This window comes from Thalassophryne amazonica, chromosome 2, assembly GCF_902500255.1.
Source record: "Thalassophryne amazonica chromosome 2, fThaAma1.1, whole genome shotgun sequence".
Taxonomy (NCBI): Eukaryota; Metazoa; Chordata; class Actinopteri; order Batrachoidiformes; family Batrachoididae; genus Thalassophryne; species Thalassophryne amazonica.
Window position 1 is genome coordinate 76,303,712 of NC_047104.1, and position 144,179 is coordinate 76,447,890.

The 144,179-nt window shown below is 42.7% G+C and overlaps 1 protein-coding gene across 2 annotated transcripts; it reads left to right on the forward strand.

Annotated features, from left to right (window-relative positions):
- Positions 1-12,793: 12,793 nt before the first annotated feature.
- spata17 (spermatogenesis associated 17) lies at positions 12,794-118,448 on the forward strand. Of its 2 annotated transcripts, none has more exons than XM_034188107.1 (9): positions 12,794-12,958; positions 13,592-13,681; positions 30,081-30,162; positions 31,566-31,616; positions 44,365-44,468; positions 58,961-59,084; positions 88,756-88,992; positions 113,655-113,760; positions 118,438-118,448. In XM_034188107.1, the coding sequence occupies exons 1-8, from the start codon at positions 12,897-12,899 to the stop codon at positions 113,718-113,720; spliced, it is 816 nt and encodes a 271-aa protein (XP_034043998.1). In that variant the 5' UTR covers positions 12,794-12,896; the 3' UTR covers positions 113,721-113,760; positions 118,438-118,448. The 2 variants fall into 2 exon arrangements, with proteins under 2 accessions (XP_034043998.1, XP_034043990.1); XM_034188099.1 differs by lacking the exon at positions 118,438-118,448 and adding an exon at positions 117,286-117,396.
- Positions 118,449-144,179: the final 25,731 nt, after the last annotated feature.

Below are 144,179 nucleotides of genomic sequence, written 5' to 3' on the forward strand. Positions count from 1 at the left end.
TTCTTATAGCTCTTTTCTGCATTACTGATAGTGATTGTGTTGTACCTTTATAAGTATTACCCCATACCTCTGCACAGTACTGTAAATATGGTAAAACCAGTGAGCAGTAAAGAATGCGGAGTGAGTTGTGGTCCAGAATATGTTTTCGCTTTGTTTAGAACTGAAATGCTTCTTGACAGTTTACTTTGTATATGTTTTATATGAGTCTTCCAGTTTATCTTATCATCTATTATCACCCCCAGAAACTTATTTTCATGTACCCTTTCAATATCTACCCCCTCGACTTGTAACTGAACCTGTATGTCTGTATTACAATAGCCAAATAACATGTATTTTGTTTTACTTAAGTTTAATGATAATTTGTTTCTGTCAAACCATATTTTCAATTTTCCCATTTCTATACTGATCCTCCTCAGTAACTCCTGCAAATCCCCCCCTGAACAAAAAATGCTTGTGTCATCTGCAAATAATACTAATTTTAATATTTTGGAAACATTGACAATATCATTTATATAAATTAGAAACAGTTTTGGACCCAATACTGACCCCTGTGGGACGCCACAAGCATTGTCCAAGCATGATGATGTATATTCCCCCAACTTCACAAACTGTTTTCTGTTACTTAAGTAGCTTCTCACCCAGTGCAACACCAACCCCCTAATCCCATACTGTTCAAGTTTACTGATTAATATGTCATGATTGATTGTATCAAAAGCCTTTTTAAGGTCTATAAATATTCCAACTGAATGTAATTTGTGGTCTATGGCGTTTGTAATCTCCTCAACTGATTCTATTAATGCAAGTGATGTTGAACTATGTGCTCTGAATCCATATTGACTATCAGTAAGTAATTTATGTTTATTTATGAATTTGTCTAATCTATTATTGAATAACTTTTCTAAAAATTTGGAAAATTGTGGAAGCAAAGAAACAGGTCTATAATTTGTGAAGTGGTGTCTATCCCCAGTCTTATACAGCGGCACAACCTTAGCTATTTTCATTTGATTGGGAAATTTACCGGTTTGAAATGATAAGTTACAGATGTATGTTAATGGTTCTACAATCCATTCAATGACCTGTTTTACCACCACCATATCAATTTCATTTAAATCGGTAGATGTTTTATATTTACAATTATTCACAATGTCTATAATTTCATTTCCATCCACTGCTGTGAGGAACATTGAACAGGGATTTCTTTCTATGAGATTATTATCCCAATCCTCAGGTTGGGAATCGGGAATTTTTTCTGCCAAGCTTGGTCCAATATTTACAAAAAAATTATTAAAACCGTTGACTACCTCATCCTTATTTTCCTTCTTGACATTATTATCAATGAAATACTGAGGGTAACTCTGTTTTTTATTACCATTTTTGATAATGCTATTTAATATATCCCATATTCCTTTAATATTGTTTTTGTTATTATATAATATGTTACTATAATATTCCTTCCTACATACCCGTATAATATTAGTTAATCTATTTTTGTATTTCTTATATCTATTTTCTGCCTCTTTAGTCTTTAGTTTTATGAATTCTCTATACATATTAATTTATGTCAAGTTGTAGAGATTTGCTTTTAGTTTGAGTTTAAGGAAGATAATTTTAGAAAAAAATGTATTTGAAATGGAATAAACAAATTAAAATGTGTGAAATACCAAGTGTTCCAATACTTTTGAGGGCAATTGAGAAACACTGAGGAGCAGCATCTTACATCTCATATATAGTGCAGCAGATAAGAGAATATTTAGAGTGGAATCCTGCAAATGGTGATACAAGCATCACATATGGCACAAATAATCCATAGACATGAACTCTTCTGAAAAAACTGATTGGCCACTTGAATTTTCAAGAGGCAGCCAGGTAGGGGTCAATTGAAGAATCACACAGGAGTCTACTAAATCAGGGGTGGGCAACTTGTTCCAGAAAGGACCAAGAGAGTGCAGGTTTTCTTTGCAGCCACTGACTCTACCCGGTGATTTCACTGATTAACTGATTCCATCTGCTCAAAGTGATATTAATCAGTGAAATCACCAGGTGGAGTCAGTGGCTGCAAAGAAAACCTGCACCCTCTTGGCCCTTTCTGGAACAAGTAACCCACCCCTGGTCTGAATTAAAAGATGCTCCAATCATATAGAAAACTACAACACAGTATTTGCCTGATCATAAAGATTCCAAAAAAGGTATAGTTTGGACAATCTGTGACTGAATGTTATGGAGTTATGAGGTAAAAGCAGCAAGAATGGTGTCAAAGGTCAGTTTCAGTTTGTGCAGGGGTCAAAAGTTAAAGTTGCTCCATTAATTTTGCTCCAGCTGTATTTGTGTTGAATTTGATGCTTGTATCACCATTTGAAGGATTGTTTCAGTTATCTGCTGCACTAATAAGCCAACATGAAGCAGCTGCTGTCTTAGTTTAAAAATGTGTACATAAGGCCACCCGAATTAAAGGAGAAATGCTGCTTTTAACAACCTGGACCTCATTTCTGTCATAAAGTACGGTCGTTTACTCACCAGTATAAGTTTGGTGTGATTAGAATTCCATAGTTCAAACAACATGTTCAGTTCAGATCTGGAGCAAACATTTTTCTTCTTCAACTAAGGTGGATTAGAACTTTTTGTGGTACACAGCGCCAACTACTGGACAGGAGGAACCTAGCAGTCAATGTGGCTCACTGATTTGAAAATGTAGGTATTTCAATGAGACGTGTCATGCAGTGACATGTCAATCATCTGTGTCCAATCAGATTTCAGTGGAGTCCAGTGAAACCCCGGCCTCCGCTCTAGCTACACCCATGCCAGGAAGTGTTTGACATTTGAACATTTCCTGTTTCACTGTGACTGATAAATTGGCACTTCCTGTTTGAGTGTGAGCTTGCCACTGAGTTCCCGCCAGATTCCATGGGATCTCGTCTGTCAATCCAAGAAGTGTTTGACATTTGAACATTTCCTGTTTTACTGTGGATTTGAAAATTGGCACTTCCTGTTTAGGCCACCCTGTACCATGAGTGAGCTTCGCACCGCTGTGCAACGCTTCACTCATATAATTTATTTACTGTGTTCATGTTGTCTGATGTGATGTCGTGGGGAATCCCTGCTCAAAGGGCTTATTTACATAAAATTGCATATTTAAATGAGCATGGCCAGGGAGGAGTTTGGTTCCACGCTCAATTCCACATTCAGTGGGATGTGCAAATGAAACGTGCGTGGATTCATGCCTATGCACACTTTCATACATCTGAATATATTTGTGCTTATGCCAGATTCAGGGTTTTGGCGAACTCCAACTTTTATAGAAAGTCCACGCAATTCTTTGTACATGAGGTCCCTGGGTTTCTGCTTGGATTAATATGCACATGGCAAAACGTTTGAAGCCAAAATGGTAACTGATATCAAAATATGATGAAACGTCAGGTGTTTTTTTGTTTGTTTGTTTGTTTTGCTCAAATGTTACTTCACAATAGACAAAGATTCTTTACTCTGTAAAGGCTGAGTCGGTCTATTCTTTAAATGCTGTCGCAGTATCCAGTTAGATCACAAGTAAAACATGTAAGCAAATTGGAATTTTGTCAGTGGGAGCATATGTATGTACAGATGTTCACACAAGAAGAGATTCAGTTAATCATAAAGTCACTCCACATGTCACTGCCTCAAATAAACAAGGAGGATTGTGTGTGTGTGTGCCAGAATCACTATTCGTTCCTGTGAATGTGCACGCACGTGTGTCCCTGTTTGTGTGTCAGAGTTGATTGCTCTTGACTTCATTAATCTCTGCAGTGTGATTATGATTAGCTCTCTGAGGCCTGCCAGAGGATATATAACACACGCGCACACACACACACGCTATCAGTGTCTGATCTGGCTGTCGCTTCCAACTGTCACTCTGTTGCCATGGTTTGACCAATAAGCAATGAGAATCAGAATAGCTCCTGTGGTGGCAGGACATAAATACACAAACAAACAAAGAGATGTTGAAGTTCGCACCCAACAGAAGTGACATGTGACTCTTTAAAACATCAACAACAGGCAAGAGCTTTGGATTTTTCTTCATGACATAGATTGCAATGGTTAATTTGTTTCCGAGTGCTTTAACACCTGTGCTTCCTGGTCTGGTTAAAATACACTCTGGTTCGTTTTCCCTCTTGGTGCAATATGATTGAGCAAGTGTCAACCCAGTTATTACAATTGTGATCCAAAAGTTCAATTGTGGTGAGAACGAACCAGCATACAGACCAAATGCTTGAACCAAATGTGAAATTAGCAAAATACGTATATAGCTTGTGTTATTATGAAGAGACATGACAAAGTCACAAGCTGATGTGCGGTACAAACTGATTTATTTTTTTAACAGGAATAATTCTACACAGAATCCACAAAAATCTAAAGTGACGTATTAAGTGTTTGGTGAACTACTTACAGAAAAAGTTGAAATGTTCTCATCATTATATGTGATGAGTATAACACGGCCGGAGACCCCAGAGCAGAGAATAAGTTAGGTGGGCAAACGTAATAGTCTTTATTCACATCCACAGAACAGATGATCAACATTTAGTAGCAGGAGAGCAGTCCAAAGAAACACTGCACAGGCAGGGATATCTTTTTAACCCTGGACACTTGAAAGAATGTCTGGATCCAAACATGTGTTGCTTGTGAGGCAGTTAGGGCACCTTCTTCACCTAAATCTGACCAAGGGATGGGCACTGTTGGGCTGAGAGCTAATCCATCATCATCATGACCAAGTTGAGGCACTGGCATGGAGAAAAATAATTTTGTCCATTGATAAAACAAAACTCTATTGCCAAGTATCATATGATTTAAAGTATATATATTTTTAAGAAAAAAAAAAACTGTATGCTTACAGCATTAGAGGTCACTGCAGAAATGGTCTTTTGTATCAGAGTCCTTTAGAAACGGTCTCAGAGTGGAACTGAGCCTAGATTGAAGAGTGGCCAAGGAAGATTTTTTATTTATTTATTTATTATATTTATGTCCTGAATTCTGCTGCTATTATGACATGTTGTGGCAAAAATAGATAAATAAATTGTAGTTTGCATTGACATAGTGACATGGATTTATTTATTTATTACATTTCCGTCAACTTCCAGTTTTTTTTATATATATATTTCCATGAAACTTATTAAAATGTCTTGCAAAGGTTTATTTGATTTGACTTGATTTTTAATTTGATTGGAATATTGGTGTAGATTCTAGATAAATTTTTATTTTATAAATAAAAATTTAGCTTTTTTTATCAAATTGTGCTGGTTTTCTCAAAACTTGATGAAATTACTAATTTGAAGTGTATGACATTTAGGTGTTGACTGGGCATATGTCGATTAAGAATATACTTTCTTTTCCATGGTGTGATGCAGCACTATTTTGTTGTTGATAATGGGATCAGTTTTTGAAAAACAAATTTACTGATCTGTCGCACAAATCTCCTGACAGCAAATCAACAAGAAATAGTTTCTGGATATCAAATCAGTTACACGGAGATATACCTCTGCACCGTGTGTGATGCACACTGAAGTTGTACGACAGGAACGTGCCGTACAAACAAACAACAAAGTTGTTTTTCCAGGATTATTTCACTTTGGTAATGCGTATGCTGTGTGAATGTCTCTCAAGTTTAAACATTTCCATTTTGGCCTTATGATATAATTGTTTCTTCTGCTCTAACCACAGAACTGCTTCTTTCAGAACTCACCTTCAGACAGTCCCAGGAAAGAACTGTGTAATTTTCTGCTGTCTTCGTAAATTAGGCAACATGCAAATGAAGGATGCAGCACAAGTTTGCCTTTGATTGTCCAACCAGAAAATACACATGCATGTTTACCTTTGCGCACGCGTGTGTGTGTGTATACTTGCGCACAGGTGATAACACAGACACCAAAAATGACAAATTGTTGAAAAGAAAAATGAGAGGTGTAATGATGTAACAATAATGCTACACGCGTACAAGTTGTGTGTGTGTGTGTGTGTGTGTGTGTGTGTGTGTGTGTGGTGGAGGCGGGGGGGGGCGTGATGAATCTCTCAGTGTGACAGTGAGGCCGGCAGCAGAGAATGTCCTTCTGGGTGGGACACACACACACACACACACACACACACACACACACACACACACACACACACACACACACACACACAGATGGAAACGAGCGCACTAATGGATCACTGCTGTCTGAACGCAATCCGCCACAAATAATGATGAACCACCCCGGCATTAAACTATTTTACACAATGCTCAATTCATTACCTCTCTCCCCCCAACTCTCTCTCTCTCTCTCTCTCTCTCTCTCTCTCTCTCTCTCTCTCTCTCTCTCTCTCTGGGTATACGTGAGCTAATAAAAGTATGATATTTCTCCTCCACCAGCACAATCATAGTTTTTATCCATTAGTAGGATATTTGGACGGTGAGTGAGAGAAGGTGGGAGGAGAATTGGGATGGAGAGGGGAAAGAGACACCATTAAATTGCTTTGAAAGCATTGGTGCTATAAAATAAAAAATAACACCTGGCAGACACTGAAAATATGACTTGAAATTTTGCATATTTACTCAGCGTCGGAGCACATCAGGTAAAACTTGAAGTGTTTTCTTCACTTTCTGCAATAAACCCGCTACATGCAGCTGTGTGTTTATTTTTGCTAAATATTTTTTGAGGCACTTAAAACTCTCAATGCTGTTACTTCTGCAGAATTTTCAAACATTATCAAAATAACAGCATGAGTGCACTATGAAGCAGCGTGAATTTAACATTATTTTGAGGTTAATTGGCTGAGATAAGCTGTTCAGATGCTATTTCAATGTCTCCAAACTCTCATACAAGTTCAAAAATCAGCATGAAGCTCTTGCAAGACTGGTTAAAGGAATGCTAACTTTGTCTACAAGGTAAAATTAAAATCAGCACATTGCATAGTGGTGGGTAGTATTTTTTTATTTTTTGTACATCTCAACAACCCAAGAGCCTAGATGGATCAAATGTGGTGAGAATATTATGTAGACAGATATCTAGAGGTGATTAGATTTTGCAGTAGCTTGGTCAAAGATCAAAGTAAATACAATTTTTGTATATCAACAGCCAATAAGCCTAAATGGGTGACCTAAATCATACATTGATAAGCTAAATATTTAAGATTGATAGGTATGAATGACTTCATAGTGAAGTCACACAGAAGTCATATGATGGAGTCACACATAGTCAAACACACGATGACAGACATATTCTATATATTATAATAGCCAAGTGGCCTCTGTGTGCGTGTGCATACGTATGGCTTCAGTCACGCAAAAACAGGGGAGTGCTAACATTTACTGCTTGGCATGCTTATGTATTTTGGGTCAAGGATAGATTCTGTAAAAAATGGAAAGTTGATAGGGAAAATATTTAGAGAAATTAGTGATTTTAGCTAACCAGTAAACAATGGACATTGTGCTGCAATGCACCATGGGAGTTCGGGGGCTTGGGGTTTTAAATGTTGTGGTTCATGTTAGTTTAACAGTGTTGTTAGTGTTATTGATTTATTGTGTTTTTGTAGTTCAATTGGTTTAGTCAGTTTAGTTAAGTGTTATGTTACTGTTCCCATGAGTGACTTAAGGGTCATGCTCCCGGTACCATAAGTGAAAAGTGTAGTCCTTTTAATGTCTGCCACAGTCTTTGTTTCTCAACTTAAACACATCTGCTTACAGCGAATGCAGAAAAGACTAAAAGCTCTGCATGCGTGCATGCAATTTTGAACACGCACAAACTAGCGAGAACTGATATTTGCCATTTAGCATGTTTATGTATTTTGGGTCAAGAATGAATGGTGCAAAAACTGAGCTTGATAGGACTAATATTTTAAGAGAAGCCACATATATTATCTGACAACACTGAACAATGGACATTTTGGACTCACACATCAATCCAGCAGGGGTCATTTATATATTAAAAGTGTGACTGCATGCGTGCATGTGTGCATGATTTTACTTAGTCAGTTCAATGTAAGTGCATAATCTAATTTTAAATATATTAAAAATACATGAATGACACAAGAAAGTGAAAACACTTATTTCCATTGTGGTCCATTTAAAAATCAAATGTTAAAATTGAAGTAATAATAATAATAATGTGTATATGATAACAAGAACCTAAAGAATTTATAAATACATTAAGACAGTAAATTAACATAAAAAATTACATAATCAACAGGAAATAAAAGGACTGAGTTCTCAGGTTCTAAAAACATTATGAACTCACAGTCCATTCCAACTCATTATAGAAACTTTGCACAATTTATTACCACCCTTGAAAAATGTCAGCTACCTATTTTAGCTACCCAATGTAGAGACTGGGGATTCCCACAGGCAACACACGAGTGTATATTTACTTGTACATTTATATGGTCATTGATAGAGTGTGCAGGATATGCTTCTTCCCTCTGATGACTTTCAAGTAAATTAAAAAATAGCTGCATGATCCGTCTATGTATGGAGCAACCGGAATTTGTTGCATTTTCCAAAATAACCTACATTTCCTCACAGGTTTATGCAGTCAGATTGGCTTTGGGGCCTAAAAAAAGGCATCTCTGATTTTTGCTAAAATATATCTTCCGACTTCACTCAGTGTGGGAGAGCAGAGAAGAAAGAGTCATTATGGATTTCAATTAAGTGATCCCTGGGCAGAGAGGGATGTGTCAGAGTGGGGGAATTAATGTGCTGCGGACAGATGTTTAATAATAATGGCCAAACTGGCCGTGCTGAGAAACACACTCTCCATTCGCTGCACCCCGTCGACAGACGTACACACTTACACACACACATGCACACACAGTAAGGACTCACACACTATCCCACAGACGCTGGTATCACCGGTGGCACTTGTCTTTTCTGAGTCTTTACGACCGGCGCTGGCCGCAGCACATATGGCCCTCATTTAGGAACAATGGGCGCAGAGAATGACTGGCTGGATGAGCTTTCTAACTGTGAGAGGTGACTGGAGGCGTGTTAAATGACACGCCCCGTATGGAGAGTCGGACACAGAAAGAGAGAGAGAGCGAAAGCCAGAGAGATGGAGGGGTTGGGGGTGATACACGAACACATCCAGGATGTAAAGAATTACTCTGCTTCACCGTGAGCAACAAAAACTGTTTTGATTAGGAAGGAACAGAGGATGGAGGAATCTGCAGAAGGGGAAGAAGAATTGATAGAAGATGGGGGTCCAGAAGTGGGTCATTAGACTTTGTGTAAACCGTCTTTCCACGAACATCTCAGTCTTCCTGTTTTGTCTCAGTTTCTCACACCTGATGACACCTAATCAGCGTTACACTGGGACAAATGGCTTCCAGCCATCCTCACAACACTTTCCCTGAAAATCTCTCCGTCTCTCACTCACGCAGTCTTGTCACAACAACATTTCTCCGGTAATTACCAGGGCGGCTGGCCTCCTGCTGCCCCTCAATGGATGGACCAGGCCGCCACGGGTTCACGCCTCCGGCCATAACTCTGCAGAGAACGTCTGCCTGCTGCTCTTCACAACAGCGTCGGCCCTCAGATGGCAAATTAGCCCGAGTGAAAATGACAGAGCAAGAAAAGCAGGAATGCCAAAGATTTGAAAGTGCATGGAAGGAAGACTCTGCACACATTCACTTTTATTATTTTGTTTGAGTCACTCTCAGCAGTAATCTATAATGCCAACAGTCTATTTGTCTGACCACCTGCCAGACGGACATCTTTCCTCGTGCGCACCCCGCTGAGGCGATCATTTTGACAGGTGAATATGGTTGAAGAACTGAAGGGGAGGGGAGCAAGTGAGGAAGGGAAGGAAGAGCACGAAAAAATAAACTGATAACTGCATGATGGGGCCTGATAATGTCAAGAAAGGAGGAATATGGATGGAGTGATGGATGGAATAACTGTGGCAGCTTCCAGATCAATACTCAGATGCACAATCTGCATCCATTTTTCAGGCACTTCTTAATCCCTATTATGCGATTTTTTTAAATATTATTTCCACTGTACAGAATGCAGCCCAGAGTTTTGAAGAAGAAAACGAAGAGGAGCAAGAAAAAACTTGACACCTTTAAACACTGGAACTTAGCAAACATTATGAATTCAGTTCCGTCGTAGCATCAAAATAAAACATTATAGCATAAAACTAACTTCAGACTGAAGAGCTATTTTTTTTCAGTGGCTCATTTCATCTATGTTAAATGTATAAGACCAAAGTCAATAATCATTCAAGTCTATGCTTCTTTTCCAACCATTTTGTTTTCTTTTCACAAAGAATTCTTGTTCTTTTTGTTCAAGTGAAGAAACAATTCAATATCTTTTTGTTATGTTTTTGCTGTCATACAGACAAAAATAACATAGCTGGGATTTGAACTCTTTATGACAACACTAAACCAGCACATCAGTCGGCTGCATTATCAAAATGAAGGGTAACAATAATATATGCGAGAAACGTGCATGCATAATCAGAAATACAACCAGAATAAAATATATCCATTGAAATGGTAAAATAGCAGTACATTCTAGTTATTACACCTGCATTGTGGGTTACTGCAGTACACACACACACACACACACACACACACACACACACACACACACACACACACACACACACACACACACACACACACACACACACACACACACACACACACACACACACACACACACACATTCATCTTCAACTGCTTATCCAAGATTGGGACATGGGGTCTGAAGCCTATCCCAGCAGTCATAGGACATGAGGCATGGCGCACCCTGGACAGGACACCACTCTGGGCCACATAGATACAAACAAACACATTCACATGCACACCTACGGACAATTTAAAATTTCCGGTCCACCTAACCTGCATATTTTGGATGTGGGAGGAAGCCAGAGCACCCACGAGGGAACCCACGCAAACACGGGGCGAACATGCAAAATCCACACAAAAAGGCCACAGGTGGGAATTGATCCCATGACCTTCTTGCTGTGAGACAACAGCCACTAAGCGTGGCACAAAGCTTGGTCTATGGTACAGGGAGTCCCAAACAAGAAGCGGCAAACTTTGAGTCCACAATGAAACAGGAAATGTTAAATGTCAAACACTTCCTGGATCGACAGACAAGATCCCATGGAATCTTGCGGTAACTCAGTGGCAAGTTCACACTGAAACAGGAAGTGCCAAATTTTGAGTCCACAGTGAAAGAGGAAATGTCAAATGTTGAACACTTCCTGGCATGGGTAGAGCTGGAGTGGAGGCCAGGGTTGCACTGGACTCCCCTGAAATGTGATTGGACACAGATGACTGACATGTCACGGCACCGCATGTCCGGTTGAAAAGTGTTGCATTTTGAAATCAGTGAGTCATATTAACTGCTGGGTACCTCCTATCTAGTCGTTGGTGCTGTGTACCACAAAAAGTTATAATCCACCTTAGTAGAAGAAGAAAAATGTTTGCCTCACATTTGAACTGACCACGTCGTTTGAACCGTGGACTACAACACCAAAGTTATATTGGTGAGTAAACAACCATATTTCATGCCAGAAATGAGGTCCAGGTTGTTAAACGCGGCATCCTCCTTTAATTCGGGTTGCCTTAAATATGCATGTGTCTCCAGTGATTTTTAAATGAGCAGGCAGTGGTTGATTAAATAACCTCTTAATTTTGCTCTCTGAGTGACACCAGGATGATGCATTTCACTTAAAAATGCACATGCCACAGAGTGTTTCTCAATTGTACTCAAAACTATTGGAACAGTTGGTATTTCACACATTTTAATTTGTTTATGTCATTTCAAATACAAATAAATAAATAAATAAAGTTATCTTCCTTAAACTCAAACTAAAAGCAAATGTCTACAACTTGATATAAATTAATTAAAAATATAAAATATAGCTTCCCGATGAAGTGGTATAGAGGAGGATTTTCTTAAAAAGAAGACCTGAAAGTTCAGCTACAATTTGCCAGAAAGTACATCTGAGATGCAAGCCAAGATGTTTTGGTGAAAGAACCTTTTGTATTTACTCATAATTGATGTAAATAAAGTCAAAGACATATTCAGTGACTTGGAAATGTTCATGTTTCCATCCCCTGACTTGTCTGAAGAAAACTGGCAATAAAAGTGATTATTATTGACAGGTATTATCAAGTTTTAGAGATTTGCTTTCAGTTTGAGTTTGAGGAAGATAATTTTAGAAATTTTCATTCTTAACATTTTTTTGTATTTCTTGTATTTGAAATGGCATAAACAAATTAAAATGTGTGAAATACCAAGTGCTCCAGTACTTTTGGAGGGCACAGTATCCTAACCTTATGATGAGTGCAAAATGAGTGTGGTATTATTATTGTTTTGTTTAAGAATGTTTAATTTTCACTGTTCCTGCACCTTGTGTGAAATCATAGTCATATCTTATATCATATTGATATGGCAATATTGAGATAAGATAATATGGCCATATTTTACTGTCAGCTAGCTGAAAACTTTGAATATTAATTTGCATCTACATTAAAAAAAATGCTTAAAGTGGTAGGAGGTTAAGAGGGCTGTAATGGGGGGGGGGGGGGGTGTCTGTGGGCTGGCACTCCCCCAGAAGCTGAAAGGCAAAAGAAAAATGCCAAACCCATCTGCCAATGGACCCACGCGCGTTCCTTTTTAATTTAACTTTATATGTTATAAAGTTTATATTGTCCCAAAAAAGTTCCCTCAGTGCATCAAAAGGTTGTCCCCCAAAAACCTGAACACGACTGTTACTACATATCCCACAATGCAACGCTTCACACGCCGGATGTGTGTGAGCCACAGAGTGAGGATGAAATCCAGTGATACTCTTTTCTTTTCCACGCGTACTTTATAGTTAAAGATAAACTGTGAAAGGATTGAGCGAGGGAGAGATTTTGGACACAGCGGAGCAGGGATCAACATGACACAGCGGCTGAAAGGCTTAATTGAAGAATTTAAGAATAACTATTTCAACGCAAACAGGCATGTATCGTCTGTGTTTTATTCAGGTAGAAGTTGCGAGCCATTAGACAAAACACTAATGATAGCTGTTTTACATGTGGTCCATATTTAGTATTTGTATTGAAGTGAGTGTTTTCTTCCGCTGTGTTTTGGATGAATGCGTGTCGCTGAACTGGTGACGGCTGCTGCCGGGAAAGTTTCGTGGTTGCTATAGTGACGGCAGTCCACTGGACTCGAAACACTGTTTAGAACTAAAAGGAGTACGTACACGGTGACATGTTTATTTCCAAGCAGGTTTTCGGTTAAAATATGTAAAACAAGCTGAAGCGTTGCTGTGATGACAGTGAAACTCAATTGCAAAATAAACACAGTAAAGGCTGCGTGGAAAGACCGTAGACAGAAACATACACTTGAAAAGATTGGATAAAAATTAAAATTCAGAAATAATATAGATGAAATGATGCTGTGTCCCAAACTGGTATGAAATTGCGCGCGCGCGCGCACAGTTTTTTTTTTTTTTTTTGAAAGACAGCTGATGAGGATGCTTAAACAAGCATGACAACACACCATTTTGACAGTGTGTATGTCACATGTACGGTGGTGTAATGTGTGTTATTTTGGTTGTTTGTGTGTTGTGCACTTGTATTTTTCCAGGCTAGCTGAAGAGAACAGGCAGAAGGAAAACCATGCTGCCACCCTGATTCAGAGTTGGTTTAGAGGCTGCAGGCTTCGAGCATACCTCAGGTATGATGTATAAAGTAGGTGGGTTTCTTTAACCACCCCCTCAGCAAGGACATTACACTGGTCGAGGAACAACTCACTCAGGTATTTTGGTTTTCGGACAAAACCTCAAGCAGACCAGACTTAATGGGTTGACTATCTGCTTTGACTATACTGTCAATAACAAATAAAACAAAGCACACAAGCAGTTGTCACACATACAAAGACAAATATATATGCAGACCTGCATCGAAATAAATGTGGTCAGATCTCAGAAAGAAATAGCTGATATGTAATTATAAGATGCTTATGAATGCAGTAAAGTAAATCTGCAAGCCCAAATTTGTAATTCAGCAGAGAAATCTTCATTTAAAAATGACAAATTTGCAACTAAAATTTGGGCCTCCACGAAGACTGTTTGTACATCCAGGACATTGCCGTGACATAAGAAATAAGACAGAGCGCTAGCGCCTTCAGTCCGATGCCACGCGTTGAGTGAATGCAATACTAGCTATTTTTCAATTGAAATAGATTTTCTCTGTTAGTAATGTTACTGTTATACACATCCTGGTTTCAACATCCAAAAGTAAGCTGCAATGAATGCGAGATACAGCTCTGCATGCCCAGATCAGCGGTGACATCGATAGCGGGTGACGTTCTTCCCCGACCCTTACTGCGCCAGCCTGCTCGCTAGCGCAGCATGCCAGCGGGTCGTCGCGGTAACCCCGACCCCAGCCCTGCCCCGTGAGAAAATATTGGCTTGCCTCTGTCCGTTCACTCATACTGCAGCTGCATTGATCGTGCAGATCCTACTTACATTGCAAAAAGTCCCGAAAATATAATTTTTATGCAGTCCACAAACATTCAGTCTAAGAGCAAGATAATATACAACTCACCAGTAATGTTTTTTACGGGGAAATATGATTGAATATAGATCTAGTCTAAAGGAAAAACAATCATAAACAACCTCGAAATGGCGGTAGGCTAAAGACAGTAGATTTTCAATGCGACACCACTCAATCAAATGGGCGTATGAAAAAGTCCCCAAAAAATAATTTTCAGGGAAAAATAAAAGAAATGTATACTCACAAAACGTACCGCAAGACAATATGAAGTTTTAAAAAAAAGTCGAGCCTTCTGTATAAGACAATAAAAAGGTGCTTTTGTAAGAGATGCAAACTGACGTAAATCCACAAATTACAGTTGGCGCATGCAGTGCATGCTGGGATAGTGTCTTCTCTCTGACATCTCGACAATGTCCCGGATGTGATGACAGTTTTGCAGAGGGCCAAATTTTAGCTGTAAATCATTATTTAAATGAAGATTTCTCCGTTGAATGACAGATCTGGGCTTGCAGATTTACTTTACTACATTCAGAAGGATCTTATGTGTAAATATAAGTCATTTTTTGGTCCAAAGATCTGACTGCATTTATTTCAATGCAGGTCTACTTTAAGAGGTAAAGCTTTGCCATGATTGGAGTGACGTGTGGGACAAATGAAGCCCAAGCATCTTGAAGTTAAAAATCAAGCGAAACTTAATTGGCTAACTTTGGTTTGAGTGTCTTATTAATGCATATTATTTGCTGATTGGGCTGCAGTTTTCATAATGTTTGGTTTAGGTGCAGATATTAAAGATTATGACTGGCATATTGCCCCATAACTATGGAGTAACAGTGTACATAACCATACCAACTTCTTGATACTTGGTCATTTATGCTAACTGTGCTGATATACAGAAGGTAAGATAAGTATTGAACATGTCACTATTTTTCTCAGTAAATATATTTCTAAAGGTGCCATTGACATAAAATTTTCAGCAGATTTCAACAATCCAAGTAATTCATACATACAATGAAATCAAACCATAGATCAGAAATCAAACCACCATAAATTTACATGTAATTATGTAAAATGACAGGGAAAAAGTATTGAACACCCAAAGAGAAGGAGGTGCAAAAGGCATGCAAAGCCAAGACACCACCTCAAATCCATCAGTAAGTAGAAAGCAATCCTGCCCCTTGTTAGTGCAAATTAATATCAGCTGGTTCAATCCCAACTGATGAATATATATAAAAAGTCATCTCATTACCAAGGTGTCACACAAGAAACATCTCATGATGGGTGAAAGCAAAGAACTCTCTCAAGCTCTTCGCAACTTTATGGTTACAAAACATACTGATGGCATTGGTTACAGAAGGACTTCTAAACTTCTCAATGTTCCAGTGGGGGCCATAATCCAGAGGTGGAAAGAACATCATTTCACTGTAAACTGGCCATAACCAGGGGCTCCTCACAAGAATTCTGCAAGAGTAGTGAAAAGCATTATCAAAGCAGTTGTGGAAGAGCCAAGGACCACTTGTGGAGAGCTTCAGAAAGACCTAGAATTAGCAGTTTCAAAGAAAGCAATACAGTTGTATGCAAATGTTTGGGCACCCCTGATAAATTTCATGATTTTCCTTTATAAATCATTCATTGTCTGGATCAGAAATTTCAGTTAAATATGTCATATAGCAGAGGAACATACTGATATTTGAGAAGTGAAATGAAGTTCCTAGTATTTACAGAAAGTGTGTAATAATTATTTAAACAAAATTGGGCAGGTGCATAAATTTGGCACCCTTGTCTTTTTATTGATTTGAATACATTTAGCACTAATTATTGGAACACAAAGTTGGTTTGGTAAGATCATTGACCCTTGACTTCCTTACACAGGTGAATCCAGTCATGAGAAAGGGTATTTAAGGTGGCCATTTACAAATGTTTCCTCTCTTTGCATCTTTTCTAATGAGTGGCAACATGGGAGCCTCTAAACACTACTCAAATGACCTGAAAACAAAGCTTGTTCAACATCATGGTTTAGGGGAAGGATACAAAAAACTATCTCAGAGATTTCAGCTGTGAGGAACATACTGAGGAAATGGAAGACCGCAGGCACAGTACTAGTTAAGGCCTGAAGTGGCAGGCCAAGAAAAATCTCAGATAAGCTGAAGCGAAGGATGGTGAAAACAGTCATAGTCAAGCCACAGACCTGCTCCAAAGACCTACAACATGATCTTGCTACAGATAGTGTCTCTGTGCATCGTTGAACTATACAGCTCACTTTGCACAAAGAGGTATATTGGAGAGTAATGCAGAGGAAGTCTTTCAGTTGCTTGAGGTATGTTGAAGCAGTTTGGACAAGCCAGCTTCATTTTTGGAATAAGGTGCTGTGGACTGATGAAATTAAAATTGAGTTATTTGGACATAATGAGGAGCGGTATGCATGGCTGAAAAAGAACACGGCATTCCAAGAAAAACACTTCCTACGTACAGTAAAATTTGAAGGTGGTTCCATCATGCTGTTTGGCTGTGTGGCCAGTGCAGGTCCTGGGAATCTTGTTAAAATTGAGGGTCACATGGATTCCAGTCAATATCAGCAGATTCTTGAGAACAATGTTCATGAATCAGTGACATAGTTGAAGTTGCACCGAGGCTGGATCTTTCAACAAAACAACGACCCCAAACACTGCTCAAAATCTACTAAGGCATTCATGCAGAGAAACAAGTACAATGTTCTGGAATGGCCATCTCAGTCCCCAGACCTGAATATTATTGAAAATCTGTTATGTGACTTTTAGTGTGCTGTCCATGCTCGGAAACCAACAAACCTGAGATGTTTTGTAAAGAAGAATGGTTCAAAATATCTTCAACCGGAATTCAGACTCTCATTGGAAGTTAAAGGAAACGTTTAGAGGCTGTTATTTCTGCAAACGGAGGATCTACGTGTATTTTTTCTGTTGGGGTGCCCAAATTTATGCACCTAATGCAACGAAGACACGCACATCCAAAACACATAAAAAGGCATGCTGGACCAAGAAAAATTGTACCAAAAATAGAAACCAAATGATCCGCACAACCACAGCGCTCTGATACAAAAAAGGTTTTATTTAACAAGACATAGCGTTTTGGGCAATCTGCCCTTCGTCAGACAACAAACTTATGCACCTGACTAATTTTGTTTAAAGAATTATTGCACACTTTCTGTAAATCCTATGAACTTTATTTTACTTCTCACATATCACTGTGTTTGTCTGCTATATGATATATTTAACTGAAATTGCTGATCCAAACAACCAATGATTTATAAAAGAAAATCATGGAACTCATCAGGGGTGCTCAAACTTTTGCATACAACTGTAAGTAATGCACTCAACCTCCATGGCTTGTATGCACGCTCACCATGCAAAACTCCATTGATGAAGAAAAAGCATGCTGAAGCTTGTTTAAATTTTGCTGCACAAAATTTTGACAAGCCTATGAAATACTGGGAGAATATAGTCTGGTTACAACCCCAATTTCATTGAAGTTGGGACGTTGTGTAAAATGTAAATAAAAACAGAATACAATGATTTGAAAATCCTCTGCAACCTATATTCAGTTGAATACACCACAGAGACAAGATATTTAATGTTCCAACTAATAGACTTTGTTGTTAAATACACTCAACAAAAATATAAACGCAACACTTTTGGTTTTGCACCCATTTTGTATGAGATGAACTCTGAAAGGTGCAGTTTTGTTTTATTGGGGGGGGATACCAGTCAGTATCTGGTGTGACCACCATTTGCCTCATGTCAGTTGTGGCCTGTGGAATGTTGGTCCACTCCTCTTCAATGGCTGTGCGAAGTTGCTGGATATTGGCAGGAACTGGTACACGCTGTCGTATACGCCGGTCCAGAGCATCCCAAACATGCTCAATGGGTGACATGTCCGGTGAGTATGCCGGCCATGCAAGAACTGGGACATTTTCAGCTTCCAAGAATTGTGTACAGATCTTGCAACATGGGGCCGTGCATTATCCTGCTGCAACATGAGTTGATGTTCTTGGATGTATGGCACAACAATGGGCCTCAGGATCTCGTCATGGTATCTGCATTCAAAATGCCATCAATAAAATGCACCTGTGTTCTCGTCCATAACAGACGCCTGCCTATACCATAACCCCACCTCCACCATGGGCCACTCGATCCACAACACTGATATCAGAATACCGCTCACCCACACGACGCCACACACGCTGTCTGCCATCTGCCCTGGACAGTGTGAACCGGGATTCATCCGTGAAGAGAACACCTCTCCAACGTGCCAAACACCAGTGAATGTGAGCATTTGCCCACTCAAGTCAGTTACGACGACAAACTGGAGTCAGGTCGAGACCCCGATGAGGACGACGAGCATGCAGATGAGCTTCCCTGAGACGGTTTCTGACAGTTTATGCAGAAATTCTTTGGTTATGCAAACCGATTGTTTCAGCAGCTGTCCGAGTGGCTGGTTTCAGACGATCTTGGAGGTGAACATGCTGGATGTGGAGGTCCTGGGCTGGTGTGGTTACATGTGGTCTGCGGTTGTGAGGCTGGTTGGATGTACTGCCAAATTCTCTGAAACGCCTTTGGAGACGGCTTATGGTAGAGAAATGAACATTCAATTCACGAGCAACAGCTCTGGTTGACATTCCTGCTGTCAGCATGCCAATTGCAGGCTCCCTCAAATCTTACGACATCTGTGGCATTGTGCTGTGTGATAAAACTGCACCTTTCAAAGTGGCCTTTTATTGTGGGCAGTCTATGGCACACCTGTGCAATAATCATGGTGTCTAATCAGCATCTTGATATGGCACACCTGTAAGGTGGGATGGATTATCTCAGCAAAGGAGAAGTGCTCACTATCACAGATTTAGACTGGTTTGTGAACAATATTTGAGGGAAATGGTGATATTGTGTATGTGGAAAAAGTTTTAGATCTTTGAGTTCATCTCATACAAAATGGGAGCAAAACCAAAAGTGTTGCGTTTATATTTTTGTTGAGTGTATTTGCTCATTTTGAAATGGATGCCTGCCACACATTTCAAAAAAGTTTGGACTGGGCAAAAAAAGACTGAGAAAGATACTGAATGCTGAAAGAACACCTTTTTGGAAACTGGTGAGTGTCATGACTGGGTATAAAAGGAGCGTCCCCAAAAGGCTCAGCCGTTCACAATTAAAGATGGGGTGAGGATCACCACTTTGTGAACAACTATGTGAAAAAATAGTCCAACAGTTTAATATAAACAATGTTTCTCCAGCCATTCAAAGAACTGTAAGATTTGTCATTTCTGCAGTGGCTTTATTTGGAGGTTGCTGCTTAATCCACACCTGAAAGTGCTGGAAAAATAGCTATGATGTGAATCATCCAGATCCACGCTTTGAGCAACAGCTTATACACTCACCTCTTTATTAGGTACACCTGATGAATTGGTTGTTAACACAAATAGCGAATCTTGCAGCCAATCACATGGCAGCAACTCAGTGCATTTAGGCACCTAGACTTTCAAACCAAGTATCAGAATGGGGAAGAAAGGGGATTTAAATGACTTTGAACACGGCATGGTTGTTAGTGCCAGACAGGCTGGTCTGAATATTTCAGATACTGCTGATCTGGAATTTTCACGCACAGCAGCGAATGGTCCGAAAAAGAGAAGATATCCCATGAGGGATAGTTGTGTGGGCGAAAATGCCTTGTTGATGTCAGAGGTCAGAGGAGAATGGGCAGCCTGATTGAATGGGAGACTGCTTGATGCTATCATCTCAATATGTACCAACATCTCTTCAGTACCTTATTTCCAACACCTTGTTGAATCTATGCCACAAAGAATTAAGGCAGTTCTGAAGGCAAAAGGAGGACCAACCCGGTACCAGCAAGGTGTACCTAATAAAGTGGCCAGTGAATGTATGAGTCTCAGTGTCTGTCATATTATTTCCACCAAGAAGCTTCTGCTTTCAGCAACTATTGTTGCCAGATAACTTTATAACCAGTTTTGACTTGATAGATTGATTTTAGCAACATGAGAAATTTGATTTTTATAAGTGGAATGGTGTTTATTTATTTGTCTGTTTGGTTATTTTTACATTTGCTTAATTTCTTTTGAAGTAAATTATTGATTTGAATGAAAGATGTCGGTCTTAAAAGTGAAACAATCAAAAAATAACTTTTTGTTGTGAAAGTGTAGTGACACGGACCCACAACAGGGGGCGCAAATGAACGGTCAATAGATGAGCCAAAAAGTAACAATTTAATGTTGTGAAGGTGCACAACGAATACACAGACAATCTCAGAATATGATAACAGTCAATCCACAAAGGTGACGTGTGGGCAGGCTCGAGGATAGAAGACGTCTGTCCTGAGAAGAGCCGGAACCACACGATTTCCGCCGCTACCGAACCTGGTGAATACTGGAGCCGCCAAGTCCCGAATTCCCAGGTGATCACCGTCCCCGACTGTCGGATCTGGTACTGCTGGCGAAGAACAAAGACAGTCAAGTGTGGGTGTGTGTACACCCCGTAACAACAACGGTGGGAATGCCACCTCCACCTCTAACACACACTCGTGCAGCGTCTGTTTAACCACTTATCTGACGGACGTAGGACGAAACAGTCACGAACCACGCCGGTCCTCTGGTTGACAGCTGCAAAACAATAGCTCTTAGAATCAATTACTACAGGCAGAGAACGTTACCTCCATTGAAGTACGATATCTCGGCAACGAGGTGGAGATGACGTCTGGTCTTTATGGAGTGAGATGATGTAGAGTAGATGGGTGACAGCTGTCAAGAGATAATGAGTGACACCTGTCACCCCCGGCTGCGTCCGTGGCGGCAGCGCCCTCTCGTGCCTGAAGCCCGCACTATAGGCAGGGCGCCCACTGGTGGTGGGCCAGCAGTACCTCCTCTTCTGGCGGCCCACACAACAGGACCCCCCCCCTCAACGGGCGCCTCCTGGCGCCCGACCAGTCTTGTTCGGGTGACGGTGGTAGAAGTCGGCCAGGAGGGCCGGATCCAGGATGAAGCTCCTCTTCACCCAGGAGTGTTCTTCGGGTCCATACCCCTCCCAGTCCACCAAGTACTGGAACCCCCGGCCCATCCGACGGACGTCCAGAAGCCGGCGCACCGTCCAAGCCGGCTCCCCGCGATGATCCGAGCAGGAGGCGGCGCCGGTCCGGGAGCACAGAGGGGTGAGGTGTGGTGAGGTTTGATCCTTGAAACGTGAAAAACCGGGTGGATCCGCAGTGAAGCCGGGAGTTGGAGCTTCACTGCGGCAGGACTGAGGACTTTGAGGATCTTGTATGGTCCGATATATCTGTCCTTACGTTTCGGGGAGTCCACCTGGAGGGGGATGTCCTTCGTGGATAGCCACACCTCCTGCCCGGGCTGGTAAGCAGGGGCCGGGGATCGCCGGAGGTCTGCATGGGTCTTCGCCCTCGTCCGGGCCTTCAACAAGGCAGAACGGGCGGAGCGCCACACCCGACGGCACTTCCGCAGGTGGGCCTGGACCGAGGGCACACCGACCTCTCCCTCCACCACGGGAAACAACGGGGGCTGATACCCCAAACACACCTCAAATGGGGAGAGGCCGGTGGCAGAGGACACCTGGCTGTTATGCGCATACTCGATCCAGGCCAGATGTTTACTCCAGGCCGTCGGGTGTGTGGACGTCACACAGCGCAGAGCTTGCTCCAATTCTTGATTGGCCTGTTCTGCCTGTCCATTGGTCTGCGGGTGATACCCGGACGAGAGGCTCACAGTAGCCCCCAGGTCCCGGCAGAAGCTCCTCCAGACGTGTGAGGAGAACTGGGGACCTCGATCAGAGACGATGTCGGTGGGTATCCCATGCAGACGGACGACGTGGTGGACCAGGAGGTCTGCTGTCTCCTGGGCTGTTGGGAGCTTCGGGAGGGCCACGAAGTGGGCCGCCTTGTAGAATCGGTCCACTATCGTGAAGATGGTGGTGTTGCCCTGGGACGGCGGGAGGCCCATGACGAAATCCAGGCCGATGTGGGACCAGGGGCGATGAGGCACAGGTAGCGGCTGGAGAAGTCCTTGGGACCTTTTATGGTCTGCCTTGCCCCTGGCACAGGTGGTGCAGGCCTGGATGTACTCCCGGACGTCGGCCTCCATAGATGCCCACCAGAAGCGCTGCCGGACAACTGCCACGGTCCTTCGCACCCCTGGATGACAGGAGAGCTTGGAACCGTGACAGAAGTCCAAGACTGCAGCTCTGGCCTCTGGTGGGACGTACAAACGGTTCTTCGGACCAGTTCCGGGGTCCGAGCTCCGTGCCAGGGCCTCCCGGACGATCTTCTCCACGTCCCAGGTGAGGGTGGCCACGATAGTGGACTCAGGCAGGATGGGCTCCGGTGGATCCGACAGTGCAGTTTTGACCTCCTCTTCGTGTACCCGGGACAAGGCATCTGACCTCTGGTTCTTGGTCCCGGGGCGATAGGTGATCCGCAAGTCAAAACGCCCGAAGAACAGTGCCCAGCGGGCTTGCCTGGGGTTCAGCCGCTTGGCGGTCCTGATATACTCCAGGTTCCGATGGTCAGTGAAAACCGTGAACGGCACAGACGCTCCCTCCAACAGGTGTCTCCACTCCTCAAGAGCCTCTTTCACCGCAAGGAGTTCTCGATTGCCGACGTCATAGTTCCGTTCAGCCGGGGTCAACCTGCGTGAAAAGTAGGCACACGGGTGAAGAACCTTATCAGTCTCTCCGCTCTGGGATAGCACGGCTCCTATTCCTGAGTCAGAGGCGTCCACTTCAACCACGAACTGGCGGCTAGGGTCGGGCTGCACCAAAACTGGCGCAGTAGAGAACCGTCGTTTCAACTCCTTGAACGCGGCTTCGCACCGATCCGACCAGGTGAAGGAGACTTTAGGAGAGGTCAGGGCTGTCAGGGGGCTAAACCTGACTGTAGCCCTTAATGAACCTCCTATAGAAATTAGCGAAGCCGAGGAACTGTTGCAGCTTCCTATGGCTTGTTGGTTGGGGCCAATCTCTCACCGCCGCAACCTTGGCCGGATCAGGGGCGACGGAGTTAGAGGAGATGATAAACCCCAGGAAGGACAAAGACGTGCGGTGAAACTCGCACTTCTCGCCCTTCACAAACAGTCGGTTCTCTAACAACCGCTGCAGGACCTGACGTACATGCTGGACATGGGTCTCAGGATCCGGAGAAAAGATGAGAATATCCTCCAGATATACGAAGACGAATCGGTGCAGGAAGTCCCGCAAGACGTCGTTAACCAAGGCTTGGAACGTCGCGGGGGCGTTGGTGAGGCCGAACGGCATGACCAGGTACTCAAAGTGACCTAACGGGGTGTTAAATGCCGTCTTCCATTCGTCTCCCTTCCGGATCCGAACCAGGTGATACGCATTTCTAAGATCCAGCTTAGTAAAGATTTTGGCTCCATGCAGGGGGGTGAACACGGAATCCAACAATGGCAACGGGTATCGGTTGCGAACCGTAATCTCATTCAGCCCCCTGTAATCAATGCATGGACGGAGTCCGCCATCTTTCTTGCCCACAAAAAAGAAACCTGCCCCCATCGGGGAGGTGGAGTTCCGGATCAACCCGGCAGCTAATGAGTCCCAGATGTAGGTCTCCATTGATTCGCGCTCAGGTCGTGAGAGGTTGTACAGCCTGCTGGACGGGAACTCAGCGCCTGGAACCAAATCAATGGCACAATCGTACGGACGGTGCGGGGGAAGGGTGAGTGCCAGATCCTTGCTGAAGACGTCAGCAAGATCGTGGTACTCAACCGGCACCACCGTCAGATTGGGAGGGACTTTGACCTCCTCCTTAGCCTGTAAACCGGGAGGAACCGAGGATCCTAAACACACCCGATGGCAGGTTTCGCTCCACTAAACCACCACCCCAGATGGCCAATCAATCCGGGGATTGTGCTTCAACATCCATGGGAAGCCCAAAATCACGCGGGAGGTAGAAGGAGTTACAAAAAACTCAATCTCCTCCCGATGGTTTCCAGACACCACCAGAGTTACTGGTTGTGTCTTGTGTGTGATTAAAGGGAGGAGGGTGCCATCTAGTGCCCGCACCTGCAATGGCAAAGGAAGCGCCACCAGAGGGAGCCCTACCTCCCTTGCCCATCTGCTATCTAGCAAATTCCCTTCTGACCCCGTGTCCACCAGTGATGGGGCTTGAATCCCCGCTCAGGATTGTAACTGGGAGTCGTGTGGCAATCTGTGTGTGTCCCACGTGAATGGTTTGACCCCCCCTTAGCCCAGTCTCTGAGGGCGGTTGTTGTTGTGGCCGTTTGGGGCAGTTTTTCTGTATGTGCTCCTTTGAGCTGCAGAGAAAACACTCCCCGCGGACCAGCCTCCTCATTTTGGCCCTGTGCGTTTCCCTAACAACGTCAGCAGGGGGAGCTGTTGCCCCACTGAGCGCTGCGGCTGTGGAGCGTGGGGAGGGCGGCCCCTTTTCGAACCCGGAAGGGAGAGGGACGGCGCGTATCCGGCCACGTCCTTCGCCTCGCTCCCGACGGTGTTCCTCCAACCGATTGTCTAACCGTATAACGAGATCGATAAGCCCATCTAAATCCCGCAGTTCCTCCTTAGCTACCAGATGCTCCTTCAGGACCGATGACAGTCCGTTTATGAAGGCGGCGCGGAGCGCAACGTTATTCCAGCCGGACCTCGCAGCCGCGATGTGGAAGTCGACTGCATATTCGGCTGCGCACCGGCGCCCCTGTCGCATTGACAGCAGCATTGTTAGCGGTCTCTCCTCTGTTAGGGTGATCAAACACTGTTCTGAACTCCCCCACAAACCCAGTGTATGCTGATAACAACCGTGAGTTCTGTTCCCAGAGCGCCGTAGCCCAGGCGCGTGCCTTACCCCGAAGCAAATTAATAACATAAGCCACCTTGCTGGCGTCAGACGCGTACATCATGGGTCGTTGTGCAAAGATGAGCGAACACTGCATCAGAAAGTCCGCGCACGTCTCCACACAACTCCTGTACGGCTCAGGGGGACTTATGTATGCTTCAGGGGATGGTGGGGGGGTTTGTTGAACGACCAGTGGAATGTTAATACCCGGCAGGAGGAGGAGCCGCAGCTCTGATCGCGCGCTTCCACCTGTGCGGTGAGAGCCTCCATCCTGCGATTAAGGATGACGTTTTGCTCGGACATCAAATCCAGCCGAGCGGTAAAGGTGGTGAGGATTTGCTGCAACTCACTGAGCACACCTCCTGCAGACGCCTGTGCACCCTGCTCTTCCATTGGCTGTCCAATAGATGGATGACGCCCCTCGGGATCCATGACGCTGGCCGAGATATCCTTTTGTGAAAGTGTAGTGACACGGACCCACAACAGGGGGCGCAAATGAACAGTCAATAGATGAGCCAAAAAGTAACAATTTAATGTTGTGAAGGTGCACAACGAATACACAGACAATCTCAGAATCTGATAACAGTCAATCCACAAAGGTGACGTGTGGGCAGGCTCGAGGATAGAAGACGTCTGTCCTGAGAAGAGCCGGAACCACACGATTTCCGCCGCCACCGAACCTGGTGAATACTGGAGCCGCCAAGTCCCGAATTCCCAGGTGATCACCGTCCCCGACTGTCGCATTGTGTACTGCTGGCGAAGAACAAAGACAGTCAAGTGTGGGTGTGTGTACACCCCGTAACAACAACGGTGGGAATGCCACCTCCACCTCTAACACACACTCGTGCAGCGTCTGTTTAACCACTTATCTGACGGACGTAGGACGAAACAGTCGCGACCCACGCCGGTCCTCTGGTTGACAGCTGCAAAACAATAGCTCTTAGAATCAATTACTACAGGCAGAGAAAGTTACCTCCATTGAAGTCCGATATCTCGGCAACGAGGTGGAGATGACGTCTGGTCTTTATGGAGTGAGATGATGTAGAGTAGATGGGTGACAGCTGTCAAGAGATAATGAGTGACAGCTGTCACCCCCGGCTGTGTCCGTGGCGGCAGCGCCCTCTCGTGCCTGAAGCCCGCACTTTAGGCAGGGCGCCCACTGGTGGTGGGCCAGCAGTACCTCCTCTTCTGGTGGCCCACACAACACTTTTGTGCAATAATATATACGCTTGAGCAGTCGTGATTTAACAAAGGTCGGTCTGGTGACTGGGCTCAAATACTGCAGTATTATTTTTAAGCAGAATAAAAAAATTCCAGGAATGTGCACGTTCAACAAACACATGTATATGTCTGTCCAGTTTTAATCTTTAAACCAGTAAAAAGTGAGTTTTGTTTTTTTTTAGCATGGCATAAGCAAAGAAAAAAAGGTTTTTCTTTTAGGGGTTAAAGATAAACTAAAACATAGTACTCTAAGGGTTAATTTTAAGGGAAAGCCTGGGCTCAGCTCACTTCCATAATTATCTCATTTCTAGTGCTTTACAAATGGCCTAGAGGAATAGATGTCACTTGCCCTTTGCTCCTTTCACACACACAGAAATGAATGTCTTTATCTTTGTGCCCGTTTCTGTGCTATGACCCCAGCACCATTCTGCAGGGTCAGCAGACAAACGTCCAGACAGTAGGTTAATTCAGATTACTTTAGTTAATTGATCAATATGTTAAGTGGATAATTAGCAACAATTTTAGCTACCTAAGTGCAACTTCAGGGTTGCGCCTATCCCCACTATAAGCATTGATTTTTCTGGGCATATAAATGGCCTTTTGGAAATTGATGGCCTCATTGGAGGTAGAGAATCGCAGTGGACTTGCATTTAGAGCATGTTTGAAGATGAATACAAATGTGAGCCGCTGACTAAAGGGGGTGAAAGGCTCATCGGACATGATCGAAAACTCTGGTGAAGCAGAAATGTCTCTGTGCATGCATCTCTGTGAGAGTGTAATGTAATCCCTGACCTTTTAATTAGAGTATGGCATTTGTCGACAGAAAACAACATTCACAACACATTTTTAGCTATTAACACACATGTAATACTGTTATCATAATTTGTGATTTTATTCCATCTTAAATTTTTCTATACGAGGTCTATTAGAAAAGTATCCGACCTTATTATTTTTTTCAAAAACCATATGGATTTGAATCACGTGTGATTACATCAGACATGCTTGAACCCTCGTGGGCATGCAAGAGTTTTTTCATGCCTGTCGGTTACGTCATTCGCCTGTAGGCAATCTTTGAGTGAGGAGTCGCCCACGCTCTCATCAATTTTTTCAGTGTTTAGGAATGGCTCAGAGACTGCTGCTTTGTTTGATCAAAATTTTTTCAAAACTGTAAGGCACAACTGAGTGGACACCATTCGATAAATTCAGCTGGTTTTCGGTAAAAATTTTAATGGCTGATGAGAGATTTTGGTCTGGTAGTAAGGATGGCCCACGGCGCCTGACGGCGATCTGCGCTTCGAGGCGGCAGCGTCTCGCCGTTTCAAGTTGAAAACTTCCACATTTCAGGCTCTGTTGACCCAGGAAGTCGTCGGAGAAAAGAGAACTTTCAGAAGAAGTCGGCATGAGGAGTTTATTCCGACATTCCATTGTTAACAGACATTTTGTAATGAAAGAACGTGCGGACAGAGTCGCATGTCGGGCCGGACCCGACCGCGGGGGGTCGCGACTGGAAAAACACCTTAACGGGCAAGTTGGAACATGCCCAAGCTGTTAAACAATTTCTCAGTTACTCACTTGTTGAAAGCCATCAAAAGCCGCCTGAATTTTACAAATGGTTTTCAACACGGAGGTGTTTTTCCTGTCGCGGCGCACACAGATTTGCCGAGTCTTCATGGAAACGACTCGGCAAATTTGCGCACACGTCTTTCATTACAAAATGTCCTTAAACAGTGGAATGTCCGCATAAAGTCCTCATGCCAGCCTCTTCTGAATCTTCTCTGTTCTCTCACGACGTCCTGGGTGAATTAAGCCTTAAATTAGGATGTTTTCAGGTCGAAACAGGCCGACGACGGCGCCTGGAAGTGCTGCACGACGTCCCGCTCCGTGGGAAGTCCTTACGCCGACAGAAACACCCCATAATCTCTCATCAGCCGTTAAACTTTTCACCGAAAACCAGCTTAATTTCTCGAATAGTGTCCACTCGGATATTCCTCACAGGTCCAGAAAAAATTTTGATAAAGCAACGCGCGCCGTCTCGAGCAGCGTGTGAAACAAAGGAATTCAGCCGAGAGGGCGGGACCACATCTCACTCAAGGCCTGCCCACAGGGAAATGACATCACCGACACGCATGAAAAAACTCACGCATGCGCACGAGGGTTCAAGCATGATTGGTGTAATCGCACGTCATTCAAATCCATATAGTTAAAAAAAAAAAAATAAAAGGGTCGGTTTATTATCTAATAGACCTCGTATATAACAGTAATTTTGTAAAATAATCTTTAAGATTATGTCTGTTGCTTCCACATTTGTGTAGGCGTTTTGAATAGTTTTGGTTTGTAGTTTTTCTTTCTTAATTTTTAAACATAAACTTAAGTAATTAGTGTGGGGGGGGGGGGGGGGGAGTTGCATCTCCCTCTTATGAAGTGATCCAATACATATCTAGATAGGTGGCCTATGACATGATTAATGAATTATACAATTCTTTGTTTAATGTAGACGTTTACTTTCCATGATAAATTTGAATAAGTCATAAGTGGCATTGCTTACCTTCAAATCCACATTTAACGAAAACCCAGGGACCTTCTTTTGTTTTTTTATTACTGTGATGCAGCACATTGGCACTGGCTTTGGTCACTTTTTGTTCACCACTGGTGGCAGCACCACATTCAGTAGCAGTTAGTCTGAAATAGATAAAGTCCAGAAGAAGAAGAAGCCAGCCATTGTAAGCAAAGCATAAAGAAGAAGAAGAGCCTTTGTCATTGTACATATACATACATACAGCAAAATTTGTCCTAGGCATTTAACCCATCCTAATTACAGTTAGATACAATCCAACCACTAGGAGCAGTGGGCAGCCACAGTCCAGTGCCCAGGGACCAAGTCCAGATGTAGAGATGCTGCCTTGGTCGGTTGCAGAGAAAGGAGAAGACTAAATAAGCATGGTTTGATTGTGGGAGGAAACCAGAGTGCCCGGAGGAAACCCACACAGACAACATGCAAACTCCACACAGAAAGGGCACCAGTGCTAACTACTGAGTCATTGTGCGGCCCTAGCAGTTATAGCATAGCATATCTTTCCCATTGTGAACCATGTAGGTAGTGTTAACAAATTATGTACGTAACATAAAGTTCAAATGGGTACACTCATCTGTTATACCACTAACTGCTAGTAGACATTTCAACTTTGTTTATAAGTTGCAGGAAAAGTGAGTGTCCCTTGAACTTTTACAAGAGTTTGAAGACACAGAAATAGGTGGAAACAAGCTGAACTTGGCCAATTTGTAATGTTAAAATTGAGCCATTCCTCATTTCTCATAGTATATTTAGATTAATTCAAGGACTGTTACTTTAAAATCAGTTTTCAATTAGTAAAGGAATTATTACATCAATATTAAGTATCCACTAATTTACTCAATGTGCACTTAAATATTTTTTTTCCAGTATTTTCCTTCATTTCCCAGTTAAAAAAAAATGCATATCTAACCTACTACCCAATATGACTTTATTACAGCTGTCTACACAAGAAGGCAATCATTATACAGAAGATATGGCGGGGCTTCATAGCAAGGACACATTACAGACAAATGGTGGAGGTAAGCGAGTAGCTGTAATGGCTATAGATATATTGATTATGATATGATAGTATGCATTAGAATTCAATTGCAGTATTCCTAACTCTCTGTGTCTGACCTTAAGAAATATAATTTGCTCATTACACACTGGGAAATTAGCACTTAGGAAATATGATGCAGTATGATAAGAGATTCCATCTACATCACAATTCCTGGGATGCATATAGACTGAGTACTGAGAGGAATGTAAGGAAGGAAAGATGAGGAATGTGTGCGTGTGTGTTTATGTGCCTACATGTGTGTGCTTTAGTAAAACAAGGCCCCATTTTCAGCATATTGCCACCAACTGCTTCTTAATTGAACAGATTGTTGATACCGGATCCAATACCCAGCGCTCTCACGTATAATTTTCCCCTGGATTGAGTTTTGTAAATATATCACAACAAGCTATTTATCATGCCTGTAAATTGACTGTTTGCTAAAGCATAACTGCCAGCCGCCATTTGGGAGGCATTCAAGATATGGAAGGGAGGTGGGTGGAGTTGAAATAAATGATGAAGGTTGTGTCACAACACACATATGGGCTAAAAAGAGGCGGTTTGGTCTCATTTGGAAACAGACAAGCACTAATTTGAATCACTCAAATTTGCCACAGTGCACTTTGAATTAGTCCGGAGAGGCTCTGTCTATTCATCTTCCCACTTTGAGTTTTTTTTCTCTCTCTCCTTAGCTCTCTTGCGGATCTTACCATGTGTAATGTGACGTGCACAAAGCCTCATTTCAAAACATCAAGTTGAATTTACAACCTCCTTTCAAGTCTTTGTCTTTTTTTCTCTTTCCTCTCATACCTCTCTTCCCTGTCGCTATTAAAGAAGACGTGTTGACATATGAATCCTTTTTATGGCCGACTCTCTGGTTTGCTCCTGAGATGTGCCCCTGGTAGTCGAGCTGTACATTTGGTGTGCGATAGCTTGTTGAGTGTGTCGCTGAATGTTCTCTGGCATTTTGTTAGTCTCTTCTGGCAGTGCTGTCATTGATTATGAAATCCAGAGGAGAGCGTTTGGCCGTCATACATCTCCATTAGCTTGCAGCTTGACTACCATAGATTTTCTTGGCCCTTGTCTGCGCTGGTGTATTAAGAGAGTACTGTCCTTCCCCCGATACAAAGTACCGCTAACCACACTCCCCCCCCCTCCCCCCACTCTCTCTCTTCCTGACTTTCTCCTCTGTTGTCTCTTGCCTTTTGCTCTGCCTCTCTTCTTTTTTTGCCCCGTCCCTCCTCTCTTATATCTACAATGGCCTATCTGCACAGTCTCTGTGCGACGTATTATGTATAAAGAGCTCTTTATCTTTCACGCCTGCTGTGGACAGATCAGAGGCCTGGGAGACAAGATGTAACACCAGCTTTTCCTTTGTGTTCACAGGAGGCATATTTTATCATGAAGATGAATTTCTACAATGAGATGGCGGTCAGGGTAAATATCACTGCAGTGTCTTGTTTTAGCTCATGGAATTTCATGGGGTGGAGGGCACTCTATGTGTGTGTGTGTGTGTGTGTGTGTGTGTGTGTGTGTGTGTGTGTGTGTGTGTGTGTGTGTGTGTGTGTGTGTGTGCGTGTGTGTGAATGGGAGATCCCATGAAAATATGAAGAAGTAACATCTCCATGATTGATTTATCTACTGTAAAAAGAGCTTTTTTACAGTAGATGTGCCAAAATTTACAGAGGCATACAGAACATGCTGTTCATGAAACTGTAGTGTTAAAATTACTCAGGTTGTCTTCCATAGCAATACATCTTTTAGGGATGTGAATCTTACAACTCACGATTCAATTCGATACCGATTCTTGGGGTGGCGATTTGATTCATACTCTTTGTAACAAAGGGTGCCAATTACAGGATTACCTACATTCCTCTAAGCTTGAAAGAGCTCTGACAAATAAGTCAGCAGAGATGCTGCGCCGCTTCTTTTAGCTCCGGGTGATGGAGTAGCATGTGGGCTTGCGGATTTGAAGTGTTTCCGAAGTACTTGACTTTCATTTTGCAGATTTTGCACACTGCATAAGTCATGTCAAGCTCCTTCTTATGCAGCAAATAATAAAATACAAAATTCGCCCAGACATTTGCCTTCAGCGAAGACGGTTCTGGCTGAATTAGCTCTTCTTCCGCCATGCTAAGGTGCAGCTCACAAATGTTTGAAGTGGACCCGCCCCTAGCGGGGACGCTGCAGTACGGAGGCCATTGCCTGACAAACGGTACACGCAGTGAGTAAGCAAGGAAATATTAAAAAAAAAAAACTTTTTAAAAATCGTTTCTTGGACATTTTGGATCGATTCAGAATCTTAATAAATAAGAGTCGCGATTCGGACATGAATCGCTTTTTCCGGAACCCCTAACATCTCTCTTCTTATTCTTTTTCTTCTCCTTCTTCTCATCATTATTATTATGCATTAATCTGCTGTTTAGTTTTGTGCATTTATAGTTAAAAAAAAACTCTGAAAATCACATTGTTTTTACAGAAAAAACAACGACTATGGTTGCCAGAATAATTCTTTACAAAACTCATAAAGCTATGGTAATATGGTTATGTGATTTGCAATTCATTATATTTTCTGAGTAGTTCCTATTGTATGACAGCACAGTGGTGCAGACAGTAAGCATGCTTGTCTCCCAAGTGAAATATCCCATGTTCAAGGCTGACTGAAGCCCATTGTCTTTATACAGTTAGAAAAACTGACCAAGATGTGGATCCCATGTGAAACCATCTTTGGTAGCCCTGAGCAAAGTACCCCTTTTGTGTACAGTTGTCATGTGGGGATTATGTCACGTTGTTTGGTGTTTATTGTTATCTGCTTATTGTGGGCATTTTGTGTCTCTTCTTTCTGCTCACGGTGGGGTTAGCTTGGTTTTGACTTTACTGCACTCTCTTGGCTGGTGGTGGGATTTGGGTGTGTCTGGTCTCTTTGTTTGTCACACCCCCTTCCTGTCTGCTCTCCCACACCTCCCATCAGCTCTGATCATTCTCCTTATTTAAATGCTCTGTTTGCACACATGCTTCGCCAGTTCATCGTTCCCTAGTGTCTTCGTTCCAGACCTCACCTTTTTGTCTCATGTTTTGGATACTGTTGTTGATTCTGGCCTGCATACCTTTTTCTGGCTCAACAGTAAAACCAGTTTTTTTTACTCTAAGTTCTGGTGTGTGTCTGGCATTTGTGTCCAGCATTTTTTGTCCAGGTCCCTGTCAACATCATCAATTCATCATCAATTTTATTTATATAGCGCCAAATCACAACAAACAGTTGCCCCAAGGCGCTTTATATTGTAAGGCAAGGCCATACAATAATTACGTAAAAACCCCAACGGTCAAAACGACCCCCTGTGAGCAAGCACTTGGCGACAGTGGGAAGGAAAAACTCCCTTTTAACAGGAAGAAACCTCCAGCAGAACCAGGCTCAGGGAGGGGCAGTCTTCTGCTGGGACTGGTTGGGGCTGAGGGAGAGAACCAAGAAAAAGACATGCTGTGGAGGGGAGCAGAGATCAATCACTAATGATTAAATGCAGAGTGGTGCATACAGAGCAAAAAGACAAAGAAACACTCAGTGCATCATGGAAACCCCCCAGCAGTCTAAGTCTATAGCAGCATAACTAAGGGATGGTTCAGGGTCACCTGATCCAGCACTAACTATAAGCTTTAGCAAAAAGGAAAGTTTTAAGCCTAATCTTAAAAGTAGAGAGGGTGTCTGTCTCCCTGATCCGAATTGGGAGCTGGTTCCACAGGAGAGGAGCCTGAAAGCTGAAGGCTCTGCCTCCCATTCTACTCTTACAAACCCTAGGAACTACAAGTAAGCCTGCAGTCTGAGAGCGAAGCACTCTATTGGGGTGATATGGTACTATGAGGTCCCTAAGATAAGATGGGACCTGATTATTCAAAACCTTATAAGTAAGAAGAAGAATTTTAAATTCTATTCTAGAATTAACAGGAAGCCAATGAAGAGAGGCCAATATGGGTGAGATATGCTCTCTCCTTCTAGTCCCCGTTAGTACTCTAGCTGCAGCATTTTGAATTAACTGAAGGCTTTTCAGGGAACTTTTAGGACAACCTGATAATAATGAATTACAGTAGTCCAGCCTAGAGGAAATAAATGCATGAATTAGTTTTTCAGCATCACTCTGAGACAAGACCTTTCTAATTTTAGAGATATTGCGTAAATGCAAAAAAGCAGTCCTACATATTTGTTTAATATACGCTTTGAATGACATATCCTGATCAAAAATGACTCCAAGATTTCTCACAGTATTACTAGAGGTCAGGGTAATGCCATCCAGAGTAAGGATCTGGTTAGACACCATGTTTCTAAGATTTGTGGGGCCAAGTACAATAACTTCAGTTTTATCTGAGTTTAAAAGCAGGAAATTAGAGGTCATCCATGTCTTTATGTCTGTAAGACAATCCTGCAGTTTAGCTAATTGGTGTGTGTCCTCTGGTTTCATGGATAGATAAAGCTGGGTATCATCTGCGTAACAATGAAAATTTAAGCAATGCCGTCTAATAATACTGCCTAAGGGAAGCATGTATAAAGTGAATAAAATTGGTCCTAGCACAGAACCTTGTGGAACTCCATAATTAACCTTAGTCTGTGAAGAAGATTCCCCATTTACATGAACAAATTGTAATCTATTAGATAAATATGATTCAAACCACCGCAGCGCAGTGCCTTTAATACCTGTGGCATGCTCTAATCTCTGTAATAAAATTTTATGGTCAACAGTATCAAAAGCAGCACTGAGGTCTAACAGAACAAGCACAGAGATGAGTCCACTGTCTGAGGCCATAAGAAGATCATTTGGAACCTTCACTAATGCTGTTTCTGTACTATGATGAATTCTAAAACCTGAGTGAAACTCTTCAAATAGACCATTCCTCTGCAGATGATCAGTTAGCTGTTTTACAACTACCCTTTCAAGAATTTTTGAGAGAAAAGGAAGGTTGGAGATTGGCCTATAATTAGCTAAGATAGCTGGGTCAAGTGATGGCTTTTTAAGTAATGGTTTAATTACTGCCACCTTAAAAGCCTGTGGTACATAGCCAGCTAATAAAGATAGATTGATCATATTTAAGATCGAAGCATTAAATAATGGTAGGGCTTCCTTGAGCAGCCTGGTAGGAATGGGGTCTAATAGACATGTTGATGGTTTGGATGAAGTAACTAATGAAAATAACTCAGACAGAACAATCTGAGAGAAAGAGTCTAACCAAATACCGGCATCACTGAAAGCAGCCAAAGATAATGATACGTCTTTGGGATGGTTATGAGTAATTTTTTCTCTAATAGTTAAAATTTTATTAGCAAAGAAAGTCATGAAGTCATTACTAGTTAAAGTTAAAGGAATACTCGGCTCAATAGAGCTCTGACTCTTTGTCAGCCTGGCTACAGTGCTGAAAAGAAACCTGGGGTTGTTCTTATTTTCTTCAATTAGTGATGAGTAGTAAGATGTCCTAGCTTTACGGAGGGCTTTTTTTTATAGAGCAACAGACTCTTTTTCCAGGCTAAGTGGAGATCTTCTAAATTAGTGAGACGCCATTTCCTCTCCAACTTACGGGTTATCTGCTTTAAGCTGCGAGTTTGTGAGTTATACCACGGAGTAAGGCACTTCTGATTTAAAGCTCTCTTTTTCAGAGGAGCTACAGCATCCAAAGTTGTCTTCAATGAGGATGTAAAACTATTGACGAGATACTCTATCTCACTTACAGAGTTTAGGTAGCTACTCTGCACTGTGTTGGTATATGGCATTAGAGAACATAAAGAAGGAATCATATCCTTAAACCTAGTTACAGCGCTTTCTGAAAGACTTCTAGTGTAATGAAACTTATTCCCCACTGCTGGGTAGTCCATCAGAGTAAATGTAAATGTTATTAAGAAATGATCAGACAGAAGGGAGTTTTCAGGGAATACTGTTAAGTCTTCTATTTCCATACCATAAGTCAGAACAAGATCTAAGATATGATTAAAGTGGTGGGTGGACTCATTTACATTTTGAGCAAAGCCAATTGAGTCTAATAATAGATTAAATGCAGTGTTGAGGCTGTCATTCTCAGCATCTGTGTGGATGTTAAAATCGCCCACTATAATTATCTTATCTGAGCTAAGCACTAAGTCAGACAAAAGGTCTGAAAATTCACAGAGAAACTCACAGTAACGACCAGGAGGACAATAGATAACAACAAATAAAACTGGTTTTTGGGACTTCCAATTTGGATGGACAAGACTAAGAGTCAAGCTTTCAAATGAATTAAAGCTCTGTCTGGGTTTTTGATTAATTAATAAGCTGGAATGGAAGATTGCTGCTAATCCTCCGCCTCGGCCCGTGCTACGAGCATTCTGGCAGTTAGTGTGACTCGGGGGTGTTGACTCATTTAAACTAACATATTCATCCTGTTATGTGTCGACGCGGGTTGAGGAGCGGACCTGCGTCTGACAGAACCCAGCGCTAAAAATAACCAGAAAGCGGTTCCAAAACAAAACAATTTATTTCTTTACCCTCTTTGGTGCATAACAATGTGTACAAACTAAACAGTGTCTTTCTGGTGGAGTGACTGTTGGCACGCTCTCCAGCGCCCGTAAGGATCAAAGCCCGGCGCTCCTGGACCCACTACCACCGCCAAACACCCCCCAGGTGGACACGACAAACTGACTCTCTGTGAAGCAAAGAAGAGGTGACGTAAGTCAGCAGTTACAACAATATCTTTCAAAAGACACACGCTATCAGCAACACATTCAGGTCTGTATCTTTTTTAACTTTATGCAAATGAGCATCTTCTCACAACAGGTGGAGGATCACTTATCCGCACGCCACAGCAGTGAGAAGCAAGCTGCACAATTCTCATCACAATTCAAGTATACTGTGTAACAAAACACCAAGTTACTATCAACAATTAGTCAAACACTTAATTACCTTTAATGTGTGCTGACAGCATGTGTCCTCACCCTTCCTTGCTTCACGGGCTCAATGTGTCAAACCCAGGCGCGGTCCTCAGCGTCTCACAAACGAACATCACAAGGTCGAGTTCCCGGCAGTTCTGCTTGAATCACACATGCCTTAAATGCAGAACCCCATCCAATTATCTGCTTCAGCTGAAAGTCTTTAAGGTTGCATGTGAGCACCAGTCACAGGTGCTACACATGATGTTGATGAGGGTGAGGACTCTTCAGCCAGCACCTTCTCCACAGACAAATCAGTTTCCATGCCACCTGAAGAGCAAAGAAAAGAAAAGAACACCAAAACATCCAGCCACACCCCCCAACACACAACACATCCTGCTGTAACCAGGTTTCTGTAAGGCAGAATAAATCAATATGTTGATCAATTATTATATCATTTACTAACAGGGACTTAGAAGAGAGAGACCTAATGTTTAATAGACCACATTTAACTGTTTTAGTCTGTGGTGCAGTTGAAGGTGCTATATTATTTTTTCTTTTTGAATTTTTATGCTTAAATAGATTTTTGCTGGTTATTGGTGGTCTGGGAGCAGGCACCGTCTCTACGGGGATGGGGTAATGAGGGGATGGCAGGGGGAGAGAAGCTGCAGAGAGGTGTGTAAGACTACAACTCTGCTTCCTGTTCCCAACCCTGGATAGTCACGGTTTGGAGGATTTAAGAAAATTGGCCAGATTTCTAGAAATGAGAGCTGCTCCATCCAAAGTGGGATGGATGCCGTCTCTCCTAACAAGACCGGGTTTTCCCCAGAAGCTTTGCCAATTATCTATGAAGCCCACCTCATTTTTTGGACACCACTCAGACAGCCAGCAATTCAAGGAGAACATGCGGCTAAACATGTCACTCCCGGTCCGATTGGGAAGGGGCCCAGAGAAAACTACAGAGTCCGACATTGTTTTTGCAAAGTTACACACCGATTCAATGTTAATTTTAGTGACCTCCGATTGGCGTAACCGGGTGTCATTACTGCCGACGTGAATTACAATCTTACCAAATTTACGCTTAGCCTTAGCCAGCAGTTTCAAATTTCCTTCAGTGTCGCCTGCTCTGGCCCCCGGAAGACAATTGACTATGGTTGCTGGTGTCACTAACTTCACATTTCTCAAAACAGAGTCGCCAGTAACCAGAGTTTGATCCTCGGCGGGTGTGTCGCCTAGTGGGGAAAAATGGTTAGAAATGTGAACGGGTTGGCGGTGTACACGGGGCTTCTGTTTAGGGCTACGCTTCCTCCTCACAGTCACCCAGTCGGCCTGCTTTCCCGGCTGCTCGGGATCTGCCAGAGGGAAACTAACGGCGGCTAAGCTACCTTGGTCCGCAACGACTACAGGGGCCTGGCTAGCTGTAGAATTTTCCACGGTGCGGAGCCGAGTCTCCAGTTCGCCCAGCCTGGCCTCCAAAGCTACGAATAAGCTACACTTATTACAAGTACCATTACTGCTAAAGGAGGCCGAGGAATAACTAAACATTTCACACCCAGAGCAAAAAAGTGCGGGAGAGACAGGAGAAGCCGCCATGCTAAACCGGCTAAGAGCTAGTAGCTGCGCTAAGCTAGCCGATTCCTAAAAACACACAAAGTGAATAATGTGTAAATCATTTAGAGGTGATTCAGCAGAGGGAGTGCTTTAGTTAAGGCACGTGAAGATTACACTGTGAAGCAAATCGTTATCTAGGTAACTAGAGCAATCTAACTGCGCAGATTAAACAGCTAACAGATGCAGCAAAACACCGCTGTGCTCTGGAACAGGAAGTGATACAATACCGCAGTGAGAGCCAACCACCAGTAGAGGCAAGCAAGTGTCAACAGTGTTCAGTAAGGAATTAAGAGAAGATTGCTCCTGTGTGATGCATTGGCCTACCAACATGTGGATGTGGGTTTGAGTTCCAGTCACATTACCTGTCTGTCCTTGGACAACACAGTTAATCTGCATTATATCACTTCACCGAGCTGGAAATGGCTTTGGCTGGCAAAAGAAACTGTGATGGATCTTGCGGCCCATCTACAAGGAGCTTTACACCTTAAACACAGCAGTGTTGCGTGCGCAGCACTTGTAACACGTGCAACTGTTGTGTGAGATGTAAGCGTGTGTATTTGCACTGAACTGTGAATCAAGTGCATTTGTGTTGCTTTACTGGTCAGTCTTTCCACAACATTTGTCTTTGATAATGGCTTGTTTGTCACGTTTTGTATATTCTGTGACCATTAATTTATTTATTTACATGATTTTTACAGGGCACAATCAGTTTGTGTGTGTGTATGTTGTGTGTGCGTGCGTGTGTGCGTGTCATGCATGCACACACGCACACACTCCAGACACAAAAATTTGGGTTTTTGTTGCTATCTAGGCATTTTTTTACACAAAGAATGTCACATAAATTATTTTTTTTTACTTTTCAAAGCTTTTCAGCATGTGCTTTTGCCTATCCTAAATAAAGAGATTCATCAGACAGAAATTTACATGGGTTTAGATGTTGCTAATTGTTTTCTGGATTGACAGAAAAGGTTTTGAAACTGTTCTTCTTTTGCCTTGGGGCAACTTTGTTGTGATTTGGCGCTATATAAAAAATTGATTGATTGATTGATTGATTGATTTGGCTGCTCCTGTTAGAGGTCACCATAACAGATCAATGGTTTCCATCTCACCCTGTCCTCTGCATTCTCCTCTGCATGTCCTTCCTCGCCACATCCATAAACCACTTGTTTGGCCTTCCTCTTCTCCTCCTGCCTGGTGGCTTCATTCTCATCATCCTTGTCCCTATGTACCCTGGGTCCCTCCTCTGCACATGTCCAAACCATGTCAGTCTGGCCTCTCTGACTTTGTCTTCAAACCATGCCACCTGAGCTGTCCCTCTGACTGGTCCATTCCTAATCTTGTCCATCCTCATCACTCCCAAAGAGAATCACAATATCTTCAGCTTTGCCACCTCCAGCTCTGCCTCCTGTCTTTTTGGTAGTGCCTCCGTCTCCAAGCTGTACAACATAGCTGGTCTCAGTACTGTCTTGTAGACTTTCCCCTTCACTCTTGCTGATATTCTTTGATCACAAATCACTCCTGTCACCTTTCTCTACTGATTCCACCCTGCCTGCACTCTTTTCTTCACCTTTGCACCACATTCCCCATTGCTATGGATAGTTGACTCCAAGTATTTAAACTAATTTACTTTCACCACCTCTGCTCTTTGTAGTCACACTGTTCCACTGGGCTCTCTTTCCAGGCCCAGCTTTTTTTAAACATGTTGCAGCCATCCATTTCAAAATGAGGAAATATTTGCACAAAACAATAAAGTTGATCACTTTGAACATTAAATATCTTGTCTTTGTGGTGTATTCAATTGAATATAAGTTGAAGAGGATTTGCAAATCATTGTATTCTGTTTTTATTTACATTTCACACAACGTCCCAACTTCATTGGAATTGGGGTTTATAAAAATATTATTTAATGTATAAATATTGTATATACAGTATTAACTAAAATAACCAAATATTTTAACTGTTCCTGTTGCTTATTATATCACAAAAAGCAATGCAGCTGAGTCCTACAGCAACAAACCATTTGTTTGCAACAAACCAAATTCATTTGCCCTGCGCACTACCTCCAGACTAAATTAACTTGAGTTTATTCTGGATTTTTTATTTTTTTTGCCTTTAGAAGTAATGAGAATTTTCAAGAAATTAAAATATATGTGGATAAGGTGGCACCATGTATGGGTGGTTAGTAGTATAAAAAAGGTCTTGTGTATGAGCGTCACTGGGCCAAGATGGAGCCTTTTATCTGTGGAGTTTACATGTGCTCCCAGTTGTGCAGGTGTCCTCAGTGTGTTCCAGTTTTGTCGCACCCTAAAACGCTCACTCTTAACATACCTTTTAAGTATTAGGGACACTTGTACCACTGTCCTTGACCAGGGGACTGGCTCCAGAACTGGAGTTAGTCCCTGAGCTCAGCACTGCTCATTGCTTCTTCATAGATATCAATGCAGATGACACATCACCCAGCAGAATGAATAAGTGTAACTTTATGTGAAAATTTTGTTTAAAAAAAATTAACAAAGGAAGGTCAGTGAATGAAACAATGAATGAATGAATAATTTGTTATAATGTCACCTGTTAAAGAAAGTAAAATACATGGGAGATTCAGTAATTCTTCTGAAAAAACATAAACCAACACTCATTTATCTTCCTTAAAAATATGTTTGTGGTTCAAGCCTAATGTAGCTCATTCCTCCATGCCACAGAACTCCACTGCTGTCGAAAACCTCACTATTGAGTAACAAGGTCTTTACTGACCTAAAGTGTAGTTTATTTGTCTTAGTTCTTGTCTGTGTTGCACAAAACTATTTTAATCACTTAAAATACTGTTAGGAAGTTGTTCTTTGTCATCGTAATAAAGGGAACTGCCAAAGTATGCCTCCTTTGTCATTTTTAATAGTTTTTAGATGATAATGGAGGAAATTTTATTTTGCGCTTCTCCATCTGAATCATAAGCTCAAAGCACTTTACAATAATGCTTCGCATTGACCCATTCTCTCACACACACACACACCCTGGTGTCATTGTGCTGCCATGCAAGGTGCTCACTACACACTGGCAACACCTTGGGGATTAAGGGCTTTGCCCAAGGGCTCTTAGTGATTTTCTGGCCTGATGGGGGCTTGAACCGAGGATCCTCTGGTCTCAAGGCTACTGTTTAACCACTAGACCAGGGGTAGGCAACCTGTTCCAGAAAGAGCCATGAGGGTGCAGGTTTTCTTTGCAGCCACTGACTCCACCAGGTGATTTCACTGATTAACTGATTCCATCTGCTCAAAGTGATATTAATCAGTAAAATCACCTGGTGGAGTCAGCGGCTGCAAAGAAAACCTGCACCCTCATGGCTCTTTCTGGAACAGGTTGCCTACCCCTGCACTAGACCATCACCCCTCAGTTCTGTGACAGAGTTCTGTGACTATGAGGTAAATACTACATACTTACATAATGCTTTGACAGTACACACAGTATTTGTGAAATGAGTCAATTTACTGTAGGTTTAATCTGTCTGTTGACAGTTATTAAAAAATAACTAAAAACTTCTAAATGTTCTTGCTCTTATTTAAATGGATCTTTCTGTAGGTAATCTCAGCATTGCGTCTGATGCACTGGCCATTTGGGCAGCAATATATTTGTGGGTGTGAGGCGGAAGCATAAAACGTGGAGTATACCTTCTTCAAAATGGGTGTATTACTCCACAAATGTATTTATATATATGTATATATATATATATATATATATATATATATATATATATATATATATATATATATATATATATATATATATAATCAATGTTCGAAAACAGAAGAGAAAAAAGACAGGGATTGAGGAAAGAGAGATCCAGTCATCATGATTTCCCCGTGTGACACTTGATTTGAATCAATTTCGATTTCATTCTTCTCCAGACTCCTGTTGCCTGTGTCGTTGTGTGGTAGCTAACAGAGGATAATGTATTAAGGCCGTAATAGAAACCGGTGTTTACATGCCGCACCTCGGATTTGTATTAGATGCAACAGCATTGATTTCACTAGTCAACAAAGGTCAGCAAGAACTTGGGAGGCGGCAATTACTTTATTTAAAATTATCTATTGACTGGTAGATCAATGCTAATTCTCATTTTGCTCTTTGTTGTTTTCCTCCATCCTCCACTCCTCTTTTCCTCCATACTCTTCTTGTAGTGTGATTATTCTTTTACCTGCCATTGTTTTAATCCCCTAATTAGTCTGAAGGACATCCACCCCCTAGCTTTAAAATGGTTTGATGGGGTGTGTGTATATGTGTGGGTGGGTGCATGTACACAAGCTAATATGCAGCCTCCGCAATCAATGTGGACTGATACAGTGAAATATATTGGGCTGTAACAGCTGTCCCACCTGGGGTTGTACCTCTGTGAGTACATGAGGAAAAACCATGCCACATGCCATGGCATACATGGCATAGCATTCTTTTAGGGTTTTTTTAAAGGCCTACCAAGATCTACATGGAGGCAGATCACCCTGTATTGTTGTTGTTATTATCCCATTTTAAGTGTTTTATTTTATAAATCATTGGGCATCACTGGGCAGCACAATGGATTAGTGCTTATCACTGTTGCCTCATAGCAAGAAGGCCATGAGATTGCTTCCTGTCTGGTCCTTTCTGTGTGGAGTTTGCATGTGTGTGTAGGTTCCCTCTGGGAGCTCTGTCTTCCCACTTCCAGAGACATGAAAGTTATATGAACTGGAAACTTTAAATTGACCATGGGTGTGAGTGATAGACTGGTGTTCTGTCCAGGGTCCACCCCGCCTCTTGCCTAATGATTGCTGGGATAGGCTCCAGCTCCCCTAATCATGCTTTGAACTTCATGTTGATGTTACCTCAAAAAAGGTTCAGTAAAGATTGTTCTTTTTGAGGAAGATGAGACCCTTCCATGTTTATTTTGAGATGATGACTCTCTTTGATCAAAGTTTTATTGAATCTGTTTTAACTTTTTGTATTCTTGCATGGTTTGGAAACTGGAACTATTCCAATAAAAGTTGTCTCGGTAGTCTTGTTAAAACTGCTGGAAAAATCTCAGGATGTCAGCAGGCCGGGGTAATGCCTATCGATAACAGACAGGACCTGAGAAAGGATAATGCTATTCTGGATTGTCCTACTCACCCACTGAAAAAAAAAGTTTGAGCTTTTGACCTTAGGTTGTCAATTTAGGGCTCCTATGAGCAGGACTAAAAGATTGCAGGTCTTGTTTATCCCCAGTGCAATTTTATTACTTAATGGCAATTAGCTCTTAGGTGCTCTTGTTTTTCTTGCACTGCTATTACTTATTTGCACATCCACACATTGCATTTTTTGCAATACTTTATAGTTTCTTTTTTTTGCATGAACTCTGGACTGAACATTTGACATTTGTTAGTGATTTTGTGTGCTTTTTTATATTGTATTGTTTTTATTATGTCTAACTTTAGACTTTTAATTGGGTCTTATTCTCACTGTTAATATTGTCATTGTGTACCTTGTCGTTTGTGTGCTCCTGCTGCAACACTAATTTCCCTTCACGGGAAATAAAGAAATTCTGATTCTGATTCCCTGTGACTCGTAACTGGAATAAGTTGGTATAGTAAATAAATGAAATAAGCATCAGAAATACCAGATATTTTTGATTTCCCTTTACAATGTGATAACCTCTGAAGACAGCCTGCTGTGCTTTAATCTCACCCGCAGATCCAGCGACAGTGGAGAGGATTCTATGTCAGGAAGTATATCCATAGTTACTACGCACGCAAGAGGTATCTGCAGAGTGTCGCCATACAAAACGATGCAGTCAGGTAAAAATGTCAGTTAGCTAAAAAGCTCGTGTTCACACACACACACACACTGCAAAAAATGAAGTGATTCATCCCAGTTCTTGTTTGTTTGTTCATTGCAGTAATGAACTTTAACACATATACCACTCTTCTTTCTTTAGCTCAGTTAGTTGGTTTATACTCTGAGCCTAGTCACAAGCTTTTTTTTGTGCACCCATCATGAAATGAGTCACATTTTCGTGATGCAATTTTTATTATTTTACTATTTATCACCCTAACCGTAACCATAACCTAGTCCTCCCCATCCCCTAACCATAGGGGAAAGGAGAAATGGCGTGAGATTGGGTTGTTTATTATATAGGGCTTTCACAGGACTCAATGAACTTAACAAAATAAACTCTAATAATGGAAGAATAAGTGGCAGTAATAATAAGTACATGACAACAATGCACAAAAATCAGAAACTGAAGTCCTGTTAAATATAGAAAAAAGGTGCCACTTATACTCCTGAAATTACAATACTTTTTTTCCTCACTCAGTCTCTGTGTTTAATTTTTGCTCAGTTTAACTTGTTTTATTCCTCTGTTTATAAGAACCCATAGATCCTCCTTGGTAAAACTACTTGAATGATGTAATAATCCATGTAAGTCAAGATGAAATTAGTTGACAATGGTAAATGTTGACTAAGAAGAATAATCATGTACCTGTAGCAGTAGGTGTTGTGCCAGAGACACAAGAAGGTGTTTTTACATTCAATACTCCTGTAGTTATCTCATAGAGGTAGAAAGAAGAATAGGGTGAAAGTGAAGGAAGTGGCACCACAGAGATCAAAAGAGGAAGAGAGGAGTTCTAAAATGCTCAGGGCTAAAACGAAGAGAAGTGAACGATGTGAAGAAATTAAAAATTACCCTCTGATATGAACCGCTGCTTGTGTATTAATAAAACATACTGTGCTCCAGGGGTTGCTGCTACAGATGCACCATCTTTTATTTTTGACACAAAAAAAAACCACATCACATTTAGCTAATAGTCATTTTTTTAATGTCGCTAATATATTTTAGTGGATAATATCTTTAGGCCTTAGCTAAAATTAAATGTAAATTTGTTATACAGTAATTCTCCTTGGTTTACTGACTTAGCCCGTTACTTCACCCGCCAGCCCTCCACCTTCCGTGTGCAGTCTTTGTCCTTTTTAGCAATAGAGAGACAAAGTGCACTGGGGGCATCTTAGCAATTCAGAATTTGAAGCAATTGAAAATTGATAATGGTGGCGGCATATGTTCCAGTCTGATATTTTGGATTGCTGTCAATCTGTTATTGGCCAAAATTGCTGGATCTGATATTGGAAATTTAAAAAATAATATCCAATCCAAGGTTTCTGTTGCACATCTCAGACAAGTTGTGAGGTATTTATGTATGCTTTCCTTCAGGGGAGGTAGAGGGGTTTTGTTTCATAGTTTGAGTTAATTTTTTGTTAGATGGCTATGTTAGCAAAGTATATCTAAACAAATGTGTTTATTCATAGATTAGATATTTTAAGACCAGGAAAACTGTATCAGGTTGCTGTCAGTATTGGAAGACACTGAGGGTTCCAGTGTCTGTATTGTATCACAAATGAAACAGTGATGTCATGCCATATATGCTGCATTCACATGCTGGCTGTAAGGGCCCGGTCCCACTGGGGAGAGGATTAATTGCGAATGAATTGAGTATACAAATTACAGGCGTTCGTCGTCGTCCGCAGCAAAATTGGCCAAAAAGACAAATGTCCCAGTATGAATTACGGATATATTAATAATGTATAGCGAATATATGAGGAACAATCACAGATGTATAAAGGAAACTAGAAGCACTCAGAGAGTGCAAACCTCCGCCAAGACCATGGGGTCACTCACGCCATAACATCTACACGCTGTGGAATCATTGAACCTAAAAAAGTGTAACAATGATGTTTGCTCAGTAGTAAAAAAATGTTCATCTGCTGTGACTGGATAGCATGTATCCTTAGCGCTTGGCATCACAGTTTATTGCAACTTGCACCTTTCCCAGAAGCTACTGTCATCTGAGCACTGATATTGTGAATTTTTTAACATTTATGAAACACTTCTCTAAACAAGGCCATAGGGTCACTGACCCTAAAGAGATTCCCTCCTTGGCACAGTGATCTATTTCTTTTTGTCTGTTTCTCTAAAATTGTATATAATAATCATTAGATTATTAATATATAAACAAAAATAAATTTAAGAAATATTACAATTTGAAAACAAATGCACCCGAACGTGATGACAGCTGCAACTGCTTAATGCTAACTTTTAACATTGAAAATGCCATAGATATGCTAACGCGTTAGCATCTGGATCCGGATCATGATCCGAATCACCACTAAAATCTAATCACTTGTTCCTCTTGTCATTTCCAACCTCCTTGGCGGAGGTAAAAATAAATTTAAGAAATATTACAATTTGAAAACAAATGCACCCGAACGTGATGACAGCTGCAACTGCTTAATGCTAACTTTTAACATTGAAAATGCCATAGACATGCTAACACATTAGCATCGGGATTCGGATCGTGATCCGGATCACCACTAAAATTTAATCACTTGTTCCTCTTGTCATTTCCAACCACTCCACAAAATTTCATCAAAATCCGTTCAAACCTTTTTGAGTTATCCTGCTGACAGACAGACAAACAAAGAAACAAACAAACCCGACCAAAAACATAACCTCCTTGGCGGAGGTAACGAGGAAAGAATTGAGGAAACGGATAGGACGCATTGCGATTATCACGGAATTATTACAGATGTATTGTGAATGCATCATGCACGTGTGGTGGAAACAGCGGTTGTATTGCGTGTGCGCGCAGCATCTGCATTGCGGTCAGAACAGAAACACACTCGGGCCTTACGGCATCACTATTCACACCAACACCACAGCCTCTGGAACAGTTGCTGGACTTGGACATGTTGATTGGTATGTTGTTGGATGGCAGCAACTATCACACTACGTCTTTGGGGATCCATAACTACATCTGTACGTCTCCACAGCCGGACTGGCAATGACCGGCAGGTATTTCGATTTCTGCACAAACTGGATGCTATTTTATCTTTAAAGAAGAGAAAAGACCAACGGGGAGAGATGGATTATTTAAGTGCAGTCACCCCGTTTAAATTAGGTCAAGGTGAATAATTTGTGTCATGTAACAGAGAGAAATGAAGCTATAACGTAAAAAAGTTGACTTTTTAAACAACAATCAAAGCTAAAGCTTTCTGTTTTCATGTAATGTGCAAAACATTGTAACCCTGTTCTATCTTTCAGTTATGTAAATTATTGTCTGTCTGATAAATACTGAAAAATGGCTGCATCTGACGTCATCATCAACTGTAATTCCACTATAGTGAGCTGTATGATGGTTTTTCTACAATCAGTGTGAATGAGGCTAGAACTGCAATGACTATCCAATTAATTGACTATTAAATTCATCAACAGCTATTTTGGTAACCAGTTAATTGTTTGTTTGTTTTTTAAATATTCATTTTATTTGATTTTGGCATCCTAAATCTGAATATTTTCTGCCTTCTTTTACTAGCTGCTTTATTCCTATCAACCCAGAGATATTTTTATAAATTTATCAGAAGCTACAGCTAACCGATAACTTTCAGTGAACTACTAACAAACTGATTTTGAGTTTTAACACCATGATCGCTTCTGGTAGCATCAAAGACGACCACGGACCCAAACACTGAGTCAGCACTTCTGTCTTTGTGTGCCCTCCCTACTACATATTTTGAAGCAGTTGAGAGGAGCTAAGCTCAATTGCACGCACGCACGCGCGCGCACGCACCATTATTCCTCAACATGATATAGCAATGCCACTATGAGGCAGAGGTCTTGGAAAATAAAGCAGTTTTATCTTATGGTTTTGATTTAAAATAATCAAATTAATCCGGATAGACTAACTCCATTAATGTCAATTCTGTCATTTGTACAAAGTTAAAGTATAACACATATCTTTTAATTTAAAATAATGCACTAATTCTGAAGTTTTGTAACAAACACAGACAGATGCCAAAGAGATTATGGGTAAATGAGCCTCAACTAACACTGATTGGTTGACACATTCATTCTATGTAAAAACCAACATGTTAATGTGATGTGATGTTTTGGTACATATAAATGTGCTTTTGTAAAATATGCCATTTTATTCTTATGTCAAAAAAAGAGCCATTTGCAAAAGCCAAAAGTCAAGTTATTAGATAACCATCTGATATAACCGGGGTCAAAATGCATAGAACACTGCCATCTACTGGCGCCTAGATGCTCAGACCCTAACCCATAATCTTTTGCATACCAGTTTTTTTGTTTGTTTTTTTTTTTTTTTTTGTGCATCAGAGAGTTGCTGCGGTTTAAACAACAGAATTCACGAGGACAATTGTAAATGAACATTAGGATTATGGGATATGTCAATACTTACGGTGAATACTGACATGAACACTGCTGGCCAGTAGATGGCAGTAGAGGCCGTAGAGCAAACAGCGATGCAACTCACAGGCATTCCAATTGAAAATAATGGAGAAGCAACCTGAGCTGCTTCTGGCATTTTTAAATAAAACAAACAGAATAACAATGTCTGTAAACCCAGAGAATATATTCACGAGAGTTTTAGGCACAATATACAAAGAGTTTAATGCTGTTGTCTGTGTGGAGCCTGATCAGAGCATCTCAAATGCATTTCTCCTGTCGTGACTGAGATTACCCATAATGCACCTGGACACAGCATTTCCTTACTGAAACCTCAAAATTAGTGCAATACTTTAAAACTAAAACATATAGCTGATATTTTCACTTTATAAAACTTCAGAAGTGACGTTACTTTAAATAACATGTCCGAAATTAGTTTTCTTAAAATTTTAACCATAAGTTAAAACTGTATGCCTCTGGATGACTTGGGTGACATTGCCGGTGAGTCAGTATGGTGTCAAGAGTAATTATCTTGTGACCAGTTCTCCTCTGATTGCAGAGGATAGAGTGGTTTCTCCTGAAACCAGCTCTTCTCTGTTTACAGAGAATAGAGCTGTTTATCTGCTGACAAATGTTTTTAACTGTTAAAGCTTTATTTACTTCACCCGCAATCAGTGTTGCCACAGTTACTTTGAAAAAGTAATCCAGTTACTGATTACTGATTACTCCTTGAAAAAGTAACTTAGTTACTTTACTGATTACTCAATTGTAAAAGTAACTAAGTTAGATTACTAGTTACTTTTTTAGTTACTTTTCCCAGCTGTCGACAACAACCCTCTGCCACCTCAACATGACAATGATACCTGTTTTGCCAAAATTCACTTTATAGTCACCCTTTCTTGACTTCAATGAAAATAAATACTTGTTTTATAAAAAGTAAAATAAAGACCTCTTTCTTGACCTCATATTTAACTGTTGACAGCACTGTAACAGTAAAACTTGCAATTTCGAACCTACATTTTTTATAAATGTAACTATTAAATTCTAACATTTTTCTAACATTTAAATTCTCTCTAAACATTTTACTTGTCGAAATTATTATTATTTTAAGCAATATTAGTAGTTGTAGTAAAAAACGGCTTCAAAACTGGACCTTTAATCTAGGGGTGTTGTGAGGGGGGCACATCCTTGCCCCACGCCCCCATTCCATCTGGATTCGCCCCTGCTTTGGCGTTTGAGCACAAAGAATGGATTACATTTATTTATGCAGAAAACATGACCAGATTTACAGGTAAGAAAGTTTTACTGCGTTTTCACATCATGTGGTCCTCAGAAAGAGAGTTTAGGTGCATTTGAGTGGAAAATAGTGTTAGTTGTTGACACGTCGCGGAGGATCAGCTGTTTTTAACGACCAGATACAGAGCGGCTCAGCTCAGAATTCTAAATAAAGGAGGAAAAAAAGTATAAAAATGTCTTTGTAAAGCTCAGTGCAGGTATGCTGATCACCGCGCTTTAAGAGGTGAGGACGAGTCGAGCAGCTGCAAAAAAACGCGGATGAAAAGCTCACAGCTCGCTTAAAGTGGGCAGTTCAGTCGAACCCCGACCCCCTGCCCACGGACCAAGTTTAATGCTGCTATCGACCCACAATGAAAAATAATAGTAACGCACAGTGACATGGAGAAGTAACTTTAATCTGATTACTGATTTATATATATTCGCACAAGAGAATTTAAATACAAAAAACAAATCGAAATCTGTCAGTATTAAACAGGATGAGAGGTTGTGATGGTTTAGTCATTCTGTTTTAATCCCGTGTGGCATCACTAGTTTTCAGTCGCACATGGATGCACAGCCCCCCTCCTTCATAGTACTTTGAGGTGCTGAGGTCACTCTCTCTCCAGTTAATCACATGTTTATTTAGTGCTGCTGGGGTCATGATCAATTAACGCTGTGCCGACATTTATTTAAAATATCCTTTCTGTGTTAGCCACTGAGCCCTCGGATCACACTCTGCCTGATCAGTCACCTTGCAAAGGTCCACTTTTTAATCCACCAGCATGCTCTCTCCTTTTGTCCATGTGTCCAAGCAGCTGCATAAATTATTCAAAGTTAGACTAATGGTTCCTATTTAGTTCAGGCTGATTGGTTGCACATGGTATTGTGCATGGTAATGACGTAGGACTCAGAACAATGCATAGCCTGCTGAACCTCTCTGTCCATCTCTGTTCTTTTCTCATGATGGATATCCCTCGCCAAAAAACATCTGTGTAATACCATTAGGTATGACATCCAACTCATAGCCACGACTATACAATAGTATGCTACCCTCTTCTGTTTCTTACCTTGTCTTCTGCCTCCCTCCCTCCCTCCCTCAGGCATTCCTGTGTTCTTTCTTTTTCTTCCTCCCCATCTCTGCTGTCATTTTGATGTGCGTCGGCTTCCAGCCTCATTCATCCTTTCTCTCCTCAGTGCATACAATAATGAAGTCAGGACCCCGGCAAAATTCCCACTTTACCATAGTTTTCCTCAGTACCCCAATAGTTTATCACTTTGTCAGGGAGACACTTAAAGTTCCCAGGCTTTAATAAGGCCATGCAGTGGGACGATGGGGGCAATTAGGAAAGCAGAGCAACAGCACTTTGCATATTTACTAAATGTGTTGGTGTCATCTCTGTTGCCACCACCACGGCCTGTTGACTGCATGAATTATTCCTCTATCTGCAGTAAACAGCTGGGTAATTATTACTGCCATAATCAGGTAAATAAATATATGTGAAGTTGCAGTACTGCAACAAAAATCTTTTAACTTATCCTGTGTCCAAAAGAAGATGCTCATGAGGAAATTATGGACTTGTGCCGCTAAGATGAGCAGCTTTAGTTTGTTAATTCTTTCTTCTTCATGATACTTTTTTCCTGTCTCTCTTCAGCTCACTACCCTCCCCTTTTTCCTTCCCACTGCTATCCCCCCCTCAAGGACATTCATGAAAGCAGAGCTGCTATGGTAGAGAGAGTGTGGGTCTGCTTGTGCGCTGGCCCTGCTATCACTCCACTTCTATGCATCAGTCGTTTTTTTTTTTTTTTTTGCTGCCGTTTCTGATTCAGTTTGAGGGGAGACGGGTTCACTCTTTCAGTATAATTGGAGTTTCGGTGTGAATGTGCGTCTGCTGAAATATTATTTGGGTGCATGGCTGTCCCTGTCATTTAAGGAAATTACTTTTGTTCAGAAAGTTGAAAAGTGACAGAAATCGGTTGAAATGTATGAAAGAGATTGTTTCCTTTTTTGTAGTGAAACCTGGAGTTGATTCTGCACTGAAATTTAGATTTCCTACTGTACCGTTTCTGTCAGTTGTAGGAACTCTGTATTAGACAATTGATCTGGTTGTCCACTACCAGAGGGTGTGTGAGCTTGAACCTGAAGTGTGGCTGAGTGTCGAAGTGTCTTTGAGCATGATACTCAACTCATAATGTGTTCTACCCAGGTGCACATTACCGCCTTACTTCCTTCAAGCCCACAAAAAAAAAAAAAAAAAAATCATGGGATAAAGATGATGAGAAAGAGGAAAAGAAACAAGAAGAATTTTTAGTTACTTTGGTCAATTATCGAGTGACTTAAAACCAATGTGTTGTTTTATGAGTGTTGAAGGCTCATTTTGTATTTAAATGGATCATCTGACCCTCCCCTTTCCTTGCCAACTATTGAATCATTTAATTGGGGCATTTAAACCACCCAATCAAGTCAAGCCTTCATTAAATATTTAGAACCTCACCAATTAGGTGCTCCTGTGCTAGCCTAGAAGACTGCTCGCATGGCATACTATCGCATACCTTTGCTCTTTGATATCACATCAGGTCTTGACTCCTCATTGTGAACCAAGGACTAAATTATTGAGGAAGAAGTAAGGAATGTAGCGGTACTATATTAGCCAGTTGTATAAGTTAAGTGGTCAGGGTGAACATGTCACTTCTGGTTTGAAGTATTGGAAAGTTGTTCAGGTCCACTTCAATGGTTTGTCCATCAGTTCAACAGCAAGCAAAAGTAATGAGAATGTTTAGTCTTATTTTTCAAATATTGTCATTATTGTCAATACAAATGTAAAAGTGAAACTGCAGTCTTTCTTTCTTTCTTTCTTTCTTTCTTTCTTTCTTTCTTTCTTTCTTTCTTTCTTTCTTTCTTTCTTTCTTTCTTTCTTTCTTTCTTTCTTTCTTTCTTTCTTTCTCTCAGTTAAACTCATACTCAGTAGTACAGAGAAGGGCACATGCAGCGTGCTGAACACGGCTAATGAGGGTTGTATGTTGTGTCGGCCGGTCGGGCGACACAGATCGAGGTGCCTTCAGCCGTTACAAATCTGTTTGGCTTTTGTCCACTACACAGCAATTAATAACACTGTGGCTGCGGGCAGGGAAGCAAAGGTCGCCCATTCAATCTGACATACATTCACACGCATATACACACACAAATACACACTTCACTCACTTAAAGATGCAGCCACTCACACACACACACACACACACTCACACACACACACACACACACACACACACACACACACACACACACACACACACACACACACACACACACACACACACACACACACACTCATATATATAAGACAAAAGTGGGATATATAGCTGTTTAGTCATGCATATTTCATACACACATCCAAAGGTTACATTGCTGTTATATACATTTACTGTCAGGGTGCCTTCTGTTGGCGTTATGCGCAGAGCAGCAACTCACAGTTACCAAGACCATATTTCAACAGACAGAAGACAACCTGGATGCATCCTCAGTCCAAACACTGTCACCTAATAGATTACATCTTGATTCACCAAATGGACCTTCAACATGTCAGACAAATGCGGATGGTGCCCAGTGCAGAGTGTGAAACTTCTTCACTGCAAATGCATCCTCAAATTCAAAGCCAAGCCCAAGAGAGGAGGCACCCCACTTAAGAAACTTCACGTTGACAATTTCCAATCAGCTGAAGTGAAAATGGAGTTTTTTGCAAATCTCCAGTCAAGACTCAAGAATTCCATGTGCCCTAAAAACCTCTCTCCAGGGGTGCTTTGGGAAGACCTTAAAACTGCCAGGGCTCTCATCAAGGAAAAATGAAGACTGGTTTGATGAAAACAACCATGAGATCCCAGAATTGCTAGCAAAGAAGCCTTCTACCCATTAGATTCACCTTGGCCAACCGTCCTGTCCAGAAAAGAAAGCAGCCTTCTGCCTTGTATATGGCAACCTCCAGCGCGAGTTTCAAGAAATCCATAATGAATGGTGGATCAACCTCACAGAAATACAGTTACTCAGCTTTACGCAGAGTGACTATAGTCACCAGTGTCTTATGAAGACCTGAAAGAGGTGCACGGCTCATCACACCAGGTCAAGAGTCCTTTGGGCAGCACAGATGGCCAGGCTCTTCTCACAGACAGGATGTCCATCCCCAACTGATGGTCTGAGCAAAAAAGGACAAAAAGGACATAAGTCCTGAGACAGGACATGTCAACATCAAGTTGAACTCCAGACATCTCCACATTTGCTTACGGACGGTTTGCTCGCGCGCAGGTGCGCGCGCATCTCGCGGTCAAAGGAGGAAAGATAAACTATAACAGAACTCAGAGCACAGCCCTGCAGCTCTGCACAAGAACAAATATAAAGTAGAAGAGAAGTCAGAGTGCACAGTCTGTCTGCAGCCAAACTGTGTACTCTGACTTCTCTGTGCAGAGAACCTGCAGGCTGCGTTCTCACCTCCTCTCTGCCCCCTGATGTGCGCACCTGACGCAGATATTCCTGCATCGTCATGACACCACAGGAAGCAACTGGGAGCAGCCCCGGTGTGAAAGGGGCTTTAATCCCCTAGTTGCTCCCGTGTGTAGTGAGTACCTTGTATGGCAGCACCCTCACGGCAGGGTGAATGTGAGGCATTATTTATAAAGCGCTTTGAGTGCCTGATGCAGATGGAAAAGCACTGTATAAATGCAGTCCATTTACCATTTACCATTTTTTACGATCTTCTTAAGCATGATGCTTTGTAGAGCCACAGAAGGCCTTGATAACGATGATGGTCTCTGCATCCGTTACCGTAATGGTGGCTGGCTGTTAAACCTGACGCAACTACAGGCCCAAACTAAAGCACTGGTGAAACTTCTCTTTGTTGATGATGTTGCCTATGTTGTGCACACAGCACTTTACATTCTGTGTTGCAAAGGTTACCTAGCTTTTTGGATTGGAAGTCAGTGAAAAAGATGGAAGTTCTCCATCACCCTGCACCTAAAGATGATTACCAACCTCCTCCCATCACCAATGAGGAGACAGAGCAGAAGACAATCCACCAATTCAGCAACCTGGGATGCACAATATCGGCACGTACCAAAATTGGTAGTAGATTTGCAAAGGCAAGTAGCACTTTGCGCAGACTGTACAAACAAGCCTGGAACAACAAGCATCAGAAGAATTGCAAAAAGTTCAGTGTGTACACAGCTGTTGTTCTGATGACCTTCCTCTTTTGTTTCTTTTTCAAAAAATATATTGATCCATGACCTTAAAATCATGGTACGTATGTACCAAACCATGATTTTTGTGTACCATTACGCCCTTAATTTACTGGCACACAGACATATTTCAGATTCCATTTTCATACTGTAATGCTGAATGCAGAAGAATATACAGGCATATGGATGTATTTTATGGTCCCAGAAAACATCTTGAAGTGAGGTCAATGCAGGAAAATATATACACACACACACACACACACACACACACACACACACACACACACACACACACAAACACACATACATATGTTTACCAATTTGGTTTGTGAATCAGACTGTGCTGCAATAAACCAAAACTTCATCTTTTTAAAGAAATAGGTAATATCACTGTTAGCATGCTGGACAAATAGAGGCCAGGCAACCCCGTATTTGCAGAACACACACATGCACACACGAGTATAGACATGCAGCCACACAGTCTTAAATTACTCACCTTAATATTACACACAGACATATTTAGATACGCTGTCTCCTCTGCACACACACACACGCATGCAGTGCTCTGCATATTTCATTTATATTGTAATTTAATCTGGTACTGAGAAAGGAGAATGCAAAGGCAATGGAAAGAATGTTGTGATTTCTTTTTAAATCTTGCATTCGTAGAATGTATTAACCTCGCATTACAGATGCACTATGAATATTCTGATTTCTCCATGGAGGCTTGTAATTGAAAAGTGAAGTTAAGGAGAGAAAGAAAAAAAAATCAGTTAAGTTGAAGAGAACAAAAGAAAGGAGTGATTGTTGATGAGCTATAGCTAAACTCTTAGTTATATTTCTCTTCTGGAATAAGATTGGCTTTACATTTACATTCGTTGTGTGTCTCTCTGTGTGTGTTTTCACATTACCATGGTGTGTGTGCTTCAGTAATTGTTTCCGATTCCCTCCTTAAGATATTACCTTCTTCTAACAAAAAGACTGTGTGATTGCAGAATGAAATTGCTGTGTATGGGCTTTTAATGCATCCCATTTAGCCAGCTTCACTTAACAGATGTCACAGACAGACCTGTCCTGACTGTGGTGATGGAATATATCCATCATTCTCCCGCTTACAACCTCTCTCACTCACATTGGTTTCTCCGTCCAATTCAGTTTCATTCGCTTGTTTTCTTACTGACAGGATCTCCCTTTATACATCTGTGTCTCTCTCTCACTCTCTCTCTTTCTCTCTCTCTCATCCCCTGTGCCTCATTCTTTCACAGTCTGTCTCAACCCCCCACCCAGATTATGAGAGCTTGTTATTGTTATCCATTGTTATTTGTATTCAGAGACCTTTATATTACATGCATCTTCATATTGCATGCCATGTACTCACATAGCTCCTCGACAAGTGATTCATAAAACAAAGCCCCAGTTAGGTTGAGGAATAGCTGCAAAATTTGTCCAAGCAGGTTGAGTCAGGTCATTTGGACTTGTTTAGTTTTAGATCACCCTTCATCCAGTAAACCTTAATCAGTTTTTAGACTGCTTAGATACCTTGACCTGGATGACTAAGAATCTCCACAAACATCTGCAAAATATGAAATTTAAAAATTAGGTTTTTTCAAATTTCAATATGAAAATTATGTTTTCCACATTTCGGGATAATAAGTTTTTGCTCACTGTGGGCTCATTTCATTGCACCTGCAAGTCCTGCACCTTTATGGCAAAAGCACATTCATGGGTATAAATATGGGAACTCGGAATGTAAATACACATTATTCATCAAGCATAAAATAATAAATTATTTGATGTTATTTTAAAAAAGATGGGAAAAGTTGGACTCTGCATATTCCATTTTTAAGAGAAAAGTGCCCTCCACTTGGTATACGTACACTATCAATCTGCTTATTTCTTCTCTTCTATCGTCTCTCACAACAACAACAATTCTCTGTTCTCTCCTCCTCTCCTCCCTGTAAATCAATTGAAGATTGTATGAATTTTTGTAAAGTTGGGATGACAAAAGAACATCATTTGTCATCAATAGTCAGGCACCATTTGTCGCTGATGAGTTGATGACTCCTTGATCAATCTTGACAATAAATGAATAGGGTCAAAATAAGCAGGGAAACTCCAAATTAGCTTCATTTTTTTTTTTTTTTTTTTTTTTATATGAACTACAAATTTAAAACATGTCATTCACACAATTTGTGAATTTTGACCCCAGACTTCTTGTGGCTTACCTGAAGATATAGTTTGAGTCTTGCAGGCTACTGCTTGCTCAGTGCTCAAGATCAAATCTGGGCAGACTTCAAGATCCAACTGTTTCTCAGGAATTTGCATGCAGTTTGGCTGAACGACATGCATATATGGACACAACTGGTGATCCGAATAGGTTGTGGGAGTTCTTCCGCAACTAGACCCTGAAAATTCCTGAGGATTGTGCTGGACCCCCTTGTGTACTTGTACACAAGTTTCACCTCACTGCCATAGATATGTGGTTATTTTTGAGATGTGGGAATGAAGCAGTTGTTTGCATGGCTGGTTGCCACTCAGGACCCAGGGCAGTTCCATCGTGTTGTGGATGCAGCAAAGTGCAGCTCCCAGACTTGACTGACTTGGTTAACACAGTGCACTGTGGAAACAATGTTTATGTTGGTACTAGATGCAAGATATTTATTCCGCTTCTTTAACTGAAGGGGGTGCTGGTGTATGGTTCCCTGCTTTGATTCTTGATCTTTATCCAACCATCTCTTTATCAAACCATCTCTTCAGCAGTGGTAGCCTTCCTGTTTCCTGTATCTGCTGTAGTGAGGTTGAACAAAACATGGCCACCTGAATGGACAACACCAGTTTTCCTTTGAAGCTTTATGTTTCCAGCTTTACAAAAATATGTTGTTGTCAATTGAATATAATCAAATTATTATTTTGCATATATAGCATCAATTCTACCATTATTTGTTTTTTTCATTCAGTACGTAATGGTAATGCAGAATTGGAGTGATATTTTTCTGAACTAGATTTGTCTTTTCTGAAAATGATCGCCATAAACTTTGTCATTTGGTTATTCACTAATTTTATGTTCATGTATTTTATGATGCAGGATTATCGGGGGCTCCCATTTTCTTATGGTTTTTTGAAAATGATTGGCATGATGTTTTGGTAAATGAAATTTTCCTTCTGGAGTTTTTGTTTTTCCACTTAAAGTTTGACTGTCAGAATGCAGATGAATGCAGCATTTAAACTGTTTTAACCAAAGTTTTTCCAAATCGGGGGGGTATTTCATGAAATACCACTATCTTAAACTTAGACTTGGCTCGTTTTCCCAGCAGATTGTACAGTTGGCACATGTAATTACTGTTAGGAAAACCTGATTATTATTTCCACTTTTACAGTTTTAGTCTGTGTTTTTTGTTTTTGTTTTTGTTAAAGCTTTCTTTTCAACCCTGTTGCTTCAGAATAAATATAAAAGCCATATTTTCCTGTAAATTGTGATAGTGATCTTTGATAAATATGGCTTTTATGGTTTGGAATTTTATTTATAAAACCAGATGGATGCATGTATATGTCTTGTAGGAGAAAGCTGGATGAATTTGAGGAACTTCAAATGAAAGAGAGAGAATGTTTGCTAAAGGTGAAAGAGCATGCAAAGAAGGTGCACGAAGCTCATCGGCTGCACCATCTCCTCAGCACACATCAGGTTAGTCCACTCGACAGCAAGAATCATAATTATCTCAAGCATTTGACATTCAGTACATAAAGTGAAAATGAGTTAAACTGGGAAGTCATTGTGACTTCATGTTCTTGGCTTAACTGTATCTGCTATGAAATTATTTATTGTTACTACTGCTAATGAGTATAATGCTTTAAAACCTAAATAAATATAAAATATTTGAGGATGTAAATCCTGTCATAGCTACAAAATACCACTTATCATGATCTGGACCCGGTTTCATAAAGCAACCTAATCTTTCAGGCTATTAAACTTTCTTAGTGGACTACAGTTAGTCACCCAACATTATCCGTCTAATCACTGTTTCACATTGATGGATAAACTTGTAGATTAGTTGTCTAACCTTAGTCAACTGTTTTCACAAACAGTTTTGTTTACTTCCGGGTTGGGCGTCGTCATGAACTATCCAGCCTTTGTTTCATTGACTGGCTTTATTATATGATATATGAACTGCAGAATGACGTGCTTAGCACTTAGCCTAGCAGTTTCACTCTTCAGTTTCTTATTCTACACTTTCGTCAACCTTTTTGTACACACAGCCCTGCTCAGAGTAACAGCGATGCCCGGTGGCTTGTGTGAGAACTGTCACAAACACATCATGGCAGTTGTCTGCTGCAACCACAGCAAAAAGCAGAGGAAGCTCTCCTTTTGAAGGAATACGAGTGACGTAGGGGTGCTTTTGATCCGTGTGTGTGTGTGCGTGTGCGTGTGTGTGTGTGCGTGTGTGCACAGAGTGCAATAGTACCAAACGTATGGAACCAAATTTGCACCCTAAATAGAACAAAATTGCACTCTAAATGCAATCCAACACAAATGGGGCAAATAATCCATGTCACATGACATACAAAGCACCAATCAAATGACAAGGATGTTTTAAAGCTAAGCGCAGACCCACTGCTCACACAAGCAGGATGATGCTTGTGCACGCGTATACTTCCAAAAAAAAAGACTGTGTACTTCCTCAGTGCAGCGAAAAAAATCACATTAGAAATTAGCTATTTTTTCATTTTGACTTCTTCCTAACAGCTCTTCGTGTTTCACACAGTTTACAGCACAGTGAATTTGTTTTGTGTGTGTTTTTGTGCATTGTGTGGGTGTGCGTGTGTGTATGTGCGTGCATGTGGGTGTGCATGCGCGCATGTGTGTGCGCGAGTGCAATGGACTAAATGTATGGAACCAAATTTGCACACTAAATGGAACCAAATTGCGCTATAAATGCAATGCAACACAAATGGGAAGAATAATCCATAATAATCCAAGCCCCGGTCACATGGCACTAACAAAGGACACTGAAGCCAAAACGAAACAAGAAATTTTTCTGTAGCAGGCGCTTCATCAGAATTTCCAAACTGTTGAAAAATGTGAACGAATTCCGATGACAACTTCAGTTCGTCTGTATTCCATTTTCCTTTCTGTCTTGACGGTTTCTCATCGTTTGCGTAGTTCCCGTACCATCAGCATTCTGTTTGACTGTCGTCTAGCTTTGTCCAACCTCCCAAGTCCGACGTCTTGCACGAACATTGACGATATCTGAACGAATCATTAACTAAAGATCCGACGAGCTGAACGTGGCTGCAACTGTAGCTGACCTTTGTCACCATTTTGGCTGTTTTTACCCTATAACTCCATGGAATTCAGTCATAGATAGTCCAAACTATACCTTTTTGGAATTGTTATATGAGTGAAGTGTCACGCAGCGGCGCAAAAGCTCACTCATGGTACAGGGTGGCCTAAACAGGAAGTGCCAGTTTTCAAATCCACAGTAAAACTGGAAAGTTTCAAATGTCAAACACTTCCTGGCTTGACAGACAAGATCCCATGGAATCTCGCGGGAACTCAGTGGCAAGCTCACACTCAAACAGGAAGTGCCAGTTTATCAGTCACAGTGAAACAGGAAATGTTCAAATGTCAAACACTTCCTGGCATGGGTAGAGCTAGAGCAGAGGCCGGGTTTCACTGGACTCCCCTGAAATCTGATTGGACACAGATGATTGACATGTCACAGCACCGCACGTCTGGTTGAAATAGCTCCATTTTCAAATCAGTGAGTCACATTGACTGCTAGGTTCCTCCTGTCCAGTAGTTTGTGCTCTGTACCACAAAACGTTCTAATCCACCTCAGTAGAAGAAGAAAAATGTTTGCTCCATATTTGAACTGAATACGTCGTTTGAACTATGGAATTCTAATCACACCAAACTTATATTGGTGAGACCGTATTTTATTCCAGAAATGAGGTCCAGGTTGTTAAAAGCAGCATTTCTCCATTAATTCAGGTTGGCTTATGCACACATGTTTAAACTAACATGCTCTGTTGGCTTATTAGTGCAGCAGATAACTGAAACAATCCTTCAAATGGCGATACAAGCATCAAATTCAGCACAAATACAGCTGATGCAAAATTAATGGAGCAACTTTAACTTGTGACCCCTGTACAAACTGAAACTGACCTTTGTCACCATTCTTGCTGCTTTTACCTCATAACTCCATATAGTCCAGCAGTTAAGGGATAGAATTGTGCACGTTTTTACAAAAGCGCCAAACTTTGTCCAGGGACTCTTTAGGTTATATTAAGTCATGTCAAAGAGGGAGACATTTGATTTTAGCCCTGTATCCTGCTTTTTTTAAAAGGGTGTTTGCATGGTTATAATACAGTGTATATTTTGCTATTCATATGACAATACGATCATATGGTTATTATGTAGGGGGCCAGTGATCAAAATTGGACATAGTTAAGCTGTAGAGAATGGCTACTGCAACCAGTTCTTTCGCCAGTACTTCCTAGTCCTTCTGGTTGGGGCTGGGTGCAAGATGAGGATGGCTGGAAGTCACATTGGACTGATAAGCCAGAGGCATCAAAGCATTGCAAAGAACTGATCCGATGTTCCTGTAAAAAACAATGCAAGAAACCATGCAAATGCACAACAATGAACCTCTCTTGCACAAAACTATGTGTATGTCGGGGTGCATGCTACCAGGAGTGAAAGATGGGCATGTCTTGTTTCTTTATACTAGTTATGTATTTTGATATGATTTTGGCGTTAACCATAATGAGAAATGTTTAAATGTTTACTCTTTCTAGTAGTGTGCTACAGTTTTTGTGTTAGTGGATTTGAACATAAATAGTCATGCAGAATCTAAGTTATAGACGTAACTGTTATAGAACTACAGTGTTCTTAAATTGTAACATTAATTTACCATTATTTTTTAAGAGTGTAAACTATGTTTAAGTGCATTTGTAGCATACTTTCTTTTTCTATGCATGTAAACAGCTTTCCGTCACTTTAAGTAAATTAAATATAGAGTCATTGTTGGGAATGTGTAGTGACACGGACCCACAACAGGGGGCGCAAATGAACGGTCAATAGATGAGCCAAAAAGTAACAATTTAATGTTGTGAATGTGCACAACGAACATACAGACAATCACAGAATATCATAACAGTCAATACACAGAGGTGACGTGTGGGCAGGCTCGAGGATAGAAGACGTCTGTCCTGAGAAGAGCCGGAACCACATGATTTCCGCCGCCCCAGAACCTGGTGAATACTGGAGCCGCCAAGTCCCGAATTCCCAGGTGATCACCGTCCCCGACTGTCGGATCTGGTACTGCTGGCGAAGAACAAAGACAGTCAAGTGTGGGTGTGTGTACACCCAGTAACAACAACGGTGGGAATGCCACCTCCACCTCTCATTCAATATGTTGCAGCGGTCTCAGCTGAAAAGGAGCGCCGTCTTGCACAGCCTCCTCACAAACGACTGGTTCTCCTGCAAATTCTCACAATAACAGAGTTACAAATCTCACAAAAAGGCTGAGAGTATTACCTCCTATGAAGTATGATATCTCGGCAACGAGGTGGAGATGACGTCTGGTCTTTATGGAGTGAGATGATGTTGAGTAGATGGGTGACAGCTGTCAAAAGGTAATGAGCGACAGCTGTCACCCCCGGCTGTATCCATGGCGGCAGCGCCCTCTCGTGCCTGAAGCCCGCACTCCAGGCAGGGCGCCGTCTGGTGGTGGGCCAGCAGTACCTCCTCTTCTGGCGGCCCACACAACAGGACCCCCCCCTCAACGGGCGCCTCCTGGCGCCCGACCAGGTTCGTCGGGGTGTCGGCGGTAGAAGTCGGCCAGGAGGGCCGGATCCAGGATGAAGCTCCTCTTCACCCAGGAGCGTTCTTCGGGTCCATACCCCTCCCAGTCCACCAAGTACTGGAGCCCCCGACCCATCTGACGGACGTCCAGGAGCCGGCGCACCGTCCAAGCCGGCTCCCCGTCGATGATCCGAGCAGGAAGCGTCGCCGGTCCGGGAGCACAGAGGGGCGAGGTGTGGTGAGGTTTGATGCGGGACACGTGGAAAACCGGATGGATCCGCAGTGAAGCTCCAACTCCCGGACTGAGGACTTTGAGGATCCTGAAGGGGCCAATGTACCTGTCCTGAAGTTTTGGGGAGTCCACCTGGAGGGGGATGTCCTTCGTGGAAAGCCACACCTCCTGCCTGTGGTTCAGCCGCTTGGCGGTCCTGATATACTCCAGGTTCCGATGGTCAGTGAAAACCGTGAATGGCACAGACGCTCCCTCCAACAGGTGTCTCCACTCCTCAAGAGCCTCTTTCACCGCAAGGAGTTCTCGATTGCCGACGTCATAGTTCCGTTCAGCCGGGGTCAACCTGCGGGAAAAGTAGGCACACGGGTGAAAAACCTTATCGGTCTCTCCGCTCTGGGACAGCACGGCTCGTATCCCTGAGTCAGAGGCGTCCACTTCAACCATGAACTGGCGGCTAGGGTCGGGCTGCACCAAAACTGGCGCAGCAGAGAACCGTCGTTTCAACTCCTTGAACGCGGCTTCGCACCGATCCGACCAGGTGAAGGGGACTTTTGGAGAGGTCAGGGCTGTCAGGGGGCTAACTACCTGACTGTAGCCCTTAATGAACCTCCTATAGAAATTAGCAAAGCCGAGGAACTGTTGCAGCTTCCTACGGCTTGTTGGTTGGGGCCAATCTCTCACCGCCGCAACCTTGGCCGGATCAGGGGCGACGGAGTTGGAGGAGATTATAAACCCCAGGAAGGACAAAGACGCGCGGTGAAACTCGCACTTCTCGCCCTTCACAAACAGTCGGTTCTCTAACAACCGCTGCAGGACCTGACGTACATGCTGGGCATGGGTCTCAGGATCCGGAGAAAAAATGAGAATATCGTCCAGATATACGAAGACGAATCGGTGCAGGAAGTCCCGCAAGACGTCGTTAACCAAGGCTTGGAACGTCGCGGGGGCGTTGGTGAGGCCGAACAGCATGACCAGGTACTCAAAGTGACCTAACGGGGTGTTAAATGCCGTCTTCCATTCGTCTCCCTTCCGGATCCGAACCAGGTGATACGCATTCCTAAGATCCAGCTTAGTAAAGATTTTGGCTCCATGCACGGGGGTGAACACGGAATCTAACAATGGCAACGGGTATCGGTTGCGAACCGTAATCTCATTCAGCCCCCTGTAATCAATACATGGACGAAGTCCGCCATCTTTCTTGCCCACAAAAAAGAAACCTGCCCCCATCGGGGAGGTGGAGTTCCGGATCAGCCCGGCAGCTAATGAGTCCCGGATGTAGGTCTCCATTGATTCGCGCTCAGGTCGTGAGAGGTTGTACAGCCTGCTGGACGGGAACTCAGCGCCTGGAACCAAATCAATGGCACAATCGTACGGACGGTGCGGGGGAAGGGTGAGTGCCAGATCCTTGCTGAAGACGTCAGCAAGGTCGTGGAAACTCAACCGGCACTGCCGTCAGATTGGGAGGGACTTTGACCTCCTCCTTAGCCTGTGAACCGGGAGGAACCGAGGATCCTAAACACCCCCGATGGCAGGTTTCGCTCCACTGAACCACCACCCCAGACGGCCAATCAATCCGGGGATTGTGCTTCAACATCCATGGGATGCCCAAAATCACGCGGGAGGTAGAAGGAGTCACAAAAAACTCAATCTCCTCCCGATGGTTTCCAGACACTACCAGAGTTACTGGTTGTGTCTTGTGTGTGAGTAAAGGGAGGAGGGTGCCATCTAGTGCCCGCACCTGCAATGGCAAAGGAAGCGCCACCAGAGGGAGCCCTACCTCCCTTGCCCATCTGCTGTCTAGCAGATTCCCTTCTGACCCCGTGTCCACCAGTGCTGGGGCTTGAAGGGTTGTGACTGGGAGTCGTGTGGCAATTTGTGTGTGTCTCACTTGAATGGTTTGACCCCTCCTTAGCCCAGTCTCTAAGGGTGGTTGTTGTCGTTTTGGCCGTTTGGGGCAGTTTCTCTGTGTGTGCTCAGTTGAGCTGCAGAGAAAACACTCTCCACGGATCAGCCTCCCCATTTTGTCCCTGTGCGTTTCCCTAACAACGTCAGCAGGGGGAGCTGTTGCCCCACAAAGCGCTGCGGCTGTGGAGCGTGGGGAGGGCGGCGCCTTATCGAACCCGGAAGGGAGAGGGGCGGCACGTATCCGGTCACGTCCTTCGCCTCGCTCCCGACGGCGTTCCTCCAACCGATTGTCTAACCGTATAACGAGATCGATAAGCCCATCTAAATCCCGCGGTTCCTCCCTAGCTACCAGCTGCTCCTTCAGAACCAACGACAGTCCGTTTACGAAGGCGGCGCGGAGCGCAACGTTATTCCAGCCAGACCTCGCAGCCGCGATGCGGAAGTTGACTGCGTAAGCGGCTGCGCTCTCGCGTCCCTGTCTCATTGACAGCAGCACAGTTGAAGCGGTCTCTCCTCTGTTAGGGTGATCAAACACTGTTCTGAACTCCCCCACAAACCCAGTGTATGCTGATAACAACCGTGAATTCTGTTCCCAGAGCGCCGTAGCCCAGGCGCGTGCTTTACCCCGAAGCAGAGCAATCACATAAGCTATTTTACTAGCATCTGATGCGTACATGACGGGACGTTGTGCGAAGACGAGCGAACACTGCATAAGAAAGTCCGCGCACGTCTCCACACAACCTCCGTACGGCTCAGGAGGGCTTATGTATGCTTCAGGGGATGGTGGGAGGGGTTGTTGAACCACCACTGGAACGTTTATATCCTGCACAGGGTCGGCAGGAGGACGAGCCGCAGCAGCGCCCTGTGCGCTCGCCGCCATCTGTGCGGAGAGAGCCTCCACCCTGCGGTTCAGGAGGATGTTTTGCTCAGTCATTTGATCCAACTGAGCCGTAAAGGCGGTGAGAATGTGCTGCAGCTCACCAATCACGTCTCCTGCAGACGCCTGCGCTCACTGCTCTCCCATTGGTCGTTCAACAGCCGGGTGACGCCCCTCGGAGTCCATGACGCTGGCCGAGATATCCTGTTGGGAATGTGTAGTGACACGGACCCACAACAGGGGGCGCAAATGAACGGTCAATAGATGAGCCAAAAAGTAACAATTTAATGTTGTGAATGTGCACAACGAACATACAGACAATCACAGAATATCATAACAGTCAATACACAGAGGTGACGTGTGGGCAGGCTCGAGGATAGAAGACGTCTCTCCTGAGAAGAGCCGGAACCACACGATTTCCGCCGCCCCAGAACCTGGTGAATACTGGAGCCGCCAGGTCCCGAATTCCCAGGTGATCACCGTCCCCGACTGTCGGATCTGGTACTGCTGGCGAAGAACAAAGTGTGGGTGTGTGTACACCCAGTAACAACAACGGTGGGAATGCCACCTCCACCTCTCATTCAATACGTTGCAGCGGTCTCAGCTGAAAAGGAGCGCCGTCTTGCACAGCCTCCTCAAACGACCGGTTCTCCTGCAAATTCTCACAATAACAGAGTTACAGATCTCACAAAAAGGCTGAGAGTATTACCTCCTATGAAGTATGATATCTCGGGAACAAGGTGGAGATGACGTCTGGTCTTTATGGAGTGAGATGATGTTGAGTAGATGGGTGACAGCTGTCAAGAGGTAATGAGCGACAGCTGTCACCCCCGGCTGTGTCCATGGCGGCATGCCATAGAGCAAAAACTGCAAAAACATTCCTTGCAAAAAGACACATAGGGTCAGTGTCATGGCATAGGGTCAATGTCAATGAGCAGATCTGATTTGATGCAGGTGTTAATTTGGGGGATGAAAATTTACAGGGTGATTCCATAATTTTTTCCTCAGAATTGAGTGATTCCATATTTTTTTCCTCTGCTTGGTCTAAAAAAGTAACCGTTACTGACTGCCACAATTGTTTTTTCTTGATTTCTTATAGTGTTTCTTAAAGCCAGAAAGTTGCCATTTGAAATGACTTTAGTTTTGTGTCATGTCTGTGATCTGCTTTTTTTCTACAAAATTAAACAACTGAATGAACATCCTCTGAGGCCGGTGATTCCATAATTTTTGCCAGGGGTTGTATACTTCAGGACACCATAAAGTACCTCTGATAAAGTTTTCGCGCTTTTGTATAAAAGTGCATGATTTCCCTAAAATTTGTCCCTTAGCCGCCAGACTAATAACATTCAGTCACAGATTGTCCAAACTATACCTTTTTTGGAATCTTTATGATCAGGCAAATAATGTGGTGTAGTTTTCTGTATGATTGGAGCATCTTTTAATTTAGACCAGGGGTAGGCTACTTCTTCCAGAAAGGGCCAAGAGGGTGCAGGTTTTCTTTGCAGCCACTGACTCCACCAGGTGATTTCACTGATTAACTGATTCCATCTGCTCAAAGTGATATTAATCAGTGAAATCACCTGGTGGAGTCAGTGGCTGCAAAGAAAACCTGCACCCTCTTGGCCCTATCTGGAACAAGTTGCCCACCCCTGATTTAGACTCCTGTGTGATTCTTCAATTGACCCCAACCTGGCTGCCTCTTGAAACTTCAAGTAGCCAATCGGTTTTTTAGAAGAGTTAATGTCTATGGATTATTTGTGCCAAATTTGATGCTTGTATTACCATTTGTAGGATTCCACTCTAAATATTCTCTTATCAACTGCACTATACGAGGGTAGGCTGAAAAATTCTAAGGCTCCCCATGAAGGAGTAATGCATTAACTGCATCATAGTGAGCCTTAGAACTTTTCAGCCTACCTTCGTATATGAGCTGTAAGATGCTGCTCCCCAGTGTTTCTCAGTTGCCCTCAAAAGTATTGGAACACTTGGTATTTCACACATTTTAATTTGTTTATTCCATTTCAAATACTTTTTTTTCTAAAATTATCTTCCTTAACTCAAACTGAAAGCAAATCTCTACAACTTGATATAAATTAATAAAAAATATAAAATCCAGCTTCCTGATGAAGTAGTGTAGAGGAGGATTTTGTTAAAAAGAAGACCTGAAAGTTCAGCTACAAATTGACAGAAAGTACATTTGAGATGAAAGACGAGATTTGATGTTTTGGTGAAAGAAACTTTTGTATTTCTTAATAATTGATGTAAATAAAGTCCAAGACATATTCAGTGACTTGGAAATGTTCATGTTTCCATCCCCTGACTTATCTAAAGAAAACTGGCAGTAAAATTGATTATTATTTACAGGTTTTATCAAGTTTTAGAGATTTGCTTTCAGTTTGAGTTTGAGGAAGATAATTGTTGAAATTTGTATTCTTTATTTTTTTGTATTTCTTGTATTTAAAATGGCATAAACAAATTAAAATGTGTGAAATTCCAAGTGTTCCAATACTTTTGGAGGGCACAGTATCCTAACCTTATGATGAGTGAAAAATGAGTGTGGTATTATTACTGTTTTGTTTAAGAATGTTTAATTTTCACTGTTGCTGCACTTTGTGTCAAATCATAGTCATATCGTATATCATATTGATATGAAAATTCAGTAAGGTATATCTTCTACTATACATTCCATATCTAAGGTGGAACTCTACGAGTGTTTACTAACGTACACCTAAATATCTTAAAAAAAAGAATGAGAGAGAGTCGAGCCATTTAGGTGCCTGGTCTTGAGAACCAGGGATGGTAGGTTGAAAAGCTTTTTCATCCCATGGGAACTCTCCCTACCCACCTAAGCGGCTCAAGAATATGGACAGCATATATATAAGTGACATTTACATGACAGTTTATATGACAATATTGAGATACGATAATTTGGCCATATATATTTAATGTAGATGTCCATACATCTGCATTAAAAAAAAGTGGCAGTATGTTAAGAGGGCTGTAATTAAGGGGTCAGCTGAAAAGTAAAAAAAGAAAAATGCTTAAAAAGGTGGAGAGTATGGGGGCAGAGCCCCTCCAGAAGCTGAAAGGCAAATTAAGGAAAATCCTTAAAAAGGCGGGGAGTCTGGGGGGGGGGGGGGGGGGGGGGGGATTCCCCCCAGAAGCTAAAAGGTTTTAGTCATGCTCATGCTTCCAAGAACCATTTAACTTAAAAAAGTCTGAAGGACCTAAAGGACATGGTTAGATGGCGAGGAGCTTTTTCAGGCATGTGAGAGGCAAATAAAGAAAAATGTTTAAAAAGGTAGGGGGTCTGAGGAGGGGGGGTAGTCCCCCAGAAGCTCGAAGGTTTTTGCCATACTAATGCTCCCCTGAAGCATTTTCTCAAAATAAGTCTGAAGAACCTAAATGACATGGTGAGATGCTGACGAGCTTCGCTCATTCATGTCCGTGGCATATGCATATTAATCAGACAAATAATGTGGTATTTCTACATGATTGGAGGATTTTTAAATTTTGACCCCTGTGTAATTCTTTATTGACCCCTGTAGCTCATTAGAGGTCATCTCCAGGATGGCTCCATATCTGAAAATAAACATTAGTTCATTTAGAATATGTGTGCCAAATTCCATGCTTTAATCACAACATGAACAATTTTTATAGAAATTTTAGCTAAGCTGCACCACTATATTAAGTACTGCAAGGAAAGTGTTTCATGCTTAATCACTTCCTCATAGTTTATGCTTGCTACAATGTCAAGGTTATCAAACCTGAGTACATTATCAGCAACTTAATCCAAATTGATGTTGTCCTTTTTGATGCTCTTGATGGGAAAGTCCTATAGAATGCTGAAAAACAAGACATGAAGGTTCTTTATTCAAAGCAAGTTAGTTCACACAACTAGGATATAGCATTGAAAAAGAGACTATACTGCTACTGAGAGAAGGTGCTTTTTTTCTTTCAAAATTTGTGCATGCATTTGTGTGTATGTGTGTTTGTGTTCTCATGGTTCCTCTTATGTGCTGAGTGAAATATTTTAGTAGCTCCCCTGGTACAGCTGTATGTGGCATGCATGCATCCCTGTGACTTCCCACTGGGATCATAATGAAGACAAAGCACGCTGGTCACTGTTGATTCAGCAGCACTACCTAACAGTCTCTTTCTGTTTGTCTCTTTCCTTCATTCCTCTGCAACCAGCTTCATCATCTGGCTTCTACCAACTTCTTGCTGTCATTCTTGCACAATTACACATGAAACATCCAAGCACTTTGAAGTCCCAGCTATGAAATTACAACATCTGTTTGTTGCTTTCAGGCTTTGTGTCATTATGGGCACTACTCTAATTTTACTTTCCCTCATATAACTGTATTTGGAGTTTTAAAAAAAGAAAGATGGAATTCAGAAGAAAAGTTTGCATGTTTTACCTGCCCTCTGTCCATTTCCTTGTCTCTATCGCCCTCTCTTTCTCTACATATGGCAGGGGACTCTTTCACTTCGTAGCTCTGACCTTGTCAGCAGTGAATAGATGGCTCTCTCACACAGTTCATCCTTTCTCACTTCTCAGGCCCCAGCCCACACACACACACACACACACACACACACACACATATATGTACACACAAGTTACAAAAAGGCCCCAAGTCCCTCTGACAGAGATAGAGATGGTGTGTTGCTGGGGTCAACATCATTGCTCTTCTCATAGCTAGGATGGTACATTTGGGTTTGTGCACTTGCTTCCCTCTCTTTCTGTCCCTTGTTGTTTGAGTTACAGTGCATCCAGAAAGTATCCACAGCACTTTGCTTTTTCTACATTTCTTTTATGTTACAGCCTTGTTCCAAAATTGGTGGAATTATTTTTTTCCTCATAATTCTACACACAATACCCCATAATGACAATGTGAAAAAAGTTTTTTTTGTTTGTTTTGTTTTGGGTTTTTTTTTAGATTTTTGCAAATTTATGAAAAAAATTCACATGTACATAAGTACGTTGCTGCTCCAGAACGCTCTTGACCTCAGACTGGGACAGTGTTTCAGCTTTCACCACATCTCTAGTCATCTCTGGAGACATCTGAACATGGCTGTGCACCAGTGCTGCCTATCCATCCTGATTGAGCTTGAGAAGTGCTGTCACAAGCTTGGTGCACTTATCTTTGAGGTATCAGTGGAGATATAGCAGCCATTACAGCCTCAAGTTTTCTTGAATATTATTCAAGAAGACTTGAGGCTGTAATGGCTGCCATAAATGAATCAACAAAATATTGAGCAAAGGGTGTGAATACTTACGTACATGTGATTTTTATTTTATTTTATTATTTTATATGTATTTTTAACAAATTTGAAAGAAAAACATTAAAAAGCAGCCTTTTCTCATGTTGTCCCTATGGGGTGTTGTGAGTTGAATTTTGAGGGAAAAAAAATTACTCCATTTTGGAATAAGGCTGCAACATAAAATGTGGAAAAAGTGAAACTCTGTGAATACTTTCCGGATGCACTGTAGATGTATACGGTACATTCATCCCAGAAGCATTGCTGAGGAGGGTGCTGCCAGGTGCTGCCCCAACAAATCCAAATACACATCATAATACTGTAAATGGAAATGCTGTGGCATCATTGTATACACAGGGTTAAAATTCCAAACAAGCAAACATATCCTTTAAATAGTCCAATGTTAATTTGCGAGAGACAGACGTGAAGTCTTCAAATTGTATTTTATTTATTTATTTATTTATGTTGTCTGACAAGTTGTTCAAATGCTTTCAGTTTAAAGTTACAAGTCAAACAGAAACCAGGAAAACGTCACACTGGAGAACTTGATAAGAAAAAAATGTGGCACTTTTACATCCATATTACGTTTTAACAATTAATCATTTACAGTAGGGGTGTAATTGGATCATGGTTTTATTTACAAATGATTTATATTTGAGACCAAAAAAGGGTGGGGAGAATCTTACTTTGTTTTCCATTTTTAAAAACAACTTTAAAACAATTGAAGCTTTGACCTTTTGTCCATGGACCTGAATGAATACAAGATGTACAATGTTAAAATATTTTAAAATAAATGATTTAGTTGTAATATTAAATTACAGTATAAACAGTACTGCTGAATCAAAAACAGTCTTCCTCAACATCATAAAAAAACTAAAAAGAAAGAAAACAAAACAAAGCAGACCTGAGTTTGTAACTTCAAATTCTTTTTTTAGAAAGTTGAGGACATCTGCACTGTCTGGTGAATGAGTAATAATACTTGTAATAAGAATAATATGACTCTTTGACTCTTACTTCTTGCAGAAGTGTTTTTTTTTTCCTTTTTCTTATTGTTTATACACCAACAACACCACATCAAATTCCTTGAATGGGAAAACTTACTTGGCAGTACGGAAATTTGATTCTGATTCTGAATAATAATTGTACCACCTGTAACACTCAAAGGCAGGTGATGACTAATGTTAACCTTCCAGGATGAATGTTTAAACGGGTGTATGGGCCTGTAGGTTCGCTGCTGGAGCACTGTGGTGTGTTGAAATGGAACTCAAAGGCAAAGATTTGAATGTGCAATAAAACACTGGCTTTAGTATTTTGTCTGAACAATGAACATACGTATATACAAAAATAACAATCCATATATACAGACAAAGAAATGAAATTATTTCATTTCATAAACTCAGTTGATGAAGATCACAAAAATATCAAAGATAGATGATATTTATTTCATCAAAAATCTTATTCAGTGGGTGCACCCCATAACATGAATTCCTTTACCTCAGTTTTAAGTTTTTTCAATTCAATTCACAATTCACAGTAACCCAAAAAATGCTATTTTTGAGTTCAGATCACAAACAACACTCAATCGAGGAGAATATCCTACATAGCAGCCATGGACTTCCACTTCCAGGTAATTAATTATTATATAATTGATAAATTACAGTCCAAAATGATCATAGGTTCAATGTTCTGGGATGGAGCAAAAAAAAAAAAAAGTCTGTGGGGCTCCAGGTAGGAAAATGTAATTCAGGGCTGAATATGAGAGTGTCTGAAGAACTGGGCCTGCCACACCAGAGAGTGTAGCAGAACTGAGAAATATCCAAGGGGGTTTGGGTCTCTTTTTCTTTCTAGATCCAAATGGGAAGGCTAACCATTAGATTCTCTTGACAGTCTTCCAGGGAAAAGAGCCAGCACACAACAACAACAAAAAAACCTGACCAGAGAAATCCTATCAGGACCTTCAGATAAAATCATATACTATCATTACTTCAATACATGCCCTTTAACAGTGCAAGTTCTGAATTTTAACAGTTTAACTTAAAATAATAAGTACGCACTTTTTACACAAAAGCAGAAATAAATACTGAAAATCATGTAAATAAACATTTTTCCAACAGTAGTACATAAAATAATACAACACATTGCAATCATAAAATTATTAATGTGCAAAATAAAATAAAATCCATCACTATAGTAGAGAAGCTTGAATCTTCGACTGGACTGGGTTGCTTGACGCGACGACGTTTCGCTTCAAATCGCAGAAGCTTCCTCAGCTAAAATTCTTGCTCTGGTGGTCATTCATTCTTCTCTACAAGAGTCAAGAAAGAAGTCAGACCACCAGAGCAAGAATTTTAGCTGAGGAAGCTTCTGCGATTTGAAGCGAAACGTCGTTGCATCAAGCAACCCAGTCCAGTCGAAGATTCAAGCTTTTCTACTGTGGAAACCACCTGGACAACTGAGAGCCTACACAGAAAAATCCATCACTAAAAGAAAATGAATGCTCAGTGATATCTGGATTCGGCAGGGCATGTGCACAAAATGGTGCTGGTGTCCAGTAAACCTACTCTGTTTCTGAATGAGCAAGTAAACTAATGAGGTAAATAAAATGGTGAATGCTTTGCATTGAAATGTGTGTGTTTTGAGGATTGTGTGTGCTATCTCGGTGCTCAAGCAGTAACTGAAGAAAACCACGATGTTTTCCACACTCAGACGTGCACAAGAGCCAGTCTCACTGACCGAACGGTCCCTCCTAAAAATCGATCCTCCCTGCCGTCACTGCACATGTATCATTTCGGAGCTCAGCAGCGTCATTTCTGAGCGCCACCAGCAGTTCACTGATTATCACCTTTTTTTTTTTGCTTAAAACTGCACTCCAGTCATCATTTCCACATAAATTCAGCCTTATTTCATAATAAAAGATGGCAGAACGATCGGAGTGCATAGCAGGTGCTGCTGCGCCTACATAATTTCAGAGCTTCAATAACGACTCTCCAATTATTGCATCATTTTCTGCTTAAAACGGCCTTGTTTCTGTTTAAAACTGACTTTAGAATGTTTTAAGAGGTTTTACTTTGTCATCTAATGGTTAATAATCACATTATTCTGTTTGATCGCTTTGGGTGTAGAGAGTCCGTCTCAGACGAGCTGCTGTGGTCCCAGATGGCGCATGCGCAGGAAGGCAGGGCGGACCAATTTTTAGGAGGGACCGTTCAACCTGCGATACCGGGAGCAATGCTTCAAGCTAGCAGTAGCAGATGAGCTAATGGCTAACGTATTGACTAACTCGTGTTTTATTACGCTCACCAAACTCTTTATGGACCACTCACTTCAGCAGATTTTTTCAGCAGCATCTCTTGATTTTCTTTTGATTTTCTTTCTTAATTGACTCACTTCTGGTTTTCCCTCCGCTCCGACGCTATGCTCTTTCTCCCTCGGTCACGTACACATCTCCCTTCCCCCATGCACAGCCACACACGGTTCACATGTAGTTTACAACCGTTTACAACAAGTTGACTCACTGACACACCAGATTGCGTGCCAGTGCGGGACTCAAATTCATGCAAGTATCAAGATGCCTTAAGGTGTCACTTTATCCATCCCCTGATGAAACACATCAGCAAGAGTGTTAAGGAAAGACTCCTTCAGGCGTTTTTGATTACAGGACGAAACCTCCAGAAGACTAGTGAAGTGTCTATTTGCTTTGGCTACGCTACCAGTGCCACACTAACAAAGAAATGTCGAACATGCAAAGACAGCATTGCAGCTAAACCTGATAGTGTTATATGGCTGGGGGGGGCTGGCTGCCTTTTTGTTTCTGTCCTTTGCTTCTCCTTCCAGGTGGTTTGCATTTGGAACTGAGTGGCTGTGTTGCTGAGTTTATCAGGACCTCACCCTGATCACCTGAGGCTGATCACCTGCGGCTCATCAGGACTCACAGCTGTGGTGCATCTGCATGGATTGGAACATGGTGGCATTTAAGACTGGAGTGCACGGTGTGTGTTTGCCAGAGACTCGACCTTGTGACCAGACGGGTGAGATCGTCGTCTCGGGAGCCATCTCATCATCAATGGATGCAGAGAACGTCCAGGTTTGATGCACGGTCTGTGAAAGAGGAGGGGGTGAGGTCTCACGCTCGTCAGCACACTTCCTGAGGTACGTTAGATTTTGTGACTAACATTTATACAGTCAGTAAATGTGGTGTCCCTCACACCTTTATTATATTGAGCTGTATGTTAGTCATGTATCGACTTCCACTGCAGTGGAGTTTTGTGAACTGGATGTTCCATGCCTGCAGGTTGGGAAGTTGATTAGTAATCAAGCCAGGAAGTGTTTGCTGTTTGTACACCTTTAAGTGTTCTCTCTGTGTGTAGAGTGTGGACTCACATAATGGTTCCTTCTTTCACAGACTCGGTTTGTTGCGGCCACCTGGGGGGTGTCGGCGGGGTCCTTGAGTCCGAACAGCTTCTGGCTCCGGACCGTTAGCGCTGCTGGGAGCGCACCACGCCAGACCGCACTTTGTTTTTTATGTATCACTGTTATGTATTAAATTCAGTTAGCCTTTGTATGGTGCTCTGCTTATTTCATAATGGGTCTTTCAAACGCTGGTCGGTTCTCCGAGCTGCGTCCAACACATAACAGTAGTCTCTGGCCAAACATCACGGACCCAGCGGTAGCAGAGACGGTAACGCGCCGGGAAGGCGGCAGCAGACGTTCAGTAGTTATCCGGATCAGTTGCGGGTGCTCTCCGCCCGGATGGTGCGTGTTTGAGACCCATTACTGAATACTGATTTGTGCTCTCTTGCAGCCGTGTTCCTGTGTTTGTGCCTTATCCGTGGGTCGTGATGGAGTGTGACTGGCGACGGCTTCGCGTCACGCTCCGACCGGATGAGAGGTTTAAACGGGAGCTGCAAGAGTGTCTGTAATGGGTGCACGCGCCCGGCGGAGCTCTGTGGCACGGGTCGCTGAGCTTCCTGTGTTACAGTTGTAGCCCCGTTTCCCCGGATAAAGATAACTACTGCGTCTGTTGTATCAGCTCCGGCGTTATTTAGTTGAGCACATTTTGGTTGTGTGTTGCACACAGCTGCGCACGAAGATGCAGCTCGTTTGTTTTTTGTCACCAAAGGGGGTTTTTCATTTTTAGCACTTTGGCTCCCTCTTTTGGTGACTGAGTCACATTACCGTCAAGCTCTTAAGCTGGAACAGGTGTGTTCCATTTGTTGGAGCTTGACGGTATAAATCACTTGTTTTGTGTTAGTTCATTTTGTGTGGGTGTTTTTTGAGTTGGTTTTTGTGTGGGATTTTATTTTTTGTTTTACACTATTAGTGTCTGGGGTCGTGACCCTGCAGTTCTGTGTAAAAAAAAAAACAAAACAAAAAAAAAACAAAAAGGGACCCAAGCAACTGTATGTCAGTCTGTTAGTCTTTCTTTTTATTTCTTTCAGTTTCGCCTCCCAGGGTTTGATGGGACGGTCCCCTGGGGGGTCATGGGGGGGTAATTGGGTTGTTTTTTTTTGTTTTGTTTTTTGTTGTGCCCTCTCTTCTCCTCTGACTCCAGCCGTGTGAGCCGTAGTGTCGGCGTTGCTGGAGTGGTGCAGTTTGGTTATGCTGGGCGTTTCCCAGGTAACCTCTGCACCTGGGGGGGGGGGGGGGGGGGGGTTTCTTTTTGTTCTCTCTCTTCTCCTCTGGCTCCAGCCGTGTGAGCCGTAGTGTCGGCGTTGCTGGAGTGGTGCAGTTTGGTTATGCTGGGCGTTTCCCAGGTAACCTCTGCACCTGGGGGTGTTTTTCTCCTTTTGTTTTCCCCCCAGTTTCCGCCCTCAGGGTTTGACTGTGGTGTCCTCTGGGGGGGAAAGGGCTGTGGGTCCATCTAGCCATAGACGGCCGGGGCTGGGTCCGTTGGTCCTGAGGGGAGGCGTCTCCTGGGGTTGACGAGTGGTCCTCTGGGAGGCGCTGGGAGTCCCCGTGGGTGACGTTGGATCCCAGAGGGACCTCGGCTGTGGTTATTACCCCTGGAGCTGGCGGGAAGTCCTCTGGGGGGTGTTGGTCCCTACATGTCGTTTGGGGGTGTTAGCATTTTTATTTGCAAGCTTCAGTTTGGGTTTTTCTTTTTTCCCCTTCCCGGGGTTTGATGGAACGGTCCTCTGGGGAGGGGGGGGGGGGGTGTTAGCATTTTTATTTGTTAGTTTAAGTTTGGGTTGTTTTTCTTTTCTCCCCTTCCCGGGGTTTGATGGAATGGGCCTCTGGGGAGGGGGGGGGGGGGGTGTTTTGGTTGTTTGTGTTTGTCTTTTTGGTTTTATGACTAACCAGACTGTGAACACAGTTGGACAAAGACTGACCGCACAGGTTTAAGAACTCCTGGCCACACCTGTGCTAAGTGACTGACGGAAACAAAGGCAAAGATGCAGCCAGAGGAGAGGACATCCATCATTCTGTTGGTCGACGAATGCAGATGCAGTCTCCAGCCATGGTCCCTGGAGGGGGGTGTTTCTCCTGGGCCAGGTTTGTGTGGTCGCCGGGAGGCTTCCCGTGAGGGTGGGGTACTGTTATATGGCTGGGGGGGCCTGGCTGCCTTTTTGTTTCTGTCCTTTGCTTCTCCTTCCAGGTGGTTTGCATTTGGAACTGAGTGGCTGTGTTGCTGAGTTTATCAGGACCTCACCCTGATCACCTGAGGCTGATCACCTGCGGCTCATCAGGACTCACAGCTGTGGTGCATCTGCATGGATTGGAACATGGTGGCATTTAAGACTGGAGTGCACGGTGTGTGTTTGCCAGAGACTCGACCTTGTGACCAGACGGGTGAGATCGTCGTCTCGGGAGCCATCTCTTCATCAATGGATGCAGAGAACGTCCAGGTTTGATGCACGGTCTGTGAAAGAGGAGGGGGTGAGGTCTCACGCTCGTCAGCACACTTCCTGAGGTACGTTAGATTTTGTGACTAACATTTATACAGTCAGTAAATGTGGTGTCCCTCACACCTTTATTATATTGAGCTGTATGTTAGTCATGTATCGACTTCCACTGCAGTGGAGTTTTGTGAACTGGATGTTCCATGCCTGCAGGTTGGGAAGTTGATTAGTAATCAAGCCAGGAAGTGTTTGCTGTTTGTACACCTTTAAGTGTTCTCTCTGTGTGTAGAGTGTGGACTCACATAATGGTTCCTTCTTTCACAGACTCGGTTTGTTGCGGCCACCTGGGGGGTGTCGGCGGGGTCCTTGAGTCCGAACAGCTTCTGGCTCCGGACCGTTAGCGCTGCTGGGAGCGCACCACGCCAGACCGCACTTTGTTTTTTATGTATCACTGTTATGTATTAAATTCAGTTAGCCTTTGTACCGTGCTCTGCTTATTTCATACTGGGTCTTTCAAACGCTGGTCGGTTCTCCGAGCTGCGTCCGACACATAACAGATAGTTTAAAGAACATGCAAATGGCAATGAAATATCAGCAAACATAGGGAGTAAAAATGGTAAATCAGTGTTCCAGTCCATTTTCTATAAAGTAATCATCCGGGCTTCCAAATAGGTAGTAGGAGGAGAATGCTTGCAGGATGGGCAGCAATTGCCACCCATTTGTGCTTACATGGACAACCTGACAACCCTGACCTTCACCATTCCATGTACCAAGCGCTTACTGAGGAAGCTTCATAATAAATATAACATGGACTCATATGAAGTTCAAACCCACCAAATCCAGGAGTATATCCATAATCGGAGGAAAACTCGTTGACCAGAGATTCCACATTGGCGAAACATCCATTCCATTGGTGTCAGAGCAGCAAGTCAAGAGCTTGAGACATTGGTATAATCAACGGCTCAAAGACTCAGACCAGAGTAATCAAGGGAGGAAGTCACCACAAGTCTCATCACAACAGACAACTGTGGTGTCTGCAGTTTGGACTGCTTCCCCGTATATTGTGGCCCTTAATTGTCTACGAAGTCCCAATCACCAAAGTTGAGAAAATGGAGAGGACCGTCAATTCCTACATTAAGAAATGGCTTGGACTCCCACGATGCCTCAGTAGTGTTGGCTTGTATGGACATGGTGCTCTGGAACTGCCTGTGTCCAGCCTCACTGAAGAATGTAAGTGCACTAAAGCGAGATTGAACATGACTCTAACTGAGTCTCAGGATGCAGCAATACGAACAGCTGCACTCAGATTAGCAACTGGTAGGAAATGGACTCCAGCAGAGGCCGTGCAGCAAACACAATCTGCTCTCAGGCACAGAGACATCATGGGGCAAGTACAACATGGAACAGCAGGTCTTGGTTTTGGTGCAAGCCAACCAACTTGGCAAAGGCTACATTCATCGAGAGAAGGAAGCTAGTGGTTGAGGAAATTCGGCGACAAGAGGAGGCAGAAAGGAGTGCAAAGGCAGTCTCACAGGCCAAACAAGGACAGTGGACCACCTAGAACATCAGAAGCTCACATGGAAGGATATTTGGGAGATGGAGGGAAGAAGACTTAGCTTCATCATCAGAGCTATCTATGATGTTCTTCCAACTCCCAAAAACCTTCACCAGTGGAGAGGAGAAGATCCCTCATGTGTGCTCTGCCAAACACCAGCAACATTGAGGCACATCCTAACTGGGTCCAAAACCAGCCTGTCCCAAGGCCATTACACCTGGAGGCATAATCAGGTCCCGCGCCAGCTAGCTAGCATCCTTGAAGGAAGGAGAAATGCCATCAATATCTTCCCTCCCCTGACACATGGACCTCCAAGCACCACCTGCTTTGTGAGAACAGGAGAACGTCCACCCCAAACATTGGCAAGAGCGAACACTTCCCTCCACCCGAGACTGGCAAATGCAGGTCGACCTTGGCCACAAACTAGTCTTTCCAACAGAGATAGTAGCAACTACTCTCAGGCCCGACCTAATCCTGTGGTCAATTTCTCAAAAGCTCCTATACATCCTGAAGTTAAAGGTACCTTGGGAAGCTGCTGTTGAAGTGGCATACAAGTGGAAACATCTGAAGTACGCTGAATTAGCAGCCCAGGCAGAACAGCGCAACTGGGTTACCAAGGTGTTTCCTTTAGAAGTTGGTTACAGAGGGTTCATTGCCAAAACCACAACCAAGCTCCTGAAGATGATAGGAGTGACAGGACATGCCTTCTGCCAAGCAGTGAAGGCACTCTCAGAGGCAGCGGAGCGAAGCAGTGATTGGCTGTGGATGAAAAGGAAAAATAACAACTGGGCTATGAGATGTCTGGTGAGGGGTAGAGACAAAGGGGGGCACACCTGGGACACCAAGTGTTGCCGTTAAGCCCTTCGGAGGTGTCATGGGCCTAAATCAGTTAAACGCTCAAGATGGAGATGCCCATCTGATGACCCCAATGATGTTGACACCCCTCTCCCACTCCAGATACGAAGTAAGAAGTTGTGCTGATGATTCATTCAAGGGATTGTTACAAGTCCTTTAAGCTTTAATAATAATTTATTTGCATTAAATACCTCTGAGACATCCAGGCATCATCAGCATGCTGGTTTTCTAACCTGCCTCTGAGCTTCACATCATCATTCAGATTCCATATGCCTCAATCAAGGAAGGACCCCATAGGACTTGGTTGGTCAACTAGTGAGGTTAAGGATCCTTGAAGCCCAGGGCGTCTTGGACTCCCCAGTAGTCTAACTCCTTGTTATAATCTCCTTTTAACCCATTATTCCTTTCCCAAGTAGGTACACCACCCGGCAAAAGTCAAAGTTTTTCTGGAGCACAATGGACATCCAGCTACTCCTAGCCCTCGGTACAGGGCTGCATGGAAAAGATACAGTGCACACTCACTGATCTGAAATCAGTGCACACATTCTGTTATCATTCACTCATTTCTATACCCACTTACTCCATTCAAGGATCTGGGGAGCTGGAGTTTATCGCAGTAGTCACAGTGGGGAAAAGCAGGGTACACCCTAGACCCCTTTTTTCTGTTGCTCAACTGACAAAATAATTGAGGAATCATCTTCTGACTTATTATGATATTTCTCTGTGTTACTGCCAGCTTTGTGTTGGGAGGACCACCAGCGAAATATATGCTATTAACCATTTTTGTCATCCATAATTAACTAAATCAGGGTCAGTGGAGTTGAAGTATTTTGTCCGCTCTCATTCTGAAATACTTGACATTTACATCAAAAGCACTCCTGCTCTAATAATAAAACTTTGACTAATTAACCATTCTGTTAATGTGTTATTTTAAAAGGAGTGAAGTTTGAGTCAATTGAGCTGGAGCAATTTACTACTTGTGCCCTTTCTTTTTCTCTCTCGCACTGCCCCCCCCCCCCCCCCAAGTGTTAGAGTGGCCTAAGTAGTGGGAAGCTTTATTAGCATATAGAGTAGATACAGAGTCCTCCAAGTCAGAGCTTTCGTCGGGTAATTAACACACAGGCAAAAGGATCACTGCGATTTGAATAGTTATTAGCGAGGTAGTTAGTAACAAAATCTTTTCCCATTTTCTGAATAACAGAGGTTTTATGTGTAAATTTGTTTTTTGATAGTATTTGTTATCTACGAGGTCTGTCAATACAGTATAGGTCCTTTTTATTTTTTTCAAAAACTATATGGATTTCATTCATATGTTTTTGCGTCAGACATGCTTGAACCCTCGTGCGCATGTGTGAGTTTTTCCACGCCTGTCGGTGACGTCATTCGCCTGTGAGCACTCCTTGTGGGAGGAGTCATCCAGCCCCTTGTCGGAATTCCTTTGTCTGAGAAGTTGCTGAGAGACTGGCGCTTTGTTTGATCAAAATTTTTTCTAAACCTGTGAGACACATCGAAGTGGACATGGTTCGAAAAATTAAGCTGGTTTTCAGTGAAAATTTTAACGGCTGATGAGAGATTTTGAGGTGATACTGTCGCTTTAAGGACTTCCCACGGTGCGAGACGTCGTGCAGCGCTCTCAGGCGCCGTCGTCGGCCTGTTTCAAGCTGAAAACCTCCACATTTCAGGCTCTATTGATCCAGGACGTCGTGAGAGAACAGAGAAGTTTCAGAAGAAGTCGGTTTCAGCATTTTATCCGGATATTCCACTGTTAAAGGAGATTTTTTTAATGAAAGACGTGTGGACAGATTGCAGCCTCGGCTCGCAGCCGCCGCGACGCTCCGCCACAGGAAAAACACCTCTGTTGGAAGCCTTAAGGACAAGTTGGAACATGTCCAGCTGTTAAACAATTTCTCATATACTCACTCCACTGAAAGCCATCAAAAGCCACCTGGATTTTACAAATGGTTATCAACACGGAGGTGTTTTTCCTGTGCCGCCGCACCGCGTCGGCTGCGTCCCGCTATTTTGTTTCCTGTGTGTGTGTGTGCGTGTGTGCGTGCGTGCGGACACAGTCAGAGTGACCATCACAGGTGTTTATTGTAATGCATTGCGTGGGTACGTTTTGGGACAGAAACAACTGTCCAGTAATGGGATAAACTCATTCAGCATGTATTTTATTTATTTATTTATTTTAACATTGTGTGATATGATAGTTTAGACCTTGGTAGAGAACTTAAATGACAAATACATTCTTAAAATATATTTTGATAATGTTTATTTTTGGTCGTACATTGTTGGAAAATCCATTTTGCTCAAAAATTTCCAGTGCACCAGTAAATGCCATCAAGTTTGATTTAGTTTTTAGTGGGAAGATCACACAGCTAAATTTTTAGCCTCAGATGTATTTATTTATTTAATTATTTAGCAGATCAAACTTTGGCAAAGATTTCTGTTGTGTCGTTTTAGGTGAAGTTAAGAATTGGCTGTTAATGGGATGATCAAATAGCTAAAAATTTACCTTTCATTTCTATGCTCGCCGAGCATAGAGGGAACCCACGTGAACACTGCAAGAACATGCAAACTCTGTTGTATTTGAACGGGTTGGATTCAGCTTGGGACTTCGGCGAGGGCGGTCGCATCTCCTCCTCTCTCCTCTCCTCACCCCCCCCCCCCCATTCTCCGCTCTGCCGCTCCTTCCCCCCACCGGGAGGTAGCGCAGCTCAGCTGCTGCAGCTTTCCGTGTTCCCCCAAGCTCGTGGTTGTGCAAGAGACTGCTGCGGCCACCCCACACTCACATTGCCTCAATTTGGATGATGGACTATCTTAAAGTTTAGCGTACATAAACAATCAAATGTATATATGCAGTGTTTTAATTCTGATGTGTATCATTATTATGTTCAACAAATAGTAATTGTGGATTAATTGCTGTATTTTTTGTCTGAGGTAATTGGGTGTGATATGAATTGCCCTTTTAGGGAACAATAAAGTTGTCTGAATCTTGAATCAAACTCCACCACGGAAAGGATCAGGTGGGAAGTGATCCCACAACCTTCTTGCTGTGAGGAAACAGTGCCAACTACGAAGCCACTGTGCCGTCTGAATTTACCTAATGTTCATTTATTCATTTAGTGATTTATATATTACTTATTTTTCCTAGAAGACCAAAGGTTAAGGGCCCCTTCACGCATAGTACAACTCAGGGCGATTCACGGCGAAACAGCTTGTATGAGCGAACCACGAAAACATCATGCCAACAAGCAGGCGTGCACGATTCCAGTGCGGCAGTTCGTGCATGCAGCGGTGTCTTTCAAGCAGGAAAACAGTGCGAGCAGCTGCACCACATCATGCCACTGATGTGGAGAACAATAAAATAAAAATCAGCTGTATAATTAGTGAATGTCACTGGGTTGATATAAATAATACATCAAAGGGGACGCAATACAGAACCCCGCGGTCAAATAACCCTGGTTAAAAAAAAGTCAGACCAATGTGTCACTCTCTGTGTTATGTGGTCATTCATTTTTGTTATTTGTTATGTAATTGGTTATGTAGGTATTGTTGTAATTATTTATATAACTGTCCTGTCTGTGGATTCTGTGTTTGTAATGTGTGCAGTGAGCTGCCATCCAATTGTCAGTGTGCTGTGATCAGCTGACAGGCCCCATCCCGTGCTGTAAGTGATCAGACCTCCCTTTCCAGCCCCCATGCGATCAGATCTGTACATACATATAAGCATTTTACGCAAGTGTGCCCCCCCCGGTATGTTGTGTTGGGGGAAGCGGGGGGGGGAACACACGTGCGAGACACATGCACATCCAGCTTGACAGTTATTGTCTGCTGACTGTTTTCGTGATGATAGTGTGAATGGCCACACATTTTCCAAGTGCCAAAAGAGCGGTGATAGATGTTCGTGTGTGTCAGCTGGAATTTGGCCGACACCTGCCGCGAGAGGGTTTGATGGGCTCTCACAGCACACACTCTGTCTTTCAGCCGCTGGTGTGCGCAAATAGTTGTAGCAACTGGTGTACGAGGCATTCGAAGCGGCGACGATTTTACATATTTTGCATACAATTCCTGCTTCATGCGCAGTTCGAACAAATTCGCACTATGTGTGAAAGGGCCCTAAGCAAGAGCTCTGTTATTTCTGCAGTTTTTAGATTGGTAGCTGCTGCCAGTAGTCACTGTTATAAAAATGATAAATATGAGCCGAGTTGAATATGGATATATTATTTAAAAACTCTTCTCTGCTCGACTCAGTAATTTCTTTGACAATTTGTTAACAGATAGTCGATATGGATTCAGCACCAACAGCTCAACTTTACTTGCTCTGATTGAACTTATTGAGGAAATCACAAACAACAGAGAAAAGAAAATACTCATAGATTAAAAAACACAAAAAAAAGCATTTGACACCATTAACCACAATATATTAATTGATCATTTGGAACGGTGTGGCATCAGGAGAGCTATACTAAAGTGGGTGAAAAACTATTTAACAAAAAGGCAGCAATTTGTACAGGTGAATATACATCAACATGTATGAATATCATCTGTGGTGTACCTCATGGATCAGTTTTGGGTCCAAAACTGATCCTTCTGTCCTGACTGTTGTTTGTGCATATGCAGTGAAAAACATTTTGGAGTATTGTGCCTTCTTGGAGTCCCTGAATGGAGTCCTGTGTGGGGCTCCGGTGGGGGACTCCATTGTTCTGCGGGGGGACTGAACCAGAATAGGCAATGTTTCAAGCTTCCATTGCTGAAGCTGTAGCGAGTTGTGGCCTGAAGGTCTTAGGTGCTTCAAGGTGCAGCAACCCTGAAACACCGCGGTGGACACCGGTGGTCAGGGAAGCCGTCCGACTGAAGAAGGAGTCCTTCCGGGATATGTCATCTGGGAGGACTCCAGAGGCAGTTGCAAGGTACCGACAGGCCGAAGGGCAGCAGCCTCTGCTGTGGGGGAGTCAAAGCAGCAGGTGTGGGAGGAGTTGGAGCAACCATGGAGAAGGACTTTCGGTCGCACCAAGGTGCTTCTGGTGGAATGTGAGGCACTCAAGAGGGGGAAAACGGGGGGAACCATCCAAGTTGTCCTACAGTAATGATGTGACTCTGTTGACCTCAACTGAGGATGTAATCTGGCACTGGAAGGAACACTTTGAGGAACTCGTACAGACTGGAGCGCCCTCTATAGTAGGGGCAGAGCTGGCAAGCTGCTGGAGGACTTCCTCATTTTCCCTGGGGAAGTCACTGATGTAGTCAACAACTCCGCAGTGGCACGGCCCCGGGGGTTAATGAGATCCGTCCAGAAATGCTGAAGGCCTCTGGGTGTGGAGGGATTGTCTTGGATGAGACGACCTCTTCAACATTGCATTGAAGTTTGGGACAGTGCCTAAGGAGTGGCCAACTGGGATGGTGGTCCACATATTAAAAGGGGGACCAGAGAGGGTGTGCCAAGTACAGGGGCATCACACTACTCAGCCTCCCTAGTAAAGTCTACTCCACTCCAAGTCTACTGCTCAGGGTCTTATCACTGCTTTTTGCAGATGATGTGGTCCTGTTGGCCTCATCGGCCGATGACCTCCAAGACTCACTGGATTGGTTCATAGCCAAGTGTGAAATGGCTGGGATGAGAATAAGCACCTCTAAATCTGAGGCCATGGTTCTCAGCAGGAAACTGATAGATTGCCTACTCCGGGTAGGGAATACGGCCTTGTCCAAGTGAAGGAGTTCAAGTACCTCGGGGTCTTGTTCACGAGTGAGGGGACGATTGAGCGTGAGATTGGCCGGAGAATCGGCGCAGCAGGGGCGGCATTGCATTTGCTCTAACATACTGTTGTGACCAAAAAGGGAGCTGAGCCAAAGGCGACACTCTCAATCTGGTCAGTCCTTCATTCCTACTCTCACCTATGGCCATGAGGGTTGGGTCAATGACCCGAAAGAACTAGATCGTGGGAACAAGTGGCCGAAATGGGCTTCCTCAGGAGGGTGGCTGGTGTCTCCCTTAGAGATAGGGTGAGAGGTTCGGTCATCTGTGGAGAGTTCTGAGTAGAGTCGCTGCTCCTTCACATTGAAAGGAGCCAGCTGAGGTGGTTCGGGCATTTGGTAAGGATGCCTCCTGGGCACCTCCCTAGGGAGGTGTTCCAGGCACATCTATCTAGGAGGAGACCCGGGAAGACCCAGGACTAGGTGGAGAGATTATATCTCCACAGTGGCCTGGGAACACCTCGGGATCCCTCAGTCAGAGGTGGCCAGTGTGGCACGGGAAAGGGAAGTCTGGGTCCCCTGCTGGAGCTGTTGCCCCCATGACCCGAACTCGGAATAGCAGTTGAAGATGAATGAATGAATGAATGTATGCTATTTGGAGATCATGGTCTAGCTGCAGAGGTGCAATCAAATAGAAAATGTACTGATAGAGTGTATGAAAAAAAATTCTGGATGTGATATTGGACTACAAAATCAGCTTGAAATCACACATAAGGCCCCGGTCACACAGCACTAACGAAGGACACTGAAGCCCAACCAAAACAAGAATTCTGGACTTACGTTGGCAACGTTTAACCATTGTCCAGCTTCGTTGCTGTAGCTGGCGCTTCCACCAGAATTTTTAAACTGTTGAAAAATGTGAACGAATCCCAACAACAGCCTCAATTCTTCTGTATTTAATTTTGCTTTCTGTCTTGAGGGTTCCTCATCATTTGCGTAGTTTCCGTAACGTCAGCGTTCCGTTTGATTGTCATCCAGCGTGTCCAACTCCCAAGTCTGACGTCTTGCACGAATGCTGACGGTATCTGAACGGATCAACCAGAACAACCAGACCCTCCCCTGCCAGTGCTGTGGACATGAGGAAGTGGCTCACTGCACTCGGTCTCATACCCACTGTCAGTCATAATAAATGTTTCATTTTGATTTTGTTTAAAGCGTCAAGGTCGACATTGGCTTCATCTTTCTTTTCTTAGTTTTGGTTTAGTTTCGTTCCTTTTGCGGTCTTGATTCGCAGGCTTTTCAGTGATGGGAAAAATGCAAGATCATTCGTCCACCTTTTCTCAACAATTTGTGGCTTTGTGATTTTTTTCCCTTCGTTGAGCTATCGTCATATGTTGTGTGACTGGGGCTTAAATTGTGTTCAGTCAAACATGGCGAGGAGTGTGACAGGTTTGAGGAAAGCTAGACAGGTACTGAAATATAAATCACTGTATATGATCTGCTGTTCACTTATTTTGCCATCTCAAAACTTCTGTGTGGAGGTCTGTCTAAAAGGATCTTATAACCATTCAACGTGCTACAAAGAAATGGTAATTAGGATTGTGCGGTGTTTTAATTCTGATGTGTATCATTATTACGTTCAACTCATAATAATTGTGGATTAATTGCTGTATTTTTGTCTGAGGTAATTGGGTGTGATATGAATTGCCCTTTTAGGGATCAATAAAGTTGTTGTCTTGAATCAAACTCCACCACAGAAAGGACCAGGTGGGAAGTGGAGCACCAGGGAGCACATGAACATGCTGTTTTTGAGGTCACATACATTGAAATTAGTAGATAGAGTTATGTTTAAAACAGCACAGATTATGTATAAAGGAGTAGTAATTATAAGTGTTTCCTTCTTCCTACTCCTTTTCCAGCATTGTTTCTTGGTTGACATATGCCTGTTGTAATTTTTTTTTTTCTATTTTTGTGTTTTTCTTTGTTTGAAACACATTCATTCATTCAATTAAAAAGGGAAATAAATGTTTTTTGTTCAAACTGTGATAGAACCTGAATTGTTCTCAAAGTGATATTACACAATCTCAGATGAATGGTTGTGTCTATTACATTGAGTCTGTGTTTAGTTTTAGTCATTCCCATTGTCAGTGTTAAACAATTTTTTTTACCTTTCACACAGATTTTCGTGGGCATAAACCCCTGAAGATGACCTTAGTGCCTTGAGAATGAAATGCATGCCATGCATAGCCGCATCAGTTTTTGTTTCAGTTTGAGTTCTATTACATGTCACCAACTCAACTACCTGCACTCCCCCCCCAACCCATCTTCAGTGCCCAGGAGTCTTCAACTCTCCATTCAGGTCATCGCCCCATGAGATGGAACTACTGCTGCGGCGGGTTAAGTACCAGGCTCCCACCAGGTTGTCCCCTGGGGACAAGGCTCACATCCACTGCACACCTGGACTAACACCCCCCTTTGAAAATGTTGGCTCTCCATGGATGAAATCCACAAGCAGGTGCAACACTTGTAGGCCCATCCTGCCCCCCATTACCAGCAAGAAACAGCAGGTGAGGTGGTAATAGCTGTGGTGCACGTGACACTTGAGTACAAAAACCAACACAGCCAGGTGGTGATAAATGGAAAGACAATGTCGAGAAATGTATAGGATTATTCATGTACTTGAAGTGCAAAGTGAAACATCAAAAGAAACAGTGCAATAGAGCCTTAGTGAGAGTTAAAGAGAGTGAAAGAGCATATTAGTCTTACAAAGTGTCTACTAATTATCAGAACCTCCCAGCAACCTGTCTTTGTGCCATGGCGTGGGTTCTTGATGAAAGTAGAGATCCTTTAAAACTCCTCTTCAAGAAGAATGACATCATTAAAAAATAGCAAACGACTCTCTTGGGAGCACTGCACAGCTCAGTTTATAGTGTGCATTTGAGTGTGTGTGCAAGATGTGTTATACTGTGGTGTGTTGCTATCAAATTTGTTTGGAACTGTGTGTGTGTGCGCGCGCGTGCGTGTGTGCGCTTTTATTAGAAATAGCTCCCATGTGCCACATTAATTTATGTTCTACCATTCAGTGTCGCTGTGCGAGTGACTGCGATCCGAATCAGTTTAAAGTCAGTCTTCATTGCATATGTTTGGCCTCAAATTGTGTCCCGATTCCAAAACTGAGGAAATTGGGCCTGATTTATTAAAAAAGCAGCAAATTTTTGTGTTTCCAGTGATTAAGGCAGACTACACCCACATACTGATGAGTCCCATGACACAAGTGCTTGTGCACATGTGCCGCACAATACTACTCCATATAGTCTGTGATGCTCCCGCAGTTTTTACCACACTTTTCCACAAATCTCCTGCAGTTATTGCCACACTTCCCACAAAGCTAAAATGGATCTGTTAACATCTCAAAACTGTCTTCTGTTGAATAGCGACACATGCGTTTCGTAGGGTAGGTCCTTGTCACTGCATGTTGTACCACATGTGTACTGTCACCTACTTTTGCCACACAGACATCATACATGCGGATGATGACTTTGGGAACATATGGCCCACTCATCGCTGACAGACCTGTACATCTCTAGGAGCTGTACATGTCACTGAGCTATACGCTCCTGCCGCTACCCTCCACATAATCACTGCAGGCCGTTGCACTTATGATTGCTCCCTTATCAATTTTACCTTGCTGTAATTAAATCTCTCAACACTCCCTGCAAAACAGAAAACAGCCTGCCTTGTATTTTAATTCCAGGTTACTGTTGTCTTGCATTAAGATAACTGAGCAAATAAATCCACATTCATGAGATATTATGATCCTCACAGCTGTAATACGAGCCTTCCCACGACGAGTCGAAAGCCATGAGCTCATTCATGTGAGACCTTTGCTGCTCCGGACGGAGGGGGGGTGTCACTCGTCGGTGATGTGATGTCCAGATTGACATGATTACACAGGATCACATCCACTACAGTTATGCGTTTGTCAGGGGACCGTGGTTGACATGTAATTAGGTCATGGGTTGGATGTCATTCAAAATGTAACAGGGAGGGAAGTGATCATGCCTCACGGCCAATGACTGCGTTCCTGTGGCTCTTTTCGCCGTTCTGCATCGCAGCTGACCACTGCGTCAGTGCAACGCAAAGCTGGGGAACACATATTGTCACGTGCTCCAACCATCCATGTACAAGGCACGGTGGTGCATGCTTGTCTACAAATGACGACATGGGGAAAAATAAAAACAAAAAAGTCACCTTTGGATCACCCCCAGCCATGTCTCAGAGCACATGGCGATGATGCAGCCAGGCTGGGCCATCTGAAATTATCCATGTGATCTGTATAATCAGCCAGCTGGCTAGGCTATTGTCACGTCCACGTAAGTTATAGTCCACATGACAGTGTCCTTCAGTGCGCCTGGAGGTGCAGACTTTCCATGTGGCTGGCTGATTTGTTCATGATGTGACCGCATGGATGGCCCACGTCTGTGCAGCTCAGAACTGCTCCAGGCAGGTGGCCCGCAGCAGCTGTGAACTTTGCTGGCCTGACCACCAGTCACTGCGTCCACGAGGGAGGGAGGGAGGGAGGGATGTTTTTATTTCATTATTTACTTTCATTTATGTCATTTCATGAATTCCTTGTTTACTTCCATGGGCATGGTATATGAACAAAAAGGAACAGAAGGATGATAATTCTTGTACAACCCAGTTCCAATGAAGTTGGGACATTGTGTAAAATGTAAATAAAAACAGAATACGATTTGCAAATCATCTTCAACCTATATTCCAATTGAATACACCACAAAGACAAGATATTCAGTGTTCAAACTGATAAACTTTATTGTTTTGTACAAATATTTGCTCATTTTGAAATGGATGCCTGCAACATGTTTCAAAAAAGCCTGGAAAGTGGTATGTGTACCACTCTGTTACATCACCTTTTCTTCAAACACTCAATAAGCGTTTGAGAACTGAGGACACTAATTGTTGAAGCTTGTAGGTGGAAGTCTCTCCCATTCTTGCTTGATGTACGCCTTCAGTTGTTCAACAGTCCGGGGTCTCCTTTGTCATATGTGCTTCATAATGCGCCACACATTTTCAGTGGGCGACAGGTCTGGACTGCAGGCAGGCCAGACTAGTACCTGCACTCTTTTACTATGAAGCCATGCTGTTGTAACACGTGCAGAATGTGGCTTGGCATTGTCTTGCTGAAATAAGCAGGGACGTCCCTGAAAAAGACGTTGCTTGGATGGCAGCATGTGTTGCTCCAAAACCTAGATGTACCTTTCAGCATTGATGGTGCCATCACAGATGTGTAAGTTGCCCATGCCATGGGCACTAACCCCACCCCCCATACCATCTCAGATGCTGGCTTTTGAACTTTGCGCTGGTAGCAGTCTGGATGGTCATTTCTTTTGTCCGGAGGACTCAACGTCCATGTACCAAAAACAGTTTGAAGCATGGACTCCTCAGACCACAGCACACTTTTCCACTTTGCGTCTGTCCATTTCAAATGAGCTCGGGCCCAGAGAAGCAGCGGGTGTCTGGATGTTGTGATGTATGGCTTTAGCTTCGCATGGTAGAGTTTTAACTTGCACTGTAGATGTAGTGACAAACTGTGTTAACTGACAATGGTTTTCTGAAGTGTTCCTGAGCCTACGCGGTAAGATCCTTTACACAATGATGTTGGTTTTTAATGCAGTGCCGCCTGAGGGATTAAAGGTCACAGGCATTCAATGTTGGTTTTTGGCCTTGCCACTTATGTGTAGAAAGTTCTCCAGATTCTCTGAATTTTCTGATTACATTATGGGCTGTAGATGATGGAATCCCTAAATTCCTTGCAGTTGAACATTGGGAAACATTGTTCTTAAACTGTTGGACTATTTTTTTCATGCAGTTGTTCACAAAGTGGTGATCCTCACCCCATCTTTGCTTGTGAATGGCTGAGCCTTATGGGGATGCTCCTTTTATACCCAATCATGACACTCACCTGTTTCCAATTAGGTGTTTTTGAGGATTCATCAACTTTCCCAGTCTTTTGTTGCCCCGTCCCAACTTTTTTGAAAGGTTGTTGCAGGCATCCATTTCGAAATGAGCAAATATTTGCACAAAAACACTAAAGTTTATCACTTTGAACATAAAAATCTTGTCTTTGTGATGTATTCAGTTGAATATAGGTTGAAGAGGATTTGCAAATCATTGTATTCTGTTTTTAATTTACATTTTACACAATGTCCCAATTTCATTGGAATTGGGGTTGTATTCTCTGCTAATTATAACAGGAATTAAATATTTTAACAGACAAAAAGAAATCCATTTGTTTCCTCAATTCCAACACAGATGCAGTCCCAGCATCAAGTCATCAAGCATCAATTAAACATCATTACAGTAACATGATTATCGTACATTTAAACAATACATTCATTGTAGTGCTGGGTTGAAAAGATCGATTTGCTGATTTTAAATCGATTCTCATTTTAATTCCATAGATCGATTCACACATCCAAAGTTCAATTTATATATATATATACTACTATATATAATATATATGGGGAGAAGCATAATATATATATATATATATATTATATATATATATACAAGGGTATTAGAAAACTAACCGGCAGTTTTATTAAAAAAAAAAAAAAAAAGCTGTATGGATTGAATCACATGCGATTACACCAGACATGCTTGAACCCTCGTGCGCATGCGTGAGTTTTTCACGCGTGTCGGTGACGTCATTCGCCTGTGGGCAGGCTTTGAGTGAGCACTGGTCCAGCCCTCTCGGCTGAAATCCTTTGTCTGAGACACTGCTGGAGACGGCACGCGTTGCTTTATCAAAATTTTTTCGGGACCTGTGAGGGATATCCGAGTGGACACTATTCGAGAAATTCTGCTGGTTTTCAGTGAAAAGTTTAACGGCTGATGAGAGGTGTGGAGTTTCTTTCGCTTTAAGGACAGCTCACAAAGCGGATCGGCGCGGCGCGGTCGGAGGTGGCATCCGTCTGGCTGTTTCGAGCTGAAAACTTCCTAATTTAAGGCTCTGTTCACCCTGGTCATCGTCAGAGAACAGAGAAGTTCAGAGAAGTCGGCATGAGGAGTTTATGCGGACATTCCACTGTTAAAGGAGATTTTGTAATGAAAGAACGTGCGGGCAAATTCGCTGAGTCGGTTCCGTGACGACGACGCAAATCCGTCTGCGCCGCGACAGGAAAAAACACCTCTGTGTTGAAAACCATTTGTAAAATTCAGGCGGCTTTTGATGGCTTTCAACAAGTGAGTATCTGAGAAATTGTTTAACAGCTGGGCATGTTCCAACTTGTCCGTTAAGGTTTCCAATGGAGGTGTTTTTCCTGTCGCGACCCCCACGGTCGGGTCCGGCCCGACATGCGAATCTGCCCGCACGTTCTTTCATTACAAATCTCCTTTAACAGTGGAATGTCCGAATAAACTGCTGATCCCGAGCTCTTCTGAAAGTTCTCTGTTCTCTGACGATGACCTGGGTGAACAGAGCCTGAAATGTGGAAGTTTTCAGCTTGAAACAGCGAGACGCCGCCGCCTTGGAGCGCAGATCGCCGTCAGGCGCCGTGGGACGTCCTTAAAGCGACACTTACACACCAAAATATCTCATCAGCCATTAAAATGTTCACCGAAAACCAGCTGAATTTATCGAATGGTGTCCACTCAGTTGTGCCTTACAGTTTTTGAAAAAATGTCTATCAAACAAAGCAGCAGTCTCTGAGCCATTCCTAAACAATGAAAAAAACGACGAGAAGGTGGGCCACTCCTCACTCAGAGACTGCCCACAGGCGAATGACGTAACCGACAGGCGTGAAAAAACTCTCGCATGCCCACGAGGTTTCAAGCATGTCTGAGGTAATCACACGTGATATATATAGATATATATTATATACACACACACGTATATGTATGCACTTTCCCCAGCATTGGAACAGCATCTCGGAAGAAATGACGCTGCAATTGGGCCGTTACGCTGTTTCCGAGGGTGGGAAAATGATCATTGCTCTTATTAAGAAGCATCACGTACACAATTAAAAATTGTAGGTAATTGAGCAAGAACATTGCACGAACATCATATGAACAAAGCATGAGGACAGGTAATGCTCACATTTGAACATGCAACACAAGTTCATTTAATGTTCTGAACATTTGTGAACGTTTGTATAATGTTCATTGAATGTTCACATACAAACATTACCTGTCCTCATTCTTGTTCATACGAGGTCTGTTAGAAAAGTATCCGACCTTTTATTTTGGCAAAAACTATATGGATTTGAATCATGTGCGCTTGCATCAGCCAAGCTTGAACCTTCGTGCGCATGCATGAGTGTTTTCACGCCTGTCGGTTGTGTCATTCACCTGTGGGCAGGCTTTGAGTGAGCACTGGTCCACCCCTCTCGTCGGATTTTCATTGTCAGGAAAATGTCTGAACGGCTGGAGCAGCGCTGCATCAAATTTTTCAAGAAACTGTGTGAGACAGCCAGGTGGAAAACCATTCGGAAAATTCAGATGGCTTTCGGTGAAAATCCTATGGGCATCACACAGATTAAGGAGCATTACAACTGATTAAAGACGGCCCACAGCGGCGGCGGGCGCGCGCGCTTCGAGCGGCCATCGACAGGCTGAAATGACCAGATCATTTCCAAATTGAAGGCTGTATTGATCCGGGACGTTGTGTGACTACCAGAGAAATGGCAGAAAAGGTGGACATCAGCCATTTTTCATCAGATTCCACTGTTACAGGAGATTTTGTAATGAAAGATGTGCGGAGGCATTCACGCGTCAGGACGAAGCCACAATGGCGGAGAACAAAAGCAAGTCCGTGTTGGAAGTCTCACGGGACATGTTGTGACATGCCCAGGTCTTCCACAATTTCTCGGATACTCACTCGACTAAAAAGCCACTGAAAGCCGTCTGAATCTCTGAATGGTGGAAGACCTGGGCATGTCACAACATGTCCCTTGAGACTTCCAACACGGACTTGCTTTTGTTCTCCGCCATTGCGGCTTCGTCCGACGCGCGACTGCCTCCGCACGTCTTTCATTACAAAATCTCCTGTAACAGTGGAATCGGACGAAAAATGGGTGATATCCACCTTTTCTGCCATTTCTCTGGTAGTCACACGACGTCCCGGATCAATACAGCCTTCACTTTGGAAATGATCTGGTCATTTCAGCCTGTCGATGGCCACTTGAAGCGCGGCGCGCCCTTAGCTGCTGTGGGCTGTCTTTAATCCGGTTGTAATGCTCCTTAATCTGTGTGATGCCCATAGGATTTTCACCGAAAGCCATCTGAATTTTCCAAATGGTTTCCACCTGGCTGTCTCACACAGTTTCTTGAAAAATTTGATGCAGCTGCTCCAGCCGTTCAGACATTTCCTGACAGTGAAAATCCGACGAGAGGGGTGGACCAGTGCTCACTCAAAGCCTGCCCACAGGCGAATGATGCAACCGACAGGCGTGAAAAAACTCACGCATGCACACAAAGGTTCAAGCTTGGCTGATGCAAGCACACATGATTCAAATCCATATAGTTTTTGCAAAAAATAAAAAGGTCCAATACTTTTCTAACAGACCTCGTATGATGTTCGTGCAAACATTCACTGAACATTCAAAGAATGTTCAGTTTCCGGGTGGGTTGTGCCTAAAACTCTGGATATTAACTGGGTTTTTAGATCTTGTTATTGCATTTGTAAAAGTCAGTTCTCCGTTATTTCAATGGGAGTGCTGTGAGCTGCGATTGCTTTGTGTTCATGTCGTTCGAGAGGAAAGTGAAGTTTGCACTTTAACGTCCTGTTTATTGTCCTTTACAACACTGTTTGCCCTCTTTGTTCCGGAGTATATATATATATAAATAATAAATTACATTTTAGTAGTACAGTGGAATGTTATGTTTCGGACGCGGTCGGAGGACCGACCCAGCGTTTGAAAGGAGCCAGCATAAAATAAGCAGAGCACGGTTCAAAAGATAACAGAATTTAATAAACATAACAGTGTAGTGATGCTAAACAACTAAACAGTCCGCGGTCTGGTGAGGTGAAAACACGGCGCGCTCAGCAGTGCAAACGGTCCGGAGCCACAGCAGTTCGGACCCAGGGACCCCGCCAAACCCCCCAGGTGGCCGCGAAACCATGTCTGTGAAGAAAGAAAACTTGAGGTGAGTCCAACTCCACACAGAGAGACACAACTCAAAGGTGCACGCAATCAGCAAACACTTCCTGGCTTAAAGCTATACATCAGCTTCTCACCCTGCAGGCACGGAACAACTCAGTTCAAATCTCCACTGCAGCAGAAGCTGATTAGACAATTAGCATAACGTGACAGCTCACTAACACAAGGTGTGAGGGACACCTAATCCACTGTCATTACTTCATAAAAGTCACCAAACCAAATTACCTCAGGAAGTGCTGAAGAGCGTGAGACCTCACTCAATCCTCCTTCACAGACTGTGGCGTCAAACCTGGAGCGGTCTCTGCATCCGTGATGGTGAGATTGTTCTCTGACGTCGATCTCACATGTCTGCTCACAAGGTCGAGTCTCTGGCAATCACACACTGTGCATTCAAGGTTTAAATGCAGCAATCTCTGATTAAGACAAAATACCCAGCTGTGAGTCCTGATGACCTGCACGTGATAACAAGCCTCAGGTGTTCAGGGTGAGGTCCTGATGCTCAGCCACTCAGTCCTGAATGCATACCACCTGGTGGAGAAACAGAAAAAAAAAAAAGCCAGCCAAACACCCCAGCCCACAACAGTACCCCACCCTCACGGGAAGCCTCCCGGCGACCACACGGACCTGGGCCGGAACAACAAAGCCCCCCTCCAGGGACCATGGCTGGAATGCTGGCTGGGAACAAAAAACGCTCCTGCAGCTTCAGCTCCTTGTGCGACGATCCAGCTGGGAAAGGCCCGTCTCCAGGAGCTGTGCGTTACTGTGCTCTGACGACAGCTCCATCATCAGCTGCTCCACCTGCAACGTTAATCTCTTCATGCAGTCATGATCATCTCAATGTTGAGCCTCTCCAGCTCTTCCCTCAGCTGGATAATGCACGCTCCCAGCCGCCTCTTCTCTGTCAACAGGGAACTCCGTGCCGAGACCATCACTCTCATCCTGGAGCCCATCCTTCCCATCCTGAGCCTGTCTGCAGCAGACTGCTCCCCCGGACGAATGTAGGGACCAACACCCCCCAGAGGACATCCCGCCAGTTCCAGGAGTAATAACCACAGCCGAGGTCCCTCTGGGATCCAAAGTCACCACGGGGACTCCCAGCGCCTCCCAGAGGACCGTTCCATCAAACCCCAGGAGACGCCCCCCCCTCATGACTAACAGACCCAGCCCCGGCCGTCTACGGCTAGATGGCCCCACAGTCATTTCCCCCCAGAGGACACCGCAGTCACACCCTGAGGGCGGAAACTGGGGGAAAAAAACAAAAAAAACATACAAACAAAACAACAACCCCACCCCCTCAGTGCAGTGGAAACTGGAAGTACGTCCAGTGTCACCAACCACGACTATACCCCAAAAGTCAACCGGGAGGAGTGGAACAGCGGTAATGGCATACGGCACAAGACGGCGCCACCCCTCCGACTTTTAAACCAGCCACCAGCTGTGGGTATATTCCACTGCCCCAAACCTCAGCTACGCTGATGGCGTACGGCTCAAAGGCGCGCTGAAGCCGGAGGTGGAACAGAAGTAAAAAAAAAAAACCCTAAACCCCCCCACCCGGGTGCAGAGGTTACCTGGGAAACGCCCAGCATAACCGAACTGCACAACCCCAGCAACGCCAATGGCAAATGGCACAGAGGCGCGTCAAGGCTGGAGGTTGCAAAGGGAATTAAAAAAAGATACCCCAAACCCCCCCCCCCTCCGGGTGCAGAGGTAACCTGGGAAACGCCCAGCATAACCGAACTGCACCACCCCAGCAACGCCGACAACGTACGGCTCAAACGGCTGGGGCCGGAGGAGAAGATAAGGAATAAAAAAAATACCCCAACCCCCCCCCCCCCCTCCCGGGTGCAGAGGTTACCTGGGAAATGCCCAGCATAACCAAACTGCACCACTCCAGCAACGCCGACAACGTACGACTCACACGGCTGGAGCCAGAGGAGAAGAGAGGGAACAACAAAAACAAAAAAAGAAAAAAAGAAAAAACAACCCAATTACCCCCCATCACCCCCCAGAGGACCGTCCCATCAAACCCTGGCAGGTGAAACCAAAAGAAATAAAAAAGAAAGACGAACAGACTAACATAAAGTCACCTGGGTCCAACTATGCTCCAGACAGCCTGTATTTTCACGCCACCAGACCACTGACAGTGCTTAAAAACCCACAAAACAACACAAATTAACCCCTGATAAAAACACCTCATACTAAAACAAGAAACAGATAATAGACCAATAAAAAAACTAACATTGGCCTACATCGTCAAGTGCAAAGAATGGAAAAACATTGTGTTTTCCATCCTTTGCACCTGAACGGTAATGTGACTCTGTCACCAACAGAGGGAGCCAAAGTGCCAAATAAGAAAATCCCTGTGGTAACAGAGTAAAAACCAATTCACACTGCTGCAAACAACAGCAGGTTATACTAAACAGAATATGCAAACTAAATACCACCGGGGCTGCTACAACAGGCGTCGGAGCCAGCTGCACGGGAGGAGACGGGGCTACAGCCGTAACAGCGGGGTGCGACGCGACCCAAGCTGTAAACTCCGCCATGCGCGCACCAACACGCACAAACCGGGCGGAGAGCACCCGCAACTGATCCCGGATCAACTCCAACATCTGCTGCAGCCTTCCCGGCAAAATACCATCTCTGCTTCTGCTGGTCCATTGTTAAATGGCCAGAGACTACTGTTATGTTTCGGACGCGGTCGGAGGACCGACCCAGCGTTTGAAAGGAGCCAGCATAAAATAAGCAGAGCACGGTTCAAAAGATAACAGAATTTAATAAACATAACAGTGTAGTGATGCTAAACAACTAAACAGTCCGCGGTCTGGTGAGGTGAAAACACGGCGCGCTCTCAGCAGCGCAAACGGTCCGGAGCCACAGCAGTTCGGACCCAGGGACCCCGCCGACACCCCCCAGGTGGCCGCGACAAACCAAGTCTGTGAAGAAAGAAAACATGAGGTGAGTCCAACTCCACACAGAGAGACACAACTCAAAGGTGCACGCAATCAACAAACACTTCCTGGCTTAAAGCTATACATCAGCTTCTCACCCTGCAGGCACGGAACAACTCAGTTCAAATCTCCACTGCAGCAGAAGCTGATTAGACAATTAGCATAACGTGACAGCTCACTAACACAAGGGGTGAGGGACACCAAATCCACTGTCATTACTTCATAAAAGTCACCAAAACCAAATTACCTCAGGAAGTGTGCTGAAGAGCGTGAGACCTCACCCAATCCTCCTTCACAGACTGTGGCGTCAAACCTGGAGCGGTCTCTGCGTCCGTGATGGTGAGATTGTTCTCCTGACATTGATCTCACACGTCTGCTCACAAGGTCGAGTCTGGCAATCACACACTGTGCATTCAAGGTTTAAATGCAGCAATCTCTGATTAAGACAAAATACACCACAGCTGTGAGTCCTGATGACCTGCACGTGATAACAAGCCTCAGGTGTTCAGGGTGAGGTCCTGATGCTCAGCCACTCAGTCCTGAATGCATACCACCTGGTGGGAGAAACAGAAAACAAAAACCAAGCCAGCCAAACACCCCAGCCCACAACAGTGGAACCTTGATTTACGAGTTGAATTTGTCCCGTGACCAAGCTCGTAAGCCAATCTGCTCATATTTCAAACGAATTTCCACCATTGAAAATAACTAGAATAATTTGAATCCATTCCAGCCTTGTAAAACATCCCCAAATCACTCGAAATTATGAAAAAATAATTTTTTTATTAACAAACAGACATGTATATTTTACCTCTGCATAATAAAATATATAAAGTAAAAGAATAAAGTTTTATTAAGTGTTTAACCTTAGAAACAGACGAATGTGGTTAACAGAGGTGGAGGCTGAGAAGGGAGGGATGGAAGTTTGCGCACACTGTAGACACAAACTAAACTTAAACTGTAGATCCTTAAAAGGATCATACAGATGTAACTTTAATTGTAAACTTGCAGGTCATTGGACCCGGAAACATTTATCACGTGATGCGTTACGTCAGAGTTTAACAACCGGATTAGGTTGCATAACTAGACAATTAGGCAACAGCTCAAAAACGATTTAATAATACTAACCCAAATCAATATCAGATCGGATTGAATCGAATTGAATCAAATCGAATCGAAATAATCAATTCTGAATCTTAAGAATTGGAATTAAATAGATTCTTGAAATTTGAATCGATACCCAGCTCTAATTCATTGTTCTTATAATGTTCTATATTCTCATTATTTTGTTCTTACATTTCTTCGATTTATAAACATTTGTACAAGAGCAGGGGTGGTGGCCAAGTGGTTAATGCACTTGGTTTCAATGCAGAATGTTCAAATTCCACCCCTGCCACATTTCTCCAGTACACAGCTGTCCGACTGTCTGTCCCCCCGGCTGCAGCTGGAATTTTTTGGTTTCGCCCATTGGCCTAATTCAGCCTGATTTACCCAACTTTGTGGTATATCTGAAGGTGCCCTAACACATTTCTCATATATTATGTAAAAGCTAGTGAGAAATAAACACTTCTAAAACTGAAAACACTGTTTTTGTAACCTGTAGACCTCTGGAGCGATTTACAAAACATCTCACAGACGTCAACATGCATGCACATCACACGCAGTCAAAGGTATCTTCCGGTCTTTCCTGAACCTCTTGTATGCATACACGCCCTCTCTCCTGCAGATGCCATTATAAGTTAAATAAATAAAATCTTGTTTATGATTGATTGGTTGATTGGATGAGTTTATTTTCCAACATTAATATAACATACAGAGGTGAATATATCAATGATACATGGATGACAATAATAAGACAAAAGATCTTAATAAATATAAATAGCAACTGTATACCTATAGATATGTACACACAACAACAAATCTAGCACAGAAATTGAGACTAAAAAACAATGGACTAGAAAATAGGCTAAACATTTGAACTAAAATTCACATTGATAGCAAGTAAAAGGGTTGAGTTCCTCTTCACTTAACTGACTGAATAGAAATGACTAACTGTATTTTAAAACTTACCTTGTTGCTTATGGCTAAAGGTCAAAAGGTCACATTTTGTTTCCTATTTCTATGCTCATATGGCTGAGGATGTTTTAGCATTGCGTTATATTTAATTTTTAATAAATTTGCAAAATTAAAAAGAAAAACTTTTTTCATGTTGTCATTATGGGGTGTGTGAGTATAATTTTGAGGGGGGAAAAATGAATTTACTCCATTTTGGAATCAGGCTGTAACATAACAAAATGTGGAAATGTGAAGCACTGTGAATACTTTATGGATGCACTGTACTTCTCTGTCACTCCAGACCTCCTCATGTAATGCCACAACTCTTCTCTTGGCACCCTGTCTTAAGCTTTCTGTAAAGCCACAAATACACAATGTAACTCCTTCTGGTCTTCTCTATACTTCTCCATCAGCACTTTCACAGCAAACATTGCAATTGTGGCCCTCTTTCTGTGCATGAAACCATGTTGCTCTTCATAGATCTTTCCCTCCTTTCTAAGCCTATCTTCTGCTACTCTTTCCCACTACTTCATGCTGTGACTGATCAACTTTATTTCTTTGTAGTTACTTTAGTTTTGCACATCACCCTTGTTCTTCAGAATAGGAACGAGTACACGTTGTCTCCACTCCTCAGGCATCCTTTCACTTTTGAAGATTTTATTGAACAATTGGTTAGCAGCTCCACTTCCACCTTTCCTACACATTTCCATGACTCTACTGGAATGTCATCTGCACCGACTGCTTTTCCACTCTTCATCCTATTCATAGCTACCCTCACTTCTTCCATACTAATCCTCAGTACTTCCTGATTTACTTTCTCCACATCTCAGCCCCTCCCCTCCCCTCTCTCTTTCTGTCTCTGTCTCTTGCTCTCTGTTTCTTCATTCATCTGCTCCTCAAATATTTCCTCCACTTACTTAACACAATCTTTTCCATTGTAAGCGCATTACCATCACCATCCTTTATTACCCTAACCTGCTGCACATCTTTCCAGCTCAGTCCCTTTGTCTGGCCAATCAGTACAAGTCCTTTTCCCCTTCCCTCATGTTTAACTTCTAGTACAGCTCAATATATGCCTTTTCCTTAGCCTTTGCCGCTTCTTTTTCACCTTATGCCAGAGTTCTTTGTACTCCTGTCTACTTTCTTCATCTCTTCAACTATCCCAATTCCTTTTCACCAAGCTCCTTCTCCTTATACTTTCCTCAGCATCTTTCTTCCACCACCAAGTCTCCTTGTCTTTGTTCCACTGTCCAGATGTCACAAAGCACCTTTCTAGCTGCCTCCCTGACCACATCTGCAGTCCTTTCCAATTGTGCAAAATCACTTCACCTCCATCCAGTGCCTGTCTCACCTCCACCTTAAATTTCAGTTTTCCTCCTTCAGCTTCCACCATCTGATCCTTTGTTGAGCACCGACTCTGCATTCCTGATTGCTCACAGTGTTCGACACTCTTACATTTACCACAGATTAAATGCATCAACTATTGGTTGTGCAAAACCGGCTGAAGAATCAGAAGTTATTCTGTGTGAACTTGCACTTGGCTCCATCTGTTGTAGTGCTTGATCACCTTGCCATGGTGAAATGTTTTTGTAAAGATTTTGCATGACTAGAAACCCCTCAGCAGAGAATGACACAACTGTGTAAGTGAAACAGATTTTATTCTTCATCTCAAAGCAGGCTGAGGGTTATAAATATAGTGCAGGCAGTTCACGAAGCAACAGTGTCCACGATGGAGTAAACACAGAGACAGTCCAAAAACACCGGTAGAGGATCAGGATACAAGTAAACGTCATATCAGGGAGAAGTTCCAAAATGGGGCAGGTCAAAAACTGGAAGAGAAAACAGTGGCAGCAATTGTCAGCAACAGTAGAAAAACACATGGAAGAAAACACAAAAACCCTTACATTGGAGCAAGACATTCCAGGAATGAGAAGAAATAGAGCTTGGATTAAATACACAGAAAGACATAATCAGTGAAATTAAAAGCAGATGTGCATGGGAAACAGGAAGAATGCCACTAAAACAAACATCAAAACGTCTAAATAAATGTAGCTTAGGAAGCGAACACGAGAGGACAAAGAGCTCGTAAAGTTTCTCTTCTACATGTGCGATGCTATTTTCTTCAAAGAACACCTTTGACATACAAGGCAGAGCCTTATATGGTATTATCGGGGCATTATTTATGCTAATTGATAATCTCCATGAATCCTTGCTGATTTACACACAGGTGTCATTTGTCACATTTACACAGATCATTTCCACAGTTATCTGACGTAGAGTATTTGCAGTTATACCAGACACAGTCGAGTCATATTAGGACAGCAACCTCCTTGTGACTAGGAAAATATAGTTATCCCCTGCAATGAATTATGTCGATGCTGGTGACCAATTGCAAGGAGTTGCCGTGACCAAATTGTTGTGTGGAAATTGAGGGTGCAACACCCTCAAAAGGACACATAACTCATCCACCTGCCACCCACCTGATTATTATTAAATTCTGTTTTTTAGTGGGTGGTAGTCAAAGCCTCCCGCTGTAGCGCTCTGTGGGTTGCTGTGTGAATGAAATGTGCCACTCGCTGTCCATGGTTCTGAAACTGAAAAAGTTGGGGGTTAAATTCTCCCCTGCTTTCAAAGCATGTCGCCTCCCACCCGCCTGCACAGACACACACATGGAACATATTTGGGTCTGTGTTTTAATATACATGGTTACTTTTGGCTGGAGTTGTTTTCCAGCTGTATTTTGTGGCACAGTACTGATGACGACAGGATGCAGCAAGGAGCGTGTGGTAAATTATGTGATGCAATATGATTATAATAGGATATTGAACTGGCTGTGGTATGCACACCGTCATGAGTGTGGTAAGAAAATAGTGATAATATAATAAAATATATTACTCATCCATGATTTATTTCATCTACCTGCAAATCCACTTCCAATTAATCAGATTTTTTTAATTAGTTTATTTATTATATGTTTGGCCTGCCTGACACACATTCTTGTTCATCTGTGGAGCCATGATGTGATGTCATGTGGTGCTGTCAGTCCTATAGCTGCAAGGGGACTGAAATCGAGATCCAGACTGTAACAGGATGACCGGCGACGGAGTGGCCAAGAGACAGTTTCCCCAACTAAAAACGTTTCTTTTATTTTTTCTTCTTCCAAAAATGCAGATATTTACAGTGCATCCCAAGATGTACATCAAACAAATAAGCAAGAGTGCCAGACTATATCTATCAAAGACTCTGGACCACTACTTACATACACGTTCACTGAAACACAACCTTCCCCTCCGATCTCCTTCCCTCAACTGAGGCTCTGAGCCCTTTAAAAAGCAACAGCCCCTCCCACAGGTAAATTCCATTCACAAAATAAATCAATCAACTAAGAACAATAACATAAACACAAAATAACAACCCAAAGAAATACCCACAAAATATATAAACACCCACCACCATTTCCTTTAACCAAAACTCCCTCTAAATATAATAAAATGAAATATGAACATACCAAATAAAACACCCCTGTCTAAAATAGTTCACTCCACTCAACCCCGGTATTTACACTGAATGGACCATTCACTCAGTTTACCCCAACCAAGGAAGCACCCGCATACCAACAACCCTGGTGAGTAAGCTTAAACTATTACAGAAATGTTTTACCAGTGTTTTAAAGATCACCAAAGCAAATAAACTTTGGTAATGAGCAACGGTATAAAATACACGTTTTAAAACGCGATGAAAACAAACACTTTGCAACATAAGAGATGCCGGTAGGCCTTTCCCTGCAGTCTTAGTCACAATACTAAATAAAACTTATGGCAATGATGATTACTGACAATAAATAATGAACCAGGAGAATGAAAACAATACATACAGCTGGATGACCTGTGAAACACAGTCAACGTCCATGCAGCATAGTTGCTAGCTACCAACTAATTGCTGCCCCTCCCGCTATTGACTGCGTAAGCGTCACAGCTCAGTCTGTGACATTTCCCCCCCTTCTAAGGATGCCACCACGACGCCCTAGAAAGGAAATCTGCAGTAGTATTCAACCTCCCCGACCTGTACCGCACTTCAAAATCGAATGGCTGTACAGCCAGGAACCACCTAGTGATCCTGGAGTTGGTATCCTTCATGCGCCCTAACCAAGACAATGCCCTATGGTCAGTCTCTAAAATAAATTTCCTCCCCAACAAATAGTATTTAAGAGAGTCCAATGCCCACTTAATAGCAAGGCATTCTTTCTCAACCGTGGAGTAGTTACACTCCCGCGGCAACAGTTTGCGGCTGATGTAAGCCACAGGTCGCCAATGTCCATCTTCCTCCTGCAACAACACCGCACCAAGGCCCCGCTCTGAGGCATCAGTTTGAACAGTGAAAGTCTTGCTGAAGTCCGGGCTGAGCAGCACCGGCTCCCTACACAAGGAGTCCTTCAAACCCTGAAACGCCGCCTCACACTCTTCAGTCCATACCACCCTGTTAGGCTGGCTAGTACGTATGAGCTCAGTCAGTGGGACCGCCCTCTCCGAAAAGTTGGGTATAAAACGTCTATACCACCCAACCAAGCCCAAAAAGGAGCGCACTTGCTTCTTGGTGGTAGGGCGCTCAACAACCTTAATGGCCTCAACTTTCCCAACTTGAGGCCGAATGACACCCCGGCCCAACATGTAACCAAGATACGCCGTCTCTTCCCTGGCCAGCATACACTTTCCAGGATGGATGGTCAGGCCCGCCTCCTTCACCAAGGAGAGGACCAGTTGCAAATGTTGCAAATGCTCCTCCCACGTGGAGCTGTATACAAATATCATCCAGGTAGGCGGCGGCAAAGCCCTCAGTCCCCCTGAGAAGCCTGTCCATCAACCTCTGGAACGTTGCAGGCGCTCCATGCAACCCAAAAGGGAGCACCGTAAATTGGTAATGGCCAAAAGGTGTCCTAAAGGCAGTCAGCTTCCTGCTGTCCTCAGCCAATGGCACTTGCCAATACCCCTTGCATAGGTCAATCGTGGTCAAGTACTTGGCTTTGCCAAGACGCTCGACCAAATCATCAACCCTCGGCATAGGGTAAGAGTCAAACTCAGACTGGGAGTTGACCTTCCTACAGTCCAGGCAAAACCTCAGAGTGCCGTCCTTCTTGGGAACAAAGATGATAGGACTACTCCACTCACTGGAGGAAGGCTCGATCACCCCCAACTCCAGCATCATGTCCAACTCATCCTTCAACACGGATAACAGGCTCTCTGGAACCCGGTAGCATGGCTGTCTCACCGACCGCTGGTCTTTCAAGGTTATGCGATGCACCACCATCTCCGTCCCGGCCTCTCCATGAAGAGACCATCGGGTAAGATGGCGGTCAACTCCCGCTGACGGTCATCGGGCAAATGGCTCAAATCCAATGTAGAGCCTTCGCCCCAGCACGGTAAGTACTGCTCACTATGCTCCTCCTCTTCCTCAATGGCACGGATGAACAGAGCAGACTCCTCCAGCTGCTGCTCTTGACGCCCAGTCCACTTCTTCAGCATGTTCACATGATAGACTTGGTGCTTCTTACGATGATCTGACATGTGAATCTCGTACGTCACCGGTCCCATCCTCCTGGTAACAGTGTATGGCCCCTGCCACTTCGCCAACAGTTTGTTCTCGGAACTAGGCAGCAGCAAGAGGACCTTGTCACCAGCCTGAAAACAGCGTGTTCTGGCCGAACGATCGTACCATGCCTTTTGTCTCTCTTGTGCCTTCTGCAAATTCTCCCGTACCAGAGCAGATGCAGCAGCAAGTTTCTCCCTCATCTCCAGCACATACGAGATGATATTCGTACCAGCGGACATCTCACCCTCCCAAGTCTCTTTCAGCACATCAAGGGGACCTCGAACCTGGTGTGCATACAGGAGCTCGAAGGGGGAAAATCCTGTTGACGCCTGGGGTACTTCTCTATAAGCAAAGAGCAAGTATGGTAGCCACTGGTCCCAGTCCTTGCCAGAATCTTCCACGAACTTCCGAAGCATGCTGAGAAGGGTCTGGTTGAACCGTTCAACAAGTCCGTCGGTGTGGATGGTAAGGAGTGGTTCTGATACGCCTAATGCCCAGGATATCATAAACCTGCCTGAGGATTGTACTCATAAAGTTGGGGCCCTGATCGGTAAGCACCTCACGGGGTAACCCTACTCTAGAGAAGAGCTGCAGCATAGCTGTCCACTCGCTTAGCTGTAACATCTCTCAGGGGAAAGGCTTCGGGGTATCTTGTGGCATAATCACATATCACCAGGATGAATCTATTCCCTGACTTGCTCTTTTCAAGAGGGCCTACCACATCAACAGCTATCCTCTCAAATGGCGTATCAATAACAGGTAAGGGGATCAATGGAGCACGGGCAAGGTTTTTACCTCCTGACAACTGACACTGAGGACAAGACTTGCAAAATTCTTTAACATCAGAGAACAACCCCGGCCAATAAAAACGTTTGCTTACTCTCTGTAATGTTTTCAAAAAGGCCAGGTGTCCAGCCCAAGGTATAGTGTGACCCAATTCCAGTACCTGCTTACGGTACTTCTTGGGATCAACAATTGCAGTCCATCCTCACTCTGTCTATACAGCAGCTCATTTTGCACAGTAACCCTCCTTACCTAACATAGGAACATAACCTACGCCTTCCTCTGCTCTCTTAAAACTCTGTGTCAGTGTAGGGTCTGCCCGCTGCTCCTCTGCCAGATTACCAGTAAAATCCCCATCCATCAATTCAGGGGGGTCAATATTCTCTATCCGCACGTCTTTTTGACTCAAAGTGTCTTCAACAATCTGTCTACGCCTATCGCACCTCTGCTGCTTAGTCAATGTGGACTCAACAGGAACCTCCTCGCCATAATATGGCAACTCTGTCAACACTACTTGCTGTTCCCGAGCCTGTGCTCTTGTTACAACACCACAAACCAGTTCTATTCACCAACTCAAGTAACACTGGAAGATCCTGGCCTAACAACACAGGATATGGCAACTTAGACACCAGTCCCACCCTTAACAAGTATGTCTGTCCCTGCACTCTGACATACACATCGGCTGTATCATGCTCACTTTTATCTCCATGTACACAAGAGATGGTCAGTTTTCCATTACCATTGCGGAACTCTAGGGGGATTAGGTCAGCTTGCACAAGTGTCTGTGAACATCCAGTATCCACCAATGCTTTAACACATTTACCATTTAACTCAATGGTGATAACAGGATCTCTATTCTCCCAAGTATTTAAAAGAGTGGTGGGGTGGGGAACATAGCATAAATGGCTGTAATTTGACTTCCTCAGGGGGCAAGCAGGGCTCTTATGACCTTCCTGGCCACAATTATAACAGGAAATGTTCTGAGATCTAACACGGTCCGTGGGGGTGGTAGCGGGACTCTACCAAGGTTATGACTATTAGTCGTACCAAAACCAACTCCCCTCCCAACAGACTTACTCCTAATGCTCTGCTCCAACACCCCAGCATAGCGGTAGCCTCGGGGACCTCTGTGCGCAGCCACATAGCTCTCCACCAGTACTGCGGCTTCTGCTGCAGTCTTCGGGTTACGCTCCCTAACCCAGGTCCTCACATCCGGATAAACACACGTAGATACTGCTCCAGTACCAGCATCTCCATCAGGTTCTCTTTACTACTCTTCTCATATCCGATCCACTTACAAAACAGGTCCTTCAATCGGACATACAGCTCCTGTGGCGTCTCAGTCGGACTGGTGTCCAGGGCTCTAAACTGCTGTCGATACGTCTCACATTGATTTCATATTTCTTCAACACTGCCTCCTTCAAGCGATCGTAGTCGGTTGTGTCATTTGGATTCATAGCAACGAAAGCACTGCGGGCCTTCCCCGTCAACAACGGGATGAGATGCACGGCCCAGGTTGCTCTACTCCAGCCACAAACTATGGCTAGCCTTTCAAAAGTAGTCAAGTAGTGTTCAATATTATCAGCTTCTTCCAGCTTGGCCATTTTTGGAAAACGCCCCTCGATGGTCACTGGTGGTGGTTCAGGCGTTAAAGTATCCAGGGATGGTGGCGGGGTTGTGGATTGGCCTGACCTCACGTCCAGCTGTAGCTGCGTCACCTGATGCGTCAGAACCTTGACCTCCTGGGCTTGCTCAGATGCATCTCTCTCCATTCGCTCATCTCTGGCACGCTGCACTTCCATAAACGACTGGAACATCATGGCAAGTCGATCGATGGCTATATCTATTGTGGCAAGCTGTGGAGTAGACACTCCCGTCTCAATAGCACCCCTATTGCTCCATTCCTTGCCTTCAGTAGCCTTCTTCCTGGTAGCCATCTTATCAGCTGTTTTAATTGGTCTTCTCTCCGTCTCACTCCGCTGTCCCACTTCTGACACCACATGTAACAGGATGACCGGCGACGGAGTGGCCAAGAGACAGTTTCCCCAACTAAAAACGTTTCTTTTATTTTTCTTCTTCCAAAAATGCAGATATTTACAGTGCATCCCAAGATGTACATCAAAACAAATAAGCAAGAGTGCCAGACTATATCTATCAAAGACTCTGGACCACTACTTACATACACGTTCACTGAAACACAACCTTCCCCTCCGATCTCCTTCCCTCAACTGAGGCTCTGAGCCCTTTAAAAAGCAACAGCCCCTCCCACAGGTAAATTCCATTCACAAAATAAATCAATCAACTAAGAACAATAACATAAACACAAAATAACAACCCAAAGAAATACCCACAAAATATAAACACCCACCACCATTTCCTTTAACCAAAACTCCCTCTAAATATAATAAAATGAAATATGAACAACCAAATAAAACACCCCTGTCTAAAATAGTTCACTCCACTCAACCCCGGTATTTACACTGAATGGACCATTCACTCAGTTTACCCCAACCAAGGAAGCACCGCATACCAACAACCCTGGTGAGTAAGCTTAAACTATTACAGAAATGTTTTACCAGTGTTTTAAAGATCACCAAAGCAAATAAACTTTGGTAATGAGCAACGGTATAAAATACACGTTTTAAAACGCGATGAAACAAACACTTTGCAACATAAGAGATGCCGGTAGGCCTTTCCCTGCAGTCTTAGTCACAATACAATAAAACTTATGGCAATGATGATTACTGACAATAAATAATGAACCAGGAGAATGAAAACAATACATACAGCTGGATGACCTGTGAAACACAGTCAACGTCCATGCAGCATAGTTGCTAGCTACCAACTAATTGCTGCCCCTCCCGCTATTGACTGCGTAAGCGTCACAGCTCAGTCTGTGACACAGACTCTGCCAGAATAAATACCCTTGAGCAGGCAGACAACATATTTGCAATAGATGGCAACAAATTTGCACTGTTCCCCATTTTTGACACAGTCATTTGCCGTATTATTGCATACAGACTGTATGTAATTGCAGCTTTGCCCTGTACACTTACATACTCATAACAGGCGACTTTCTGTCAGACTCTGTCTTATGGCCGTTTTATTGTGTCTGTCGATGCAACTGACTGAATATCGGCAGACCTGGTCGCTGTCTTCAACACGCCCATTTCCTGGATGCTTGGTTGCAACATGATAGTAAGTTAGATGCACACGGCCCTGGTAATTTGGGTCGCGCCATGGTCTCCAACCACTGTTTTTCCTTGTGTGACTGAGGCATTAATGTGATGTTGCACAAAAAAAACAAATTTACACAGTACAATAATTCATTATAAAAGTCTTCTTGTATCAGGCCAATTATGTGCCTATAGTAATTCTGTCCTTTCTTTCATATTGTTTTGTCTAAATTGTTTTTCTATTACTCATTTACTGATATGGTCTCTCCTCCCCTCTTTCTGCATCTTCATTTGTGTCACTGTTTGATTTCAATTCTCGCTTGTGTCCCATTTCCTTTTCATGTTTTTAACGTGTTAAGAGCCTTCTATCTGGTATTTCCATTTCCCTCTTTCTCTGTATGTACATGCATTTGCATGTGTGATTCCCCTCTCTCTTTTGTGATAAACATCTAGTAGTGATGGATAAGGGTGGGTTGCTGGTTGTGGAAGTGGTCAGGCCAGGCCACTGATCCTGTGGCGATAGGAGCAAGGACAGGGTCATTGTCCCTCTTTCTATCATTCTTCCCTCCCTTTTTTTTTACAAACAAAAACTGAAGGTCACCTCAAACAAGCAACAACATTTTCGTTACTCCACACTGTGCAAGGTTTGCCCATCACTGTCCAAATGTAGGGCACATTGTCTCAAGAGGCCAGTTTTAAAGATGTGGGTTAACAAACCCTGAACCCCCTCTTCAAATCAAAAGTTACTTAAATAGTGAAAAAATGAACTGTGACTTTAATATGTACATCGTTATCAATTCAACTGATATTTGCTGATATGTACATATTTAAATCTTGCTTTCAACAATATACTGAATAATCCCTGATAAAATGGTAGAAGATTATTTTGAGGCCAGTGTTTCTGTATGGATGTGAAATCAGTGGTGGGCACAGTTCAGCTAATCCGATAGCAGATAATTATCGAAGCTAATGTTTTTGCTATCAGATTAGCTTTTCAGATAAGTTTTAAAACCATCATCGGACCAATTATCTTCCGATAACTTTCAGTCCGATCACATTTTTTGGCTGGTAAAGTTTAACGGTCAAAAACGTTTGTAAACCCTAAAATCAAACATTTTAGTCCGATTGTTGTATGTTTGTAGCCACTGAGCAGACTGGCTGCCTGTCGCTTACTGATGACGTCATCATTAACCGTAAAACGTGATTAGCCGATTGATGCAGGGAGCACTGTGGGTAGTGTAGTTCAGGTTCACTTTGGACGTCACAGTGACTTGTCCATTCAACACAAAAAAAACAGACTAATTTTAGCATTATTTTATTTTATTTCTTTGTGGCTGTAATTTAATCGCCAAGACTTGGTGGGGGGAGAGGAGCTCTCATGGCGCAGCTGTATGTACAGATGGAGGGACTTTTCTTCACATTTAGACACTGTTTTGAATTTTAAAAAAGGACGCTTTATGTAGATTATTTATTCAGATGAATCCCACTGAAACTAACAGGTATGAATTTATATTTACTACATGTATTTTACTCTGCCAATCAATGCATTAATGGATGTATTTTAGTTTAGCCGTATTTAGCCGCAGGGTTCAAAGCATGCAAATAAAGCAGCAGCTTTTAGCTCGTCTAATACCGAGATAAACTGTGACTTCTAATACTGTGTTTTATTGCTTTTGAAAGATGATGACAGTGTTTGGGGTTTTATTTTTTATTTATTCATTTTTCCTGTGTTCTTTGTGTTTGTGATCCTTGAATTTACCCAGCAGTCCCTGCTGTGCTTAAAGTGAAACAGATTTATCAGAAGCCAACAGTGTAATCTGATGTGGCCGCGTCCAAATCAATACTAAAAGTTACTGGTTATCTGTAATAAAGATACATTTTTTAGCAGTTTATCGGTTTATCGTCATAAAAGATAACTTTTCAGTTATCTGATTAATGGTTGTCGAAGCTAACTTTTTGGTTAGCTGTGCCCACCACTGTGTGAAAAATGGAAAATGTCAAAAGAAAATGAACAGTTGACTTGTGCTCATATCAAGGCTTTAAAAGTATCCATCCATCAATTTTCTATACCCGCTTGCTCCATTTATGGGTCATGGAGGGGCCTGGGCTTATCGCAGCAGTCATTGGGCGTGAGGCAGGGTGCACCTGGACAAGACTCCAGTCTGTCGCAAGGCAGCTTTAAAGGTATGGGGGAACAAATAATCTAACCTATAGTTAGGGTTAGCATAGCAGCCAGAAGGTCAGAGGAAATTTGGCAGTTACAAAACTATGTGGGGGAGAACCGTGGAAGGGGAAAATGTCCTTTGCTTGAAGACATAAAGATTAGCACAGGTTCAAGCAAAGAAAACCCTGAAGTGAAACAGCCTTAACTACCACGATGCATGAAGAGAATAATGGTCTCCTTTGTCTTCCATTGCTGCATTTTCTCACTAAAATATCAGTGGCTCAAAATCTTGAGTTTGTATGTTTAATCTATTTTGACTTTTTTCTGATTTGTTAGGTTCATCCCGTTTGCCCACAAAAAACAAAATGTGCATCAGTGCACATCCTTTTCTTCCCCAGCTGACATCATCAAGAACTTCAGTGACACATACTGACTCAATAAGGTGAGTTAAAAGCTACAAATAAATTTCTATGTACGTACAAACCCCACATCTTAAACCCATGGCTGGAGCTGGGCAGTGAAGCTAAGACAGTTCCTGCCACCCCACAAATACCAACAGCAGTAGGAGGTTTACTGCACATTTGCCATCTCATTTTGGCCTGGAAGGGGTATATTCTCATCTAACAGAAAAGAGGAAAACAGAGAAGTGGTGTAGTAACCCTTTCTATGTCAGTTACACAAATTTGTCAAAAGTGACAGCAATTTAATAAATCGCCGCTCCCCATCATGCGCATATGCTCACTCTCCCACCCACACATACATACACAATTCCCAGTTATGCCCTCCACTGCCCCCCTCTCCATGTATACGTAAATGAGGTGTATGTATCGTGTGTGTGTGTGTGTGTGTGTGTGTGTGTGTGTGTGTGTGTGTGTGTGTGTGTGTGTGTGTGTGTGTGTGTGTGTGTGTGTGTGTGTGTGTGTGTGTGTGTGTGTGTGTGTGGTGGCCCTGCGGTCTGGTCCAGGCATTAGGTAATTGACTGTGTCTTTGCTCAAGGCCTTTCATGGATCACCATCCTTTATTAGCTTACTCCCAAGCACACACACACACACACACAAAGTTCTAGTCAGCTCCACCTCACCCTCTTACCCCCTGCCACTAGCACCCAGACCCAATTGCCCAGAAACGAGGAGTAAAACAAGAGGAAAAGAGGAGCGAAGGAAGAAAGGGAGCAGAGCGACAGGGAAATTAACCAGCACGGGCCCAGGAAGCGGAGATAAATAAGAACATGGAGTGAGTGGGAAGGTGCAGGGGCCTTTGCAGCTGCCATCCAGGGCTGAGGGAGTAGGATCACTTTTGATAAGTGCTTCCATTCTATAAGTGATGGTATAGAATGAGGTACTTTTAGTGTCTGTAGCATGTGAGGCAAATGAAGCTTTTTGCTGGTGACATTAAACTAAAGGCTATCAAGAGCACAGGTGATACTTTAAGTGAAATCCACAGTGGGGTCTGAAGGTTTTCCCTGCATGTACGTGAGGCTGTTGTATGCTGGTACAGGACCAAACCAAATTTAATATTTTATCTCTTGCCACTGTAATATGTAAGCTATAGAATTTGGCTCCGTGTGTGTGTGTGTGTGTGGTGTGGTGTGTGTGTGTGTGTGTGTGTGTGTGTGTGTGTGTGTGTGTGGTGTGTGTGTGTGTGTGTGTGTGTGTGTGTGTGTGTGTGTGTGTCCATGGCCTTTGCTGCATGATTACACAACCACATCCTCACAGATCTGAGACATTTGAAATTTAAAAAAAAAGTCATCTCAAACCCCTGCTGTGTGAGTTTAGAGGGTGCTGACCTTGACCTATTTTTTTCTGGGCCAGAATCAGGTCAGTGCATATGTAGGCTGTTCATGTGTGATTATGCATTTGTGGATTTCACCATGTAAAAACATACTGAACTGATTTATTGATTTTTTTTTTTTTAATCACTTCAGTTATGGTGATTTTGTGTGATGTAGCAATTCACTTTGCATATCACGGTTTTTGTGATTTTAGATACAGCTGTAATCGTGAGCTGTGGTGAAAGTGTGTGTTTGTGTGTGTGTGGGGGGGTGATGTTAATAATTTTAAGTTACAATTAGATGATCTGAGGAGGGAGGGGTTATTTCTGTTACATATGTCACAGAGGTATTAAACAAGCTGTGATGCAAATTCCGCTTAAATCAGGAGAATAACTCTGAAAACACATAGAATTCTGGGACATTTAAGATGATGATATAAATTTCAAACACATAAAAATGTCAAAGATTTTTAAAAAGTGATTTGTCACAGTATGACCTCTTTAATATTTATCTTATTGGCTCAAGACCATTTCATTTTCAAATCTGCCTAATGAACATTAAAATCTAGAGGAAAACATCATGAATCAAGCATTTTACACTGTTTAAGCCTGATAGTTAAAGTCTGTCAGATCCCTGCATTTCTGGGTCTGGACCACCAAAATGCATAAAAATAGGCCTTCACCATGCCAGTACTTGAGACCAAATCAACACAGACCCAAGATATTTGAGCTATAACTTTGTGTGCTTATAAGTGCTATTGATTCTAAAGAATACTTGCATTGTTATAGATCTGTCAAAGGCTTTTGACACTGTTGACCATTTGTTCTTGTGCCAGAGACTGCACGATATTGGAATGTCTTCAAAAGCTGTCATGTGGTTTGACAACTACTTGAGCGGCAGAACACAAAGTGTTCAGGTTGATGGTGTGTCTTCCAAATTTTTGTTGACTCAAAATGGTGTCCCCCAGGGCTCCATATTGGGTCCTATTTTATTTACTATTTATAACACTATTTATGACACTGTTTTGTATTGTTCTGCTTTATCATTAGCAAGTGCCATAGAAAAGCTGCAATCTGCTTTTAATGTTATTCAGAGTAATCTTAATCAATTAAGACTTGTGCTCAATTCTGACAAAACTAAAATGATGTGCTTTTCAAAATCAGTGAAGAGAGATGATGTTTGTCAGATTGTTACACAAAAGGAGAAAGTGATTGAACGAGTTTCAGTTTATAAATACTTGGGATTTTACTTGGATAAAAATCTCTTTTAAATACCATATTGGGTGTCTTACAAAGAAATTCAGGGTTAAATTGGGTTTCTACTATAGAAACAAAAGTTGTTTCTCCTTTAAGGTGAGAAAAAGACTGATTCAGGCAACTTTTATGTCAATACTTGACTACGGTGACATCTTATACATGCATGCAAATCTCTCCTCTCTGAAAATGCTGTATTCAGTATATCATGCATAATATCAAAAGCTGTAGTCTCAGGCCCGATAGATTGATAATGTACCCTATTCCTCGTATGCGGACTGTCTTTGGGGAAAGTGCATTTAAAGCATTTGCACCTTCATCCTGGTATAACTTAGAGGGTCATCTTAAATTGGACTATCTCCCAAGTATAGAAGATTTCAAAGCTAGGATCAAGGGCTTTTTGACGACTGCATGCACATGTCCTCTTACCGAACGTAGCTGGTGATTATAATGTAATGATGTGATTTGCTGAATTGTTTTAACTGTTTTTATGTTGTTTTGTTGTTGTAATTTCAAGTGTGTACTTTATGTGGAACTAGTATGCTGCTCCCTTGGCCAGGACTCCCTTGTAAAAGCAATTCTGAATCTCAATGTAATTATTCCTGGTTAAATAAAGGTTAAATAAAAAAATAAATAAAAGTTAACTCTCTCTGGCATAGGTTCATAGGGTGCCAAACTTGGCCTATGTTTTCTGAGTCAACTCAGAAAACATAGTGAATGCACAAATACCTGTCCCTTGGTTCTATAGTGCAAGTTCAGCAGGAGCTCCAGGTCACCCATTATTAAATCATATTTTTCTCTCTTCATTCACTAGAGGATATGTATGTAGACACTTGCTCCAAATAATTGTTTTGTACATTTTTGTATTATTGGTCTGCACATTAATATTATTTTCCTAAGTCGCTTTGTTCTGGTACTTTAATTGTATTTCATGTGATTTCAGATCTAATGCCTTCCTGCCACTTGACCCTCGGCTTTCCTACCACCCAGTCACCTGATGTACACACCTGCTTCTTGTTCAGCTGATGACCTTTGCAGTAAATATGCCAGTCACTTTCCACAGCTCTGTTGCCAGATTTTTCATGTCTCAGCTTAACAGCCAAGTTTTAGTTTTAGTTTTGATTTTAGAAAGATTTTGACCCAGTTTATCTTATTGCCCTGGTCTTTCCTTATTTTTGATACCTATTTTGACTGATTGCACATCACCAGCCGGTGGCCTGATTCAGGGAATCGCCTGCTCTGTTTCTGTACTAAGTCATTTTATTCACTTGTCTTTGGAGACATTTTTAGGTTCAAGTTACTTAATCTGTTTCAGGCTGAACAAATAAAATGAAAACATTTATATTGTATTCCACTTTTGTGTTGTTTGCACTACAACACGATTCCATCTTCTTGCAGCCCTAACATTAACATGTGACCGATTTTGATGATGACACTACTTTGACGTTTTCGTCATATCTTTGTCAAGTGTCCAGAGATAAATGCACTTTGCAGTCATGCTCATTTCAAGCAAATAGGAGTAACTGTCATAACCAACAGCAAACGTGCTGCCGAATGTCACCAACAACTGACAAAATGAACACCTGCTCCGACGCGTCACTATCAGAGATATTTTGTTGTGTGGGCCGCTGAAGAGGAGGTACTGCTGGCCCACCACCACAAGATGGCGCCCTGCTTGAAGTGCGGGCTTCAAGCACGAGAGGGCGTCGGCTTTGCTGGAGGTGACAGCTGTCATTAATCAACACAAGCTGTCACCCATCACCACCACTACAAAGACCGGACTGCAACTCCACCTCCTCGCCGAGAAATCAACTACCATTCAGGTAATTTCTCTGCTGCCTGACACTGTGTGTGTTTAACCTGAACTTCTATTTGCAGCCGTTTTCCTGGAGTTTTTTCCTTATCTGGAAGATTGGCGTTTGGTGTGACAGCGACGGCTTTGCCTCCACCCCAACTCAGATAGTGGTTGACCAGGAGCTGCACGAGTGTGTGTGATTGGAGGTGGAGGTTTTTCCCTCCTTTACTTAATATAGACTGTGGGATACTGAGTGTGCGAACTCACACTCATCTGGACTGTCTCTGTTCTCTGCAGCAGTACCAGGTCTGACTGCTGAAGACAGCGGCCACCTGGGGCGCAGGGCTTGGCGGCTCCGGTGTTCTTCAGCTCCGTTGGTGTTGGAAGTTGTGTGGGGATCCAGCTCTTCTCTCTCCAGGCGTCTTCTATCGTCGAGCCTGCCCACACGTCACCTGGTGTATGATTGACAGTCCACCATATTGTTATTGTCTGTACGTTGTTGTGCGATTTCACAACATTAAATTGTTACTTTTGGCTTATCCATTGTCCGTTCATTAACGCCCCCTGTTGTGGGGTCCGTGTCACGACACTTTCACAACATATTTTGCCTACCGGCAACGCACACCAGAAAAACAGAACATAACAATAGCTGGGGTTCTGCAATTTCACTCACTCACTCAACTTCAACCGCTTTCCTCCAATTAAGGGTCCACTGGGTCACTGGAGCGTATCCCAGCAGTCATAGGGCATGAGGCGGGGTACACCATGGACAGGACGCCAGTCTGTCGCAGAGGGTTACTGCAATTTGAAGTTGTAAATTGAAGATACACTAAATGAGGGCTGTGAAAACTCCGTGGATTTCATCATGGGGTGGTGGTTTAGTGATGTACTCTTTAATCGTGAACATCACTGAGTTTTTAAAATGCTTATCGCAAAGTGTTCTTTTTTTTACGACCCGTGTAAGTTTTATAAGTCCGCGGACACTGATCTGTGTGTTACAGATACAAATCAGTTTCCTCGGATCCGCGGAGTTTCGCGGAGGAAAAAATGCCACTCAAAGCGAAGCTGTTACGACAGTTGTCGTAAAGCAGGACTGGTTCGTTGCTGCGGCGATGCTGTGTGGCTCCTGTGCTGCGTTTAAGCTAAATGTAGCATGTGGACATCCCAAACTTATAGAGCTTTCAAGTTTTTAAAGAAGATTTGTGCAGCATGTCTGTGTCACGGACCGACGTCGCACAGAGAGAAGATGGCAAGAAAGACTGTTTCGAAAAGTTTTACAAGGACAAGCATCCGTGGAATCGTCGCTGGCTTCATCAACACACCGAAAGATAAAAGAAACGGGAAAAGTGAACTGTGTTCTCTCAGGAACATGGTAAGAATTTTATCTCCCTGGAAAATAAACATTCTGCTGTTCAAACAGGATTTTAAGACAAGATTATGTGACTTTTTTTCACTAATCTAGACTTTCTTTCATTGTAAAAAAGACATTGTGGCTTTGAATGGATTAGGCTGCATGAATTTACACAATAATATGTGACTTTTACTATAATTTTACCATGATTTTCCAGATATTCTACAAGCTTTTTCTATTCTTTCAGTCTTCATGAATTTCATGTAGTTTAATTGTTCTGAGTTAATGCATAATTTGGTTTACAATTAAAAGGAAACTCATTCCAGGTCCTACTTCCACGTCATATTCTGTTATTCAACATCATCATTGACAGGTCAAATAAAGGCTGAATGTAGGATCATTTAAATGTGCACTAATTTTGAGATTTGTTCTTCCAGGAGATGCTGAAAAAGTATCATTAGATAAAAATTTAATTCTGGGGCTCCACAGGGCCCTAGACCCCAGCTCCTGGGGAGCAGGAGGAACTGCTCTATGAATTAAGGAACTGTCTATGAATTTACACATTTACAGCTTTTGTAAACATTTTTAAAACATGTTTTTAAGAACTTTCTATCCTTTCACACATTTTTCACCCTTTTCAAACATTTTTAAATGTGTCTTTAAGAACTTTCTATTCTATTTTTACCCTTTGTCATATTTTAAATATTAAAAAAAACAAACATTTAAACATCTCTGTGTTTTTAAATGTCTTGGCATAACTAACACATTTAAAATAAATAATATTAATTCAAACAGGGATGGGTATTGATAAGATTTTATCTATCGATGCCTTTTGATTTCCTCAGCAATACCTCTTGTGAATTTTCTGTGTACTAAAAGTAGGCTTTACTGGTTTCTATGTCAATAACATTTTATTGAGTGTTAAGTAAATAAATATGAAGTTGGTCACTGTATCCCTGATCTCCGGACATAAATACAAATAACAAAATCTGTAGTTTTCCTCAAAAGCATTTCCTTTCAAACATTAATGGCACAAATCTAACTCCATACCTCTGAGCTGAGCTCTTGCAGCGGCTGCGCTGCAGGTCAACATCAATATAATTCATAAAGAATGCAGGACGTCTCATTTTGGGAGGGAAAAAAACATTTTAGTCTGTTGTAGTTTGTTGTCTTGTGTTACAACGTTTGGAAAGAGGTGTCATTTCATTTAAAACGGTGATTGCTTTGAAGTTATTAATTCCGGCCCGGACTCTAACTTGACTCGGCAGAGAGCGGCGCAGCGTTTTGAGCTGTGCGAATGGAACAGAGGATGATTCTTGTTTCTTGCTTGCAACAACACAAGAGTCCCTGTTGGTGACTTTAATGTGCACAAAAGTGACTCACGATTGACATCTTTAAATGGCTTTGAGAGGGGTTAAGAAGCGGACTTTCCGCTTCTGAAAAGCAGTGAAGCAATGAACGAACGAAGCAATGGCTTGGAGCACTGCTTCGTTGCTTCAAGAACAGCCACTACAGACCCGCTGCAGGGTCTGTAATCAACATAAGTAATGATCAGTTTCTCAATAAAACACCCTTAAAACAACGGCCGCTCTGAAGGACCGATGAGAGAGTCATTAAGCAAAAAGGCTGTTGTTGTCGGTGGATGAAATCATTTCTTAATGATTCACGAAAAGAAAACTTCCCATCCCTTGCGCCCCCCCAGAAGAACTCTGGCGTCACAGTTTTGAAATCCACAGATGTAGGCAATGTATTTTTAGTGCTTTAAAGTGACCTCCCGTCCTTTGGTGATCATGCTGCTGCTGTTACATGTTGTGTTGATGAAGATTATGGGTGCTTGTCCTCAACCCAGTCATGTTAAGCTGCTGTCACTCAGCGGTCATCAGACCCCAGATTTTCCTTTAGTTGCCTCACTGTTGCTTCATCTTTCTGTATCTCTGTTTACTCTCTTGCTGCTCTCTGTGGTAATTAGTGCATAAGTCCTATCGTTGGCATCACCCCCAGCTACAGTAGCCAGCAGAGCTGCATGTCACAGCTCACAGGGCCAATGGAGTGGACAGCTCAACCCCATAACATCTTCATGCTATGCCCAGCCAGCCTCCCCCAGCCACATTATCAACCCATGTTATCCAGCCATGCTGCTAATTATTTTCAAACCATAACCACAGTCCTGTCACCAGGCTCTGCCATATTATCTAACCCTGCTTGTAATCATCACCCTAAGCCAAGTCTAAGCCCCCTACTTGGCCTGAAACCTCATCATTAGCATAGCTCAGATTTTTTCCTAGTTACACACAGCAATTCTCTAGTTTGAACATCACAGCTCATGACAGTATGCACCACTCTCTGGCCTGTTCTGAAGCCCTAACAATAGCTCAGAACCCTGAACCTGTATTTACTTTGGTCACCTGTGTCAGAGTAAGAAAGAAAAAACAAACAAAACATCCATATAAAGTTGGCCTGCCCATCATGACAATCTCACATCCACAAATAAACAGACATTTTCAGCAAACTCTCCAGGAACTCAGGTCCCGTCCAACTCTTAGGCTTTGTAATGTTTGCTTTTTCTCCCACTCCCACAATTTTGATCCCCACAACAAATTTTTGAATTACAAGTTATTTCAATCACAGCATATTAAATTACAACTATGAACTCAAATTGTCAACTACAGACTTATTTCAGGGTAATTAGCTCCAAATTAAGTTCTCTCATTATTTTACTGGCAAGTAAGCAGATAAAAGATCGAGACCATTTCAATTTTTAAATACCTATTGGGGTTCAGTTAAATCTGTCATAAAAATAAAATGACTGACACAATATGGCAGACATGTCTAGAACTGGCTATCTGCAAAAACCTAGGGACCGTGAGGGAAGCCATCAAGACACCAGTGACAAGCTTCAGTGGCATTGACTGGACCGAAATTTAGTTTGAGGAAATTTTATTTTTATGATTTCATTGTATGTCTTCTCTAGTCCCGTTTCATATCATAGTGGCGCAGTAAAAACTAGTGCGTGACCAATGGATTTTTTTGGGGGGGAGGGGTGTGTGTGATACCAATATTAGGTGGTAAAAAATTTACAATACTGATAAATCTATCAGTACATACATAAAAAATTAAATGCCATACAGTGATTACAAACATTGCGTGATCACACCCTTATGCAAATAAATGTAATTAAGGTTTGTTTTACAGTTGAAACACGAACTTATTATAAATGTGTGTATGTGTGTGTGTATATATATATATATTATATATATATATATATATATATATTCTATTTCTATCTTTTTTATTGTACTGTTACAAGTATTATTATTGCTTATCCTTGCACACGCTGTTTGATGCACATTTTCCTCCACTTGCACCCATCTTGTGTGTTTTTTAAGAGCTGACGTAACGTGAATTTCTCCTCTGTGAGATCAATAAAGTCTTATCTTAAATAACTATAAATATAACCAGCAACCAGCCAACATATATTACACTGCCTTTACTCAGACTGGCAGTTGCTGTGTGCATAGTTAAGCATTTGCATCAAATAGACATCCGTATATTTGTCCTCACGTAGCAGGTGGCATTTTCTTCTAGCTAATGTGACCAAGGGGTGATAGGGCTCCCAGCCATCCTTTACAGCAGTGTGCCCAATGATGTCAGAACCCCTTCTGCTGGACAAACTATATAATGACACCATTTTGAACAGCCCAAGAGTCTTCTGAATTGTTTATTCAGTAAAATAAAAGTGTTCATGTTGCTAAAAATAATTCCAATACCGATATTTCAGTGAAAAGTTCATATGAGCCAGTATTATCAGCCAGTTGATATATCAGTTGGAAGACAACTTTTAAGATATAAAGAAGACATATGTAATCAAGGCTTCAGTCTCTCATGAGCTTTCTGGTAAATAATTCCTGATTACATGTTTCATTATTGTTGTTTTGAGTAAGTTTTAAAATAGAGCATTTTTCCTGGGCGTAGGAATTAGTCGACCAGTCTAGACCGGAGTTGGATACCATGTGTGACCACTTCAGGCTACGTCTGTGTTCTTGGACATGACACTTCATCTGCTTCATCTCAGTCCAGCAGGCTGGTTTTCAGGGCCTGATTTTCTCTCTCTCTCTAAGATGGGTTGTTTAAAACAGTCCGTCCGTAATGTTCATTTTAAAAGTAAATACTTCTTTTGCCTCTACACCAGCTAAACTCACCAGTAATGACTCATTTCAAATGCAAATTTGAGAAAGCCCCTCTCTTGCCATGCTAATTTTGTGGTTGTTGTCTTTGCCATGTCACCAGTGGCGCCGCCTGTAACACAGAAGCTTGCTAATTAGGAGGCTACGTGCTAATCAAGTACACAGCAGAGAGTCATCATGTCTGTGTTTTTCTGCACCCCGAGCCTTTCCTTCCCCACACATTAGGATGATGCCCATCACATCTTAGAAACGCTAACATCTAATCAGAAGTAAATCAAACTGATAGAATGGACATTTTTCACTTGTGCACATTTACATAGGACGTACATACAGTAACACAGATACTATACGTAGAACATTGCAGATAGCCAGCTTACATGTTTCCAATCTCTCCTTATTATGCTCTCTCCCCCAACATAGTCTTAAAGTACACACCCGTATACTTTTTTTTATACCCCCCCCCCCCCCCCCCCCCACACACACACACACACACACACACACACTGTTGCACCCTAATAGCGCACTTGCAATATGACTTCATTATTGTGGACTAGAGCTTTAGCAGTGGGGAAATGAAAACCATGCATATGTATTCTGGCTCACATTTAATGGCCTCAGATGTTATATATCAGTGTGATTCACATGACAAATGTATGAAATATATTTTAATGGAAATGGTATTTGTGCAACATAAGCAATTAATACCTAAATTGAAATAGGACACCCAGACAATGGAATCAGGTTGGACAGAGTCAGCAATTGCCTGAACTTATGTGTCCAGCTATAAGTGGGCCTCTGTCTATGTATGTATTACCTATGCTATCGTGTCCATTCATCCATCCTTCCTTGCTGCATTAGTGCCCAGGTGACCGCGGCGAGAAAGCGAGACAGAGAACGCTAATTCTCCATAACCATTTTACGATGTGTGTAAAACTCTGCAGCCCCTTCATTTGCACAACCGTAAAGCATTCCCCTGTCATGGTCCTTTCTACTCAGGACCTTAGATTTATCAATTAGCTCAACACTGCACTTCCATTACAGTGTCATTTTACCCCACATAGCCTGCATTGCAGAATAACGATGATGGCTGAGTGTACATATCATGATTTTAAATGGACAGTTTCAATTAAATGACCATAATTGTGCAGGCTCAAAACTAAACTGGACTTGGCTTATGTAGAACACTACCAATGGAGCCAAGATCTGTGGACACCTCAACTGTTAAGGCTTGCTATCTATCTATTTCAACTCTTTTTTGTAGTTATATAGTGCCAAATGGCAACAAAGCTGCCTCAAGGTGCTTCACACAAGTAAGGTCTATCCTTACCAACCCCTAGAGCAAGCACACAGGCAACAGTGGTAAAGAAAAAACTCCCTCTGATGATGAGGAAGAAACCTCAAGCAGACCAGACTCAAAGGGGTGACCCACTGCTTAGTCCATTCTACCCAAAAAGGTTTACAATACAGAAGACAACACAACAACACTTTTTTTTTCTTTTTATAGTTATTTTGTTTCATACTTTGGTTTACAGTGGATGTTATTGTTATGTTAAATGTTGATTTGATTTGTGTAGGTTAAGTGTCAAGTCGGGCCTATTTGTAATTTATTTGCATGATTTCATGCCAGCTTTTATTTAAACTAGATTGAAATGATGGCAGTTTAATTCTTAAATACTTAAAATAATGGTTTCATTATGGCTCATTAGTAAGTCGGGAGTTGTTTTCAGGAGCTATGAGTTTGTGTGCACTCTGCAGCTCAGTATCACTTCTGTATTCGCTAGGGGGTGGGGGAGGATATTGCAATTTCAAATGCAAATTCAGGTTTCAGTGAAACGTTGTGAAAATGTAATACCACTTTCAGTCAGCAAAGAACGAAACGTATTGTAGACCTAATCTGAGTATTACGTGATGTCACCTCTGCTTCACACAAGAGAAAAAATGACAAACCACCATTGACATGAAGATGAAACTGAGGAAAGATGATCATTTACTTAAAGGAGCAGGACCAAGAGACAGTGCAAAAAATAAAGATGGGGCAGGCCTTTGTTGTATGTTTAAGGTTGAAATGCGGCAACTTGTTCGCAATCTTTATGTGGTGGGCTGACGTGGGGAGTCCCAGCGCTGTGCCTCCATCTATCTCAGCTGGTGGCTTAGGTGGCTTCCTGAATGAAGCCCTGTGCCAGATGTGGTGATATTGCCCAGCTTTAAAACAATTATGTAAAACAGCTATATTGGCATGCAGTTTAATTCAAAAAGTATTTTAAACATTTAATTACTAAATATGCAATATCGTTCTAAAGGTGGGAAAATTTCCAAAATGTGATGTGGATTGTTTTTATAAGTATGATTTGTGATACAGATTCTATTGTGGTGTATAATTGAACTTGTTCCCATGAGCTAGTGTTACCGAAAGCAAACAAAAATCACAATATATTGTAAACAAAAATCACAATATATTGTAATACCAAATTTCAATGCATGTAGGATCATATTTCTTCAGTATTATGATATTTATGATATTTGGGGATGTGTATTGTCCCAGCCCCAGAATTTAGGCATCATCTTTTTGTTTCTTTTTCATCCGTTTTTCAGCTCCAGACTCCTGCTGTCGCGTCATTGTTTAATTGTGGCATAGTGGCAACTTGTCGTCTCGTGTCAGAATCGAATGTGGGCTAGCCGTGCTACTTCAGTTAGGCGCAGAGTTGCCAGATTGGGTGTTTTCCCATCCAATTGGTTTGTTTAGGGTAAAAATATGGCACTGGACGAGTTTTTTGTATAGAATTGCCACACACATTTTAAAAATCAGTTCAAATTATGCAGGATTTAGTGCCTCCATGCATTTTTGAGCATTTATTGGACTGGAAATCGTCACATCTGGCAACCCTGGTTAGGCGACACAGCGAACAGATAAAGACGCAAACAGGGCTGTACCATTTCAGGGAATCGGGGGGGGGGGGTGGATGGGGGCTTTATATTAGGCAAAACAACTGTTAATTTGCCCCAATTAAGTAATGGGGTAGGGGCCTACACAATGTTTAAATACAAAAACGATGGGCCTATTCATAAATAATTCATATTGATTTTGAAATGTAATAATCAGTGTTGCCACAGTTACTTTGATAAAGTAATCCAATTACTGATTACTCCTTGAAAAAGTAACTTAGTTACTTTACTGATTACTCAATTGTAAAAGTAACTAAGTTAGACTACTAGTTACTTTTTTAGTTACTTTCCCCAGCTGCCAACAACAACCCTCTGCCACCTCAACATGACAATAATACCTGTTTTGCCAAAACTCACTTTATAGTCACCCTTTCTTGACTTCAATGAAAATAAATACTTGTTTTATAAAACTTGTTTTTTCTTGACCTCATATTTAACTGTTGACAGCACTGTAACAGTAAAACTTGCAGTTTCTAACGTACATTGTTTATAAATGTAACTATTAAATTCTAACATTTTTATAACATTTAAAAAATTATTATTATTTTAAGTAGTATTAGTAGTTGTAGTAAAAAACGGCTTCAAAACTGGACCTTTAATCTAGGGGTGTTGTGGGGGGGGCACACCTGCTCTACACCCCCATTCCATCTGGATTCGCCCCTGCTTTGGCGTTTGAGCACAAAGAATGGATAACATTTATTTATGCAGAAAACATGACCAGATTTACAGGTAAGAAAGTTTTATTGTGTTTTCACATCATGTGGTCCTCAGAAAAAGAGTTTAGGTGCATTTGAGTGGAAAATAGTGTTAGTTGTTGACACGTCGCGGAGGATCAGCTGTTTTTAATGAGATGATACGGAGCGGCTCAGCTCAGAATTCTAAATAAAGGAGAAAAATAAAGCATAAAAATGACATTGTAAAGCTCAGTGCAGGTGTGCTGTTTTGCTTTAAGAGGTGAGGATGAGTCGTAGCTGATGAAAAGTTCACAGCTCGTTTAAAGTGGGCAGTTCAGTTGAGCCCTGACCCCCTGCCCACGGACCAAGTTTAATTCTGCTGTCGACCCATGCAAAATAATAGTAACGCACAGTGACTTGGAGAAGTAACTTAATCTGATTACTCATTTGGAAAGATTAACGTGTTAGATTACTCGTTACAATAAAAGTGGTTAGATTGCATCACTGGTAATAATGTAATAATTTCAACACATTTTTCAGTCAGTTGGAGGCCCTACAAACTAGTGCAACATGGTTGGTGCCCCACACAGACTGCGTAGTCTGCTTATGCCAAACGGCAGCACTGTGCGGAGGTGACTGGTAGAAAGGGAAACCTGCAGTGTCTTGGCCCTTCATGGCACATGACTGTCCACCCCTGCTCTAGGGGTTGTTAAGGTTAAGGTGCCCTGACACTTGCATGACTTTGATCCGCACATTTGCACGCACTCTGCCCTGCACAAGAGTAAACTCGTTGTAAACTGTGTGCAGCTTTGTGCACGTGCATAAAGAAAATTTTGAAATGTTCAAAATCTCCTTTTGCATGCATTCATTGCGTTAACTTCAAGTGAACATTGCGCAAACAAGTCAAAAACACTGTCATAAAGTCATAAACAAAACAGAACACACCGGTCTACAAGAGCATGCACTGGCTGCAGAGCCTTACGCCTCCTACCACAATCTCTGTTGAAGTTCACAGTCCATCATCAGGTCCAGACGGGGGAGTGGAACCTGTAGGCTTTGTGGTCCATAAGGAAACCTACACCCAGTATAAACAAGCTCGTATTAGTATACGTTAAGTTCCATTAAAACAGCAGCTAGTCTGAAGGACAGAAGCTAGCTCCCAGAAAATTCACATACAACAATGAAAATATGGTAGATGCTTTACTTTGCAGAAACCTTTTCAACCCATGACAAAACATTGTAGGCCAAATCAGTGGCACAAAAGTATAGTATGAAGACAACCATGCAACTAATACCAGAGAGTATGCCACTTACCAATTCCAGTCGTTTTTAAAACTTCACTATCCAACAGCCAACGGGACTCAAGCTCAAGAGACATCTGTAGATTACGGGCAAAACTCTATTATATTTTTAAAAAGCTGTTTCATTTTATATTTTAACAATAAATGAACGGATCATTAAAAATGTCCATGAATCAAAGTCAAAAGACATTTGCACAAGTAGAAGTTCTCCACTTATGGTGCTCAAATTCATATTTTAGAAATGACTCTGTCCTGATAACAACATTAAAGGCAATTACATATCTTGGCGAAATTACAAGTTGAAATGACCATTAAAAAATTCATCATGAGGTTTATGTCACAGAAATCCTACTTTACTATCACTGCAGTCATTGTTAAATTATTTCCTGTTGCATTTACAATAACCATTTGTATTATTTACAGTGTCTGTTTTTCTGGTTGAAATGAGATATAAATAATCTACCAGACTTAAAAAATGTACAAATTTCCATGTTATTTAGTCTAAAAATAAATGTCCGAGGTTCCTTATGTTAAGAATTATCTAATCTGAAATAACGTGGTTTTACACTCAACAAAAATATAAACGCAACACTTTTGGTTTTGCTCCCATTTCGTATGAGATGAACTCAAAGATCTAAAACTTTTTCCACATACACAATATCACCATTTCCCTCAAATATTGTTCACAAATCAGTCTAAATCTGTGATAGTGAGCACTTCTCCTTTGCTGAGATAATCCATCCCACCTCACAGGTGTGCCATATCAAGATGCTGATTAGACACCGATTAGTGCACAGGTGTGCCTTAGACTGCCCACAATAAAAGGCCACTCTGAAAGGTGCAGTTTTGTCACACAGCACAATGCCACAGATGTCGCAAGATTTGAGGGAGCGTGCAATTGGCATGCTGACAGCAGGAATGTCAACCAGAGCTGTTGCTTGTGTATTGAATGTTCATTTCTCTACCATAAGCCGTCTCCAAAGGTGTTTCAGAGAATTTGGCAGTACATCCAACCAGCCTCACAACCGCAGATCATGTGTAACCACACCAGCCCAGGACCTCCACATCCAGCATGTTCACCTCCAAGATCGTCTGAGACCAGCCACTCGGACAGCTGCTGAAACAATCGGTTTGCATAACCAAAGAATTTCTGCACAAACTGTCAGAAACCGTCTCAGGGAAGCTCATCTGCATGCTCGTCGTCCTCATCGGGGTCTCGACCTGACTCCAGTTCATCGTCGTAACCGACTTGAGTGGGCAAATGCTCACATTCGCTGGCGTTTGGCATGTTTGAGAGGTGTTCTCTTCACGGATGAATCCCAGTTCACACTGTTCAGGGCAGATGGCAGACAGCCTGTGTGGCGTCATGTGGGTGAGCGGTTTTCTGATGTCAATGTTGTGGATCGAGTGGCCCATGGTGGCGGTGGGGTTATGGTATGGGCAGGCGTCTGTTATGGACGAAGAACACAGGTGCATTTTATTGATGGCATTTTGAATGCACAGAGATACCGTGACGAGATCCTGAGGCCCATTGTTGTGCCAACATCCAATAACATCACCTCATGTTGCAGCAGGATAATGCACGGCCCCATGTTGCAAGGATCTGTACACAATTCTTGGAAGCTGAAAATGTCCCAGTTCTTGCATGGCCGGCATACTCACCGGACATGTCACCCATTGAGCATGTTTGGGATGCTCTGCACTGGCGTATACGACAGCGTGTACCAGTTCCTGCCAATATCTAGCAACTTCGCACAGCCATTGAAGAGGAGTGTACCAACATTCCACAGGCCACAATTGGCAACCTGATCAACTCTATGCGAAGGAGATGTGTTGCACTGCATGAGGCAAATGGTGGTCACACCAGATAATGACTGGTATCCCCCCCTAATAAAACAAAACTGCACCTTTCAGAGTGGCCTTTTATTGTGGACAGTCTAAGGCACACCTGTGCACTAATCATGGCGTTTATAGTTTTGTTGAGTGTAATTCACAGATGAAAGGTTTCTAAAGAACCATTTATTGATTTATTTAGCTATTTTAATTGCAAGTGTTCAAAACTTTTTTTTTTAACAGTAATCAGAAATTCTGAGGTAAACAACAACAAAAAACATTTCCCAGGATTTTTCTTCAGAAAACTGCTCATAAATGAGCAGTCCTGTGACACATTTGTTTTGTACAGATCAGTGGTTTCTGCCCATGTAAATATAGACCTGGAATGGACGTGCGCACCTCAATCTATTAGCGTCGCTCAGGACAGGAAGGCGCCATTACTAAGGGTGGAGATGTGCCGATCATCAATAATAAACTGACCACTTTTTTGCACTAGCATCGCTATTTCTTAATGGATTTTAATAAATGTGGGCTTGCTTTAAAACCCCTTGAAAGCTCTTTCCAATGAACCTATGCATGTGTGAGTAAAAAAAACTTTATGTAAAATGCAGAAATTTGGGGAAATTATGACAAACTGTGCTGCTTTTCTCTCTATTCTCGCTATTTGTTAACAGATTTGAATAAAAGTAGGCTTGTTTTAAAGCCATTTAATTGCTCTTTCTAATGAACCCATACATGCCTGGGTACAAAAAATGTTTTATGTAAAGTGTGGAAATTTGGGGAATTTACTGTGGTTTTTTTTCCCATCGTCATAATTCTCAATGGATTTTTATGAATGAAGCCTTGTAAGTTGTATTCAAGCTGATTAAAAGCTCGGATAAAAAATCCTTATATATTAAAATATAAATCTGAAGTATGCCTTGCCATTGTGGTCATTTTCCTTGCTGCTTTTTCCACTGTCATATTACTACTAGTCTTTTAATGACAACAACATATATATCTGATTTTTAGTAGCATTTTATTACAAGTAGATATAAAGCCATTCACCATCCCTGGTTCTCAAGACCAGGCACCTAAGTGGCTCTGCTCTACCCTTTTCTACTCTCCTACTTTACTCTTCCTTTTTAGATATTTAGATATACCTTTATATACTAGCATAGTTCCACCTTACAATTGGAATATAATATATAAGATATACCTTACTGAATTTTCATATCATATTAAACAACAATTGCAAGTATACGAGGTCTGTGAGAAAAGTATAGGACCTTTTTATTTTTTTCAAGAACCATATGGATTTGAATCACGTGTGATTGCATCAGACAAGCTTGAACCTTCGTGCGCATGCGTGAGTTTTTTCACGCCTGTCGGTTGCGTCATTCGCCTGTGAGCAGGCTTTGTGTGAGCAGTGGTCCACCCTCTCGTCGTTTGTTTATTGCGAATAAATGTCTGAACGATTTGGAGCTTTGCTGCATCAATTTTTTTCCAGAAATTGTGAGAGACCTCCAGGTGGACACCGTTCGGAAAATTAATATGGCTTTCAGGGACGATTTTATGGGGATTATACAAATTAAGGAGTGTTACTCCCACTTTAAGGACGGCCCACAACTGCTGAGAGTGTGGCGCACTCCCAGCGCCGATCGACATGCTCAGACCCCGCTGAAACAACCAGATCATTTCCAACGTGAAGGCTTTGTTGATCCGGGACCTCGTCTGACTTTCACAAAAAGGCAGAAGGCATGGACATCAGCACTTTTTTGGCACATTCCACTGTTACAGGAGTTTTTTTCATGGAAAGAAAAGCGGAGGGACGCACCACGGAGCCGTTCATTACGTGGGACAAAACCACCTTGGTGTTGGTCTCACAGGACATCTTTCAGGTGGATTTCAGATGGATTCCGGTTGCTTTTCAGTCGTGTGATTATCCGATTGTGATTGTGCATGAGCTGGACATGCCCAAACATGTCCTGGAAGGCTTCATCACGGCATTGCTTTGCGCCATGCGGCTCCACCGCGCGTCCTCTTTCCATGACAAAAACTCCTGTAACAGTGGAATGTGCCGTCCATTTCTAAACTGGACGCTGTCTTGATCCGGTATGTCGTCTGACTAGCACAGGAATTGTGAAAAAACGTGGACATCAGCACTTTTTCAGCACATTAAGACAGACGTGCGGAGGAGTTCTGCGCGTCGCGGTGGAGCCGCATGGCGCAAAGTAACGCCGTGATGAAGCCTTCCAGGACATGTTGGGGCATGTCCAGCTCATGCACAATCACAATCGGATAATCACACGACTGAAAAGCAACCGGAATCCATCTGAAATCCACCTGAAAGCCGTCCTGTGAGACCAACACCGAGGTGGTTTTGTGCTGCATAATGAACGGCTCCGTGGCGCGTCCCTCCGCTTTTCTTTCCATGAAAAAACTCCTGTAACAGTGGAATGTGCAAAAAAAGTGCTGATGTCCATGCCTTCTGCCTTTTTGTGAAAGTCAGACGAGGTCCTGGATCAACAAAGCCTTCACGTTGGAAATGATCTGATTGTTTCAGCGGGGTCTGAGCATGTCGATCGCCGCTGGGAGTGCGCCACACTCTCAGCAGTTTTGTATTTGTATGCATATGAACACAGCTTAATGAAAAGAACTTATGGCGTTGAGTTATAGTCTCAGTATATCAATATTAAATTGTGACATAACGACTTTAAAATAGACATTTGTTTTACATAATTACATTAAGGCTCTTGTACAGTACATTTTAGTATTCGAGAATTTGTTTTTGTAGTTGGTGCAGTTGATGGTGAAGCACTGGCTGCCTTTTTTTCCCCTCATTTCTTAACTGGCTCAAGGTGCTCTCTCCACCCTTAGTAATGGCCGCTGTGCCATTACTAAGGGTGGAGAGAGCACGTAGTTGCTAGACACATGACGTCCATTCCAGTCTATATTTTCATGTTTCTGCCACTAGTCTTCCGTGTTTTGGCCCAACGTGTTGTTCATATTGGACAACGCAAAGGTACGTCACAGCTCAGAGCATCGAAAGTTGGATTGGATTGAACTTTGACGCGTCAGCCTGCCGACAAGCGACAATGCGTGCTCCCATCAGAAGCGTCAGTTTAGCTCGGCTTTTGACGCGATGCTTCTGACGCATCTAAAAAGCAACGCGTCTCATTGAAAATAATGCTTTTTAGAACGTTATTTGACGCGTCTGAAATATTCAGTGTGAAAGGCCCATTAGCTTAGTGAACAAATAAAAAAACTAGCTGTCGTAGGCTAGCCCACTTACCAGCAATGCAAACAGCGCCAGGTTTATCTCCTCCACTCAGGGTGCAAACTTCATCAATCTGCCCTGAAGCAGCAGGTGGATGTTTTCGAAAAAACCTAAAACCGAGGCCTGTTTTCTTTTCATTTTTTCGGGTAAAAATCACCATTGATACTTTCTCTAGCATTCTTGTTGTTTGTGTGTGGCTTTTGCGCTGATTATCTGGTAGCCCCGCCCCCATCTATCTATGAGCCAATTAAAACTCTTATCTAGCAGAGCGAACAGGGGGTGGGACATACGGTGCACTCTGCAGTGATGGACGCCTGATGGCTGCCTTTTAAAGGGAGAAAATACAATTACAATCAATAAGCACTCATTTTATTTACACCGTCATGTTCCCCAGGACAATTTGAAGTGGGTAGACGAAAATTCCGGGTCTTTTTAGGTGAGTAGACGGCATCTACCTGCGTTCCACGTAGACTACACCACTGATTAAATCTATCATAAACATACTTTTACAGCTGCACACAAGAAGGGATGAACATGCAACTGTTTTACCAAGCTATTACAAATAATTACCTGTTTAGACTGTCCCAAATGTGTTCTCCACCACATTAAGCGTGTGCATGAGAGAGGGAAAAGCTACTGCTGGAGCAGTCCGCTGTGATTCCCAAAGTGATTAGAGGCATTTTCAACAGCCAACTCCAACAGAAAATGATTAATCTGCTACAAAATAATTATTTTATATACACAGCATCTAGCGCACAACGAGTGGCTTCCAGTGGAACAAATCATGGCATCCAGCTGGGAAAACAATGGGTGGAGATCGTCACAACGAAGTGCATGCAAGTGCGCGGATCAAAGTCGTGCAAGTGTCAGGGCACCTTTAGACCTTATTTGTGTGAAGGGCCTTGAGGCAGCTTTTGTTGTGATTTGCACTGTATAAAGTAAATTAACTTCTCTGTTTGTGTACTCTCTGTTAAGTTTGAATAGCCTTTTTTAAGTTTTGTTTTCGACCTCCACCAATTGAAGGCTGAAACAAAAAGGCTTATGCCTTTGAAACATCATCTTACATGATAATATTGGTAGACAAGTTTGGTTTTTTAATTGCGGTTTTCCTTTTTTGATATTTCATATTAACTGATGTAACAACTTGAGTGAAAGCATATTCAGCCCAAGCCTGCACTTGTCAAAGTGTCTAAGTTGGAAAGTTCAGTTTTTTTCGTCTCCCTTTTTGACATTCGATATGCTGGTTTTTCACTGTCTTTGGAAGATCAGCAGACTGTGTAATGAAGTATGTCACACCTTTTACTCTTCACACTCTGGTATTCTTTCTTGTGCAGCTGACCAGTAACAGGTCTCTGCCTTGGCTTGTTCTTTTCCTAATCCCTGACACATTGTTTGGTAATAACCCAACCCTAGTCTGCCTTTTATTCTGTTCTGCTTTGCGTCACTAAGGACCCCTTCATACATAACACGATTGAAGTTGACTAGCGCACAAAGGAGGAATTGCATGCCACTGATGAAAAATCAGAGCTGCCTCAAATGCCTCGTACAGTTGTCACCACAACATTCGCGCACACAAGTGGTCGAAAGACAGTGGATGCCCTGCACGTGCTCATTTGATCCCTCTCTCGGCAGGTATTGGCCAAATTCCAGGTGACACACACAAACATCCAACACAGCACTTAGAAAATGTGGTGCCATTTGTGGTGTCAGTGTGAAAACAGTGAGCAAACGATCACTTTCGAGATGTCCGTGAAAAGCGTCAAAGTGCACACAAGTCATAGCTCGGGAACACCTGTACTGGCTTGTAGGATATTAAGTTGCATAACTACAGCGTGGCTCGTCACCTCAATCAATAGAAACATGGATGACATGCCTCTTTGATAATCTGTTCAGCCAATTAACCACACAATAAGCCATATTATTTCATATATTCGTAGTAAAATGCTCACAAATGAGCCATTTGTTCATGCTAACATTAGTCATTACCATTGCGCTACATGATGTTAGTGACTTCTAAAAGTTTACATCATTTTCAAGACACGTGAATGATTAAGTCCTTCATGATTCACTGCTTTACGGCACTCACCTTAGATACTTGGTCAGGTCATCAGCCACTGTTTGAAAATCAACTTAAAACTTGCAAATAAAAAAATAAAACTTTGTGTTTATTGGTGGATCACAATACAGCTTTGGAGGTGCATACTGACGCCTAATGTATTAGAGTGTGTGGAATCCTAGCATTAATTATTCTAAGTCAATACAATACAGCATGTGAAACAGTTGAATGGAAAATAAACAGATCATACACTATCTTAATAGTACTGGTAAACAGCATACGTTTGATAGTTTTCGGACAATTATACGGTGCTTTTAAAAGACTGAACAATAGCAGTGAGTGCTGTAGTTCAGTGGTTCTCAACTGGTCCTCAAGCCTTTACATTTTCTGTCTCTTTGCTCTGCCACAAGCTGATGAATACATTCAGGTGTGCAGCCAAGCAAGTATTAACAGACACTCTAAAGAGATGTAATCAGTTTATGGCACAGTAGGAGAGAATGAAAATGTGTAGGGTAGGTGTACTTGAGCACCAGTTTGAGAACTACTGCTATAGTTTATTTATAGTCTGAAAACATTGCATTGATGGGATGATTACAACGGTGTGCCTAATTTTATATATACAGGTGAGGACAAGATGAGGATTAGCCCCCCTATGAAATTTACCATTCATTCATTTTCTACAGCTTATCTGGGCTGGGTCATAGTGGCAGCAGACCAAACAGCTCTCAATTGTCATTGTACGTAAAGTGCATCCGCAAAGTATTCACAATGCTTCACTTTTTCCACATTTTATGTTTAAGATGAACTTAACTGGAAGGCCTCCTGGGGTAAATTCAGTTGATTGGACATGATTTGGAAAGGCCATACCTGTCTACATATAAGGTCCCACAGTGCATGTTAGAGCACAAACCAAGCATGAAGTCAAAGGAATTGTCTGTAGATCTCCAAGACAGGATTGTCTCAAATCTGGGGAAGGGTACAGAACCATTTCTGCTGCGTTGAAGGTCTCAGTGAGCACAGTGGCCTCTATCGTCTGTAAATGAAAGAAGTTCAGATCCACCAGGACTCTTCTTGCAGCTGGCTGCCCGTCTCAACTGAATGGTCAGGGGTAAAGGGCCTTAGTCAGGGAGGTGACCAAGAACCTGATGCTCACGCCGTCAGAGCTCCAGCATTCCTCTGTTGAGAGAGGAGAACCTTCAAGAGCGACAGCCTTCTCTGCAATCAGGCCTGTATGGTAGAGTGGCCATATGGAAACCGCTCCTTAGTAAAAGGCACATGGCAGCCTGCCTGGAGTTTACCAAAACATACCTGAAGGACTCTCAGACCATGAGAAACAAAATTATGTGGCCTGATGAGACAAAGATTGAACACTTTGGTGTGAATTCCAGGCATCATGTTTGGAGGAAACCAGGTACCATCCCTACAGTGAAGCATGGTGGTGGCAGCATCATGCTGTGGGATGTTTTTCAGTAGCAGGAACACGGAGACGAGTCAGGAATGAGGGCAAGATGAATGCAGCAAAGTACAGAGACATCCAGGATGAAAACCTGCTCCAGAGCGCTCTTGACCTCAGACTGGGGTCACGGTTCATCTTTCAGGACAATGACCCTAAGCACACAGCCAAGATATCAAAGGAGTGGCTTCAGGGGAACTCTGTGAAGGTCCTTGAGTGGCCCAGCCAGGCAAAACTGACCAAAGATACATGCACCAAGCTTGTGGCTTCATATTCAAGAAGACTTGAGGCTGTAATTGCTTCCAAAAGTGCATCAACAATGTATTGAGCAAAGGCTGTGAATACACTTATGTACATGTGATTTCTTAGTTTTTTTTTATTTTTAATAAATTTGCCTAAAAAAAACTAGATTTTGGAATAAGGCTGTAACATAAAATGTTGAAAATGTGAAGTGCTGTGAATACTTTCTGGATGCACTGTACATATATGCATTCAGAAAAAAAAAATGTCATCTGCATTTAACCCATCCCAATTATAGTTAGACACAATCCAACCACTAGGAGCAGTGGGCTGCCACAGTCTGGCACCAGGGGAGCAACTCCAGATGTGAAGACACTGCCTTGGTCCAGGGCAGAAAAAGGAAGACCCTAAATAATCATGTTTTTGATTGCGGGACGAAGCCCGAGTGCTCAAACAGACATGGGGAGAACATGCAAACTCCACACGGAAAGGGTAGGAAGCAATGCCACAATCTTCTTGCTGTGAGGCATCAGTGCTAACCATTAAGCCACCGTGTGGCCAAGTCCCATAATTTCCCAAGTGCTTCTCAACATCCTAGTTTTATTTTGGATGCTTACATTATTTAACTTTGCACACAGAAACAAAATTAGTTTACAAAAACTACCAGTGTCAAAATTGTTGGTCCCCTTAAGAATTGACCTTTGTGTTGAACCATAGTACAAACCACTGTTGTGCAATGATGTGCTTTAAATTTATAATGCCCAAAGTTTGTAAAATCAAATTAAATTTTAATCAGTTAGACTTGAGAAAAAGAATTATTGATGCTCACAAAGCAGGCGAAGGACTTATCACAGTGTTTCCAAGTCTCAAGAAGTGCAGTGAGGAGTATCATCAAGAAATTCAGAGAGAGCCACCCAGTACAGAACAAGCCTGGCAGAGTTAGGAAGTGAAAGATTTGAAAGACTAGTGAAAATTATTGAGACCAGTGAGAGATGTTTCTAAATACCTCAGAACAACTGCCCAGACACGAGTGAATGATTTAGGGAATTGAAGTCTCAAAGAAGACAATCACTAGAGCCTTGGACAGGAATGGACTGTGAGGTTGCAGACCAAGAAAAACTCTGTATCTGCAGAAGCGACACTTTTGAGTCAGACTGAAGTATGCTAAGGACAACTAGGAGAAAGGTTATGCATACTGGAAGTGTGTCCTTTGGTCAGACAAGATAGAACTAGAGCTTTGTCCATAGAGACGTTGCATATGTTTGGTGAAAGAAGGGAGAGGCTTATAACCTAAAGAACACAGTGAAACACAGTGGTGGGAGTACAACCCCAATTCCAATGAAGTTGAGACATTGTGTAAAATGTAAATAAAAACAGAATACAATGATTTGCAAATCCTCTTCAACCTATATTCAGTTGAATACACCACAAAGACAAGATATTTAATGTTCAAACTGCTAAACTTTATTGTTTTTGTGCAAATATTTGCTCATTTTCACATTTCAAAAAAACTGGGACAGTGGTATGTTTACCACTGTGTTACATCACCTTTCCTTCTAACAACACTCAATAAGCGTTTGGGAACTGAGGACACTAATTGTTGAAGCTTTGTAGGTGGAATTCTTTTCCATTCTTGCTTGATGTACGACTTCAGTTGTTCAATGGTCCGGGGTCTCCGTTGTATTTTGTGCTTCATAATGCGCCACACATTTTCAGTGGGTGACAGGTCTGGACTGCAGGCAGGCCAGTCTAGTACCCGCCGCACTCTTTTACTATGAAGCCATGTTGTTGTAACACATACAAAATGTCGCTTGGCATGTCTTGCTGAAATAAGCAGGGATGATCCTGAAAAAGATGTTGCTTGGATGCCAGCATGTGTTGCTCCAAAACCTGGATGTACCTTTCAGCATTGATGGTGCCATCACAGATGTGTAAGTTGCCCATGCCATGGGCACCAACACACCCCCATACCATCACAGATGCTAGCTTTTGAACTTTGCGCTGGTAACAATCTGGATGGTCTTTTTCCTCTTTTGTCCGGAGGACACAACGTCCATGATTTCCAAAAACAATTTGAAATGTGGACTCATTAGACCACAGCACACCTTTCCACTTTGCATCTGTCAATTTCAAATGAGCTCGGGCCCAGAGAAGGCGCCACATTTCTGGATGTTGTTGATGTATGGCTTTCATTTTGCATGGTAGAGTTTTAACTTGAACTTGTAGATGTAGCGACAAACTGTGTTAACTGACAGTGGTTTTCTGAAGTGTTCCTAAGCCCATGCGATAAGATCCTTTACACAATGCTGTCGGTTTTTAATGCAGTGCCGCCTGAGGAATCGAAGGTCATGGGCATTCAGTGTTGGTTTTCAGCCTCGTGTAGAAAATGTGTAGAAAATTCTCCAGATTCTTTGAATCGTCTGGTTATATTATGGATTATAGATGATGGAATCCCCAAATTCCTTGCAATTGAACATTGAGAATCATTGTTCTTAAACTGTTGGACTATTTTTTTCACACAGTTGTTCACAAAGTGGTGATCCTCGCCTAATCTTTGCTTGTAAAGCAACCTGTTTCCAATTAACCTGTTCACCTGTGGAATGTTCCAAACAGGTGTTCTTTGAGCATTCATCAACTTTCCCAGTCTTTTGTTGCCACTGTCCCAGCTTTTTTGAAACGTGTTGCAGGCATCCTATTCAAAATGAGCAAATATTTGCACAAAACTAATAAAGTTTATCGGTTTGAACATTAAATATCTTGTTTTTGTGATGTATTCAATTGAATATAGGTAGAAGAGGATTTGCAAATCATTGCATTTCACACAACGTCCAAACTTCACTGGAATTGTGGTTATATTATGCTGTGGGGATGCTTCAGTGCATCTGGAACTGGGAATCTCCTCAAGGTGGAAGGAATCATGTAGAAAGAAGGATATGTGAAGGTTTTGAAAGAAAACCTCAAGTAGAAAACATATGCCACTCGTGATGAAGAACTACCTCCAGAAGACCAAAGTAATGCCCAGGTTACACATAAACGGTTTTGTCAGCGGGTAGTACGTAGACCGAAGTTCACGGTAGTTCCGGCTGTTTTCGCGGTGGAAAGGGGCAGAGCATTTTGCCAGCGTTTTGAGCGCCGTACTAGCCGCAAATACGCGGATAAAACGCAGCTAAATCCACCGAATAAAGCAGCGTTTTGATGCCGTAGCATCCGGCACACATCAGGCAACGGGGGTTAATACTCAGTTCTGTCCTTTACAATCGCAGGTTAAGACGCGCATGAGAACGGCGGTGTTCTGCTGCCGCCAATAATGCCCTGTGTACCGCTGGATTTATCCAGGCAAATCCTGCGTTGCTCCAGGAACTTTTGCATATAGGCACCGCCCCCAGAGTATAATAGGCTGAAGCAGCTGTCACTGTAGGGGGAGGGAGCTCATCCTCAGCCTTTTCTTCTCCTTTCCTTTTCCCCTCCTCAACATGTTGCTCGTCTCCACCACAGGCTTCTCCTCTGCTTCTGAACCAGACCTCTTGGTAAGTCCTTGCCACTGCCAATTTTCTTTTAGGAGGCATACTGGAGCTTCTCTGCAAAAATATCTGGAACTGGCCGCGAGTGAGAGGCCTGCATGCAGCGTGCTAGCGTTTTTATATTGACCGCCACCTATCGGCCGTTTGGAACGCCGTTAACCGGGAGGTGGCGTTTTCAACGGTGTACTGTCTGCTAGCACCGCCGTTTTGTCTGCCTCTGTCAATGGTTAAAACGCCTTTGAGGACGCCGATGTGGGCTCTATCGCCGTTTTACACGCCGTTGGTTAGGGATACAACGCCGGCCGCCAATTACGGCAGTGTAAACTGCGGCACTACAAGAAGGGGCAGGATGAAACTGCGATTAAAAAGTATCAAACGCCGTTGTTCGCGTTGACTCCGTTGTCACGCGAATTCTCCGGGAGCGCTCCCGGAATTATTCGACATGTTGAATAATTTTTTCGACGATTCCCGGTAAAGCCGGAACTAAGCCACGCCCCCTAGTGCCGGCGTTAACAACGGCGTGTGATCCTAAGATGGCCAAAATCTTCCGGGACGCTTCCGGGAGCTCTTACCGTCTATGTGTAAATGGGGCTTAAATGTTACTGACTGGCCTGCACAAAGCCCTGACTTAAATCCCACTGAAAATCTGTGGGGTGAACTGAAAACCAAGGTCCATGCCAGATGACCATAAAATCTTGAGTAGCTTGAGAGGTTCACCAAAGCAAAATGGGCTGGGATTGACATGTCTGAGACTTGTTGAAAAGTATAGCAAACAACTGCAGGCTGGTAAATAGCAAAAATGATACACAATTGTCAACCCAGTTTCATGGCAAGTCGTGATTCAGCAGCACAAAATATATATTAATCTATTGGTTCATGCTAGTGTGATGAAAAGTGCCTCATTTTCATCACGGCAGCACAAATTCATTCTAATTCATTCTGTGATGGCTGCACGAAATTAAAAGTGAAGCGGGGGGGGGGGGGTTTGAGTCGGGGTGTTTATGGTTAGGGTGGGGGGAAGGAGTAGGATTAGGTTAGGGTTAAGGTTAGGGTTGGGGGTAGGAGTAGGGTTAGGAATAGTGAGTTAAAAAAAAGTCACGAAAATTTGACTCATTTCGTGACGGAAGCACACAAAAAAAATGTGAGACTGGGCTGCAGTTGTCTACTGGCATCAAGATGGCTAATAATTTTCACCCTGGTCATTTTTACGAAATAATTTTGTTTCTGTGTACAAAGTAAAATAATGAAAGCATCCAAAACAAAGCTATGATGTTTAGAAATGATGTGTTGAAGATTCCTTGTTCTGTTAAAAAAGTACTTGGGGAAAATAATTTATTCCACTGTTGTGGTATTGTGAAATAAAATGCATTGTTATCAGGGTTATTCTGGATGAGACTCTTTTTCGGGTTTATTTGGATAGTTTACTCTTGATATGTTCATAGAAGTAAGAAGAAAACAGGCAAGCTGGATAAGGCTGTGCTTTTAATGGACCACCTGTCCCAGTGCAGATATGCTCCAGTGAACCATACTATATGTACCGTGGTATAATCTCTACCGATCTTTCCTTCCATCACTTTCTCTTTTTACTTCTTATTTGTTCTCTCTTCCACTTTTTTTATCAACAGTACCTGACTGCAACTTCTTTGTCTCGCCTCCCTTTTTTCTCGTACAGTGTGAGATGTAGTTGTGTATTACTGCATACTTGACACATGCATGCGTACTTGAGGAACATGACAGCCCTCACAGGCAGCAGTGTTTTTGTGATAGAGGTGAACCTGCCTGTGAAATGCAAATTGTCTGTGATGAAGCTGTGGTGCAGACCAACAAATATACAGCAGACAGGATACATGCACTTTTGTATTCATAAAGTGAAAGAATGCATTTTCCAGTACCAGATAGAATATATATTTTCATTCACTATACTGACAGTTGCCTTCTAACATATTTCTGTTGACGAACCCTCTGCATTTGTATATACATGATCATTATAATTACTGATAATGAGGCTTCCACCTGTACTTGTATTTCTCTTTGTATGTCTTAAGTATATCTGTCTGGTCAGTATTGTATAGTAGAGAAACTACTTCTTTACATACAGTATGCTAGCTGGTGTGTGTATGCTTGTGAGTGCATGCAATATGTCTTATTACAGGTTCACTTGCCAATACTGAGGGTGTGTATGAGGTGGTGTGGGTGAGATGGAATCTGGAAAGAGGGAAAGAGAAGCAATCACGAACACTTAAACCTGCAAATGGCCTTGATGTCCTGTGCTAAGCAGTCTGTGCTGACTGATGAGCCTGTTAACCCTGCCTGAAACAACTCCAGCACAAGGGATTAGACAGCACCGCTGGTCCTGGCTGTCCCTGTCCCGTTTTGCATGGGAATTGTGCATATTTAATCTAAGGTGTGCCGACCGGCAACGACAAGCCCCCCTCTTCTCCTTTTCTCATTATAGATGTGTAATAGCACCCCGAGGCTGGGGGCCTTAATTCACCAGCCCCAGTCTTAATCTTTCCCTCAGCCCCCACCTTCACCCAGTGCCTCTTCTCAACCCAATTGAAGCACGAGCCCAAGAACTGTTCTCAAGCTTTGTTGTTGCTTGTCCTGTGCCACTGTGTGCCTAAACTTAAAGGTATCACTATCTAAAGATAACAGCAGTACCACATCAACGACACTTAAGTCCACAGCAAACCAAAACTGACAGCTTCTTCTGGCGGTTGGAAAGAATGGCAAACATTGTTCATCGGGGATGTGTTCTGCTTCCTGGCTTCAAAAGATCCAGGCTTCTTGGATAGGGCCATAGCTGTGGTGAAAGTGTTGAATGTGGAGATTCACTTATCTCAGCAGTGACATTTGTCTATTTGTTATGTACGTTTTGATGCGACAAATTCCCTGTGTGAGGGTCTACTTTTTTGTAAATATGTCAGACAGAGCCACAGCTGAAGAGCTATTCAAAATGCCGGACTGCTTCCTGACTGAGAATGGGCTAAAGTGGGAGATCTGCATTGGTGTTTGCAGTGATGGTGCACAGACCATGGCAGGGATGAGAAAAGGACTTCAGGCACTCATCAAAAAGGCCTCACCTACTGCTGAGTGGACACGCTGTGTTATACACAGAGAGGCACTGGCCTCAAGACACCTGAATTAAGTGAGGTTATGACAGACATTATAGGTGTAGTAAATTTTATAAAGACCAGACCACTAAAAACAAAAGTCTTCTCTGCTGT

Coding starts and splice junctions, on each gene's coding strand:
- spata17 (XM_034188107.1), top strand. CDS start 12,897: ATGACACAGCGGCTGAAAGGCTTAATTGAAGAATTTAAGAATAACTAT. Junction 44,469..58,960: donor ATACAAAACGATGCAGTCAG/GTAAAAATGTCA, acceptor TATGTCTTGTAG/GAGAAAGCTGGATGAATTTG. Junction 59,085..88,755: donor ATCTCCTCAGCACACATCAG/GTTAGTCCACTC, acceptor ACCCATCTTCAG/TGCCCAGGAGTCTTCAACTC.